The 138,554-nt window shown below is 39.4% G+C and overlaps 7 protein-coding genes and 1 long non-coding RNA gene across 15 annotated transcripts; 4 read left to right on the forward strand and 4 right to left on the reverse strand.

The window, feature by feature from the left end:
* Positions 1-14,261: 14,261 nt before the first annotated feature.
* On the forward strand, positions 14,262-52,555 carry zhx2a (zinc fingers and homeoboxes 2a). Of its 6 annotated transcripts, none has more exons than XM_074654760.1 (14): positions 14,289-14,680; positions 15,364-15,518; positions 39,146-39,674; positions 39,982-40,653; positions 41,339-41,551; positions 43,307-43,564; positions 43,654-43,869; positions 44,076-44,160; positions 44,458-44,643; positions 46,162-46,580; positions 48,742-49,012; positions 49,105-49,282; positions 49,635-49,754; positions 51,059-52,555. In XM_074654760.1, the coding sequence occupies exons 3-13, from the start codon at positions 39,582-39,584 to the stop codon at positions 49,750-49,752; spliced, it is 2,709 nt and encodes a 902-aa protein (XP_074510861.1). In that variant the 5' UTR covers positions 14,289-14,680; positions 15,364-15,518; positions 39,146-39,581; the 3' UTR covers positions 49,753-49,754; positions 51,059-52,555. The 6 variants fall into 6 exon arrangements, 5 of the variants coding, with proteins under 5 accessions (XP_074510860.1, XP_074510861.1, XP_074510862.1 ...); XM_074654761.1 differs by having other exon boundaries at positions 39,150-39,674; XR_012596420.1 differs by lacking the exon at positions 15,364-15,518 and having other exon boundaries at positions 14,262-14,680; positions 46,167-46,580.
* A 710-nt stretch (positions 52,556-53,265) lies between these two features.
* LOC141779757 (uncharacterized) lies at positions 53,266-53,758 on the forward strand. Its single transcript, XR_012596422.1, has 2 exons — positions 53,266-53,402; positions 53,442-53,758. It is a non-coding gene; the product is annotated as an uncharacterized LOC141779757 (long non-coding RNA).
* derl1 (derlin 1) lies at positions 53,502-63,514 on the reverse strand. Of its 2 annotated transcripts, XM_074654765.1 has the most exons (9): positions 63,181-63,514; positions 60,625-60,736; positions 60,452-60,516; positions 58,944-58,970; positions 57,593-57,688; positions 57,338-57,390; positions 57,050-57,160; positions 54,661-54,752; positions 54,535-54,621 (listed from the first exon to the last, which is right to left on the reverse strand). In XM_074654765.1, the coding sequence occupies exons 1-9, from the start codon at positions 63,331-63,333 to the stop codon at positions 54,554-54,556; spliced, it is 777 nt and encodes a 258-aa protein (XP_074510866.1). In that variant the 5' UTR covers positions 63,334-63,514; the 3' UTR covers positions 54,535-54,553. The 2 variants fall into 2 exon arrangements, with proteins under 2 accessions (XP_074510865.1, XP_074510866.1); XM_074654764.1 differs by having other exon boundaries at positions 53,502-54,752.
* Positions 63,515-65,251: 1,737 nt separating this feature from the next.
* tbc1d31 (TBC1 domain family, member 31) lies at positions 65,252-76,352 on the forward strand. Of its 2 annotated transcripts, none has more exons than XM_074654758.1 (23): positions 65,252-65,786; positions 67,062-67,202; positions 67,986-68,101; positions 68,241-68,419; positions 68,645-68,796; positions 68,955-69,114; positions 69,297-69,497; positions 69,635-69,793; positions 69,963-70,042; positions 70,179-70,325; positions 70,441-70,574; positions 70,939-71,072; positions 71,164-71,343; positions 71,441-71,673; positions 71,788-71,860; positions 71,977-72,056; positions 72,148-72,283; positions 72,415-72,507; positions 72,973-73,101; positions 73,291-73,485; positions 73,763-73,832; positions 73,931-74,116; positions 75,397-76,352. In XM_074654758.1, the coding sequence occupies exons 1-23, from the start codon at positions 65,716-65,718 to the stop codon at positions 75,549-75,551; spliced, it is 3,204 nt and encodes a 1,067-aa protein (XP_074510859.1). In that variant the 5' UTR covers positions 65,252-65,715; the 3' UTR covers positions 75,552-76,352. The 2 variants fall into 2 exon arrangements, with proteins under 2 accessions (XP_074510859.1, XP_074510858.1); XM_074654757.1 differs by having other exon boundaries at positions 65,269-65,786; positions 69,620-69,793.
* A 2,104-nt stretch (positions 76,353-78,456) lies between these two features.
* LOC141779762 (uncharacterized) lies at positions 78,457-85,340 on the forward strand. The gene is given in 6 exon segments (XM_074654769.1): positions 78,457-80,135; positions 80,137-80,365; positions 80,565-80,683; positions 80,924-81,091; positions 83,406-83,530; positions 83,760-85,340. Coding segments are annotated over 6 exon segments (2,427 nt in total). The 5' UTR covers positions 78,457-79,748; the 3' UTR covers positions 85,159-85,340.
* A 1,508-nt stretch (positions 85,341-86,848) lies between these two features.
* c12h8orf76 (chromosome 12 C8orf76 homolog) lies at positions 86,849-93,645 on the reverse strand. The gene is made up of 8 exons (XM_074654767.1): positions 93,390-93,645; positions 92,432-92,533; positions 91,577-91,720; positions 90,332-90,382; positions 89,988-90,132; positions 89,565-89,700; positions 89,044-89,176; positions 86,849-87,471 (listed from the first exon to the last, which is right to left on the reverse strand). Exons 1-8 carry the CDS (start codon positions 93,504-93,506, stop codon positions 87,295-87,297), a joined length of 1,005 nt encoding a protein of 334 aa, XP_074510868.1. The 5' UTR covers positions 93,507-93,645; the 3' UTR covers positions 86,849-87,294.
* A 479-nt stretch (positions 93,646-94,124) lies between these two features.
* LOC141779760 (fucolectin-1-like) lies at positions 94,125-97,898 on the reverse strand. Its single transcript, XM_074654768.1, has 4 exons — positions 97,597-97,898; positions 95,644-95,935; positions 95,360-95,505; positions 94,125-95,003 (listed from the first exon to the last, which is right to left on the reverse strand). Exons 1-4 carry the CDS (start codon positions 97,628-97,630, stop codon positions 94,654-94,656), a joined length of 822 nt encoding a protein of 273 aa, XP_074510869.1. The 5' UTR covers positions 97,631-97,898; the 3' UTR covers positions 94,125-94,653.
* A 641-nt stretch (positions 97,899-98,539) lies between these two features.
* Positions 98,540-113,289, reverse strand: zhx1 (zinc fingers and homeoboxes 1). The gene is made up of 8 exons (XM_074654766.1): positions 112,820-113,289; positions 110,416-110,748; positions 109,853-110,316; positions 109,264-109,479; positions 108,884-109,099; positions 107,567-107,731; positions 106,142-107,317; positions 98,540-104,486 (listed from the first exon to the last, which is right to left on the reverse strand). Exons 2-8 carry the CDS (start codon positions 110,627-110,629, stop codon positions 104,208-104,210), a joined length of 2,730 nt encoding a protein of 909 aa, XP_074510867.1. The 5' UTR covers positions 110,630-110,748; positions 112,820-113,289; the 3' UTR covers positions 98,540-104,207.
* Between the last annotated feature and the right edge of the window lie 25,265 nt (positions 113,290-138,554).

Genomic DNA, 138,554 nt, shown 5'->3' on the forward strand with positions numbered 1-138,554 from the left:
CACTGCTAAAAGAATGTGGCCATATGCGGCCCAGACCACCTCTGAATGTGGTCTGAGCGATCGGATCTCAATGCGTCTTGAGTGCGTTCACACCTGTACTTAGAGCTGTCCACTTGTGATCGGATCACCCAGGACGCGTGTTAAAACCAGGTCTGAAGAGGACCTGACAGCCCGTCCCTTCAGACCTCCCTCCAAAGCCAAAATTATCATTATGAACGTGAACAGCAAACATGAATGTTGTTAGTACTCACAGCTGTCAAGCTAGCAGCTTGTGGGAGACTCCGGTGACGCGCAATGTGTGCACGGCCCGAATTAAATGATCGAACGGGTTTATTACAGTCCTGCGACAACTGCAGATACCAGAGTTTTTTCTCTTTTTCGTCAAGACAGTTGATTTATTGATTGCTGTTGGGATTTAATGAGAATTTCAACTAATTTAACAAAAGAAATGTTTTTGAAGAACACCACCGACCCTTCCTTTAATCCTCTCTTCTCTCATTGCTTCTCCTCCTGTTGCTCTTCTATAGTTTCCACCCTCTTCCTCCTGCCTCCTCTTCATTTGCTCTATCATGGTTGAATCAACAGCTGTGTCATGGTTGAACCTGAACGTGGGAAGGGAAGTTGGTTTGCGGTTGCGATGGTGATAACAAGATTTATAAACCTCCGCTGGATGAGCTATTTGTGAATGCATCGTTACCAAACAGCTTCTTGACTGTAGTCCAACTGTCTACTGGCTGAATGGGCCAAAACTGCTCACGGCTGGGAAGTACATGCACAACCTGCAGACACACACACACATTCACAAATGCACACTAACACATCTCATTTGAACTACAGCATCTCCATTACATAGTGCAATCTCTACAGTTTAACAAGGCAGCGGTAAAACACCACCACTGGTCTATTACTGTAATTGTAGAACAGCTAATTGGTCAATTGACCGTTCGCTAAGCCACATCACCCTTAGTTACTGTTGCTACACCTCTTATGCTTCGCTATCTAGCTCGACACAGTTTACTGTCGCAGATTTATCACTCAAATGTCATCGTTTTTTTTAAACTATGGGTCTTTTGTTAGATGAATTAAGGCTGAGACTAAAGCTAACAGATCCCAAGCAAAATGTCAAAGTTTCCTCATCAGTTGATGATCCAAGTAAATAAAAGAAATGAATTGTTTATGTGTTGCAGAGTATCTAGTTAGCTCTAGTGTTATAGTACAGAATTATATGGAAACATTTACCAAGCCTGTTTAGATGCTTACTGCGAAAAACATGATTGGACAAGAAACACAAAGGGTAGATTTATGCTTATTTATTGTTAGTATTTTTCAAACAATTTGAGGATGACAGATGAGTCTGGAAAACATACTGTATATCTGATGAACTACAAATCAATAAAAAGCACAGGACAGATCCACTAATGTTAACTCTGCTCCAGTCAACAGGTGGGACCGGCCCTCACACAGACTGTGTCAGTCTGGAACAAGGCTTTTTCTAACATGTAACTCCACAAAATAATGTAGTTAGCTAATGTTATGCTACCCCGCGCCATGTAAGTTTGGGGTTTTGGTAACTCTCTTAGTATACCGAATATCACCGTTAGTGGTGCTCCGTGCACTCCGCTTTGGCATGTTGACCAATCCAAAGCTTGATAGAACTGCTGTTCCTAGTTTGTGGCAATCAGCAGTGTCTAAAAAAACTCACATGACAGACAAACAGACAAATAAATCAACAAATGAACAGAAGGAAAGCTCTTCACTGATGTCATGGAGAGGAGAGAAGATGTTGTCCAAGTCTGTGTTCCCTGTGTGTTCACATACACGCCATCAATTATGGGACATCTTCCTTCTGACACTTGAACTCCCAATGAACTGTTGTGACAACGTCTTCTCTAATTGAATCTATCTTCTCTAATTCTCCCTCCCTCTTTCTTTCTTTCTGTCTCTCCCTTCCAGCCCTTATTGTTCTCAAAGTTGTCTCAACTTTCCAGTTCCTTCAGTGATTCTACTCCTCTCATATTAGTATTTAATTTAATTTAATTGCTGTTTTGTAATTGCTTTTCCCCATGTTGTCCATGTATCTGTTTTTATCTTTTTTATTTAATTTTTTTTTTTTCCACTCACAATGTGTACGCAATGTTAGTTACGATTGCCCAGAAGTCTTTGTAGATATTTAAATCAATTTCCCCTCACAAACACTAACCATACACTTCCTTACACACACACACACACACACACACACACACACACACACACACTTGTCTTTTTTTCGATATATTTATTGTTATTGTTGTTATTATATATATCTTGTTCTAATTGTTTGTTATCACCATTATGTATGTCATATTATTTATTTATATTAATCTTGTCTCTAGCTGGAGGCTTCAGATAAGCCCAGTGGTTTTTTTGCCTCTTCCTGCACTTTCTATTATTTATTTATTTATTGTTATGTTGTGTAGTCTTAAATTGTGCAAAAAAAAATAAAAAAGTTAAGAAATAAGTAAAAATGACCACACAGTGCTATTCTTTTCACCACAGCAAACGTATTGGTTGAAGACTTTGTTGTAAAGATATGCTGTAAATGATCTGGAAAAACCTTAAGTGACAGCGGCTATAAGTCTGTTCCAAGACGGTATTAATATAAGCTAATAAGCAATGCTATAAGTTATTATTGGATGCACTGAAAGCTGGTAGCACTTCCACCATAAATGTGCTTCAGATAACAAGCATACAACTCGTCCAGTTCAGTCTCAGCGAGGAGGTTTAGGGATCCCACACAGGAGAGGTTTTCCAGCCATGTAGCACCATCTAGTGACTTTCTATTTTAGTCACATTTATACAGATACATCATTCAGTCTATGGGATTATAAAGTGTTGTTCTACCTTTATTCCTGCTCAAGGGAAATTTGAAGGGAAAATCTAGGATAGAGATTTAACTATTTTCTAACAAATTCATTAGGAAAAAGACACAACCAAGTCTGTACGGTAACACAAATTCATATAGCCTTGTAGCCTATGTTCACCTTAATCAAGCTCACTCTTCCCTCCTTCCTTCATCAGTATTTTCAAGTAATCAACTTGTAGATAGATAGATAGATAGATAGATAGATAGATAGATAGATAGATAGATAGATAGTAACTTTAAGTTTCCAGCATCTCAGTTCCATAGTGCAAACATGTTAGTAAAATGGCACAAGTGAGTAGTAGAAAGTAGAAAGAAAATATACCAGATATAAAAATACCAGGAGATGAAGAAAACAGTTAAGAATGAGTATAGTGCAGGGTAACAACTGAGATACGGGACTACAAAAAATGTGAATATAGTGCAAAAAGTGATGGATAATAAAATATAGGAGATATACAGTAGAGACCAAGGGATTAAGAAATGTCAAATATGGAATATAATGCGGGATAAGAACTGAGGTAGAGAGTTTTTTGAAAATAGACTAAAGTGCAGAATAAAGCTGTACATTGTTTGTAGAATACAGTAAAATCAGTCTCTAAAGGTGCAGAGTAGAGCTGTTGGTGGTGTGCAGAATTAAAAGTAGCTCAGTCTATTAAAGTGCACTTGTAGGTTGGATGTGATCTTTCAAAAGGTAAAAAAAATGCCCCTAAAAGACGTTGTCCTTTGCATCGCTGCAGGGCGGGAGACTGTGGTAGAAATGGCAGTAAAGGAACTGACCGGAATGACCATCACCCACTTAAAAATCAAAAGATTATAGTTGAAAAAAAAAAACTGCTCTGAATATTAAAATACTCATGAGTCACCGTTACTATGGAGAAGCAAGTCAGAGGCATGAATCAAAGCTGTGGCGAATTAAAAATTCTTCTTTTTTGCACTTTTTTGGAACAAAACACTGAACCGTTGTCATCCGTAGTCTGAAAGTGAACAGATTTACGCTGATGGATTTATTCTTGTGTCTCATAAACTAAAGCTGTGGCTCACCGTTGGCTGCGATGGCTCACAACAGATTTTTATGTGTGATGTTTCATTCCAAAATGCACCTCGGGAGTCATAACTCATTTCTCTCCTTGTCTTTTTTTTATTTACATAAGCTTCTTATATCTTTTAACTTTTTTAAGAACCAGATGTTTTCCAACTGTCATGTTATCATCTTGGCAGCCTAGTGTTTCCTTGTGTTTCCTCTGTTTCCCTGCCCTTTTGTCTCCTGTGTGTTTTTCCCTGTTTGTCTAGTCTGTCAGTGTGTTGGGAGGTGTGGCCTTTCTCTTCCTCCTCCTCTTGGCGGGCACTGCTGGAGCAGCTGAAAACAATCAAGCAATCATCACACACACCTGCAGTATATATACCCCGGTCTTCCTGCCACTCATCGCCAGATCGTTCCGTCACCCACAGTGGTACATTACATATTCAGGCTCCCTTGTGTTTTTGGCTTTTTTGACTTGCTCATGCTCGTGTTTTCGGATTTGTGGATTCACACTATTTTTGTCCTCTGTTCAGGTCTGTTCACCTGTCAGCTGTTGCTGCTTCCTGGAACTACCTGCCTGCTCACTCCTGCACGCTGCTCCTCCTCGATCTGGATCCTTCCCTCCAGGAAATCCAGTCCTGTTCACAGTCCTATTATATTTAGTGTAATAAATAAATTTTGTTACACCTTCAAAAGACTTGTTGTGTCTGCAATTGAGTCCACGCTTTTGGTGTACAGAAACATAACAGAACGATCTGGCCCACAAAATGGACTCAGCAGACACAAATACAATTCAGGAGGCTGTTTCCAGCCATGATAATTTATTATCACACCATCACCAGTTACTTCAGGGTTTATTGGAGACCCAACAAGCCTTAGGTATCCAAATTTCTCAGATGGGGAAATGTTTGGAGACAATCTCAGGCCAATTAGCCCCATCCCCCGCTCTGCCTTCTCCTCCTCCGCCTCAGCCACTCAGAGAATCACCTGTTCCCCCACCTGAACCATATGCCGGTGATTTGGGAAGATGTAAAGGATTCCAGCTCCAATGTTCTCTGGTTTTTTCCCGACAACCAGTCACCTTCACCACAGATCAAGCCAAGGTAGCGTATGTTACAGGACTGTTAAGAGGGAGAGCACTGGACTGGGCTGAAGCGATGTTGGGAGGAGGGGAAATAAATTCTGTGTCCTATGATCGTTTCTTGAGTGAAATGAAGAAAGTGTTTGATCACCCTGTCTGTATTGGAGATGCTGCTAAACATTTGCTTAACCTACGACAGAATCAAAGAAATGTGGCGGATTATTCTGTGGAGTTCCGGATTCTGGCTGCGGAGGCTGGATGGAATGACGAGGCATTAAGAGGAGTTTTTCTACACGGGTTGTGTGAGCAGTTAAAGGATGAACTTGCTGTCCGTGATGAAACTAACTCCCTTGATGCTCTTATTGATCTGTCTATAAGACTGGACAACCGTATGCGGGAGAGACGCCGGGAGAAGAACTACAAATCCCACACTCCCGTGAACTCCTTTGCTGCTACTCCTACTCTCGCAAGAGTTGTCTCCGGCCCGTCAGAGACTCACGGCTCCGGCCCCAGCTCCTCTGCTCACTCTGATGAACCCATGCAGGTGGGCCGGGCTAATCTCACTCCCGCTGAACGTCAGAGACGGATCCGAGCGGGTGAGTGTATCTACTGTGGTCAAGTCGGACATTTCTTTGCTGCATGTCCTCTCCGCCCAAAAGAGCGGGCTCACCAGTAGCTGTGGGGATACTGGTGAGTAAGATTGATGTCCCCACCAACACTAGACCTCGTACTCAAATACCTGCTAAACTGTGTATGAGTACAATGTCCTTGCCCTTGTTAGCGTTGATTGACTCCGGTGCAGAGCAGAGTTTTCTAGATGCTGAGTTAGTCTCTCAGGCTGGCATCAGCATTGAACCCCTTGAGACTCCTGTCAGAGTCTGTGCTTTAGACGGCAAGTCTTTAGCGTTAGTCACTCACCGCACTGAACCTCTGTCTCTTATTCTGTCTGGTAACCACCGTGAGCTAATACAGTTTTTTGTTTTCTCTGCCCTTAAGACTCCTCTTGTTCTCGGACACCCGTGGTTAAAACTACACAACCCTCAGATCGACTGGTCGACCAGTAAGATTATGGGATGGAGTAGTTTTTGTCATTCCTCGTGCTTGCAGTCGGCTTTACCTCCTGTAGAGATCAGTGTTGCTTCTCCGCCCTGTGTCCCTCCTGACTTGTCTGCTGTGCCTACTGAATATCATGATGTCGGGGAGGTTTTCAGTAAGGAGAGAGCGTTATCCTTGCCACCTCATCGTCCATATGATTGTGCTATTGAGCTGCTACCTGGTACCACTCTGCCTTCAAGTCGCCTGTACAATCTGTCACGTCCTGAGAGAGGTGCTATGGAGACCTACATTAATGACTCTCTGGCTGCAGGCCTCATCAGACCTTCCTCTTCGCCTCTAGGGGCAGGATTCTTTTTTGTTAGCAAGAAAGACAAGACTCTCCGCCCGTGTATTGATTTTCGAGGGTTAAACAATATCACGGTAAAGAACAAGTACCCTCTGCCATTAATCAGCTCTGCTTTTGAACCACTACAGGGAGCCACTGTCTTCAGCAAGCTGGATCTGCGAAACGCGTACCATCTGGTACGGATTCGGGAAGGAGATGAATGGAAGACAGCATTCAACACACCACTGGGTCACTTCGAGTACTTAGTGATGCCTTTTGGACTGACTAACGCTCCTGCAGTGTTTCAAGCACTGGTTAATGATGTTTTGAGAGATTTTTTGGACCGGTTTGTGTTTGTCTACCTGGATGACATTTTGATTTTTTCCTCTGATCTCGCAGAACATCAGCTTCATGTGCGCCAAGTGCTCCAGAGACTACTGGAGAACAAGCTGTTTGTGAAGGCTGAGAAGTGCGAGTTTCACGTAAGCTCTGTTGGATTCCTTGGTTACATCATTGAGAGTGGGCAGGTGAAGACGGATCCGGACAAGATCAAGGCGGTGGCAGAGTGGCCTGAACCATCCTCCAGAAAGCTCTTACAACGCTTCCTTGGATTCGCCAACTTCTACCGCCGGTTCATCCGAGATTACAGCAGAATTGCTGCACCACTGACCAAGCTCACATCCCTCGCTGTTCCTTTTCGCTGGACTCCTGAGGCGGACCAGGCGTTTGCCTTATTAAAGGACCGCTTTACGTCCGCACCTATCCTGGTGCAACCTGACTCTTCTCTTCAGTTTGTGGTGGAGGTTGATGCCTCGGACATTGGTGTGGGGGCTGTTCTCTCCCAACGCTCCAGACCAGATAAGAAGTTACATCCCTGTGCTTTCTTCTCTCAACACCTGTCTCCAGCTGAGAGCAACTACGACGTGGGAAATCGTGAGCTGTTAGCAGTGAAGTTGGCCCTGGAGGAATGGAGACACTGGTTGGAGGGTTCGGAGATCCCGTTTATTGTATGGACTGATCACAAGAATCTTGCTTACATCCAGTCAGCCAAACAACTGAATTCCCGCCAGACTCGGTGGGCTTTATTCTTTGGTCGATTCGACTTCACCATTACTTACCATCCTGGTTCCAAGAACATCAAGCCTGACGCGTTATCCCGGCAGTTTTCATCAGAGGAGTCACCAAGTGTTTCAGACACCATTCTGCCGGCAGCCTTGGTGGTGGGGACGTTAACCTGGGAGGTTGAGTCAGCGGTTCGGGAGGCTCAACGTGAAGAACCGGATCCAGGTACTGGCCCCGCTAATCGAATGTTTGTTCCTGTGTCAGTTCGCTCCCAGGTCCTGCAGTGGGGACACGTTTCCCGGTTCGCCTGCCATCCTGGGATGAGTAGGACTTTGTCACTCCTCAGACGACACTTCTGGTGGGCCACAATGGAGAGGGACGTCAAGGAATACGTCCTCGCCTGTACAGTCTGTGCCCGGGGAAAGACATCTCATCGGCCGCCTGTGGGGTTGCTCCGCCCATTACCCATACCTGGTCGCCCTTGGTCCCACATCGCATTGGACTTTGTCACTGGTCTTCCTCCTTCTAATGGTAAGACAGTGATACTTACCATTGTTGATCGGTTCTCCAAGGCCGTTCATTTCATTGGTCTTCCCAAGCTGCCTTCAGCACATGAGATGGCTGATCTCTTGACTAACCATGTTTTTCGTCTGCATGGTATTCCTGTGGACATCGTCTCAGACCGTGGTCCTCAGTTCATCTCTCAGGTTTGGAAGTCTTTTTGTCAAGCCCTTGGAGCCACTGTCAGTCTGTCTTCTGGTTTCCACCCTCAGACGAATGGACAGTCAGAGAGGGCTAATCAGGATTTGGAATCCGCCATACGTTGTGTCGCTGCTATTAATCCATCTTCTTGGAGTTCAGTTATGTTGGATTGAATATGCGCATAATTCTCTCTCTTCTGCTGCCACTGGTGTTTCTCCTTTTGAAGCCTCATTAGGGTACCAGCCTCCACTGTTTCCAGCACAAGAGGAGGAGTTGGCTGTGCCATCTGTGCAGCACCACCTTCGACGCTGTCGCAAGGTCTGGAAGGACACTATGGCTGCCTTACTTCGTACGGCTGAGAGAAACAAGAGGATCGCGGATCGTCACAGGACCCCGGCTCCTGTCTACATCCCAGGTCAGAGAGTTTGGTTGTCCTCCAGAGACATTCCTTTGAAAACTGACTCCAGAAAACTGTCTCCCCGTTTCATTGGACCGTTTGAGATTGAGAGAATTATTAACCCTTCCACTGTCAGACTCATCCTGCCTAAATCTCTAAGGATTCATCCATCGTTTCACGTTTCCCAGCTGAAACCGGTTCTCACCAGTCCTCTGGTCCCTCCGACCAATCCCCCTCCTCCCGCCCGGATCATTGACAATCAGCCGGCTTATACGGTCAGACGACTAATGGATGTTAGACGCCGAGGCCGGGGTTGTCGGTATCTGGTGGACTGGGAGGGATACGGCCCAGAGGAGCGCTCCTGGGTACCTCGTTCCCGCATCCTGGATGCTGACATGGTTCGGGAGTTTCATCAGGCTCATCCTGAGAAACCTGGAAGATCGCCTGGAGGCTCTCGTTGAGGGGGAGGTACTGTCATGTTATCATCTTGGCAGCCTAGTGTTTCCTTGTGTTTCCTCTGTTTCCCTGCCCTTTTGTCTCCTGTGTGTTTTTCCCTGTTTGTCTAGTCTGTCAGTGTGTTGGGAGGTGTGGCCTTTCTCCTCCTCCTCCTCTTGGCGGGCACTGCTGGAGCAGCTGAAAACAATCAAGCAATCATCACACACACCTGCAGTATATATACCCCAGTCTTCCTGCCACTCATCGCCAGATCGTTCCGTCACCCACAGTGGTACATTACATATTCAGGCTCCCTTGTGTTTTTGGCTTTTTTGACTTGCTCATGCTCGTGTTTTCGGATTTGTGGATTCACACTATTTTTGTCCTCTGTTCAGGTCTGTTCACCTGTCAGCTATTGCTGCTTCCTGGAACTACCTGCCTGCTCACTCCTGCACGCTGCTCCTCCTCGATCTGGATCCTTCCCTCCAGGAAATCCAGTCCTGTTCACAGTCCTATTATATTTAGTGTAATAAATTAATTTTGTTACACCTTCAAAAGACTTTTGTTGTGTCTGCAATTGAGTCCACGCTTTTGGTGTACAGAAACATAACACCAACACAGTTGCTTGTTTTTATACTGATGATTTAACCTGGAGAGTTTCATGCCAATCCAAGCCTTGGAAGTGCCCCAAATGCTGATGTAAAAAACGAAGACTGACTTTTACTTCCAAAACACATCTCCACATTCCGAAATGCTTTGAGGCACTTTTTTTTTTATAGAAAAGAAAAATTCAATTATTGGGTGTATTTTTGACTGAAGCTGATGTTTGCCACATGTTGTCCTGTGTTTTTGTCCTTCAAGTGTTCAGGATTAACATTCAGAAATTGGTTGAACACAAAGCTTTTCCATTGTTCTTATTTGATAAGTCACAAATAAGTTTTTCCAAACCTCAGTTCTGGACATGTGTTTGCAGGTGTAATAATACCGCCAGCATCCGTTAGTCGGCACAATATTGGACCATGCCTGAAACAGCACTGTGCATACAAACAGACTGCTTTGCTAAGTTTGACATTATCAGAACAATGTTGAAGTCATGTAAATGTTCTGTATATGGTTTAAAGATATGACTGCCTGCTTGCTCTGCCCTGTGGAGGTGAAATCTGACCCTAGGCTGTGATGTTCTGTCCAAACTGATCAAACTGATTCTGTCTGGCCCGAGTTCCGATGGAGAACTTAATATCCAGACTGGCGAGAAAACGTCTCTTTCATATTCAGATTTTTGTCCTCCTATTGAGTATTTCTCTGAGGCCTGTGGGAGACTAAGAAGGCACTTCATCACATACCTTTAAAAGAGAGCAGATTGGTCTACATGTTCAATGAAATGTGTTCTGCAGGACCTACGGCCAAGAGATCAACAAAGCAGACGCCTCTTTGGATGAAAGCATTTATTGGAGATAAGAAATCAAGATTAAATTGTATCGCTGCAAGTCTTGATTAAACTAACAGAGAAAAAGCGTCGGTGACCTGACAACCGAGAGATAAATTGACCACTTTAACTCATTCAGATACGCGCTTGTAAAGGAATTTTATGTGAAAGGATCAGAGCAGACAGACAACTTCACAAAAGACGCGAAATAAGAATATTAGAAATTCTTAACCCTCATAAGAGGTTTTGATGTCAGGGCCAAAAGAGACGAGAATCAACAACATGGTAAAACATTGAGGCGGTAAAGTAGTCTTTGAAAAACAAGGTTGGAGAAATAACCTGCTCTTGATCTCAACTATGTTCTGACGTTTCGTCATTTTTTTCCTTCATAATATTGTTGGAGACGGGAAATTTATCAGCTCTCCTTTTATGTTTGTTTTTCATCTAGCCGGGGGAATATTGTCTGAGAGCAAATATAATAGTATTAAAAATAGTCCAGCAGAATATCAACAACAATAAACTCAGTTTAACTCGTGACATCAGGGACAGCTACACTACATTCGGTCAATCAGAAACTGAACAAGCTGGCTACGAGATAAATAACGGCTGAAACGATATAAAGACATGCTGTCGCTCTCGCACAAACACATTCTCTACCACTCAGTTATTATCTTAACACATGTTTTTGTGGCAGGCAGCTGGTATTCCTAACCTTGGAAACATTCTTCATATTAAAAGTAGGGCTGTCAATGGATTAAAATATTTAATCTCAATTAATTGCATGATTGTCCAGAGTTAATTGAAAATTAATCGCACATCTTTTATCCGTTCAAAATGTACCTTAAAGGGAGATTTGTCAAGTATTTAATACTCTTATCAACATGGGACTGGGCCCATATGCTGCTTTATGCAAATGTATGCATATATTTATTATTGTAAATCAATAAACAACACAAAACAATGACAGATATTGTCCAGAAACCCTCACAGGTACTGCATTTAGCATAAAACAATATGCTCAAATCGTAACATGGCAAACTGCAGCCCAACAGGCAACAACAGCTGTCAGTGTGTCGGTGTGCTGACTTGACTATGACTTGCCCCAAACTGCATGTGATTATCATAAAGTGGGCATGTTTGTAAAGGGGAGACTCGTGGGTACCCATAGAACCCATTTTCATTCACATGTCTGGAGGCCAGAGATCAAGGGAACCCTTTGAAATGGCCATGCCAGTTTTTCCTCACCAGAATGTAGCGTAAGTTTGGAGCGTTATTTTACCTCCTACCGCCCGACAAGCTAGTATGACTTGGTTGATACCGATGGATTCATTAGGTTCTCTAGTTTCATATGATGCCAGTATCTTCACTCTAGCTTTAAAACTGAGCTGCTACAACCTAAAAATCGTAACCGAAGTTGTGTTAATGCGTTAAAGAAATTAGTGCCATTAAAACTAATTTGCGTCAACAAGTTATTATCGCGTTAATTTTGACAAAGTCATTCATTTGAATTTTTCAATAACATGAAAATTAAAAAATATTCCTAATATAGATCCTACGTATTCATGTACAGGCTACGTGACACAACACTGTCAAGTGTCGGCTGCTGTTCATGCAGGAGTGGAAAATGTAAAGCTGATAGAGAGTGTCTGGTTTTCCAAGAGAAATGAACCAGCTCCTATTTCTTCACAGAGGTAGATGGGAAGCCAGTGTGCTCGGTGTGTTCACAGCACCTTTCAGTACTCAAAGAATATAATATTCGGCACCACTATCAGACTCATCATGGCGAAAAATACAAGAACTTGCAAGGCCAAGTGAAAACAGAGAAGACAGTTTAATTGTTGTCAGGTTTGAGGAAACAGTTTTTTTGGGGGGGTTTTCATAACCGAGAAATCAGCGAGACATCTCAGGCTGCTCATCATCTGTTTAGTAAATGTTCATTAATTGTGAATGTTTTCAGAATGGACTTCTTTACACTAAAAGAAAGGGAACAATTTGGAGGTCTTGTTATTTATAAGTTATTATTATGCAGTGGTTTTACTGGTCCGGCCCACTTGAGATCAAACTGTGCTGTATGTGGCCCATGAACTAAACTGAGTATGACACCCCTGGCCTATACACTACAAAAAGTACAACATTTTATGCAACACATTCATGCAATTAAACCTGCAGTAGGCAGAATGTTTTGGGAATTTTGGGGCAAAAATTCCGTAATAACCTTTCAGCATATTGGAATTCAAGTGTTCTAAGTGAAATCTAGACTTCTGCTCCTCCTCATGGCTCTGTTTTCAGGCTTTAAAATATCTAGCCTGTGACGGGAGACTTTGGCCAATCACAGGTCATTTCAGAGAGAGAGAGCGTTCCTATTTGCTGTGCTCCAGCTGGTGGGCGGTGCTTAGTATTTGCTCAGCTGATCCCAACATGGCTGCTGGGTCACAAAACTTTCTCATTTTACAGCTAAACAGTGCACTACAAGATGATTCTGAGAACATCTGAGGAGAGAAATAGGCATTGCAGTAACAGAATATTGATTCATATTTGATCAGCGCTGCCTAGTTTGACCGTTTGACTCCGGCTCGGCTCTGATAGGTTGTTTTCCTCCGGTCCGCGAAATCTTGCAGATGCCGTTAGGAGCACCGAAGGACACCAGAGAGATTACCTGTCTCATGCAATACTGTCAGAATATAGTGACGGGTTTATAAAAATTACTTTTTTAATCATATTTGCTTCATTTCTACCCACTGCTGCTTTAATCTGCTCTACCTTTTGCATGTGATGATGTCTTAATCATCTCTATTATCAGAAGTGTGTGAAGGAGCGCTATCGCAAGTCCTTCCTTCCTGCAGCTGTCAGACTCCACAACCAGCACTGCTCCCAGTAGACCATATACACACCAAAAACTGACAATAACTGCACTATACTGTATACCGACTGTCTATCAATACTACTCAGGTGCAACTTCAATCATACTGTGCAATACTTTAAGGTGCAATTTCATTCCAATCACTGAGCAATATCATATTTCCACCTGTGCAATTGTGTTAATAGCCTGTTTTATTGTCAATACTGTATATATTGTTCCTGTTTTTTATATTACTTCTATTTAAATTATTCATATTTTATATGTCTGTCTACTTTTGTTTTGCTTTTTGCATTATGTTGTATCTTGATTTTAGTTTTTTACTGATGCTTCTTGTTTCTGCACTATCTCCCTTTGCTGCTGTACACTGCAGATTTCCCCACTATGGGACTAATAAAGGAATATCTTATCTTTTCTTATCTTATTATCTTGAGGCCTCCTTTAAACCTGCCCTCTGGCCTCTGTGAAAACTTCCCACTTTATTAAAATAACACTTTATCTGAGATCCTTTCATATTTAGAGTTTGGTGAATGCTGCATGAAGAATGGGATGCATGCATGGGCCAAGGTCAAAATCAGTTCTAAAGAGGATCCAGTGGAGGTCACTGTTGTGTGTGAGCTCATTGAGCCCGTCTGTGTCACTTCAGGGCAGGTTGTCTCACCAGTACTCACTGTGAGCATCAGCTGACCTCAGGCTAACCTTTGTGGATCCAGATGTTGAGTGTGTTTTCAGTGTGTGTGTGTGTGTGTGTGTGTGTGTGTGATGATGCAGTTATCCCCCCACTGCAGCTTCCACTTGAGGAAGCACACTGCAGCAACTCCTCACCTCACATCACATGCAGAGCCTACACACACAGAGAGAGAGAGAGAGAGAGAGAGAGATAGAGAGAGAGAGAGAGAGAGATAGATAGAGAGAGAGAGAGAGAGAGAGAGCGGGGTGAAGCAGGGAGGGTGGGACTAGTTTTAGGGGGTGGGCTTAACAAACGCCCCCCTCTGCTACTTTAATATTCAATGAGCTCCGAGCGGAGAGGCAGGCAGACAAGTTGAGGACAACAAGACGCAGTTCATTCATTATAACGCCTGCTTCATGGAGCCAGCATCAGCAGCCCTCCTGCACAGAGGACACACAGTTGTTCCACTTTCCTCCCCGTGTCTGTGAACTTTCCCCGGCTGTAAACACCATGGAGCCGCTGTGGACGGACACCGGCGCTCCGGTACGGCATGCAAATACGTACTCTGACGTCGGCGATCATGTGGCTTTTGGCGTAGATCCTCCTTGTGATCGCCAGTTTTCTCTTTCCTGTCGCCTGTTGTCTGCTCGCTTATTGGAGCGCGTTTAAAACCTGATCGCTTGCTTTAGCAGTCTCGTTGGGATCGTACCGCACTACCGGAGCATCGCGCCAAAACCGGTGGGCAGGTAAGAAATGATTAAACTCTTCCTCTTTCTCTCTAACGCCCCCCTCCTCCTCCTCCTTCAGAAAGTCCCTCAAGTTAAAGCAGCTAGTTGTTATTGAGCCTGCCTCTTGTGTCTCTATCTCTCTGTGTCCTCTAGAGCTCCTACCAGCCTCCCGCCTCTCTATTAATATTTTAACTTGTCTAGCCGAATGAACTTTGCGTGCACCTTCACGGTTACACGTTTATACGGTTACACGTTTACACCTGCGGAACCACACAATGTGTCCGCCAACTTGTTAATTGGACGTGTTCTCCCCCCCCCCCGTGTGTGTGAGTCCCTCTCCGGTACCGGTGGTACCGTCGGTACCGCAGAGGGAGAAGAAGAGAGCAGAGAAACACCGTGTCTACTTTTCCTCCTCCCCGTGTCGACATAACCAGCAAAACATGGCCGTCCTTTGCCGACATGTTGTTACGTCGCTGGCGAGAAGGGGGAACATTTGGGGGGTGGAGGGGGGAGTGTTTTTCCTGTGCGCCCCCACCGTGTCACAGCTCATCTCCGGGCTGCTGGCCGTCCGTTAAAACTCCTCCACCGCCGCCGGTGGGTCCGCTCCCGGTCGGCGTTGCTCGTGTTTGAGAGCAACTTTCAGAGTCCGACGTTGTTTCTACACTTTGATTTGTGCGTCTCTCTCTCTCTCTGTGATGAAGGCGGAACGTTCCCCTGGTGATGCCTCCTCTTCCTCCTCCTCCTCCTCCCCCCCACACACAGAGAGAGACAGACTTACTGCAGGCAGACAGACAGATAGACGCGCACAGTGCTGTGTATGTAGCAGAGACTTATAACTGGATGTCCTGCCAGTGCGGTAGGTAGGCGTGTAACTGCTGTAAACAGTCAGGCGTGGTTCTTTTTGATTCAGAATATGAACTTTGGTGCTGATGAACCCAGTGGCCCTGAACTGGAGGCTCCTCTACAGTCAACCCTCTGAGTGTCCTCACAGCACCCTGCACAACCTCCTGAAGGGAGAGGGCTAGTTTGATTTATGGCAGTGTGTTGTGCCTTCATGTTGCACTGCATAATATAGCACGGGTGTAGAGATATGATCATAAACAGAGCATATGCACATGTCATAATTACAGTATAAACACATAAACAGTCCATAGTTTAAACAGGAAACTCTACTTGCTCTTGTAGGCCGGTGTATCATCTACCAAGTGTTCTGGTTTATTCCATCATTGTCTCAGGTAACAGTACATTTCATACAGTACGTTGTCATATAGGTTTATTATCGGGTAGATCATGCCATAACGTTTAAAGGCAGGGTTGACGATGCTCTCCAGTCTACACTATTTGTTCTATTGGTTGAAATAGTCTTTAACCCCGACAGCGATCCATTACTGATGAGCTCTGAAAGAGGAGCGGAAAAGAGCCGTCATCTGTAGCTGCTGTAATCCTGTAAAAACGTTGCCTTGGAAGATGCCCCGAGGGGAGGGTGGGGGGGTTTAGACAGAGCTCCTGAGGCGATGCTATTTTCACATTATGCTAGCTTTACAACATCGTCCACCCTATCTTTAAGTTTGAACTTAATAAGTTGGGAGTTGCATGTCTCCCATCAGATATCAGTGCATTCTACATAATTGGTCTTACTGCTTTTGGTTTGGTGTTGGTGCCGGCACCGTCCATATAGAGAGACGAAGTCCCTCCTCTTCCGGTGGACCACCATGGGACCTTATTTTGGAAAAAATATATACGGTAGTCAACGTCAAGAGACAAATATTTTTTTGACCCCGTTTGAATGTTCTATGAATCACACATAATGTTTGTCAATTTAAAACATAATTTTGCAAGTCAATAAAGTCCCAGTTTGTAGTATCATTTAGTTTAGTGTGAAACCACTCAGTGAACTACATCTCTCGTCTTTCACATTATACGTCACCAACACTAGCTAGCTAGCTAACTCAGCTGTGTTCCACACACAAATGAAACGTCATCTCACCTGATGTGTTTTATCCAGCGACTCATGGTCTTTTATCAGCCGGGAAGAGAAAGAACGAGCAAGACTCGTTGCTGGTGTGAGTAACGTTACATCCCATCCCAGTAGGAAACACACAGACATCGTAGCTTCAGAGAGAGAGACGTCACTTACGCGACTGTTGGGTGTGTCGTCTTTTTAATTACGGATTTTCACAGTCTGATACTTCAACAGTTTTACAACAAACGGAGACTTTTCTCGACTTGCAAAATGTATGTTTTAAATACAAACAAGACAAACATCATCTGTGTGATTCATGGAGCAATTCAAAATAATAGAAATAAGGTCCCATGGTTGTCCACCGGAAGGGGAGGGACTTCGCCTCTCGATTAAGCGTCTTGTGTATCGGCAATGACTTGACCCATCCACATTAAATTCAGTTTATTTGTCAATGTTATTATAAAATTCACTGAATTCCCTCAAGTAGGGTTGGAAATTAGCACCAGCCACCAGCCAAATGCTGGTATAATATGCAAGTGGCTGCTAGATTTGCTTCACTCACCAGCCAAAAAAACACTGGTAATCTATTGAGCGGCTGGTAGATTTTGGGAATCCAGTGGCAGGTGGACAAAAAAGTTAACTTCCTGGTTACATTCATTCAGTCACCGAGGGGCTGCCAACGCACAGCAATCACTGACCTCACGTTACCTGACAGGAAAATATTCTAGTGAGTTCTGTGCAGTTAGATCTACATATAGTCATGCAGATTAGCACTAGGTACTGGTTCATACCCTAAATTGAGGTATTGGGAGAGGAAAAGTTGGATCGGCGTATCCCTACAAACATACATCTAGAATTGATTGGCCTCTAATTGTGTTCTACTCTGTATTGCGTATGGAAATAATAATGGTTTGATTTGGGTTTGTCCTAAATAACGTACACATAACTATTGGTGGTGCTGATGATGAAAATGAAAGTGATAAGCAAGGAGAAAGTAACCCATTACTATGACAATTCCAAGAACAGAGATACTGTGGCTCCCAGCACCAGTTACAATCAGATATTGACTGACAGCCCGTAGGTTGAGATTAAAGTACCATTTCTTATCTTGCATCATGCCGGTTGTGATAAACAGCCTCTGACACAGATTTACTGTGTCTGTTTAATGCACCTGTTCATCAGTGTCTCCGACCTTTGACAGGTATACACACTCAGTCCCTACAGGTGGGCCAATTAATTGAAAAGCATTTAGTGTCTGTTATAGATACTGCTTTCTCTAAGTCAAGCTGTCACACAATCTGTATTCACACAGTCTGATGAAATATCTTGTTCATTAGACGACATTCCCCTCACACTGGGATGACCTACTACGTTGTATTTCTAAACACTCCTTGATCAACAGCCCAACGGAGCCCAATCCGTAAAAAGATGTAAGTGGGTTTGATCACAGCGCTGTTAACCCCCCCTGCCATACCCGTTACCAGCAATTCCTCTGGGTATAAACTTGGCTTCGCTCGCTAAGCCACGCACTCTTGCTCTTTCCATGTGAGTAGAAATGTGTCTCATGTTTGTTCTTCACATGCTTTTCCACGTGTGATCTGCCAAATCACAGATAATGTTATATAATTCAGAACGACAACCGGCTCATTTTTATTGGTGGCTGAACAATCAAAGAGTTTCTGTTGATAAAAGTAAAACCGTCACATTTCAAATCAGTTGCTCAGCGTGTTGTGTAGCCAAGATGGCCAGAAATAGGTGTATAAGAAATGAATATATGCAGTTAACCCACCTAATTAAAAGAAACCTGTTGTGTATTTGCTTGCCCAAACAAATTGACTGTTGCCAAGTCAGTGTACTAGAAAGAAGTGGTGAATATATAAAGGATGACAATTTAAAATCCCTATTGTCGTCCGGCGTTGGGCACATAGGACATTACTGAATTGTTTTTACAGTTTGACAGATGCAAGATTAAGGCTGTGTTTAAATATATTTTTGGGGGGAAATTGTTATTCTCAGTATTGCTCAAGGGATTAGAGAAATGCACAGATGTCCCCACCTACCTTGTTGTCCATAACGTCAGTGATTGTCCCATCATCACTACGCTGTGAAAGAGAGAGAGAGAGAGAGAGAGAGAGAGCATTTTATTAAGGAGGGATTTTCTGAACAGCCTAAAATCATTTGGTTTGTTTACAGTCAGGAGTTTGGCAGCTATTATTTTTTTGAAGAAGTGGCATGAAAAACAAATTACCCTCATTGAATCGCCTATTTTTTCCAGTCTTGCTCAACCATGCGGCGTTTCTCGATGTACTGTGACCTCTTAGAATGTCACAGCCAAAACATCCAGCTGTGAGGTGATTCGCTCTATTTGTTCCTAGAGGCGTTTATTCCTTTACTGTAGTCAGATGGTGGAAAAATGAACAAGACTCAGTCTGTCAGATTCATTTAAATAGAAACCGTCGGTATGGTCTGACAGGGAAGAAAGTGCACTACAGTCAAACATCATTTGTATGAATGACGCGTGAGATCCGACGGTTGACAGTCGTCTTACCGCCAGATGTTGCATGTGTCAATCATGCTAGCGAGAGCTATTGAAATTATTCGACGCGCTTTCTGACAGCTAACAGGAACTAACCTGGAGCAGAAGATTGACAGTAAAACAATGAGAAAGTGTGTTTGTTTTGGTAAATTAAAGGTGTCTGGAGGCAGTTAGTCCTGTTTCAATGCTGTGGGAGAAAGCACATGGTGTGTGTGTGCTGCTAATGTTCTAACTGTTTGAGCCACTGACAGATGCTCTATCAGTATTTTACTTATAGTCAAATTCAAAGTTCATCTGTGTCTAGAAAACCTGCTGTATTTCACATCATGTGATAAAATGACCTTTTCTTTATTTTTAATCATGCAAAAATCTAAATTGATCCTGTTGGCTCTCAGTCTCCCCTTTAGCCGCTGAGCTAACATTGCGTTAGTTAATGTTGCAAGACTGACAGGACAAGCTGCGGAAATATGTCAAGTGATAGTAATATTAATGTGACGTACAAGGGAGGGATTTGGTTTTCGATCTGTTGGCGTTAGCTGTCCAGCACTGACAGACAGCTATATAGGTAGATGATGACGTGCTAACGCTATGCTAACGATTGTTTATGGACCAACAGACACATCACGCTTTACTTTGTAAAACCAGATAACAGCCAATAGTTCATTTTGTAGTTTTACTAACTCACAAAATATCCTGCCCATGGCTTTTATGGGGTCAATTGGGCACAGAGAGGTTGTAGTGATGGGACATTTTATATTTTTAAAGGGGTCATAGTTGTGATGGTTGCTCAAACGCTGGCTGTTGATATTGGACTTGTGGTTGATTTTATAGGAGTATTGGTGCCTTCAAATGGGGTCGTGTTTACCGTGTTTACGAGTTGGGCCCATGTGAACGCCCCGTCATGTCGTATTCACGACCTCGGAAGTGGAAAGTTTCTGAAATTTCCGACTTGTGACGTGTTTTTTTCATGTTGACAGAAATGGTGGAAGTTATTTTTTCATAATAAGTTAATATATTGTAAATTTAGCCGTATATTGTTTTTCTTAGTAATTTTACATGTCTGAGGAAAATGTTGATATTCCCAACGGCCTCATCTTTCTCCTCTGTCATTATGCCTTTGCATTTAATGCATTATGTTACCCACTTGCTAGCTTGCTAAGTTGTTAGCCTCTGTGGCTTCTAGCTATGAACAGTAACGTTAATATTGCCGTTGCTTAGCAGCGGAGTTCTCACGACTTAACCACTTGAACGCCACGCATATCGTGTACACGACTTTCCGTGTAAATACAAGCTTCTTTTGAAGGCACCATTAATTACAATGACTGTTCACATGCACACTAATATTCCACTATTATTCCGAATATAACAATATTCTGAATTTGATACGGGTCATGTAAACAGCATATTCCGTTTGGATATTCTGAGTTAGGCCTTATTCCGAATGGAGCATTTTCAGATTAATACATGTGGGATATGCCGATATTATTCAGGATTTAGGAGCATTCTTTGGACATGTATAAAGCGCATTCGGAATATGTGTCTCAATTGGTGTTTTTACGGCAGTTTGCGACACACGGCCTCGGCTGTTTACGTCCAGCTCTGTGAGTTGAACACAAACCAACTAGCCGACAGTTTGCAGAGGTTGAAGGAATGAAAGAGGGAGGCCGTCACCGGTTACGTTAATCAGAGTATGCACGGCTGCATGTAAACGTGAATATTAGTGGAATATTCATTTTCATTAGCCATGTAAACAGCTTAGTAGGAACATTGTCTTTTTCGGGAGTAATGGCAAAAAACTGAATATTTTGTGCATGTAAATGTCAGTGAAGCATAATACCCATATTTACTCTGTGATTAGGCTTTGCTGACAGAAGTACCGTATGCTGCACGTGGGACAAAAAGTCTTGGTCCCGTATTTTGGTGTTTGGTTGAGCTCAGACCTCTTTATTCTACGATGTGTGGCTGTTATTTGTAGAGTCGTGCCAGCTGACCTATGGTGGCTTTCAACAAGTTTTTCACATTCATCAGGAACATCCAGCATTTCCTTACTGCACATCACACTTCCACATCCAGTCCAGAGCTATATAATGGCTGTCCGTCCTTTCTCTCGGTGAAACACTGGAGTGAGTCATCGCGAGTTGGAGGACGGAGGTTGCTGTCATCACGGCCTGTCGTGCTCAGCTGGGCTCTGCGATGACATCACCAACATCTACGCTGTGCTTTTGTTCCTGTGTTTTTAGGTTCAGGTCCTCTCTTCGCTGTGCCTCCACCGGTGTCTCAGACGTGTTGTTAGGTGACTAAGGCAACCACAGAGATGAGCTCATCACCTGTAGGTAGGGCTGAGAGGGAGAGCGTCATGGAGGGAAGGAGACAATTGGAGAGGCAGAGCTGAAGGGTTACATGGGGACAGGAGGAGCGGGAGCATGAAATCAACACGGTATGAGAGAGGACGTGTGATGTGTGAGAGAGGCAGAGCGATACAGAGGAAGAGTTACGCTGCAGGAGAGTGACGAGAGAGGAAGACAGAAGTGAGAAGCCGATGGAGGCTGAAGGCCCAACGTGCACCTTAATCTGTAAAGGCAATTTTCCACGTTGGAGTCAGTTTTTGGTGTAAATAGTCCCCGTCTGTAGATATGTACTTTTTAATGATACAGCACAATTTTATAATTTATACCAAATTATTTCGCGGAGCCCCTGAGAGAGTGCCACTGGACCCCACTTTGAGGGGTCCAGAGGGGTTCTGCTATTCTTCATCGAAATCTTAACGTAAAACTGCAGTAGAATATAAAGAATTTAAGGTACGTCTGTGGACGTTCATATGTCAGAAATCCAACCGAACCAGAGGTGTCGCAAAGAAAACCGGCGACATTGAGAGAGCCGGAGAGTGACAAAGGAAAGAAAGAAGACACAAGAGGACAGAATGTCTAAGCGGTGTGAATGAGAAACAAGAGACAGCCTCGGAGTGAGAGACGGCGAGATAAATGTGTGTGTGTGGGAGAAAGAGCAGCAGCGGACCCCGTTATTAGTATCTGCAGTCGGGCATTTCATAAGCCGTGTATTTTATTAAAGACTCATTGCTGCATTGATTATTATTTAAGTCTATGGGTGTAAAGCTGTTTGTCCAGCGGTGTGTTTGTGCGTGTGTAAGCATGTATTAAACTACTTTACTACTAGTACATCATCCAGCAGTCAGAGGGCTCGTCTCTCGTTGCCACTGCAGTCTTTTACATCCTGAAAGTGCTTGTTTGACAAATTGGATCCATAACGACCACTACATGCAACTGTCGAAGTTAAAAGTTAGTTTCACGCCCGTGCACACAATCAGTGTGTCATGTCGGTCGTTCATGCCTGTGTGAGCGTGTGTGTGTGTGTGTGTGTGTGTGTGTGTGTGTGTGTGTGTGTGTGTGTGTGTGTGTGTGTGTGTGTGTGTGTGTGTGTGTGTGTGTGTGTGTGTGGAGTAGCTCTCCTCCCATCCCACTGCGTCCTCCAAAATTTCAAGTTTAGAAAAAAAGGAAAGAGCAGGGGAAAAGAGAGAGAGAGAGAGAGAGAGAGAGCTTCACTAAAAGGCCTTCTGCACTGCACCACGTCAGCCGCTGGCACAGCACAGACACACCCCTCCTGCCAGCGTGAGACCAATGAGGAGAGGCTGGAGACAATTCTCAAGCCACACCCACTGCAGGGAAGACTGAGATTGACAGGTTGGAAATCTGGCCGCACAGTAGCACTAAATGCTCGCTAACAAACACTAAATAAAGAGCTCCAAAGTCTCCCAAGCATTCTCATTTGGACTCAATACGTACATCCCTCTCTCCCGTGGAGGACATACTGTACACAACAATAAGAGTATTTAACCTAAACAACGGACCTCATGCAGCAACTTCAATTTCTCTTCATTTTCTGTTAATTGAAAAAATTAGTGAAGTCAACTCCAGATGCACTAAATGTTCTTAACCAACAAAATCTGCTCTTACACCAGGTGTGCATCATAAATTGGAGGCATGTGGACGATTGTTTATTATTAGCATAGGTAACGCCCCATAAACACTACATAAGAGCAGGTGTTGGATGTGCCAAATACTCTGGCAGATGCCCAGGAATTGGAGAGCTGCCACCAAAAATGCTGTAAGAAAAGAACATAAGTAGATAAATAGATAGATAGATAGATATTGATCTAAAATTCATAGCATCTGAGAGCGGTATGTAAGCCATTCAGAAGCTGAACACACACAATATCATCCAAAGGAAAAGGGGATCAATGGATCAATAGTAATTTCTCTAGCCCACAAATTAAGTAATTTATTTATTATTCTATTTATTTATAGTAATTATAATTACTCTAAAACATATATGTTTATATGATATTCATGCATTTTTTTATGTTCCTCAAATTTAAAACTTCTTTGCGTTGTACAAACAATTTGTGGACTGAAAACAAGATGTTTTTTTTCTTATCTTGGTAAGCGTGCTCTCGACTACTGGTAAAATATTCTCTTATCTCAGAGAGGAACAAGCAGTCCCAGAAATCAGTGGGTACTAACAATATAAGAACAAATCGTGGAAACAAACAAAACTAAGAGGACATTTGATCTTATATTGCTTCCTGCATGAGGCCAGATATATCACATTGCATTTGTAGTGATTACATTGTGGGAACCAATTGGAGTGAAGTTTTGCAGAATCCCCTCCCACGTCCGTTGTCATTGTGACCTAATTTGGAGGCTGCTGGTTGGGTGCGAGATGACCCTTGCCCTACTCGGCTTGTGTTCCACGGTGCATTTACTGTAACTAAAAACTCCCATTTTACTCTGCCCAAACAAAAAAAAAGAGCATATTTGCGGTATAAGCTCTTAAAAGTTGACATGGTAGAGAAGAAGGTTTCCGTGGGAGAGCTGTGTGTTTGGCTCTGTGCATAAGTCCATTAGGGAGGGTGAAAAAAGGAGCATAGAGCTGGATGGGGGGGGAGCGCAAATAGGACAGAAAAATCAAGTCAAGGGGGGACCCATTATCATGGACGCTGAATAGAAATGTTCAAGAGGGATGGTTAACCCTGGTATTATTCCGTTTGCTGTAATGAAACTGCCCCGCACCCCATCTGCTTCTCATTCCCACTCGCAGCCCCCGCAGGGATCAAGTGAATGCTCGCTGACGTGTTGGCCCGTCGTCATCGGGGTCACTTTGTGAGTTTATACGGGGTTGCAGCAACAAACTGAATTGAGACTGCCTCACATGTTCCATGGCGGTGTGTGCGTTGGATGCACGTCAGTTCCTGATGTTGAGCAGGAAATGCAAAATGTGAGGAGCCCACCATAGTTTGACTCTCATGTTTGCTACAAACTGTGTAAAACAGCTTATTTTCAGTCTATTGCTGGAGTATTGGTGACTGTTAGATTTGGAATAAGATAATCATTTTGATTTAGATAACGCATTAACGCAAATTCATTTTAATGTCAATCATTTCTTTAACCCATTAATGCAACTTGTGATTTTTAGGTGGTAACGGGCCAACCATGTCATACTAGCTTGTCACGAAGGAGGCTAAATACGTACGCAAACTTTTGGCGAGGAAAAAATGGCATGGTCATTTTCAAAGGGGTCCCATGACCTCTGACCTCCAGATCAGTGAATGTAAATGGGTTCTACGAGTCTCCCCTTTACAGACATGCCCACTTTATGATAATCACATTCAGTTTGGGGCAAGTCATAGTCAAGTCAGCACACTGACACACTGACAGCTGTTGTTGCATGTTGGGCTGCAGTTTGCCATGTTATGATTGGAGCATATTTTTAAAAAAATCTCCCTTTAAGGTGCATTTTGAACAGATAAAAAATGTGTGATTAATTTACAATTAAATATTTTTTAATCAATTGAATACATCTGGAGAAGGTAAAATATTTTTATCATGTACAGAAATAGTTAAATGGTGTAAACATTACCGCCATGCAGAAAAAGTGGAGTTGAGCTGGATTTTAAACATCGCTGCCGTCGTGACACTGATTGACCTCTGCTGGGTTTCAGCTCCTGGATACAAGCGCACACGCACGCTTTTTTTTGTTGGTTACAGTGTTGCCATAGTAACACAACCATCAGCAGCAGAGTGGGTGACACTTTGGGATATTTTTATAGCTTGCCCTTTGTGTGTGTGTGTATGTGTGTGTTCAGCAAGGAGACGGGTCTGTCCGTGTGAGACTAGTCGTGTCTGTGTTCAACGTCATGTGAACCAGAATGAACGGACGATTGGATTCTTGATCCGGCGCAGTGTCGTCTACTTAGCAGTGTTTCCATCACGCTGTACTGTATATAGGCCACTGTGTCTCTTCCAGGGCTCGTAGATTGAATACGGTCACAGCGGTGATGACCAGTCTAGCTTTCTGTTACTTCAAGGAGAAAGTTTGGCAACTTGTCACAAAAGCTGGCGGGGGTGTGATATTGCAAAAGTAGTCCCTGCTGTAATGGGTTGAATAAAATGCTGTTGGAAAAAGTGCTGATCTTAAAAAGTGAAAATGTGCAATATACACATTATATTGGGAAATTTGCTGATGTGACCAACTTTGCTCATATTGAGAGAGCATGTAGTAAAATCTGCTTTGTCACTCCGATACATATATCAGTATCCGCATATATGTCAGCCAATAAGTAAGAAGAAGTTGCAGTACAATAATATGAGGCGCCCTGGTAGCTCACCCGGTAGAGAGCGTATCATTAAGGCTGAGTTCATACTGCAGCCTGGGTTCATCCTTCCCCCCCCCCCCCCCCCCCCCCCCCCCCCACTGCTTTCTTGTCAGTCTCATCTCTATCAAATAAAGAAATGCCAAAGAAAAGTACAAAAATATGTTTGAGGTAATTTAGAAACATTGTCACTATAGAGTGCTGCAGGAATGAGTCCTAAAACACAGAAATGACTTCGCACTTCCGGTTCCCTCGTCTCAAAGTTGATGGTTTGTTGAATGGGTTTTTGGTTAGATCCCTGAAGGGCTGTTGTAAACACAAGCTTAAAGCTGCAGTAGGTGAGATTGGAGCAAATATAATTTAAAAAAAGTTCTTTTTATAAAACCTGTAACCTGTAACCTGAAAAAAATCCTGTTCCTCCGGTGTCCTCAGTTGTCCTCTGTGTCCTCCGGTGCTCCTAACGGCACCTGCAAGATTTCACAGACCGGAGGAAAACGAGCAGTAAGAGCTGATCCGATGTCTGCTGCCGTCTATGAGAGCCGGCTGTCAATCACTCGCGAACTCCGACCAAATGGTCAAACTAGGCAGCGCTGATCAAATATGAATCAATATTCTGTTACGTTAATGTCTATTTCTCTCCTCAAATGTTTTCAGAATCATCTTGTAGTGTACTGTTTAGCTGTAAAATGAAAGTTTCCACCATTGTGAAATCTGTTGAACGAACGCCAAGTTCCGGTCACATGACTGGAGCACAGCCAATAGGAACGCTCTCTCTCTGAAATGACCTGTGATTGGTCAAAGTTTCCCGTCACGGGCTAGATATTCTAAAGCCTGAAAACAGAGCCATGAGGAGGAGCAGAAGTCTAGTTATCTCTCAGAACACTTGAATTACAATATGCTGAAAGGTTATTATGGAATTTTTGCCCAATGATGCCAAAAATATACTGCCTACTGCTACTTTAAGATATTTTAACGTTTTGTTCTACGATATAAAATGTGTCAGTAAATATCCCACTCGTGAATTTTGAAGCTTTTCCGTGTCTTAAAAAAGGCGGTTGCTAACAAGTGTCTAAACGAGACGACTAAACGTCATCACGCCGACTCGTCCTCCTTCACAGCCTCGTTGTGTATACTCACTCTCATGTGACCAGGGTGTAGCTTGTTTATAGCCTAACGTTAGCTGTTTGCTTCTGGCGACTGCATTCACTCTTCAAAAGTCATAGAAGTAGTGTTAATTTGTGGAAATTATCTTGCTGAACAAAACGTGCAAGTATCACAAACGTGTTTGCCACAGAGCTGATTTTCTGCAATTTCTTCATGACGCAACGGAACAATTCCATTGACTTGTTGTTGAGGGAACCAGGGTGATGCTAACTTCCTGGTTAGCCTACAAAAATACGTCCTCACTGCAGCGCCGCATTAGTTTGTCCCCCACAAAGACCTGACAAGATTATTTCCCAACTGTTGTACGTATCATCTTGGTCCCAATTTTGTAATGATTTAAAGCAGCAGGTTAACTTTTTGGGAAATGTGCTTATTGACTTTCATGCGAGAGATCCTCACTGAAACTGCTTGTTTATGTTATGCCTGTGTATATATACACAGACATTATAATAACAGGGATGTACCGATACCGGGTATTGGGCCAAAATGACTCAAAAAGCTTGATCGGGTATCGGGGTGATGGGGCCGATCTATTCTATTCTATTCTATTCTATGTTTATATACTACATACATTACATACTGGAATTGTAATCCCATTAAAATGTTTACAATTGAATTGTAATTCATGTTAATTTTGAAGAAGTTTTTACCAAGTTGCTGGAGTACGAGTTATTATTTTAATACAATTCAGTAAATTTATATCTATGTATTTATTAGTTACATTTTGTTTTACAGAGTTAGTAAAGCAATGTTTAAGTCGAGCCTGATGTTGCCTTATACATAAAAGAATGCTCCAGTTTATTGATCAGACACTGGTATTGGATCGGTATTCTGTATCGGCAAATACCCAAAGCAGGTATCGTTATTGACACTGAAAAAGTTGGATCAGTTCATCCTTAAATAATAATAAAAACAGCCAATATACCGATGCTATTTTTTTTAACCACTCGATATATCAGTAGGTTGGGTTCTAGTGAAAAAACAACCTATTATTTCCATCAATTATCCTCGTCTCGTCTCGTCTGTATCCCAGCCCAGCAGAAGTAGCGCCGCTCTGTTGCTATGCAGAACGTAGCAAGCACTCAAACACAGTGCAGCACCGCTTTGCTCTAGAGGAGGCGCGTGATGAGATTTAAATCAATTCTGCGACGGTCCGAAATTCTGCCTCTTCCACCCCTGCTGGGACACGATGTATTAATGGTGGTGCTTCTCCTCACCCACACAATTCAGACACACACACACACACACACACACACACACACACACACACACACTGTGCTCCTTACTGCAGTGGCTGACATGTGGACCAAGCAGTCAGGAGGGAAAACCCACCCCGTACAGCAGTGAGTGCACTCCCTCTGTGCAGTATGTTTTTGTTACTTAATACAAAGTGTGTGACGGAGCTTCAAAGTTTTAGTTAATGTAACAGAGAAGTCATGTCACTGTTGCAGTAAGTGTTTCTGCAGCTGGTGGTTTCTACGCTGCTTTTCTTGTGTTGTCGTGCTTGTTATTCTAGAGCCCCCCCCCCAGTGTTACTGGCTGGTTTGTACTTCAGGCAGGGCTTCAAGTGCGGGAGCCGCAGAGGTTGCCATCCTTCCATATGCCTTTGTGTTTGTGATGCCTGAAAACTCTGGCACTCGGTTGGCTCCGTCTCTACATTTTAGGCAGAGCGTGGCCTTGCAAGAGACTCAAGTGCACCTCAACAGTCTGGCTGGCTGCATTATGAAATTGCATAACTGCGTTACGTAAATTATCATATCAGCAGTGTGCACTTGTTGCCTTACATTTCCCACATGAAGCATGGGCTTTAACCTCACATATGCTCTCCTTACTAATGTGCAACAGTGGGAGTAAGTCACACATATGCAAGTCACAAGTTACTGTGGTGAGAATCAAGCAAGTCGAGTTCCTGCTGCAAGTCAAGCAAGTCACAAGTCAAGTCTTATGAAATTCTGATCTACCTCAAATTAACCCGACGAAGTAAATGCTGACCACCCCAACTATAAAATGACAAAAAATAAAATTACAATAAAATATTTCTATATTTAAAGGGACTATTTGTAACTTTTTAAGCGTATAAATGTAGCGGGTCGCCACACATGCGCGTTCGCATATGCGCACTCGCATGTGGCTGGAGCCTCGTCTCCGCTGCCTGCTCTCCTTCACTCAGAATGCGCGCGCGTCCTCGCTGTCTCGCTCCACCTCTAGACGTGAACGCGCGCTCACTCCACACTGCAGAAGAGTTAGTTTAGCTCTGAGAATATCTAGTGAATGCACAGGGGACGTTTGTGCAGAAATAAATGCTGCAGTTCCTCCAGACCAACAGAGCTTTCCCGTGTCTTGTGAAGTGACGTAACTCTTCAGAGAGTTACGTTACCCTCTCGTTACCGACCGGGTGCCGGTGTCTCCTCTGCTCTCTCCGGCTGCGGGCGGAGAGAGCAGGGAGACATGCTGCAGAGTCCCGCTGCTTCAGCCTGCACTTAGGCAGGAAAAGCCAGCACTAGGATCAGATCTTAATCATGTTCATGGAGAGACCTTCGTCTGGTCAGCTAACATTACTGCCAAGCAGCTGAAATATAGAGTGATATTGTGCTTTTTGCCTCACTGTTTTGAGCGATGCTCGTTCAGGTATATTTAGAGCGAGCAAGCGCGAGCCCGACGCTGACTTTCGTTGATTTCACGGCCACAGGTGTTGCCGTTAAGAAGCATTTCTGAAAGTTACAAATAGTCCCTTTAAAAGTGATGCATGGCATACATAAAACACCACAGAAATGAGTGAGTTATAAATGAGCTGATTATTTTATATAGGGATGCACCCATCTGACTTTTTCAGTCCCGATAGTGATACGTGGGCTCAGTGTTTCATTAGCAAGCTGTATGCCTCACTGTGTGGAAGTGACTGGGATCATTCTTCTACATCAGGTTTGACTTAAACATTGCTTTTCTCACTTCATAAAACAGAATGTAGCAAATAAATCCATAGATATAAATTTACTGAACTGTTATTTATTATTAAATTAATAAATTGTGCACCAGCAATTTGGTAAAAAATCCGATCCGTTCGGTTCTCTAGTCACGGTTCGGGTCGTGTACGAATTGTTCGGTTCATTTGAAATAAGTTATGAGGCCGATTGTGTATTTTTTTCATGTAGAGTTTGGCTCCCGTTTATTGTCACACTAGAAATCGAGGCCTATTGAAGGTGGCTGGGTCACGGGTGGACACGGGTCTTGAGGTACGGGGTTTAACACATGTGCAGTGTAACTGGAGCTGCAGTCGTGCGTTGCTATTGGCTCAATTTCGGCGAGTGCAGACCAGATTTTACTGCGCATGTGTTGATGAAGCGTGACCCAGACCCCTTCATGGATGAAGTGCGGCTGTCAGTCAGTTAAGGAGATGGCGAGTAGACACGATAAAGTCCAGTTAGAGGATCCACCAGCATCATTTGGCTCTGCTGTATGGGAGCATTATGGATTTAGTGTTACCTGAAAATGACGGGAAAAAGTGGTGGATAAAACGGCGACTGTGTGAGCACTGTGCAACACGGTTTATGCTAGCGGCAACACTTCCGATACGGTGAACCATTTATCAAGACATCACCCCGGTATGGCCGTCGATAGCACAAGGCGGAGAGAGTAATAGTCCCACAATATTATTCATTATTCATATTCAACATTAATTAATATTAGTTATTCTCAGACGTATATCGCTGTTTGTTGTGTGTAGAGGTGTGTGTGTGTGTGTGTGTGTGTGTGTGTGTACAGTAGTGCGGCAGTGAAACGGCAGATGGAGACGGACAGACAGAAGAACATGTCAGTCTGCCGCGATGCGCCGCGATGCGCCGCGCTGCTCTGCGAAGCTTCAAATACCTTCGAATATTTCTCACCGAAGCTTCGAAGCCCTACAAGTGGTATTCGGGACGGCCCTAGTTGTTTCCCAATAATTACATCACTATAAACATCAATCATGACCCGTTTAGCGAGAGCCAGTTGACACGGGGGGGTAATTGGGTTCAGATAGATGTGTTTTATCAGAGGATATCTGCAACAGAAGCCCACGCTGCCATTCCCAACTTCCAGTTTGAGTTTGAGGGAGCACAGTGTGAGTCATATTTGTTTCTCCCCTACTACACTTTGAGATTACATCAATGATGCACAGAAATAGGAGCTGAGTGGAGCGTGCTGCTGTGACTCATCTGTTCAGTGTCATCCTCTTCTCACTGCTTGTTTGGATAGATCTCCTTCCTATAGCACCGCCATATTTCTGTTGTATTAGATCATCTGTCTGTCTTCTTACATTAGACAGGCTCAGTGGTAAGAAGGACTCGTATTGATTTCCTCCAGTATGTATGCCAGTGTGTAGACTAAACTGATTACTGCCAGGGCTGATAAATGTATTTTCTGCCTGGCAGCATTAAATGTAACTCCTTCAGAGAGATGGCTCCGCTAATATAATGCACCAATCAGACAGACAGACAGCCAGACAACTGGCAAGTAGAGACAGACGGGGCAGGCAAGGGGGCCGCCAGGCTGGGTATTCATACAAGTTTAATGAGCATCCAGACAGTAGGGAGTTTGTGGCTCTAGCACAGAGCTCGCTCTGCGCACAGACAGACGCTAACTGGCTGACTAGGTTAGACACACTAACGGAGAGGTGGGAGACTGACTGTTTGACCCGGGTTATGAAAGCAGCCGAGATTGAGTGCAATTATTTTTTTGTGCGCTGGAAATAAAGTGAAAGTAATTATGTGAGAAGCTCAGATGGCTGACTAGCAGTCTGAAACATTTGAGATGTTTACAGCCAAAAAAACAAACAGCTCAGAGAATACAATTCATCTCTCAGGGACAACAAAAGATTATCTTCTATCCATGAGACTGAGCCTGTTCGTACGGTTATTATAAAGGTATTACGTAAGTTATTTTGATGAAGTTAGTGAATGGTGAATAGAGATATACATTGCCATGTACCAATTATCTTTTCCATGATGGCATCCAGCGCTCCCAAGTAGCCGGTGAAGGCAGCATGACGACGGCCCCTCTCCTGATGGAGTAAAGAGAGGAAGAGGATTTTGGTGCCGGTGTATTATCAGTGTTCAGCACTCTTTGCTCAGGCTTTTCTCTTTGTTTGAGACAGTCAGCTCACATGAGTTTAATTCGACTGCAACATCTCAAACGACAGAGCTGTTTGTGTTTATACAGTGTAAGATAATGTGCCTTATTCTGAGTCAGCCTCTGCTCCAAATCTGCCACGTCCTGAACACTTTTCTCTGTAAATGACTCGATAGGAGCTTATTTAATATGCAAAATCAGTGTCTGAGGTCATCCAGTCACTTGTAGCACCTTTTTGAGAAGCCACGTGCAGCTTTAATGAGCTGACAACGGTGACATCGTTGAGCCATATAGCTGCTGTGTTTCCAGCTTACTAATATAGATGTTGCATAAATGTGACTGCTCATCCTCTCTCCCTCTACTTGTGTGGGTTCAACAACACCAGTAGGAGGTAAAACAGCCCAGCTTTCTCTCTTCTATTCTGCTCATCCGGCCGCTGTCGCCCATCAGCACGCACACAAAGTGTTCAGGCGGTGTCAGTGTGGCTGCACAAGTTGAGCAGGTCGTAGAAAGTGGCACTTCAGAGGCAGCTGACGGATGCATCTCCAGCTCCTTCTTATCACATGTTGGCTACATTGCTGGATTTTGTGCATAATGAGTGTGTACACTGCAGTGTTTACGCCATGTGTGCTCTTTTAGACAGTCTTAATTAGGGATGCTCCGATCCGATACTCTGTATCAGTATCGGTCCGATACTGGCCAAAATCACTCGGATATCGGAGGGAAAAAAGTATAATCTCATCCATTTCTGTCACGTACACTCTTCTATGTCGGTGTCTGAGCCGGGTCTGTCCGGGGCTCAGTCCAGCACATACACTCTTCTAAGTCGACGTTGACAGAAAACGTAATGTGTGTGTGAATGTGTGATAGTGTTTGTTATAGAACCGACTGTCAACGTAAATGCAGGTCTTTAAGCCGTCTGTGTGTGGGGGGGTCTGACGGTCAGCGCTGAGTGACTTACAGCGGGGAGAGGAGAGGAGAAGAGAAAGTGTTTTGTGTTCTTCATGATAGTAGCTGCCGTTTTATCTTACTTTACAAACCTCACGTTGCATAACATTACGTTACGGCATCGCTCCAAAACAAAACGGCAAACGACTCATTTTACTGGAGGTGAAAACTCCGTGTGAGAGCGGACACTCTGGAGAGAGAAAGATGGAAGTAAAAGTAGTAATACTACAGTGTAAAATACTAGCTACAAGTAAAAGTCCTACATTCAAAATATTAGTTAAGAAATATCAAGTAAAAGTACACAAGTATTAGCATCAACATATACTTAAAAGTACCAAAAGTAAAAGTAGTCATTATAATCTATTTGATTGTATTCTAATTATTGATGCATTAAATTGTTCATCATTTTAATGTTGCAGCTGTGGAGGTAATTTGAATGACTTTATATACTGCTAGGTAGTTTAATCAATAATAATACATCATCATTTATTAGTGCATTATATTTTGTATTGATAACCTGAATTTGCAAAGTAACTAGTTATTAAATGTATTAAACTTGGTTGTTTAAGAGCGGGGAAAAATACGGTATCTGTATCGGCAGACACTCAAGGTTGCTGTAGTCTCTAGTCTTCACTATACAGCACCTGAAACAGGGTTTCCTGCTACCTCAGAAAACGAGTTTATATGTGCTGCTGTTCACAACTATCTCCGATTATTCTGGAAAATAAGTTTCTTATTCTTCTCCTTGTGACTGTTCCTTGACCTGTCCCATCGCCTTTCAGTGAGTGAAGCTGAAGAAAAACCTCCCAAATGCTCCACACCACTGTGCATCCTGCAGGAATGGGATCCTCCAGGCTTTCAATGAACACAACCTGTCAGTTATTTCTAAAAGATTTCTGTTTTCAGGAGGATTTCTGCTTTTTTTTTTTTTTTCTATTCCTGCCTCTAAAAACACCAAACACAGGTGTCCCGGTCATCCCTGTATATATATACAGTCTTCGTCAGTGACACGGATGTAGCAGCAGCTACTTGACTACAGCTCTACGTCCACCGCGGTTGCTATAGCGACACCATGGCAATGAGTCTGCATTCTAATGATGCCTCAGTGGGCTGTATGAGGAGTTGAGATATCTCGGGACAATGAGTCGACTGGCGAACGACAGCCTACGAGCCTTGAAGGGTACAGCGGCGTGTGATTAATGCGTAGCTGTCGGAGAGGCCCACATTAAGCATGTGACTCTTTGGCGTGACTACAAAGTACAGTCCCAACCTGCTGAGCTCACCCTGAAGTCGTACTTTTTGCATATTTACTATTGCTCCACCCTTTTGCAGTGTAACTGCGTACATGCTTTAATATGATCCTGTTCAGTATGATGTTTGTTTGGTGGGGTTACGACCTATTTTTCTTCCGTCAGTATTTACTCGTAAGCATCACATATTCATCACACAAGTAGCGTTGCATGCAGGAGATTTTAATTTGCTAGAGGACTTTACTCCGTCCTCTGTGCCGACTTGGTTTTATGGAACCTCATTATGTCTTGATAGAGGAGCACCGCTGCTGCATCGACTCATTTGATTTTTACTCATGTGAATATGAGTATGAAGCTTCTGCATGAGGCCTCCAGAATATCAATAGACTTGTTCAGCCAGATAAGCTTCTCTCTCTCCTCTCATTACAATATTACCCTAGGAAAGTTTCCTCTGCTGACTCTCCCTCATCTTTTCTTAACTGCGTTTTCTTCGTGGAATCGTCATTTCAACAGAACCCAAATAAAAGCTGCTCTTGTTTTTTTTTTTTAAGATATGTATCTGAAGCTGCTTTGTCTCTGGTTTCTCACTTTATTCACACTCCGCAGCACAATCTGATTTATGATTAGTCAATAATATCTCAGGACGACTTGTCTTAGTGACAGCTGCAGAAGTGTCAGCTGCATATATTTGCATACCAGCTACGCTATCAAAACCACTCGCTGCTATCAAAGTGTGATGATAAATATTTTTACCCTGTATAAATAGACACTAGAAAATCCTTTTGTAAAACTTGTCCAAGCTGGTCCCTGAAGCCAAGTTGTTTTTATTTTTCCGTCAGGGTGAAGCTGCAAAATACAGCTGCCGCCTGAACTCCTCTCGTCTCTCAGCCAAGTTAACGAGACAAACTATAATTAGAGCAGGTGTGTGTTGGAAGGGGCCAAAGTTCATATGCCCTCAAAGATTGTTGCTCATATTGTTGTGATTGTGCAACTGCTGTATTAGAAAAGCTGTGCCAATATTTATTACGACAACTTCCATCAGCAAGTATACTGATCAGTGAATAGTGTTTTGCGATCACCACTGATGGAAAACAACGGTCCTTTATATAGAGACTCCAGAACATGTTCTAATGTTGGCAGCTTAGCAGAAAGTATACTGTAAATGCAGCAGAAATCACACAACACATGAAATACAAGAGCCAATGAACTAGGGGTGGGAATCCCCAGAGGCCTTACGGTACAATTACCGTTAACCGACAAGATAAGTGCCTCGCATGCAGCGGTGCGCCAGCTGCAGTGTATGAGCACAACAGACAACTGAGTCCCCAGTTCACCGTCTGGGAGCGTTAACCTTAGCAGACAGCCACTTTCCCAGTAAAAGTCTCCAGCGCACATTTAGTTTAGTTTAGCAGGTTGTCTGCTGTGTGTCTGCCCGGCGGAACGATAGCGAGTGTCAGACAGACCGTGTGTGTGTTGTCGGTGGCGTTCTAGCTGTGAACGTAGGTGTAGCAGACAGTGTGTGTACAGTTTATTTGTCGGTGAATAAATGCTACGAAACTACAACTCCTCCACTCAAGCGAGCTATAGACGGGAGCCAACTTCCTGTATCTGTAACGCCGGCTCAGACTCTCTTAAGGTGGACCAGCTTTTCTCCTTTAACTGACAAGTTTTTCTCAGCTTTTTAATTAATTATTAATATTTCTTTTAACCGTTTTAACCGATGGTGTTAATCGGTTAAAATGCTTAATGTTGGTTAATGGTTAAACGGTTCATTATTAACATCCCTAGGTACGATATTATCACGATACATAAGTCACAATACGATCTTATTGCGATTTTTAAACATTTTGCGATATGCTGAGTATTGTGATAAGATATACTGCGATTTATTACGTTTTAAAGACGGCAATGTCAGTCAGGATCTCAGGTCTCAATGTGTTTTAAAACCATAATTACCAATTTACCAAAATTTAGCGTAACTTTTGAGCATTATTTAGCGTTCTTCCCTTCGGTCTTCTAGTTTCATCTGATACCAGTATCTTTACTCTCACTTTAAGACTGAGCCCACTATGACCTCTGAAAGACAGAATAGCTGCCCGGGATTGGTCGGATTGTTAAGAGGTTAGTTTATATAATAAAAGATCAATACTTGACGTCCGTGTATCAATACAATATTGCCACACAAAATATTGCGATACTATGCTGTATGCATTTTTCATTATTGATTAATCTGACGAGTATTTTGACGATTAATCGATTAATCTAAATCAGAAAATAGTGAAACATGTGAAGTTGCCAGAGCCCAAGTTGATATATTTATATTGATTGTTTTTTGTCTGACCAACAGTCCAAATCCCAAAGACACTCAATTTACCATCATAGAAGACATGCAAATATTCACATTGGAGAACCGAGAACCAGGAAATTGTTGGCATTTTTGCATAATAAATGACTTATGCAGTTATCAAAGTTGTTGCCAATTAATTGTCTTTTAACCAAGGAATCGTTCCAGCTCTACTTTGCATAATCACTAACTTGTGTATCATCTCTTCTCCATCACGTCGGCCACTTTCTCCTTTAAGGTTTTATGATTACATTTGTAGTTGTGTCATAAACACGGAGATAAAAACACTTTAAAATATTATTGCCTCCAGATCTGCGTAGAGTTGTGGGGTTGCATGTACTCTGGATTTCTCAACACACTCCTTCATCAGCATGAAACAACAAATACTCATTAGGCAGGGTGGTGCTTCAGACCTCCAGTGATTGCTCCTCAGCCCACTGCAATTAGTTTCTTGTTGAGGGCGTTGGCCTTTCTTTTCTTTTCTCTTCAGCCCCAGTGTTGTTGTGGTCTGGCAGTCAACCACCTGTAGACCATCTGCTCTGCTCTGTTTTGTTTCTCAGCTTTTTTTTGACCTTGTTCATTTTTTGAGCCATCTTCGCCCGCCGGCTGGCCGTTGACTCGACTGCCTCTTTTGGACGGTGGCTCGCTGCAGATCCACACGGGACACCGCTGAGCTTAAATAACCCAGCATGCTGCTTTTCCTTGACATGCTCAAACCAGCCCGTTCGTGCCTGCTGCAACTCTTATTCAAAGGCACTTTAAAAGGGGATCTAAGGCTTTTCTTAGCCATTCTTCATTTTTGTTCATTCTCCTCCATGTGTCATCCAATGTCTCACTTCTCTCAAACATTTTTACAACCAATTTCTCCACATAAAGTGGATTTACGTGGTGAAACTGAGGTTTTTTGATGTTTATAACAATAACAAAAACGAACATGCTTAGCACTCCATCGATGCAATCAGAAAAAATAATATGCATCCCATACACACACACACGTATACACACCCACACAGGGAAACAGATATGTTATATAAATGCACTTTGAGAGGCAGCGTTTGAGGGGAAGGAATCATTTTAATAGATGTAAGGGAATCGGCTGCAGAGCGCCAATTGTTGATCTAGTCTCACTAGTCCCATTAATGTGGACAGTTGACAACTCCAGATAAACAACATCCAGACCTGTGAGGACCCAGTAGTATCTGGTGGTAAGGGAGTGAGGAGGCTTCCACTGCACCGCTATCATCTTTTTAGCAGCTGTCAGGCCAGCTAGTACGATCCCCATTTTAAGCTTGGTCATATTGAGCTTTGGCAGATCATTCAACAGCAGGACGAGCACGGTCACCGTCACCGGTCACTGATAGCAAGCCTGACGAGCTAGATGCCACTTTAGTCCAGAACCATGAGACTGGTGGACAGTCCCACATAAGACTGACCCGAATCCTTCCAAGCTTCGACCGTAGCCGTGGTATTCCACCTCCAAATCACTCTTCGAATGCTTCGTTTTTACATTTTTATTTTTTATATATAAGTATGAAATAATGTTTAAATCCCCAAATAGGCCATCCAATAAGGAATAATCCCATCAAATCCTTCATTATTCATATTCAACATGAATTATTATTAGTTATTCTCAGACAGATGTTGCTGTTTGTTGTGTGTACAGCGGTGCAGCAGCGGCACTTTCCCAGGCACTGAAACGGGGGAGATGGAGACGGACAGACAGAAGAACATGTCAGCCTGCTGCGCTGCGCTGCACCGAGAGTAGAGAGCTCTAAGCTTGGAGTACTTTTGAATATTTCTCACTGAGGCCTCGAAACCCCAAATATGGTATTGGGGACAGTCCTGGTCCCATATCATGTGAACAAAAGTGCCAGGGGCCTTCACGGTGCTTAAACTACATGAGGGATCATGCATGCAGTGGAGTTTACGTTGGGTTAGATACATTCTGAACGCACACTGAACATGAACATAGTTAAAGTAAATCTGTTGGTGATCAGGATTGTGAGAGGCCTCCAAACCTTCCCAGTTGAAATCAGGGTTTAGATCTGGGCAGTCACGTCTCCATACTCCGTCTAGTGGTAGGTTATCATCGGCCTGGTTTCACTTATTAAATGCACTCCAGATTCATCACATCAGAGTAATCCTGCTCCACTTCATTCATCGGACCTGCATCAGTCTTCACCACCACCACCACCAGTGTCTAGACCCGGGGGGAATATTTCTACATCCTACTACAGCTTCATTTCCCCTTCATTATTTCACATCGGGTCTAAATCGCCAAAGACTGTTACTATTCATAATTTGTGCACTTTGTAATAAATCATCATTCAATTCATAAGAGGCTTTCCTGATTGAAATGCACTTTTGTCATACATAACAGAAGTAGATGAAATGAAGGTCAAATAAGTGTTTTTAAACAAAAGAAGGCCAAAATGAAAATATCTGTCTAACGTTAATAATAATCCGTTTTTCTCCTCTGGCTCTTCTCTTCCTCCTTCCATCCAGGTAGCATCCTGTCATGAAGTTCCAGGAGGTCGGCCAGCACTGGAGCTGACACCGTCAGCGAGCTCGACCTACACTACACATCTCTACCGGACCTTCAGCTCCCACTGCCCTCTTCTCACTCCAGCCACTAATCCCACCCTTGGGGAAGACTGTTTCTTCAGACTCCTCGGCTGCTCACTCCCATCCCAGAAACTGTCGTGTGCTCGCTACCTCTGCTCATATAAAAGAAAGCCCAGGCCTGCATCTGGGTTCCAGTAGAAGCCAGGCCTCCTGGCTATTCTTCGGCACCTGAGACTGTTTATCCACCCAGCACTCTGTGATAGCAGTCCTGCATTCTGCACCCTGGGCACCTCAGCCTCCTTGATATCATCGCTGGCCAAGCACAGGCACCAAGTGAGGGCAGCTGTGCACCCAGACAACCCCAGGATCCATCATCATGTCCAGTCGACGGAAGTCCTCCACTCCCTTAATGATCCGACCGGAGCAGACCATGGTGGAGCTGGATGATGACGCAGAGGACGACATGGAGGTACGCTTTCAATGTGTCTGGCAAAAGCACCTGGCTTTCTTTAATAGGATGAGTTAAATACATATATGTATAGAGTCATATTAAAACAGTAACTCATCCTACTCTTCTTCTTCTCTTCTTCTTCCTACTTCTTCTTTTCTGTGTGTTTCAGTGGATGTGTACTGATTTCAAAATGACTCGTGTCATAAATCTGAGTTGATGTAAACGCGACTAGTATATTGATGTTTGTTTGATGTATACAGGGAATACATGAAAATGCCATTTCTAGTAAAAGCGTCCTTTTAATCTGAATACTATCTTCTTCCAGACAACAACGGAGAACCATACCGCGGAGGGGCCCGTGGAAATGGATCTCTCAACAGAGGCAGAGCCCTCCGTGGCCTCGGACCCTCCCGCGGCTCCAGACAAACCAGCCACCGAGCCGCCGGACCTGTCCAAGCCTCAGCGTCGACAGCAGGGGGGCTACGAGTGTAAATACTGCCCCTTCTCCACACAGAACCTCAACACGTTCAAAGAGCACGTCGACGCCAACCACCCCAACGTCATCCTCAACCCCCTGTACCTGTGCGCCGTCTGTAACTTCAACACAAAGAAGTTCGACACCCTGACGGAACACAACGAGAGGTGTCACCCGGGGGAGAGCAACTTTAAATTCAAACGCATCAAAATGAACAATCAGACAATCTTAGAACAGACGATAGAGGGCTGCAGTAACAACGCAGTCATTTACAACACTTCCGGTGCCATTTGTGGCAAAGGGGACGAACTGGGCACCGTGCCACTCAGCAAACCCACCACGGTCAAGATCGGGAAACCAAAAATAATGTCGTTGGATAATAAACGGACAGATTTGACCAAGAAACCGATCACAGCGGTCAACGTGAACGGGACGGTCATCATCCCTGAGTCGACTCTACTCAAAGCAGAAGGCCTTTCTCACATCATGCCTTCCCTACAGCGGCCTCTAAACTATACTCAGGTAGGACACCCGGTGGAGGAACCATACTCATTTTCTTTTCCCGTACAGTTAAAGGAATAGTTTGACATTTTGGGAAATACATTTATTTGCTTTCTTGCCAAGAGTTAAATGAGAAAACCAACACCACTCTTGTGTCTGTACACTACATATAAAGGCTGGAAGCTGGAAACAGCTAGCCTGGCGCCGTCTAAAGGTAATAAACTCAACCCTACCAGAACATTTAAAGCTCAGAAACTGACGTGATATCCACATTTTTACAATTTAATATTTGTAAAGATTAAACAAACAAGATATAACACATTAATTAATGAGCTTTCGAGGTGGTAGTAGGTGTTTTTTATACCTAAGGACAGAGCCAAGCTACTTGTTTCCCCCTGCTTTCAGTCTTTATGCTAAGCTAAGCTAACTGTCTCCTGGCTCTACCAACATAATTAGCCTACAAACATGAGAATAGTGTCGTTCTTCTCTCAACCACAATAACAAAAAAAGGAAAAATACCCCTTTATTTTATGGGACACCTAAAATAAAGTGTTAGCTTTTGTTTTTTAATACGCACCATGCTATATTTTATGGTTTTCTTTGTGAACTGAAAACAGTACCTGTGGAAATCATTGGGTTTTTTTTGGAGGAAAAAAAGGCCATTCAGTCGCCATTGCTTCCTACTGTATAATATGTATAATTCCAGGTGCCGAAGATCGCAGTGCCCCTCAACACAACCAAATACAACCCTTCGCTGGACGACAACCTGACGCTCATCTCTTCCTTCAACAAGTTCCCCTACCCGACGCAGGCCGAGCTCTCCTGGCTCACCGCCGCCTCCAAACATCCAGAGGAGCAAATCAAAGTGTGGTTCACCACACAGAGGCTCAAACAGGGCATCAGCTGGTCGCCTGAGGAGGTAGGAATCCCAGTAATGATGATCATGTTTGAGGCACTCTTTCAATTCTCTTCCCTCAAGTGAGGTTTAGTGTATTTCACCAGGTCCTTTCTAAACTCAGAATCTCAAATATCATCTGGTTTCTCAGAGACTCAAAATAATAATAATGGTGATAGAAACAGTATTTCTAGTTTCTGATATTTTAAATGCTCTAAATTAACTTTCATTCAGATTCCAAATAATGAGATATTCGATTCGATATTAGTACTTAAACAAACAACCAACCAGTAATCTTACAGACCAGTCAGATTACAATAAATTAAACAATAAAGTTAATCAAAAAATGATCCCATATTATCCATTTTGAAACCTGCAATTTCACCAACCGTTTGATTATCTGGTATAATTGAAAATAGTCAAGATGTTAAGAAGGAGAGGCGTTAAATGATTTTGGTATTCTAATTACGGCAGATAATAACAATGTAATAGTATCATTTTCATCCAACACTTTGCAGCTTGGCAGCCGTCTAACTATGAAGCACAGAATCTCTGTCTGTGTTTGTCCTTCACATATCTCCAGAACCATTCATCTGATCTACTTCACACTTGGCTGGTGTATTGTTGGGGACCCAGGGAGGTGCAGTGTCAAATTTAGTGACGCGACGCATTCAATATTAATAAACTTTGAATAAACAAGCAAACAGCTTACTTTTAACATCCCCGGCCAAACGCCCCTATTGCTGTACTTTATAACGGCGGTGGCTACGTCAAAGCAAGCGACTAATCTGCCTATTTGGAGATTAATACATTCGCAAAGTGTATTTCACTGGTGTTTCTGACCAAAGGTAGCCAGACTTGAAGGTGTGTTTTTTACCGTGGACCAGAGTGTATTTCACCGGTGTTTCTGAGTAGCCGTGACCTGGGCGTGTGACGCAACTATGGCCCTGATACCTGGTATTAACATGCGTCCTTAGTGATCGGATCACAAGTGGACAGCTCTAATTACAGGTGTGAATGCACTCATATCAGCTTATCTGCATATCTACAGACTATCAGACTAGGCACGCAAAGTGTATTATTATCATACTGTCGGAGATGTGTCGGTGTTTTTGTCCCGCTGCTTTGCGCGGAGCTGACACCCGACCGCCCGCCCGCCTGTTCTCTGTCCTCCCCGGCTCTCTGGAGCGCTGTGCCCCGCTGTTGGCTGGCAAAAGCAGTGGTGCCAGCGGCGTGGAGGTCCACGGGGACCGCCGGTACAATAACCTTTTATTTGAATGCTAATACAATATACCAGAATTCAGGAATATGTAGGATATTACTACTGACATTCATGTAATATTACGTCACAACGTCTGCTGTATTGGCCGTGTGTTTACTACGTGTTTATTTGCATATAGAGCGGGAAGTGAGATCGGATCACAAGTGGTCACTGAAGACGCATGTGGAGACGCATTCTAATGCCAGGTGTGAACAGACGTACTTAAAGCTGTCCACTTGTGATCCGATTACTGAGGACGCATGTTAATACCAGGTCTGAACAGGGCCTATGTCATGGCCAGTGTATTGCTTAGGAAGGAAGGAAGCCCAGTGTCATGTGTGTAGTTGTTTGTATGAGCGGGTTCTCAAGAAAGCACCAAGCAGCAACACCACAGTCCAAACATTCAGCCCGCTCTGAACAGGCCCGTATGGTACAGGCACCGCACTAGTGCATACAGGTTAGAGATTTATGTTTTTGTTAAACTAAGAAGTATAACAAGTGTTTTCCCTCTATGACAGGTGGAAGAAGCCAGGAAGAAAATGTTCAACGGCACCATCTCCTCTGTGCCTCACACCTTCACCGTTGTAACTCCTCAGCTCAGCTCCCAAACATCCAACATGTCTGCCGCTGCAGCCTCCAAAGCCATGCAGTCGGCAGCCTCTGTCCTGCAGCACCTCCCCTGTCAGCTCCTGGGACAGACCAGCCTGGTGCTGACTCCCGTAGCCAACGGCACCACTGTCACATGTGCACCGCTGGCCCTCACCGTGGCTACCCAGGTACAAAACCACGGGCAGGAATGTTAACATGCACAAACACAAGACACGTGATTTGAAGTGGTCAAAGTTTCCGCCATGTTTTACCGCAGGTGGCGCAGTCGCTCAAACGACCCCTGGCCTCCCCGATGATCGCCACGGAGAGTAAACGACCCTCCATCATTCAAACCATCTCGGCGCCATTGGTCACGTCCAAGCTGGCGTCACCCAAAGTGCTGAGTTTTACAGTCGACCCCAACAAAACAGCGGAGCAGCTATTGGTACTGAGGTCCAGCTACACACAGTGTCCTTTCCCCGAGGAAGATGAGGTAAGAATAAGTGAGTGAAATGACATTTCTTGTGCCGTGCCTCAGAAGGTCGATATATATTTGAGGGATTTTTGGCATTGAGGTTTTTGTAGCTGCTTTTAATTTCTAATTTAGTGCTACTGGCTTTTTTTTCTACGCCCCACTGTCACTGATAAACACCCACTCTTGTTGTGTTTTATTTTCTGCTGCATCTTGTCGTGTGATAGATCTACAGGCTGATAGAGACCACTGGGCTGTCCAGAGGAGAGATAAAGAAGTGGTTCAGTGAACAAAGGCTCCTTAATCTCAAAGGTACGTGGTGTGATCGGTGCCACACATCGAAACTGATAAAACACCCCGGCTGTGATCAATCACCGTCCATCTTTCTGTAGGTTTTAAACCAGCTCCTTTTGGTTCTAAAGGTTTTAACTGCTAAAAACAAATATACTGACAACGCAAATTGGACTTAATTGTAGTCAGTAATCAGAATGATTTTTGAAGCACTGTATGTCATTTCATGTGTTATATCAATTAGCCGTGTTGTCTTGAAAACATCACTAGCATATTTTGCTCTCTAAGTCTCTCTCTCTCTGTGTGTCTCTCTTGAAGGCGTTCCTCCTCCTCCGGTGCTGGTGAAAGCAGAGGTGACACCAGCACCCAAAGACGATCCAGTAAAGAAAGCGGTCCCCAGCCAGTTTCCTCTGCTGGAGAGGGTGAAGGGGAAGTCATCGGAACAGCTGAAGGCGCTGGAGGAGAGTTTTCAGAGAAGCGGCACACCGACCGAGGCAGAGCTAGGTAACGCCTTCTACCAACCCTCTCACATGCACAACAACTTAATCACGTAACTCAAGTCTCGGGAGGGAAGAGTTACGATTTGGTGGTTGGTTCGTTCTTATTTTGGTTCGTAGTAAATAACATAAGAGTGGCAAGAAAGATGGAAGGGGGGCTTTAATGCTCCCCTCTACTCAAAAAATGTGTTTTGACTTCACTGACTTCACAGTGAAGAAGACATCTTGTGTCCAGATGTTAAACTATTGGAATGAAAAATACTTTATATACTTCAAAACATCCTTTTCAGGTACAGAAATGCTAAGTGGCAAACCACTACCATGTACAGTACTGCAGACCCATTGAATTGGAGGCCCTTTAACGACCTCTATCCGGCCCTTTAACGACCTCTATCTGGCCCTTTGATCATTTATAAATATGTAAAAAAAATATTAAATTGAAATAAAAAAATATTTTAATAATAGAGTTTATTCCCATTCATCAACGTTACCACTCACACTATTGACGCTGTTACGGACTGTTCATATCATTGTGTTTTTATTATTTAAAAAATCTGCTAACATAACACCAAGTTTATGGGTGTTTACATTTTTGGATTGTTAGAGGATTCTAATTTTATTAGTAGGCTCATTAGCCCATTCATTAGTTAAGTCTTGTTAAGTACAGAAATATTTATTTTATTAAAAAGTTTTAACCCAGGCTGTTTAAGCAGAGGGAATTTAGGAGAGTTGAACTATACAAATAAAAAAAAGATGTTAATACAACATTGTGTTTATTAAAACAATTAAGATTAAAAAGGTGTATTGTTTTCACATTTAAATTCCTAGTTTTGCAGATCAGACATAGGAAATGTAAATGTCCGGCCCCTCGACACTTCAAAAGTAATTGAATCTAATGTACTGAAAGCTTGTCTGTACATTCAAACAAATGTTATTTTACTCAGCTATTTCCTGCTGGTCCCAGCCCTCATCCTACATTCAGACTCTTGATGTGAGCACATTATACACATTTGATTTGCCTACAGAAACACAACACCGCCGTCCTGCAGGTCGGTAGCTAATGAAGCACAAAGTGGGCTTGTCAGTCAAATCTATTTTTAGCATCTGTTTACGTTGTGAAGTTCCTGAAAAACCAATATGATATAACATTGAAAGTACTTCTTAAAAATGTACTGACTGAAGGAGGATAAATTGGGTGTGAATCAGTTGGTCCGTTTATTAGTTGTGTTCTTGTGAAGTTCAGTATCCTCCCTCTGTAACTTAGAAGTTAAATTTACTTAAAGAAGTCCAGTAGTGTTTTCTTCTATTTATACAAGTTCACAGCAAGTCACTTCATTTTCTTTGACCCCAGCGGAGCTGCAGGCCCGTCTCTGGTGGGTTCCTGCAGACAGGAATAGCAGACATGTTTTTAATGAGCCCATTTTTAAGTCCCCCGGAGAGACACTGAATTCCCAGGTTTCCAAAAAAACCTTCCACTCAGAGGTAACGCAGCTCATCTGATCCACTGAACCCTGTTCTGCTGCAGACCAGCTGGCCCAGGAGACCAGGCTGTCCAAGACGGAGGTGGACTGCTGGTTTTCAGAGCGCCGGGCGCTGAGGGACAACATGGAGAAGGCTTTACTGTCCATGTCCTCGAAGAACACGGAGGACAGAGCGGAGCGTCCGGGAGCGCTGCTGAACGGGGCGTCGCATCGAGAGCAGGGCGGGAAACCTCTACGCTCCTCTCCTCATCCACCTGTCCTCTCCTCTTCCTCCTCCTCCTCTTCCTCCTCATCCTCCCCTCCTGTGCTCGCAGCCTCCTCCCCTCATCCACCAAACCTCTCCTCCTCGGCGTCACCTCCCATCCTCACTTCATCCTCCTCCTCTTCTCCTCATCCTCCCGTCCTGTCGGCCTCCACGAGCCCGGCTCCCATCACCGGCCGCTCCCTCAGCCTGCTCCGAGAGGTAAGAAAAGACCACGAAAACATGTCGACGCCAACGCTGATTAGATGACAACGTATTAAAATACGACACAAGTTAGAACTTTAATAAAAGCTATCATGATGTAAAGGTGAATGCAGATGAGCTGCTAATGGTATCTAGACATTAATGAGTTGTGACTTTAAAGAGATTAATTGATGAGATTTTAAATACAATCTGAAGTGAGATGATGTGTAAAATTGATTAATCTTGAGAAGGTATCGTCCTGGTACTTGAGGAGAAGCTGTGTGATTGACACCACGTGATGAGATTTGAATATTAGCAGTGAATAAGACGGCAGCGGAGTACGAGGTCAGATCTGAGGAACTAAAGAGAAGGCGCTGGAGCAGTGTTGTGTCTAGAAACCGGCAGTATCCCATAGGATTAAACACCTATAAATGGAACATATATTCATGAGATGTCTCTCGAACAGCAACACTACTTGTTTTATGCTCTGCAACACAACACAACACAATGCACAGGCTGCCAGAAGTCTATCTGCATATAGTAATGTATTTATCTCATCACCTAAACCCACATTAGTACATAAAGGTACATGTGTAGGATTATAAACAACCGAATTGTTAAAAACGGCCGTCGACTACATTCTGTGAGCCTCTATGAAGTGGCTCTATGTTTCACTGCCAGAGACAATCTGGACACGTTGCAGCAAAGCAAACGAAAGTAAAAGAGAAACTGTTTCGAACTGTTGGAATCACATTGTGTTTCCATGAATAAAATTCTATCTACGTAGGAAGAAATGTCATAAAGCAGTATGCATACAGTTGGGACATACTACTTCGTCACAACATTGTGTCTTGAACTTTGACCTTCTTGCTCATATATCCGCTGGGCAGAGGATTGTGGGTCAGAATAGCCAGAAAAGCGTGCTGGCTTGCACACTGCAAAATGTGACCAGATGTAGTAGGACATCCTGGTATTTTATCTATCATACTATGTATCGGGGCATACTAAATCTTTTTCTGGCACAATAGATAGTATGGTAGTATGGGTATTAGAACGCACAGTACCAGTCTACAGCCGTGCTAGCAGCTCTGTTAGGCTGTACTTTGACTCAGAAGTGCTTTGAGCTGAATGCTAACAACAGCATGCTAACATGCTGATGTTGAGCAGGTATAATGTTTACCATGTTCATCATCATCATGTTCAGTGGTGGAGGAAGTATTCAGATCCTCTACTTAAAGGGTCACTTTGGTGTTTTTCAACCTGGACCTTATTTTCCCGTGTTTTGTGTCTAAGTGACTAATGGGGACGACACTTTTGTAATAATTTGGGCAACCTGGTACCGTCAGTTTACGTCCACTAAAAGTGTTTGTTTTTTGCCGCTGACAGGCTCAGATTGTTATTATAAGTGTCTGACAACATTATGGAGAGGACCCTGCAGAGAAATGAAATCTCCCGTCTCATCCCAATGGTTGGAATCAGCCAAATATTCAGCCATGATGTTGAAAGTCTTTTAGATAACACTAAGCTACACTTTCTGTACTCCAACACAACAGACTCTGACAGCACCGGTGTGTCTCCACTCTCACTCATGTTTCTACCGTTGTCTTCCGGCAAAAAGTCACATGATACAGTAACAGACAGAAAGTGAAAGGTATGAAAAAGGTTTGATTTCTCTGTAGGGTCCTCTCCATAATGTAGTCAGACACGTATAATAACAATCAGAGCCTGTCAGCAGCAAAAACACTTTGAGTGGACGTAAACCGACGGTACGAGGTTGCCCCAAACGATTACATTATAGCTCGTTTATCGAATTTCAGAAAGTGTCATCCCCATTAGTCAGACACTAAACCCGGGAAAATAGGGTTAAAAAATACCAAAGTTATCCTCTAAGTAAAAGTAGCAATACTCCAATATTGCGGACACTGCCATCCCTTTAATCACTAGTAAGGCTAAAACAAATTGTACACTTCACATCTCATCTAGTTGAGCAGTTAGTAGTGTATCTCTTGACCACGAGCTCCGTCCCCAAAAGCTGATGATTGAATGTAGAGCTTTGGGTTTGTTTATTATATAGGTCTAATAAGGCATTTTATTTTTGCTACGAAACAGTGGATTAAATATATATATTTTTTATGGTGTAAAATGTTTTGTGTTTGCTCCCATAATCTCGTCTTGACAGATGTTCTGTCGGACTCAGTGGCCGTCTCCTGAGGAGTACAGCCAGCTGGAGGTCCAGACAAGCCTCGGACGCACCGACATTGTCCGCTGGTTCAAGGACCACCGCTCGGCGCTGAAGAACGGCGAAACTCTGGACTGGATGGAAAGTTTCCAAAACCAAAACGTGGTGGAGGAACAGGGAGCTGGCCAGGAACAGAAAGCGGGCCAGGAACAGAACGGCCAGAGCTCTGAGAAAACCAAGAGTGTTTCCTTGGAAGTCGAGCCTGTGAAAGGTGAGTAGTGTTTTTTTTAACTCTCATAACATCACGTTGAAAAGTGTTTTCTACCCTTGTGTGACTTTGTGTGCTCATTTTTAACTCTACAGCCGCTGGTGCAGTGGAGGAGGAGGAGGCTGGTGAGAACACAGCAGCTGCTACAGAGCACTCAGAGCTGTCCGACCAAGACAAAGTCCAGTGGTTGACTGACAGATTAGCCCACAGTGTGACGGACCTGAGCCGGACCAGACCGGACCAGACCAGCTCTGGCACTGCTGACAAAGGGAGGTGGGTGGAGAGACGGAAACAGATCTTTTATCCTATATTTATTCTCTAATGTCAGATGTTATACAGACAAAAAAAGATCAGCTCACTGCTAATATTTGATATTTTTAAAAGGAATATCTGAGGAGTTATTTTAAGATTCTAAAAATACAGCACCGTATGGGTATCGCACGCTGTGGATGCTGAATTACTCCATTCTTTGCACTCGTTATTTGTTGCTTAAACTAGATATTCATGTATGGTTTATGGCATTTTGTTCACAGAACCATTTAATGTGCACATAAAAATCTTTCTTTGATGTTTGTTCCTAGAAGGAGTCTGTTTGTGTTTACTGTTGTGTCTGGTTCGTTGCCAGGTGGGTAAAGGTGACTGTAGCCGTCGGGGAGGAGAGCGAAGCAGGATTGGAGAGACAGAGGCTGGCAACAGACACTGAAGTTCTGACCTTGGAGCAACCCGGGAGGGTCACTGGTTGATAGTAGGTTGAATTGGTGAAATCTCCTTCTAAAGAAAACTAGTATGTTATATTATGGGAAGTTAAACAGACATTAATATTACACTGGAGCAGCACATACTCATTTGACCCATTTAAAAAAAAAAAAAACATTGATTAGTGCATTTTTCACATCTGTCAGAGATGGATTTTGACTTGGCTGGAATAAATAGATAAATAAATGGTGAACTGTTCCTTTAAGATGCCACAGCTGCAGTCTCCAGCTACCCAGGAAGTTATTAGGGTGTAATTACCTCTGATTGGCCCTTCAAAAAAGATGGCATGCTGGGATGGCAGGATGATATTTGGACCCACACCATCATTAGAATCAAAGATGTAGACACACACACACACACACACACACACACACACATGCAGTGTTATTGTCACAGGAAGGCAGAACGAAGGGTGCAAATGTTACATATCTAGTACTTTTTATAATAATTTGCACCAATATGCAAAACCATCAAGGGTACTCTGAGACCTCTGCTAAGGCCAATCAGCTCCTAAATGTAATGGCTTCTTCCTTTAACCCCGGTTACACCCTTCCACCAAGTTTCAGCCAGTAGTTTTTCCGTAATCCTGTAGACAAACATACCCAAACGAAAATAAAGGTTACGTCCAAAATTCCACACTAACATGCTATTTAGCACGCTAAAACAGTATGTGAGATATTTTAGTATGTCCGAAACCTTAGTATGAAACAATAGTTCGTTATGTGCATACTATTTACGGTGAAATATTACAGCTGGACACTACAGCGGCATAAATACCCCACAATGCAATGCGGTAGTGGCGTCAACATTCATAACAGACGTTGACTGACAGCTCTGTAACGCCAATAACGCTTCAATTTACGTGCAAGTATAAGATTTCACTTTGCTTAATTCAGACTTTGATTCTCACAAGCCGTCGTTTTGGTCACATTGAGGTTGGCACGCGTTACCATGGTTACACGTCTCTGACCGGCGCTCAGGAAGTGACGACGTAAATTACTGCTCAGTGAGTCCGAAAAGATACATACTACTGTTTATTCACACAATAGTGTGTAGAACGATAGTACATCTAGTGAGTATGTAGTACTTAGTGTAGCATGTGATTTCAGAGTATGTAGTACTTAGTGTAGTATGTGATTTCAGAGTATGTAGTACTTAGTGTAGTATGTGATTTCAGAGTATGTAGTACTTACTGTAGTATGTGATTTCAGACGAAGCCGTAGCCTCCCTGGTGGAGGTAATAAAACAATGAAATGTACGTTCAGTCTCTGTTTCTGTCCGATTCTGTTCCAGGTCGAGTAAATCATCGACTGCTGAGTCACCGTCCATCGTGCGACGACTCAAGATGACCGAATGTGGAACCAGTGATGTAATCTGTCTGCCTGTGATGTCATCACAAAGCGCCGGGGACTTTGGAGTTCCCCTGTTAAAGCACTGACTGACATGTGGTGCAGATGCTGACATTAAGAGGAGTGCCAAAGCTGGACTTGATGCATTGTTCTTACTACTACTACACTTTTTTTTTTTTTTTTTAAAGAAGCACCCTTGTAAATATTTTTCTGTATTACAAAAAAACAGTTTGTACAGTTTTACTGGGACGGCAAGTTTTGTTAAATTTTTTTAAACAAAAGTCACAACTTGTGCCCCGAAACCTGGAATGTTTTTTTTGTTGTTGTTTAAAGATCAAACTGTATGATAGTGTGTTATTCGCTGAAAATCTGTCCTTTTTTTTTTTAAATCATACCTGCGTGCTACTCATTATGAGTAGTCTTTGATGGCACTTGCATACATCCCCTGTGGTAGTGATAGATATTTACATGCTAGGCCACTTCATCTCAAACTGGTGGGAAACTTTAACCTTTTCTCCTGCAGCGTCACCTTGACTCCGAGTTACGCAGATGAAGGTGGAAACCACTCATAAGTGCTCGAGGGGCAGGAAGAAGGAGTGAGTGTTTCGGGCAATCTGAACACACAACATGATATAGGAGTGATTAATCACATGGAGAGGAGAGAGTGGAGTGTCTGTTTGATCGCACCGTGCTGCCTTTTTCTGCTCTTATCTGACATTCGCTGTCTGCCTCAGAACTGGTAGATGAGATGGCGACGACGATTTCCGTTTATCATTTCTTTGTTTGAAAAACTTGAAATATTCTTGACTGAACTTGCCATGAACATTTTGGTGAAAAAGCATTTCACGCATGATAAAACAACTGAAGCTCCTGCGATCTGTGAACACACACCCCTTGGCTTCTCGCTAGTCTTTCTAGCTCGAGGAAGGTCCTTCTGTTCAAAGCTGGATTGGATTTAGTTGATGTCTGTACAGTCGGTCCAGAACACCTGAAACGGTGGTTCATGAGTTATGATCAGACCTGCGCTGATTTTCTGAAGAACTGCAACAAAGCTTCGGCATATCACAACAGCCAAAGCCGTCAGAAACTTTTGCATGTGCTTCAAACTATTTTCATTTTTAACAAACTCATTTTCCAAAATGATTTAAAGGGATATCTGTGATTTATGGGTCAAATTGCAAAAGCTTGCAATATTTGTGCAGCAAAAAAAAAAAAAGAGTTGAGTTGAACTGTCATTTAATCCTGGTTTGAACAGCAGGTGTATGGCTGTTTGCTGGCTGAATGTCTGTTGCTGCTGCCGCTGCTGCTGCTGCTTTAGTTTCATGTTCAGACAAGTATCTGGGATACTGTGTGTACATTTTGTTGGCTAAAATGGAAAACCGCTTTTCATTTTCTACTTTAAGTCTGCTGTAACTCAATAAATACACAACCAACTGTAAAACCGTCTCGGTCCTTCAGTGAAAATTGTAAACATCAAAAAACCTGGTTTTGGACAAGGTTCAGGGAGACTGATGAAGATTGCTCGTTAAGTTTAACAGACAGAAGCCCAGTGAAGAATGAAGCATTCAATAAGTGCGAAAAATCACCTCTTTCTAGACTCTACACTGGTTTGACCGGTCACTTCTTACAACTTTATACAGTATCTGGGTTTGGTTGAACTTGACAGGAGTTTTGAAGTGATGCATTTGTTTTAATCAAAGGCTTAGGCAGCTCCAATTATTTCATCTCACAATTTTGTTGGTCAAGAGTTTCTAATAGGACTTGATTTTGACCATTGGAAACGTGTTGGTGCAACAACATTATACGTGTTTAAATTCTAGTCCTCCTGCACGTAGGACAACAGAGGTCGCACGGATATGTTTCTGTGGCAGTTTTTATTCTATACTTGTGTGTAGAACATTTACATTTGTTTTGCTGTCTTTTGGACTCCCGGTAGGAGTTGAATCAACTTGCTTGATGGGCAGGTCCGCACAACGCATATTTGAAATTTAGGAGGTGTGTGCATCAGCTTCTCTGCAACCTACGTTTACCCGTAACACACTTCTATGCGTAGGTTTGTAGTAGTGTATCTTCTGAGCATAGTTCCAGTTTTATGTGCAATTTGTTCAAATGCAATTAACAAATTCAACCAAAACTGAGAATTGGAGCACATTTGCATCATTGCGTTGGCATAAATAAAAAAAACATTACTGCCAATAAAGTGGAGAATGAAGCTGTAACAATTAGTCAATAAATTAGTTGACAGAATAATAATCATCTTCAGTATTTTTTCAAGCACAAATTCAAACGTTATCTAGTTCAGACTTCTAAATTGTGAGAACTTTCAGCTTTTCTTTGTTTCATGTCACAGTAAAGTGAGACTGTTGTCAGACCAAACAAGAAAAGAATTTTCACCATTTTCTGACATTTATAGAACAATGTTTGATTCATGACAAAAAAATTAATTGGCAGATTAATTGATAATGAAAAAATAATAACTGGTGTCAGCCCTAATTGTATATTGTACATGTATAGTCACAGTGATTCTCAACCAGCCACACTGGCACATGATTGGCTGAGCTCTCCCGACTCGAGAGAAGAAAATCTGCATTAAGGAAACATGGATAGACGATAATCACACTCTCAGACTCGCTCATCCTTTCAACTGTTATATTTACAAAAAGAGCAAAATCCCATCTTCGCCTTATCTTCGGTTCAGATCAGATCTTAAGACGGAGGGAGATCAGGTCTTAAAAAAACATTTTACACCCATGTAAAATCAGACCTGGAAACAGTGCTCTCTAAATAGCTCTGCCCATGTTCTGCTGAGAGCACCCTCCCAGTGTGGTGGTAATTACAATGTAATCTGATATGGCATCAGAGAGAGAGAGAGAGAGAAAAGGAGGGAGGGAGGGAGGGAGGACAGGAACACACGAGTCAAAATCAACAGCATGCTGGTGTGCAGCTGCAACATCTCTCGTCTTGAAAGTCCGATGACAGGGTGTGGAGGAAGGGTGGGTGTGGAGGAAGGGTGGGTGTGGAGGAAGGGTGGGGGTGGGGGGCAAAGAAGAGGTTAGAAAGGAAGAAGGAAAGGGGATTAAAAAAAAAATCTATTTATTCATATATGTGCTTCACATGGGCACATCCGCAGTAGTAGTAATAGTAGAGCTGGCTGTACTTGGTGAACTGGGCAGAGTCGGAGTCCTGCTGTGCGGAGCTGTCTCGGTTAAAATACGAGCTTCATCAAATCTCATCCCGTTAAATCCGTTAAAACTTAAACATGAATGTGAGTTTAAGTAAACGGAAGAATGAGAAGAAGCAAGCACTTTAACCTGAAACATCAACTGCAACGCCATATGTTATTGGGAGGGGAGGGGAGGGGAGGGGGGATTGGGAGGGGGGGATTGGGTGGGGGGGGGGGGGTGTAGCTTTCTCTCCTCTCGTCTCCGCTCGTCTCCGCTCATTCATCCCCCAGGCGGAAGCCTTGGCCCCACTGGTGACGTCCTCTTAATATTCCTCCACCTCCTCCTCCACCTCCTCCTCCTCCTCCTCCTCCTGCTCCTCCTGCTCCTGCTCCTCCCTGCTCCTGGGCAGCTGGTCTGCTGGGAGGGACTCCAAAGCCCGACACCCCTCCCCTCCTGTTAGGGAAGAACCGATACCTGGAGAGAGGAGGAGGGAGAGATGGGCAAAGGTGTTAAAAATCTTTAAACGGGATGACATCGGAACATTTGGAATCGAGGCATTTCATACTACTTTGCTATTTGGGTGATCGAGCCTTAGTAGTAGTGCTTGTTTGTTTTATAATTAAAGGAAATGTGTGTAGTTTTATCCTGAGATCTGGAGAAATGGCAAGGTGGGTACCCACAGCTGTATCACAAATACAGTACAACTGGTAAAACACAAGCAGTCATACAAATCAACTCATTTCCTGTCCTCTTGGTACATCTGCTAGTTTGTTGGAGCAGTATGTTTTTCATAGGTTGTCTGCTGTGAACGGTCTGATTCGAGTCTCTTGTTATGTGTCACTGTGTGTGGATGACTAAACTAGTTTCCTCTCTTGGGATTAATCCAGTTCTACTCAAATATTTAAAAATACTTATTTAGAAGTGAAACCAAAAGTCAATGCAAATCACCGTTGTAAAAGCACACAGATGGTTCAAGTTGAACCAAAAAGAAGCTCTGCAACATCTAATGAACTTTTACAACAGTTTAGTTCATAATCTTAACAAGTGGTTTAGCTGTTTAGACCTGTTATCCATGTTTAGTCTGAGAACTTATCTGGTTGCCCTGTGCACTGCATTTTAAAAGGAGCCTTGTGTATGTAACTTTAGCTCTCAACATGTTCTATCCGTATGCTGCCTTCAAATGTGGTCGTGTTTACGGTGTTCACGAGAAGAGTCCATATGAACGACCCCCCACCCCCTCTTGTGGACCTCGTAAGTGGAAAGTTTCTGAAAGCTCAGCGTTCACGAGTTGTGACGTGTTTGTTGATGTTGTCGGAAATGGCGGAGGCCACGGAAGTTTATTTTTCGGTACATAATAAATGAATATATTGTAATTTTAGTCGGATATAATTTTTCTTTGTAATTTTATAACATGTCTGCAGAAAATGTTGATATTCCCAACGGCCTCCTCTGTCATTATGTCTTTGCATTTACTGCATTATGTTACCCGCTTGCTAAATTGTTAGCCTCTGTGGCTTCTAGACGTCGACAGTAACGTTAATATTGCCGTTGCTTAGCAGCGGTGTTCTCACGACTTAACCACTTGAACGCCACGACTTCCCATGATGTAAACACAAGCTCACGAGTTTCATTTGAAGGCACCAATAGACTGTATATAAAGATGGATGACATGACAGCTCCCAAAAAGCGAAGCCAAAACATCTGGATCGCCGCCCGGTGGCTGTCTGCAGTATAGGTCATAAGTCCCGCCTCCTCCATGTTAGTTTATGGGACATGGGCCAAACTAAAAAGTCAAAGTACAAACCAAATGAATTTGTTTCTGTCATTGAAGATAGTCCTTATCACGCTGATGTATGTTCAGGTGTTCATATTTCTGATCATTTTGGCTTTAATTAGTTATTGGATGCTATAAAAAGGGGGTGAGACGTCCTGATTGGTAGCTGTGAGTCTTTCTCGCCGACAAGCTGCGGCCGCCGCGCTTGGCTCGCGATTTGTTCAGGCGGGTGACCTCGATACCGCGGCTCCGCCGTCCGATCACTTCTGCGCAGACTGTCACGTGGGAGGAAGTGGAGATGCGTCGTCCATCTTTATATACAGTCTATGGTTATATTAGCATGCTAATTAATTACCTAGCTAGCTAGCTCGGCATTAGTGTTTCCTGCTTCTTTGCGGTCAGCGCAGTCTACACGGTCCAGGCGGCTCAAATGACCTCTGTGTATTGATGCTCAATCCAAGACAGAAATTAATACTCCCAATTGTTTTCCACCATATTTGTGTTTTCATTAGCAACTAATGTACTTCATAGTTCACAATGTGATGATGTATGTAGAGCTTTCTCTCTCCTGCATGCTGGTATAAGCAGATGTCACAATTTAGTCTTTGTGTCATAGCCTTCATAAAAAGTGTAGTCACTACTGGTTGTCTCATTTCACAAAACGATCGGACTTTTCAGCAGAGCGCCGTGAGGACAGTCTGCAGCAAATGAGACGGAAGAGGTGATTGGAGCCGCCCGAGGCTACAGGTAGATATTCCGTTTTACTATTAACTCCTCCCTAAACGTGGATTGTTACTACTGTTTATTTTCCTGTTTCACCGTTCTCTTGTAAGTAAATATACAAATAAACATTAACAGTTTGCTGCCAGCTCATCGAAATCTATCTTGCATTTTGCAAATATTAGCCACAAGAAATTTCAGCCATAAAGTTGGTGAGTAAATTGTTAAAACTAAAAAAAAAAAAAAGCCCAGGTTGGAGGGGAAAAAAACAACTTACAAGAAGTCTGGTGTGGAGAGGAGGGCGCGTCCTCCCAGGTCCATGGGGTATTTGAACATGAGGAAGAAGTAAAGGTGACCCACCAGGTTTCCTGTCAGTTCATTCACAAACCTGCACAATAACAGCAGAGAAGAAGATTAATCAGTAACATCACACAGTGCCGGTGTTAAACAGGCTTATCAGGCTATCCCCTACTTGGGAATACAGAAACAAAAGACACTGAATTTACATTTATAGTGCAGTGTGTTTGAAATATAACGATTCAACTCATTCAAAAGAATGACTTACGAGCCTCCGATGATGAAGTTGAAGGCCAGGATGACCCAAGGTAGATAATGTGCCTGGGACAGAGCAACAGGACATATCATTAATATGACTATTAGAATTAGTCTCACATTCAGGTAGTAAATATCATGTGGAATAAAGATCACATGATGACAGTCCATACTTTGATGTGCTCTGATATTACTGTGAAATATGAGAAACCTTTCACTGTTAACTAGATGAAATAGTAACGGCTGTTGGTGATAAAACATGCGGTACCTTGAATCTCGTTCCGAACCAGAAGGACACAACCGTGTCTTTGTTGAACTGAGCCCAGACGTAGAGCACCGACATGATCAGTGGGATCATCAGCAGCTAATAATAACAGAGACAACAATATGTGAATACAACCAAACGGCATCATCATCATCTTTCATCAAGCTTGGGGTTTATTTCACTTGTGGTGACATCAGGACGAGCGCAACATCATCTAACATCTGAGGGGTGTTTCATAAAGGACAGTGAGTGATATAAACACTTCGTATTGTAATATGCACAAGACATGATGCCGCATGACTTTAACCAAGTTTGACATCAAATAAGATTTCTTTTTTATACTCTTAAGAGCAGGACTTCAGGTAGTCTGTTTATTTCATTTTGTGACATTTAGAAGATTAAAAACTGGTGAAAATGGTACTTAATAAGCCATGGGGGGCTCAGAGATATTTATCAGCTTACTTTAATTGCAGGGCATTTAAAAAGCACAAATGTTGGCTGGCAGACTGCAGATACTTCAGCTTGAATTTAAAGTACGCAGTAAGTGCAGCCCATGTCAAATGTGGCATTTGGTTCATGTACTGCAAACTGACACATGTTCATAATGCAGCAGTATGGGGGAAACACTCTTAGTTTTTAGTTGGGCAGATTCATTGTAAAACTGGTTAAACCTGAGGTGAAGAGCATTTCCCATAATGTCACACTTTTTTTCTTTAAGTAAGCCTAATTTAAGTGGTCATCATTATGAAACACTCCTAAGATCTCAAGTGATAATTACAAACAAATGTTTAAAGTACAGTATACATTGGTCATAATTAGGGCTGGGTATCGCCACTGATTTCAATGGGATTTGATTTGGGCTATTTCAGTTACTATACCAATTTGGATAGATATGAAAGAGATTCTCAGAACTAATGCTGTGAATTGTGCAAGGAACCATCTAACCTGGTGCGTTATGAAAAATAAGAATGTTTACTTGGGAGATGTGTGGTGTTTCCACAATATTGCGCCTCATTTTTGCACATATATGGCTTTGCTTTTGTCCAGTTCCTCTCTGTCTTCATAGTTTTTAAATCCCACATCTGCCTTTCTGCTTGGCGGTGCCTTCAGTGGAGCAGCTCCCGGCATGTTCCGATTCAACTGAGGTGCGCTAGTCTCTCACATGGCCATAAGAACCCAAAGGCAGGCCACGCGGCACTAACCGGGTTAAAGCTTCACGCATCCACGGGAAAAGACATATATTAAACTCTGGATTTGATTAATCAATTATGATCGATTTGTATCGGAAAATCAGTTTTCATACCCAGCCCTGGTCATGATTTAATGTTGTGGTATAAATACAGAGGATTCTTACCTGCATGTTCATCAGCAGCCCAGTTATCTATAGCTAGAATCAAGGACAACAACCTCGTGGCTCAATACAATCACACCTGGAGCTTTAAGATTAGAGCAGCTGGTGAGTGGAAGGTTGCCGGGTCAAATCCCCACACCGGCTGACTGTCACCCACCACTTCTGCCTCTTCTCCTAGCGTAAGCCAAACCTCCCACACCTGACTTTATTTTTTTTTCTCACCCATTCCCACAATTTGCCTGTGGTAACTAAAATGTAACACTTTAGATCAGGTTTAAGGAGAACAAGATTTTATCACATAAACAAAAAACTGTCTGTGAAAAGCCAGACAAGCTGACAATCAAAGCTGAACTCCTGACTAAACGACAGCGTCGAGATATGGGCCGGGTCGGGCCGTACTGCTAGTGCTGCATGTGACCTAGATTAGGTTTCTCTGCTCTGCAGGGGTAGACTGACACTGGGCCACTGGCACAGAGCCATCCTGACATGGCACAGTGCTGCAGAGAGAGAGAGACAGAGAGAGACAGAGACAGAGAGAGACAGAGACAGAGAGAGACAGAGAGAGAGAGAGAGAGAGAGACAGAGAGAGAGAGAGACAGAGGGGTATAGAAAAGACAGATGAGAGAGAAATGCAGAGGGGCAAAGAAGGCAGCAGAGAGCTAGGATTGTTGCTGGAGTGGAAAACGGGGATGTAAACTTAGATGTTAAAGGTGGATTGTAGGGCTGTCAATCGATTCAAATATTTAATTGTGATTAATCACATGATTGTCCATAGTTTTTAAACTTTTCAAAATGTACCTTAAAAGGGAAATTTGTCAAGTTTTTAATGCTCTTATCATCATGGGAGTGGGCAGATATACTGCTTTATACAAATGTATGTATATATTTATTATTGGAAATCAATTAACAACACAAAACAATGAGAGATATTGTCCAGAAACCCTCACAGGTACTGCATTTACTATAAAACATATGCTCAAATCATAACATGGCAAACTGCAGTCCAACAGGCAACAACAGCTGTCAGTGTGTCAGTGTGCTGACTTGACTATGACTTGCCCCAAAGTGCATGTGGTTATCATAAAGTGGGCATGTCTGTAAAGGGGAGACTCGTGGGTACCCATAGAACCCATTTACATTCACTGATCTGGAGGTCAGAGGTCAGAGGTCAAGGGACCCCGTTGAAAAGGCCATGACAGTTTTTCTTCGCTAAAATGTAGCGTAAGTTTGGAGCGTTATTTAACCTCCTTTGCGACAACCTTATATGACATGGTTGGTACCAGTAGATGCTTTAGGTTTTTCTAGTTTCATATGATACCAGTATCTTCACTCTAGCTTTAAAACTGAGCAGCTACAACCTAAAAATCGCAAGTTGCATTAAAGAAATTAGTGGCATTAAAACAAATATGCGTTATCGCGTTAACTTTGACACCACTAGTAGATTGTAATTTATCATCTAAACAGGACGTTTTAAAGGGTTTGGTATTCTGTGGTGCCAGTCCAAAGGATACAACAATGCAGATCCAGTTGAAGAAGAGCATGAAGATATAGTCTGCCGGTCTGCCATCAAACGCCCCTGAAAAACAATACCAAGAGAAAGATTAGCGTGACAAAAAAGAAGAGCATCCAGTGTGTGTGACTGCATGTGTGTGTGTGTGTGAGCCGCTGAGGCCTGTAGTCTCACCTGTCTCTAGCCGACTGGAGTAGTGGTAGAGGAAATACAGGTTGACCAGGTACAGAAACCCAGTGTTAGGACTTATTGGGAAATACAAGGTGGCAGTCACTGGTCTCCAGAGCTGAAACAAACAGAAGAGACTAATAGAAATGTAGTAAAACATCAACACAGCTGTGTTTGAGCAAAGACTTTAAAGGGCTGCGCTTGTAACACACATGAAGTCTCATGTGGATTGTAAATGAGAACTTCTAAGCACTGAAAACGTGGCACCAGACAGCTGGCGTTCCTCGGCAGAGTCTGTTACCTCACAAGTAGATTCAAATGTTTTGTTTGATGGTAACAGACATCAGATCTATACGGCGTTTAAGAGGTGGCTTAAGGGCTGATGAGCATTCCCTGTGTTAAATTACTATTAATCAAGGGGGGAAATGACAGGATGTAATTACAACATACAACGCTGATGTGGAACAAATCAGAACTGTGCCTACCTAGGCTATAATTAGAAATGTGGCTTTATTTTATTCAGTTTTTCATTCATTTTATTTTCGTGCAATTCAATTAGAGCACTTATCCAGTTGAATAGTCACTCGACAGAAAATGCTGATATTCCACTAATCTTTTCAGCTGGGAAATCAAACAAAAATGCCAAACCCTCTCTAATTCTAGCTCCTCACGTCTGAGGATTTATTGCATTTCTTTTGTTTTGTATCAGTTTAAATGAAATGCCAAAGATGTCACCTTGGTCTCCCACACTTTGTGATGGGCATTTTTTACTTTTTTTTTGACATTTCATAGACTAATGATTAATCAATTCATTGAAAAAAACAACAACAACAACAACAAATAACAGACAAACAGATTCATGATTACAATATTTTTAGTTGCAGTCATAATCAAAATATCAACAGCTACTAACTGCGTATTCATTATCATTTACTGATATTGTCCATATGGCCACAATAGATGGATATGGATATGTTGTCAGCTTTATAGCATTTGGATTTGGAAAAACATTCCACCCATTGTTGGTCCAAAACTGGACTTCGGTGTCCTCCAGCTCCCCTCTGAAGCTAATTAAGACTGCATAATGGTTACAGTGATACTAACTGGGGTGTCTTTTAAACAGAACAAGTGTCCTCCTTCATTAACCACCAAAGAGATAGCAGGACTAAATGTATGGTGGAGGACACTTCAAGGGTCTATAAAGGAGCTTATAATGTTATACTGACTGAATTGCCATTTAGTAATAATGAAATTAATCATGGTTTTCATTGATACAGCTTCCCTTGAGATTAATAACCTACAGTATTTCAGATACAATTTCTTACTCAGTTGCCAAGCGACAAAACAACTCCAAGTAAATAGAGCAATACAATAATAAGCTATTAAGGTGCAGCACTGCCGGTGTTGCTCTGAGATATCAGTTACCTATTGGAACTGCCACACCAGCTTGCTGCTCTCTGTGTAATAATCGTTTCAATAACCAGTGATGGAAGAAGTATTCAAACCCTTTACTTAAGTAAAAGTAGCAATACTACAGCATAATAGTAGTCCAATACATGTAGGAGTCCTCAGGTTGGACAAAAATCTTATCTTAGTAAAAGTACAGCAGTATTAACAGAAACAGTATATTATATTGTGCTTGCAAGTGGTGCATGTGAGTTTTATATTTGATAAAGGTTACATTAAATGGGTTGTTAATGTCAATGTGGAAGTAGCCTTTTTACTGAAGGTGGAGCTGATTTTAACTACCTTTGAGTAGTTTAATCTACCAATGCATCATTTTCTATAACTATATAACTGACAATATGTCTTTAGATAATACAAACAATCGTATTCTTCAAAGTCACCAGTAACTATGAAAATATATTTAAAAATTAGTGATTAGTGAAAAAAAGCAAAATATTTCCCTGTGAAATATGTAAAGTAGGCTAGAACTTCTTATTCTGAGCTAAGTACAGTACTCCAATAGGCCGAAGTGGATTTAGGAACTTTCCACCACTACAAAGAAGCAAGACAGTAGTTTGTGGAGGCTGTTTTGTCTGGAGGTACAGTAAGTCTTTCAGATCCACATCTCCATCCCTCCTCCTGACCTGGTATAACCTTGTAGTAGCTTGTAGAAGCTGTCAACCTGTGATGAGTAGAGATGCTGCCTGCAGGATCATCTCACAGGAGGGAAGTCCCTTTACCATTTTACTATCAGATCTTGTGGCATGCACAACAACAGCACCACCTCAAATTGATTTTATTACACCAATTACCCAAATGCAACACTTCGGCTACCATCTTTGGTTATTAATATATGATGTTATATTGACACCTTATTTCAGTGTTGCTAAATTAAGAAGCATTTTGACAGCATCCGGAAGTCCTGACCTCCTACGTCTCGCCCTCTGATTGGCTGTCACACAGCACGAGGCCTGCTGCTCAGATAGCCTTGCTAGCCACCTAGCTGCTAACCAACAATCAACCGTTGACTGATCAGCCTCTCCAACACACACACACACACAGCTGAACATCAGCAGCTCCAACACACACAGGTGAACAGGGACGAGATCCACTCACATGAAACCTGCTTAAGACCAGCTCTGGAAACAGCATGAGGTTCCTGAAGTCAATCAGTCCTAGTTTCCCAATGAAGGGGACAGCGATGGAGGCAGCGAACCAGGAGCGGGTGATGAGCGGGATGCTCCTGAACCAGTCCCCGAGGTCCGACATCTTCCACTAGGATTACTGCCGCCGAGTTATCACCATGAAACTACAGCTCCTCTCTAAACAACGAGCTAATATCACCGGAACACTGCGAGCCCTCGCTGCCTTTCTATCAGAGGAGCTCCACTGCTAACTTGACATGACGTGGCTAATCACATCAGGCAGCTAGCAGCTTTACCTAGGATCAAGTGTACTGAGATCAGAGGAGACTACATCCGGTTCAGCTCTTCAGAGTAAAACCAAACGTAGTAATACTGCTACTACAAACAATAATAAAACTGACAGCAATAAAAAGGGAAAATATTGCTAATTAACATAGAGGTGATATTATAGGGAAATCGATCATGTTTGTCAGAAGAAATGGAACGTTCAAATATATATTCAATTATAAAATAACAAGTCACTAGTTTCTTTAAAGTTCTGAAATATTACTCAAATTTTAAGCTTGTTGTTTTTATGATGTGGTACAACCCGTGTTGATTGATTTTTAGAGAAGTATTACAATCAGGTAATGTAACATTTCTCACAGTATAAATTTCCTTTAAGCAGTAAAAGTTAGAGAATGACATTGAAACTAGAGTAAATTGTCAGGTACCTTTGTCTTTGGGCTTTTTACCTTATTCTTACCAGATATTATTACACAGGTGATAATAAACATTGTGTTGTTCATACTATAATATAGAAATAGATGCAGGCAACATCAATGATGGCCTATATAGGCTACTTCTTAATTATTTTTCCAAGTTGTGGGTTTGTACAGTTATATATTTATCTAGTTATTTAAATCCTTATTTATTCATTTTGAAGATTTATATCATGCTCTTAGTTTGAAGGAAAATGTTAGAACCAGATGTGTTTCTTTATGTTTTGCTCTGCATTATTGTAGAACTTCCTGAGAAATTTCCAAAAGCTCCCTCTTGACCAATCCAGAAGCAGCAGCAACAGAAAGAGGCGGGTCAGACGTGGCAGGTTTCCTGTTGTTACAGCAGCCACCTGTGGAGAGAACTGAATCAAAGAAGCAACAAGAATAACAAGAAGCATAATGATGATTACTGAGAAACAATACTGATGCAAATTATCCCTTTTTAACAAAACCTCATGTTCTCACTTCAATTCATAACTCAGATGTTAGGTTTTAGGTTTTTTAGGCCTTTTTTTAAATTAAGAGATGTAAAATATCTGCTCAGCTAATTCAGTATACTGTAGATATTGATACATAATGATCAGACCTGATCGAAATAAATAGGAAACAGGATTTTATGGTGCATAGACAGTGATTTAAACTATTTGACTCACCTTTTTGCAGCAATGACAAAAATGAGAGACTAAAGAGGCATGGGTGAATGAAAGCAACCATATATCCTTAGATAATATCAATACTTTTCATTTAAAATGCATGGATTAAGATAATCATCTCAGGTGTTTTATCTTTTTGCCAAAACTGGTAGATGTAGACCAGGTTAAAAGGGAAAACGTTTGGATTGACAACAGAAGCAAAGCCGCAATAATAACTTAGTATTTTATGTAAGTAAGTATATATATTTTGTATTGACTTAGACACCACGTATAACTGTATGTTCTCCGTGAATGAAGGTGATACTGATCATTATTCTGAAATCAGTTCATTTGGGGTTGAAAAAGCACTAAAGTTACTGGAGTGTCGGTCATGCATCCTGTTAAGATCCATTTGTAACAGTCACACATCGTAACTCACTGACTGACTGCTTCAGTACAAGTCAGTGTGTAATTCCTTTAGACCTTGTGACTCCTGACAGCTACAGTACTGTTTTGTGAACAAACCAGAGGCAATGTGAGAATGAGGCATGATGAGACAACTTCAAAATGTTGTATTATATTACTATTATATCTAAAAAACTAAATTAAAATATGTACAGTTTAATAATCCCCATTTCATTAAGTGTCACACTCAGTTTACAACATTATATCTCTGCAGGTTTTGTGTCAGAATTTAGCAATCTAGTCCAAATAGTTTTGAACTACAACTCCCATAATGCACTACTCTGTTTACTCCACACACGTCAATTTTAAGCGACAAAAAAATAACCGTCCTCAAAACAAGCCCAAAACAATCCAAAGTGAAGTTGCAGAAAGCTGTTAGCGTCCTAGTGGACAGTGTGACTGGCTGTTAGGAGACTGTTGAGCTGAGATTACATGCTGCTGAGCTGTACGGCTTCTTTGGCCCCAACTTTAAACTACATTACTTATCGTTAGTGAATGAAGCTCGTTCAAACTTCGCGCTGTTTGCTGCGCCTTTAAACAGACTAGCCGGCTAGCGTTAGCCGCTCTGCCAGCCGTGTTACATTACATTCAGTGAGGAGGATCTTCTGGGAGTTTTCTAAGCCTATATGTATCATCTGAGTCTTTAAAATGGAGGTGACGGACATTGGAAACAAAGAAGAGGGGAAAGTCTGGCATCGCAAACCAACAGCAGGCAAAGGGTAGGTCTTAAACAGCTGATTGATTAGTTGTCATGTGCACCTGATGCTGCGGGGAGTGACACATTCATATAGATTAGATTGTAACATACACTTCTGAGCCTAACAGTAACATTACAAGGTAGCTAACTGCTTGCAATGCAGTTATGTTCACTCACACTTGTTGCACTCCTCCTACATTCATACAAGTATGAACTGTAAACACTGGGATGGCACATCCACTCTACACATAACGTTATACTGTGTACTCCCAAAGGATGCCTCTTAACATTGTTCTTGTTCTTGTTCTTGTTCTTGTTCTTGTTAGCGTTCTTGTTAGCCACCTTTTCAGGGTGTATTGTTATGTAACCACTAGAGAGCAGCCACGATTCACTGAACTGTGCTTTTAGTACTGTCTGAGTGCCAAATACAGGGTCAATGTTTGCTGTGACAGGTACAAATTACAGATCACCTGCCACCATGGCAGATAGGTTTCCCTTATATTGAGATATATTATTAAAGAAATCCTAAATTAAAATAGTCAGGGGTTGAGGCTACATGATATATTACATATGTCTACTTTCTGGTACCACTTACTCAGTGTTTCTTTTTTTAAATTATATTTGTATTGACACTCAGCAGCAAATCCATGAAATGAGTTACAGACCCTGCATACATACATACATACATCACCCACCTATGTCTGTCTAAAATGCTGTATTTTAAGATTTGTTATACACAAAAAAAACAAAAAACAGTAAAAACTATGATCAAATAGGGAGTGATCTTTTCATTACCATACAATCATATATTTGCAAAAATAAAATCTGGCCTGTGGGGTGTTACATAGTTAACCCAGTTCTCCCAGCGTGACACAAATAATTCCAATTTCTGGTTAACATACAGTATGCTGTTATCCTCTCCCATTTTGTAAATGTCCAATTGTAATATCCATCAATGCATTTAATGTTGGGCTCTCCTGTGTTAACCACTAAGAGTGGTAAGAGCCTTTTTACCAGCTTCCAGCAATATATTTAATAAATGTTTCTCTCTTTTCAACCATTCTTGAGGCATAAGTCCAAGTCTTACTCTTCAGGGGAACATGACATCTGAAAATATCTTGTAAGGCATTATGAATCTCTCTCCAAAGTGTTTACAATTCTTAAGTGTTCTACATAGACTTCACAAGTGGCAGACAAACACTTTTCTTTGGCAGGTAGAAATGTTCAGTGACCTGCGACAGTGGGAGATGAGAGAAGAACTTAATTTGGAACCCTGGTTGTTTGTCTTCTTCCTCAGTGTCTTAGTGACGGTGGTCCGCACTGCTCAGCAGAACAAGACGGTGCGTTTCCTCCATGTGGCCTTTGACACCACAGGAGACTCCTTCCTGGCTGGAGATCACCATGGCAACATCTACGTCTTTGACATCAGTAGAAACAGGTGACTGACTCTACTCAAAAGTCCCAAAATAGTGTTTTAAGTTTGTTTATCACTTGTATTATATTTTATGAATATGATTTGCTTTACAACATTTAGCTAGATGGGAATTATGACACCAATACAGTGGGGCTACCTCTGGGTCTGAGAAGTGAAGCCAAAGTGGAAGTTCTTTAAACCTGCATTCTTTCTAACAGCCAACAGAGGAAGGCGACTCCTCTGGTTGCAATAAGAAGTCTGGTTGTATAGAAGTCTCTGAGAAAATGAGCCTACCTCTCTCTTGATTTATTACCTCAGTAAACATTGTAAACATGAGTTTATGGTCTCAATCACTAGTTTCAAGTCTTCTTCAATAAAGCATGATGTTCATTTAGTAAATTATGGTCCGATTTAGGCTGCATTCAATCCAGATCCGGCGGTGCGTCTAAAACGCGAGTTTTCCCATTCATTTTGAATGGGGGTAATGCGTTTTAGCTGTGGATGTGGAGGCCACAGGGGGTGCTGAAAAATAACGTAATGGCCTGCGGCTGAAAAGTAAAAAGCTTTAGACACTTCACGACAATTAATGTCATTACTGTGCCCTCATATCCAGCATTTATTAATGCTAGTCATACCCATTTCATTTTGACATGTCACTTCTCTCACCTGAATTTGTTCTATTTAGAGCAGAAAATATGGTAAATATACTTACACACTTCCTACAGAAGAACAAAGTGACCCCTAAACCCCTTAAAGTCAGCATACTTTTACATTTATGTGTTTTTCATTGCTTCTTTCTTGGGGCAGATTTCGTCTGGTGCAGAAGACAGGACAGGCCTGCACTGCTCTGGCGTTCAGCCTCCGCAGGACCACAGAGTTCCTTGTGGCCTTGGCTGACTACACAATCAAGTGCTTTGACAAAGGTAGGATGGACACATCCATCCATGCTTCGTTCTTTGAATAGTAATTTCCAGGGCTTTAAGTTCTCAGAACTTTTTCCACACAAGTTATTTTCAATGACACTTGCTATTGTTTCATTATGTTTCATTATGTTTCTTTCAGACACGAAGCAGCTGGTCAGTTGGATGCGGGGTCACGAGGGAGCAGTTTCGTCCATCTCTGTCCACAGCTCAGGTCGCTACGCCATCACAACGTCTTCAGACACGGCTCAGCTCTGGGACCTGGACACCTTCCAGAGGAAGAGGAAGCTCAACATCCATCAGTCTGTTGGCATTCAAAGGGTAAACCTGCAAAATGAAAGCAACATTAACAAATAGTAGTTTGATCACATCATGGTGATAATCATTCATCTGAGGATTGACAGTGTTTTATTGTCAAATAGGGATTTAGGTTTTTGGCTCATTTTGATACTACAGTATATTTCTGGTAAATTTTTGGTATGCACTAAATTTGTTCTTTCTTTTCGTTGTTGTCATGATCATTTCACCCTGTTGTTTGTGTTGCAGGTGTTTTTCCTGCCTCTCAGTAACACCATCCTCAGCTGTTTCAGTGATGACTCAATCTTTGCTTGGGAGAGCGACACGCTGTTCTGCAAATACCAACTCCCAGTGCCCGACTGCGGACCCAAAATCTCCTACAAGGCCTTCGCTGTCACACGGTGGGTCTCTCACATCGCAACCACTGTATAGCTCAATGATTATGTAGTTTCTTTCATTCACACCCTGCTTTGCCTCTAAACACTTCATACGCATAATAAAAGTAAATGAGGATCAGAAGGCCTCATCAAACACTGATATACCTGACTTGTGTTGGCAGTGATGGTAAGAGCCTTGCTGCTGGTGGGCGCTCCAACCTGTTGCACCTTTGGTGTCTGGACAGCCAACAGCTGGTCAGGGTGATTCAGATGCCCACGCAGGTCCGAACCGTCCGACAGATGGAATTCCTTCCCGACAGCTTTGACGGAGGAGCCAGCCAGGTACACAGACAACAATTTTAGACATTGTTGACGTCACTTGCCTGGAAGAGGCCTTGTCTGTGTATCTGTGCATGTTAATGAGCCAGTGGTCTGCCTCTGTATCTCTGTATGCAAATGTTTAACATGATAACTTTTCTGCATGTGTGCCCTGTGTGTTTGAGACCTTTTTGTTGTCTCTGTAGACACTAGGCGTGTTGAGCCAGGACGGCGTGATGCGATTCATCAACATTCACACATGCAAGCTGCTTTTCCACATGGGTTCCCACGACGACGCCATCACCACAGTGACGGTCAGCTCTAACGGCCGACATGTTGTGGCCATCATGGATAATGGCAGCATAAATGTCTACAGCGTACAGAGTCTCACACAGGAATTAAACAAGGTGACAGTCAGTTGTGATAACAGTACGAAGACGTACAAGGTTATTTATTTGTTGATAACAATAAATTGATCTGTATGTGTGTTCATATTGTGTGTGTGTGTGTGTGTGTGCCCCTCACTCAGCCTCCTCCCTCCCAGGTGGCAGTAGTCTCTGGCGGTGGAGTTGATCAGGACTTGTCTAACCTAAAGGTCCAGGTCAGGTCAGAGGTCGTTCAGAGACCAGCCAAGAGCTCGGGTAGGCGAACACAGGTGAAGATACTTAGACCCCCCGCTGGGTCGACAGCTGAGGATAAAGAGGTGGGAGCAACACACACCAATGTCTTAATACATTGTTTTCTTTATGTAGAGTGATGTGAAGTTTATTTCTCATACCACCATAAATACACACAAAGCATTTCCCTCCCTCTGACTAGACACAACGAGTGAGTGATTTAATAGAGTGTTATGGTTTTGTGTCTGCCAATAGAATGAACTACCTGCTGGTCTGAATAAGAAGAGACTGGTGGCTCTGCTCAAGGCGTTTGGAGAATATCCTGCTAAATACAGGTAAATATGACTTTCACAGGAGGAGGATTCATGCACGTATCTGATGACTGAAAGATGCATGCCAACTTTTTAACACTCATGTGTTTGTGTTTATGTGTTGAGATTCACATGATTCATTTGTGTGTCCACGTTGCAGGATGTTTGTGTGGCGGTCTTTATTGTGTCTCCCAGAGAACCATGCGGCGTACAGCAGTCTGACTGATAAAGGCCTGCATGCAGCCTACCTTACTCTGGATGATAAATACCCCATCAAAAGTCACAAGCTACAGAGGGGACTGCAGAGGTTCTACAACTATTTTCTTCTTTCTGCAGAATTTAGAAGTTTTGTTTTTTTAATCTATTTTGAAATCACATGATTTTCAACAAATCCATGATTTGGTTCTTCCTCTGCTCCACAGGGTTTTGTCTGCTTTAGCTCACTGGGCAGCCATATTTGGAGAGGTGGAGTACCTTCCCCTGGTAGCCTTCCCTTTCGTCAAGCTCTTCCAGAACAACCCAATGCTCTGCTTCGAGGTGGTGGCCACCGTCGTAGGTACTTCATGGTTGTTCTTATTAAATGACATTTTTCTAATTAAACACAAAATTATGAAAATATATGAAATTTCAACTACACACGTTTGAAAGCTTTCCAGTGTTTTGTGCTGCTGCCTTGAGTCCAGTATCTTGAATTCCTACCAGCCTTCTTATGTGTAGGGAATGGCACTGCTGCATTCATAAGCATAAAACCAAACAACAAGCTTCTCCGTGTGTGCAGCCAAAGTCTGAGACTCGTGACACTAAAGGATTTGGAACTGCTTTAATTTTCAATTGTGGCTTGTTTATCAGGCATTTGAATGTCTTGAGGAAAAGCCAAGGTGTTATCAGTGTGTTGAATACTCCGATGTTTGGTTGTGCAGTGAATTGGGGTCAGCACTGGTTCGAGTACTTCCCCAACCCTCCTCTGAACATCCTGAGCATGGCGGAGAACGTTCTGGCTCATCACGACAAGGAACTGCTGCAGCACCTGGTGGACTGTGGCATCACCTCACAGGTAACAGCAGCTACACACAACTGGAGGAGAAGGGTGGACGAATGCTCAGTCAGGTGAGATTTTTTATCGGGCATGTCTATATCTGTTCCAGCTGTATGTGTGGCCCCTGCTGGAGACCTTGTTCTCAGAGGTTTTGACTCGTGATGAGTGGCTCCGGCTCTTTGACAACATCTTCTCCAACAATCCATCATTCCTGCTCATGGCCTGTGTGGCCTACATCACCTGCTGCCGTGAGCCTCTGCTGCTCTGCTCCCAGAAACAGGACTTTGAGGTAACTCCCCTGAAAATATAGTCAGCCCCACAGTAAGTCAGTAAACATTTCCGTCTCTCCTCCATCAAATCTTATTTCCTGTTTCTTTTCCTTTCAGTATTTTTTCCACCACCGTAACAACCTGGATTTGGGCGCCATGATAAAGGAGGCTTACCGGCTCATGGGCAGCACACCAGCTGACATCCATCCCAGGACTATGCTCTCTGACTTTACACCACTCACCAAAGGCCAGTACCCCGTGTTCAACCACTACCCAGAGTTCATAGTGGAATACCAGAGCCGGGAGAGGGAGAAGATACGACTGCAGGAGATGGAGTATCTCCGTGAGAGGTGAGATTACACATAGTGTATTGACAGTGTTAATAAGATAGCCAGAAATGCATATTTTTAGCTAGGATGAGCGTTAGATTATACATTTGATGAAATGTGTGTTTCTCTCATCAGGCAGGAGGTGTCAGCCCTGCGTGCAGATTTTGTACGTCGCCAGGCTGAAGAGGAGGCCTATTATGCACAACAGGTAGATATTGCTTTTCGTAATGTATGTTTTTCCTCGCTCATATAGTTAACCTCTATATGAAACACAAGCCTTGGATGGAAGTTCAGTGAACTGAATACTGCTTGATTTGAACACAGGAGCTGCTGCAGAAAGCAGAGGAACAGCGCAGAAACATCCTGGCACAAGAGGAGGAAAAACTAACACAGCAGAGGGCAAAGTAAAAGCACACCTCTATAGTTAAGTTATAAGAAAAAAAGAACAGTATCATTTAGCAGAATGGGTTGCTGACACTGCTCCGTCCTCTGCAGGTTGGCAGCGATGAAGAGAGAGCTGAAGGTGAAGGAGTTACAGCTGCTGGATGCAACTAAAAGACGTTTCCTCAAACACCAACAGGACCTGAGAGCCTCACAGGTCCAAAGACTAGACCAGGAGATCAGTAGAAAGGTAACCTGATGATTAACATTTAAGGTAGTCTTTTAATATAATATTTTTTCTACCAAAGAATATGTCATGGACTTAATAACCTCTATGTTTGAGCACTAACCCAACAATAAACCTTTTATATGGGGCTACAGATGGGTCTCCGGGAGCGAGAAACAGCTGCAGCCGTCCAGGATCTAGAAGTCCGACAGATGGAGCTGGAGGCTCAGAGGAGACGACTTGAACAGGTGATAAACAGCTCGCATTCAATCCTCCTTCCTCTCTCCAAGCCTCCTCTTTTGATTAATGTCTCTCTCTCCCTTCCTAAACCTAAACCTAGAACATATTTTGCAGTTGAAATACTTGGAAGCATAAAATGTGCTTTCTCACTGGACACTGAATAGATCAAAATGTCTGATAACAATCACGGGTCAGCCTCCAAGTTTGAGAGCTTTTGAAGTCACTCACGGTTGTACCTAATTCAAGACTCCCCAGTGTTGTAGCCTCCTTTAGACACTTCCTTTAATCATGATCGATGAATAGCACATATTCTGCATTAACATTCTTACAATCCAACATTGAGGTCCGTCAAAAAGAAATATTTGATGTAATAGTCACAAACAGTGAATTGCCACCATGTAATGACATCACTTCTTGATTTTTGTAATAATAGTCTGAAGTTTGTTTGTTTTGTCCATGACTGTTTCCCTCAGCACCTGTTTAAGGAGCAGGAGCGCACGGGACGGGAGGTTGAGGAGGAGGCGGAGATGCGGATGAGGAGGGCAGAAAGAGAGGAGGAGAGTTACACAGAGCTTCTCCACTGCACAGAGACAAACATGCAGGTTAGTGGCACATTCCAACGTGGAGCCGGTATGATAATATCGACATCTGTCAGCACACGACCTTGATGCACTCGTAAATTTGTCTGACTTCACGAGAAACTTTCAAAGCCACACAAACTCTGATTTTGGCACAGATACCGGTGATCTTCTCCTCTTGTTTCCGTTAACTTCCCCTCTCTCAACACACAGGCCCTGGAGGAGTCCCTGGCGGAGGCGTGCCAGCTGGGCTTGGAGTCGGACTGGCAGAGGGAGGTGGCGGAGCGCCTGCAGCAGGTCGATGCCGAGCAGGAGAGGAAGAGGGAGAGACTGGCAGAGCTTCACAGGCAAACCCTGGCAGAGGAGGAGAGACTGGCCGACACCCTGAGAGATGTGGCAGGAAGGAAGGTGAGAACAACAACAGTATGTTTGTTGACACAACAATTTACATGAGAGTATTGGCTTGCCTATGAAAAATTACTGTGACATATTGATAAGGGCTTTTCTCTCTTACCTTTAAAATTAATATTACGAAATAATAAAGAATGATTGAAATATGTTTTCTGACCATCTCAATGTCTGAAATACTTTTTTGATATATATAAATACAAATTGTTGGATTTAGAAAAATAAGCAGTTTGGTTATTGTGATTCAATTAGACGATGAATACTTGTTAATTTGCAGTGGGATGAAGTAATGAGTTCCAGAGCCCAGTTACAGGAGCAGCGGCAGCCCCTGTCTGCAGCAGACGCAGGTATTTCTCTACACATACATTAGTTTTGTTTGTGGGCTTTGAGCTGACCTGTTCATTATCCAGACGTCGTGGATCTAATGTTACAGTGTTTGTGTCAGACGGCCTAAGACAGATGGGGTTAAGATCACCGTGTTCCACCAGAGGACTTCCTCATAGACCCAGTGCCACCACCAATGCTGCTGGTCCAGCAGTCAGACCCAACTCTGCCACCTCCCCAAAGCATGCAGGAACTAACATGGTGTGTCTGAACAGCAGTTCACCTTCAGAGAGCACCTCCACCAACTGTAAGTCATTGTAGATATGATATTGTTTCCAAAAGGCTTTACTAAAAAGTGTATTCTTTTCAAAAAGCAAAGATAAAAGACTGCTTCTGTTGAAAGGACTTTCTGGTGTGGTGTAGCACAAGATTTTGTGGTGCGATCAGTGTTGTGGCAGTGGCAATCCCTTTCATTAAGAATATGTTTCAAGGTCTTATTGATAAAAATTTTACGTGGATGAATGTTTTTTTTTAAATTGTACACCCACAGAGCTTTTAGAAAGATGCCGAATAAAAGTATGGCTTTTCCTAAAAACAATTATTATGATTGTGAATTAATCACTTACATTTTTTTTGACAAGTCCAAAATGAACGTTTTGTTTATCTCTGTGGAAGATATTTCACATTTGGTTCCCACTTCAAACAAGGCTTGTGAGCCAATAGTATAACAACGTTGGTATCACGTGGTATCTCTGTGTTGTCAGCGATCAAGTTGCCAGTTAGTTTGGAAAAAATTGATAAATGGCGTATGAGTTTGACAGTTGTGTCCGGTTACCTAACGTTATAGTTCAGAGGGAATTTAGAAGTGGTTGGCTGACTGGAAAATAAGTAGGTATACCTGTGTATTCCCTGCACTACAGCACTGCTTAGATGACAAGCTAAACATTACCCGAGACTAGATAGCCATATCCTCAGATTACCATAGATTACGTTACATGAATGTTGATACACTAACACACAAAGTGACCTAAATCTATAGCTAATTTATAGCTGCATGTTACAAAATAACTGAGTCTCACTCCACTCCATAAAATATGCAGGTCGCGAATCGGCAACCACTTGTTGTGAAGTGAATGCAATGGAACGGAGGAGGGAGATTTCTATGTTATCAATGTTATCAATAGCACCTTTAATATTAGGGCTGCAATTATTTTTGTTATCAATATATCTGCTGATTATTTTCTCAAATAATCAATGAGTTATTTGTTCTGTAACGCAGCAAAGAAAGTGAAAAATTAGAGATGATGTCTGCTTTTTTTTTTTTTTTAAATCCAAAGCTTTTCAGTTTACTACTATAATATAAGACTGGAGAAAAATCATCAAATCCTCCCATTGGACAGGCTGGAACCATTAAATGTTTGGCAGTTTTCCTTGAAACGATTAATCGATAATCAAAAAATATTTGCTGATAAATTTTCTGTCAATTAACTAATCAATTCATGTACTAACTGTTGCAACACTACATAATAAGAGCACCATTATCTTGAGTTTCTGTGTAAATAATGTCTCTGTATGTCCTTCTGTCAGTTTTCCTGGACCGAGGCCGGGCCCAGCTGGACAGCAGCGAGAGACAACTGCTGAAGGAAATCGGAGAACTGAGACGGAAGCTGGCGGTCAGAGCCAGAGAGGGCAGCTCTGCCTCCTCACAGTCTGTCCACACACTGTCCTCCGTCTCCCAGTGACCACAAACTGCTCTCTGTCGTCATAGCATCACAAACAACATATTCCTGTCTCAAGGTAGCTAGAACAGCAGAAACAAATGACTATGACTGAGGAGCATACCGGCCAGCTGCTATCTTTTTACCACCTTCCAAGTGCTTATATACCACCCTTTAAACTACACATTATTTATGCAAATACAGTCAGACATGTTAATTGTACATCATCAAACACTATTTCATGAAAACCCATCAGTCCTCTGACTGGATCCCTGCGAGGACAGAAACGGGTTAATCCATTGGGTTTCGGCTGTGTTGTTGCTTCATGTGATGTGTGCACATGATTGTTCAGCTTGTGTCACTACTCTAGTCATCCATCATTCATGGGGGGGTTCTCTGATAATATCCCTACAATCAACAACGGCTTCATTCATTTGAACTCAGTTCTGTCTGTGGCCCCTCCAGACACAGACAGTGGCCAGGGCTGTACCATCGCAGTCCGTCTGTAGCCGGGGAACGTTCCTCTGTGTGACCAAAGTGACAAACTGATGTAACATACAGTACTTAGGTAGGTACTATGTCTAAGTCTGCTAACTGAACGATGAAACATCCGTTAGTTCTATAGTGTAGAATAACATCTTTTAACTGTGGTAAAAACATACACTGTTAAACCTCTGAACTTGTTACCATACCACCTTCCATTTAATGTTCACTTTTTTTTAAATATTGGAGCTGGTGCTCCATTTAGAATTTTTATTTCAATGAATGTATATGCTTCGTCTTATTTAAAACCTGGTTTGGGTAAAATGTTTTTTAAAATCCTGATTCAACCTTCTGTTTCATTGATCCTTTTAAGATATACCTGCGTTAGTCTAGTCTTATTATCTCTGGTATTGTACAGAGATTCTAGCGGTCATCGATTTTTAATGCTCAAACTCTTTTGGTATACATTCAAATATATGAATGGTAATGTACACATCTGTATGCAGGAAAGGAGCTCCAGGTGCCAATTTCTATATACAGAATGAATAGATACTGTAGTGCAGTGATTCTGGTCTTCTGTGGTCCACAAAATAATTAGCTATAAATTAAAATTGTGTCATTAGAAAGTACATGTCTACAGATGGGGACCATTTGCGCCAATAAAACCAGCATATTGTGTCTGTTACTACCACTCATGTTAGCTTTGGGCTAATAGAAGCTCTGATATGATTGTGACACATCCTGTCAATCTGTCATGAATTAGTCCCGTCACTCAGGACACGACGAACCGTCCCTGCTGCTGCTTAGCTTAGTAGCCAGCTAGCTAGCTGGCGAGTATAGAGAAATATTTGAGTCAGTCCACATCGTCAGGTGATACGACAGAGTGTAAGGGCCACATTGAGGGGAAAAAAAGAATCTGAGATTTTAAGAATAAAGTCATAAATTTACGAGAAAAAAGTTGAAATATGAGAATAAAGTCAGAAGTTTACGAGAAAAAAGTCGTAATATTATGAGCATAAAGTCAGAAGTTTATGAGAAAAAAAGTCGGAATATGAGAATAAAGTCAGAAGTAACTCTTATAACTCTGATTTTTTTTCCCTCAATGGGGCTCTAATACTCCGTCATAAGGTGACGCTAAAACCAATCTAGCTAAATTGAGAAACAATTACGACAGTTATATCAAGAGACCATGACGGGAGACTAAAATGCGTTGTGTCTTCAGCTGTCATGAATTAATCCTTTCACTCAGGATAGAAGAGGAACAATGCGGATTCCGTCCTGGCCGTGGAACAACGGACCAGCTCTTCACTCTCGCAAGGATCCTGGAGGGGGCCTGGGAGTATGCCTATCCAGTTTACATGTGTTTTGTGGACTTGGAGAAGGCGTATGACGGGTCCCCCGGGAGATACTGTGGGGGGTGCTGTGGGAGTATGGGGTGAGGGGGTCACTTCTCAGGGCCATCCAATCTCTGTACGCCCAAAGCGAGAGCTGTGTTAGGGTTCTCAAGTCAGACTCGTTTCCGGTGGGGGTTGGCCTCCGCCAGGGCTGCACTTTGTCACCAATCCCGTTCGTGATATTCATGGATAGGGTATCGAGGTGTAGTCGGGGGGAGGTGGGTTTGCAGTTCGGTGTGCTGAGGATCTCATCGCTGCTTTTTGCAGATGATGTGGTCCTGTTGGCATCATCGGTCGGTGACCTCCAGCTCTCACTGGATCAGTTTGCAGCCGAGTGTGAAGCGGCCGGGATGAGGATCAGTACCTCTAAATCTGAGGCCATGGTTCTCAGCAGGGAACCGATGGATTGCCTACTCCGGGTAGGGAATGAGTCCTTACCCCAAGTGAAGGAGTTCAAGTACCTCGGGGTCTTGTTCGCGAGTGAGGGGACTATGGAACGTGAGATTGGCCGGAGAATCGGCGCAACGGGGGCGGTATTGCATACCGCACCATTGTGATGAAAAGAGAGCTGAGCCGGAAGGCAAAGCTCTCGATCTACCGGTCAATCTTCGTTCCTACTCTCACCTCTGGTCATGAGGGCTGGGTCAGGACAGAAAGAACTAGATCGCGGATACAAGCGGCCGAAATGGGTTTTCTCAGGAGGGTGGCTGGCGTCTCCCTTAGAGATAGGGTGAGAACCTCAGTCATCGGTGAGGGACTCGGAGTAGAGCCGCTGCTCCTTTGCGTTGAAAGGAGCCAGTTGAGGTGGTTCGGGGATCTGGTAAGGATGCCCCTTGGGGGCCTCCCTCGGGAGGTGTTCCAGGCATGACCAGCTGGGAGGAGGCCACGAGGAAGACCCAGGACTAGGTGGAGAGAATATATCTCCACACTGGCCTGGGAACGCCTCGGGATCCCCCACTCAGAGCTGGTTAATGTGGCCCGGGTCCCCTGCTGGAGCTGTTGCCCCCGCAACCCGACCCCGGATAAGAGATTGAAGGTGGATGGATGGACTCAAGACACGACGAACCGTCCCTGCTGCTGCTTAGCTTAGTAGCCAGCTAGCTAGCTGGCGAGTATAGAGAAATATTTAAATTGAGAAAATATGACGACAGTTATATCAAGAGACCACGACGGGAGACTAAAATGTGTTGTGTCTTCAGGTGCCATGAAGCCGGCCAGGCTAAAGCGACATCTGATTACAAAGCAACCTGAATATCGGAGCAAAACAAAGTGGTGTTAACATGATTCAAATTAAAATGTGTTTCTGTTTATCAAACAGGTCTGAAGTATTTAGGTTGAAAAGTTTTAGAATACAAATAGTTCCAATGGCCTCTAAGAGTACAAATGGTAGTAAGCATTATGCTTAATCGGTGTTACGATTATGAGGGGGTCCTTGGATAATTCTCTCCCCTTTTTAAGGGGTCACCGGCCAGAAAGTTTGAGAACCCCTGCTGTCGTATATTACAAACAGACAACATGCAAATCCAGTTCCTTTATCATTTAGATTGTACTATCATTTTAATTAGAGGTATCATGTTTTGATTGGATGGTTTGGGGAGTTTGTTTCAATTTCTGCTTATGTCAAGACAATAGGCAATGTGTCTGTTTTCATAAACCAGGTTGGACTCTGCTACGGCCAAGTAGTCAAAGTGTTATCACTGTGAAACAGCTGAGGAGTATTGCTGTGTGCTTGTGCTCCTCGCTGGGTGTGCCTGTAACCATCTGTCTCTGCTTTCGGTCCTCTAATCATCCAGGTGTTGTTTGACTTGAGCTGAATTGACATCCATCGCCATTCCTGTCACTCATTCTTTTATTTCCCTCCACCCATCGTTTATCTGTCTTCACATGCTTCACACGCCTCTAAATCACTCTCAGAAAGTCAGTCGATCGTTTGACTGTTCTATAACTCAATCAACAACCACAAACACACTCCCTCGTAGAAGTACAGGAATATGTCTTCAAGGCACATTTCACATCTCGCACATGAACGTGTACATGGACATGCTTTCTTGTGTATTCTGTGTCTTTCAGTAACATGTGATTGCATGACCTGTCACCTCTCATCACTCGTGAAACCACCTTGCCCTAAGCAGGGGCGGGTCTACTGTTTTCTCTTTACCTCTCTGTGTGCTTCAACCAGTAGTTATTTCATTAATGTCAGAGAAATGCAGGTAACCATCTCATCCAGGCTTTGAGGATCATGCACAGCTGTAACACGGGTCTGTTTGTGGATGAACTTATTGTCTGATGAGATCATTTTGACCTCCTACAAACCAAACTACAGTAAACGAGACTAGCATCATCCATGGATGCCAGCATTGTGTCCGTGCTGTCGTACAGGAGGTCAAAACCCCAGGGGAAGGTGAAGCGACGGGTTCAGGACCTCCGCATCCCTTCTTCCTCTTGCTATGGCTTTATAGCCAGCAGGCCCGTGTTGGACTTGAGCCACAACGAGAGCGCTCGGCTGGCAGCGGACTCCCTGCTCAGCCGCGGCTTAGAGGGATACCACGAGGTGTTGAACGCAGAGGGAGAAGTGGACTTTCTGTCAGAGCTGGAGAAGATTTACATCCTGGAAAATGGGAAGGATGGCAACACAGGTTGTAAATGTGTTTTTTTAAATTGTCATGTACAATTTTTTTACATTTTGACCTACTCTTTGCAGCCCCTTGAGTTTAAAAACACAAGATAACCATCAGATTGATTCATTGGATGCAAAAGAAAGTGATTTGCTGGTTGTATTACTTTTTAGTTATCGCTTTATGCAGGTTTTTGTGCTTTACGCAGCTGATCCTGGAGCATCTGATGATGGTGACAAAGAGTTAGAGAGCTTGTCTGCTGGGTCCCAGTGTGCCACACAATGTCCTGCAGTGTCCACAGACAGCGATCCTACTGTGGCATGTTTGGACCTGAGCAGCCAAAAAGGTATTGCAGGAGTAGACTACTTTTATGGAAGCAAGTAATTTCCCAGAAAAAACTGTTCTGATACTAGTGCTTAAGTAAAGTCTTTCTGGTGTTTTAACTCCTGATATTTGAAGCATTAAAATCCTGCAGAGACTTTAGTGTGTCAGCCCGATCAGTCTCATTTGCTGCCCTGTCCGATCATGTTTTTGTCCCTTTCCAGATATGAATCGGACTGATCTTGTCCTGGATGAGCCCAACGTCGAGGTTTATTTCCAGTCTTGCTGCAGGGCATCCGGGGTGAAAGACCTGGTCAGAGAGTTCATCAGAAAGGCAAAAATGGTGTGTTTCTGTGTGTGAGGAGAGAGGAGGGTTTGTGTGTTTCCTCATATGCTTGCAAAAAAAAAGATCACGACATGCATGCCTGTACATGTGGGGGATGATAACAAATGTTGGCATTAGATCTTAGTGCTGAAAAGTCAGATACACAGTGAGTGATATCTGTCTGTACAGGTCTTTACTGTAGTGATTGACAGCTTTGTGTGACAACATGTGACCGTGTGTGTGTCTGTGTGTGTGTAGGCCCTGGCAATAGTGATGGAAAGCTTCAGTGATGTCGAGCTGCTCTGTGATCTTCTGGAGGCGAGCAGGAAGAGGAATGTGTCTGTTCATCTGCTGCTGGATCATCTCAACCTCAACCTGTTCGTCAGCATGTGGCAGGACCTCAAACTCGACAGCAAAAACTTCCCGGTGAATTTGTTCATCTTCATCTTCCTCTTTCCATCTATCCACCTGCCTGTCTGAACATGGCAGCATTCTGTTTGTTTGTTTTTTAACCAAAACTTGTAGGAGCCGAATATTAAAAAAGGATAAGTTAAATTCCTCATTGTAAGATGTATGTTGATAGAGTAGTGGTTGGTATTTGTGCCCCATGTGGACAACCATGGCATTAAATTGTTAATAAATTGGCACCAGTTGATGGCGTCATGGTAATTATTAGTACCAGCTGTGCACAGCACAGGCTGCTTCAGGAGCCAAGAGCCCAAATAGTTTTTCTACGGGCTTTAATTTAGTTATCCATATCCTGTTTTGGTTGTTTTAGTGTAGTTTATCACAAGCACGCACGCACACACACAGGCTGCACGTTGCCATCCATGCACCCATCGACAGAACTACCGGCTGGACATCTAACCGTGAGTAATCTGATGAATGAGCGTAACTTTATTTAATACTAGCCTTGTTGTTGCACGTTTCTTGGTGATGGAAATATGGCTTAAAGGAATTCAAGAAGGAAGCCATAATATTCTTCCTCCTGTGAAATAATCAGACTGCATCAAAACTGTTGGAAATGTATTTTGCTGTCTGAAAACGTGTGGAAGCTCGAAAAATACATTTTGCCTGACTTTGAGGAGCTCTGAGGCCTCATTACAGAAACATATTCTAACTGCTTGTCCTATCTTAACTTAAAGCTGAAGTAGGCGAGATTGGAGCAAATATGATTTAAAAAAAAGTTATTTTTATAAAACAGTCGCTATATCGTGACAGTAGTGCATGAAATAGGTAACCTGGAAAAATTCATGTTCCTCTGTGTCCTCCGGTGCTCCTAACGGCATCTGCAAGATTTCAGAGACTGGAGGAAAACAAGCAGTCAGAGCTGATCTGAGGTCTGCTGTCCAGCTGCCGTCTATGACAGCCGGCTGTCAATCCCTCGCGAACTTCGACCAAACGGTCAAACTAGGCAGCTCTGATCAAATATGATGTGAAATCTGGTGAAGGAATGCCAAGTTCCGGTCACATGACCGTGTTGTGTCCAGTTAGTAACTGTTCTATTCCACACTATACCTGAAGGTGGTGCTGTAAGCTAATGCACTATAGGAAAAGGCAGGAAGTGAGGTATGACGTTGTTGCTGTGGGCTGTTGCCGTGATGGAGCGAGTGCTTTGCTTCTGTTAATAAACTCTGTAACCATCCTACCTGATCGTGACTTCTTTTACGTGCAAACATAACAGACTGGAGCACAGCCAATAGGAACGCTCTCTCTCTCTAAAATGACCTGTGATTGGTCAAAGTCACCCGTCACAGTCTAGATATTCCAAAGCCTGTAAACAGAGCCATGAGGAGGAGCAGAAGTCTAGTTTTCTCTCAGATCACGTGAATTACAATATGCTGAAAGGTTATTATGGAATTTTTGCCCAATGATGGCAAAAATATACTGCCTACTGCTACTTTAAGGTAGGAAAATCCTATCCTGTTACAGAAGCAATTCCTAAACTCATGACTCCATCTTCATTGGTGTCATTTAGTCATCCTTCACCTCTACTAACACAGCTTCCCTGCTGCAGCAGCACAGATGTCAGCACATGGAAAGCACTATAGCCAGACTGTACGTGATGGACGCGCTGCTGTCTTCTTTGTCTCATTAGACGTTTCTGTTTTCCGCTCTCTTTCACAAGCTGAACTTTGGTCTTCAGCAGGGTGTTGAAACACAGGCGTCAGAGTCTGTGCTTGGAAAAGCAGGGGACTTTTTATAGTGCTGCCACTGATGCATGTAACCAAAATGACATTCAGCTACTTGATGTGATTTTTAGTTTGGGATCCAAATGTGCCACAGGGCATTTTTTATTTTAAATAAGTAGTACAATATTTTATTAGACTTAATCAGTCATTGTTGTGATGCACATCATTTTACCTTTAAATTACAGTGCAGTAGTATATCTTCAGTACCATCATGATGCTCCATATTTAACATATTTCTATAATTTGCTTAATAATATTCTTTTGCACTTTTATCTTTAGAAGTGTTTATTTTTTTAAGTGCTATTTTTGCAAACATCAATATTTTGTTTATTGCAACATAACTCAACTGGGGGATAAAGATAATGTAACTTTTTATTTATGTACCAATTTAACAAACAAAACTATCACAACTTCTCACTGCCTATAGCAAAGGAAATGTGCTTTTCTTTCTGCTTCCTCAAGTGAAAAATTAACAAATTATACATATTGAGTAATTGATTAATTGTGTGTGTGTGTGTGGGTGTGTGTGTGTGTGTGTGTGTATATAGAAACTGTCAGTACGCAGTGTGGATGGACAGACCTACTGTGCCAAGACAGGCATGAAGCTGACTGGCCAGATTGCTGAGAGTTTCATCATCACTGACTGGACTGAGGTGCTGACCGGTTCATACAGGTATATACACACACACACACATACAAACATACATATACAGTACTTTATGTATGCACATGAACATATTCAAATAGCAAATCTTGTTATATGAATGTTTGTGTTATTTTAAGTGTCTCTCTTAATGTATTTGCATGTCTAGTCTGTGTCCACTTTACCTTTGTTTCTTCTCTTTTTAGTTTTTGGCTCTACCATTAATTCTTGTGTGTGTGTGTCTCTATTGTCTCCTCAGTTTCTCCTGGCTGTCCTGGCAGGTCCATCGTAGTCTTGCTGTTCTTGTAAAGGGCAGCGCGGCCATACCTTTCCATCAGGAATTCCTCAGGCTGTACTCCAGCTCCAAACCAGTCCCCGGCTTTGTGACTTTTATCACTGTGCCTCACACTCTTCCTCTTTACACCACATCACATGCAGCTCAAAACGCTAACACTTACGCCAGTAAGACAAAATCAAGCCCGACCAAAACAATGTGCCACAGAGCTCGGGATGAAGATGCTCAAAACGCTCAGACAAAAGCAGAAATGGCGGTTTTACGCAATCCACAGAGCGCAGAATTGGAGTGCAGCAAGGGCCAGCCTGTACACAGAGCAGGCACTGGTACACAAATGCATGAAAAACCTCCACAACTGTACCCAAATCATCTTGTTCAACCAGGAACACTGCAGAGTGCATCTGTGGGCAAGCCAAATCTTACATTGGGAGCTGTCTGCACACAGCATGGTGCACAAACAGATGTAGAACCTCTGGGGAAGAATCAAGCCCAGATCCAGAGTCACTCCAACCCTCTCAGTCAGACCCATGTCTCATATGTTCAGTCTCAGCCTACCAGCCTTGCCATCACCACTACAGCTGAAAAGAATGCAAGGGCTCAAGAGTCAATCCCTCAACATGCTGCTTCCCCCACACACGGACAGCACAGGATTGCCAGCTATCAATCGACTTTCAAGACAAATCTTGAGCACCACAATGTGGGTGCAGAAGGTCTTTTCTTTCAGCGTAGGAATAGGAGCAGATTGACAGAGCCTTCGGGGATTGCTGCAGGTCTAGACACACAAAGACGACAATGGAACTGCTCACTTGGCTTTAAACCAAAAGTGGACTTTCTATCTGATAATCCCAAAGTCCTGCCTTCTTCCATATCACAGCAAAAACAAGCAACGACTGGCCTGTGGTTCCCTTTAACCCACCAAAGAGGACCTACATGTGGGCTACAACCTAAAGTGTCCTCTCTAGGAACCAGGAGGCATGATCAGCCTCAGAAGCACCACCAAACCTCCCTCCAGGCACACCCAACCACAGAGGCTCCTGGTTCAAAGTCAGCATCATCAGCTGTGGAGGCTCATCTTAAACATCAGCTCCAGTCGGACTCGAAGGTACTACATCTACAGCCCCACACTTGCCAGCAGGCGAGGCCCCCTCAAAGATTAAATTGGATGCCCCAGAGTCACACTGAAAGACTCAGACCTGTGGCTCGCCACAGCTCTTTCAACACCACCTACAGGATGGGACAGAGGATGGACGGACAGGTGTGCTGGAGGCCGTTTCATAGCAACATGAATACATCATTAGGAAGGAGCAAGAGTATGACTGGCAGACACTCAGCAGGCCTGAATCCAAAGATAACCAAGACGTAACAGGAATATACAAGTAAGTATAGTAAGTGAGTATACAACTAAGTTTGACCTTTAGTGCTATATATACTGACAGACTTGGACACATTTATTCACCCTCACACACACAGACACACTCCTAATCACACAGGTCAATGAAACATAGTGTATTCATCTGTTAAAGTAGTGCAGTGGGTAGAAATGGAGCAAATATGATTTAAAAAAGTTATTTTTATAAAACGGTCACTATATCCTGACAGTAGTGCATGAGACAGGTAATCTGAAAAAGATCATGTGACTCTGGTGTCCTCCGGTGCTCCTAACGGCATCTGCAAGATTTCACAGACCAGAGGACAATAAGCAGTCAGAGCCAGTGTTACTGCTATACCTACTGTATTTCTTACCTCAAATGTTTTCAGAAACATCTTGTAGTGTACTGTTTAGCTGGAGGGCTAGTGGGCAAATATGCTTGCTTTATGCAAATTGTCTGTATATATTTATGATTGGAAATCAGTATATTGAAAAGTCATTAAAAACATAAGTGTGGTAAAAAAGTAATATTATAATAAGTTGAAAAAGTCATAAAAAAGTCAAAGTATACTATGTTGAAAATTTTCATTAAAGAAAAGTCATAGTATAGTATGTCGAAAAAGTTAATTTAAAAAGTTATATTATGCTATGTGGAAAAATGTCATGATAAAAGTAATATAGTATAGCATGTCGAAAAATGTCATTAAAACTCATAGTATAGTATGTGGAAAAATTTCATGAAAAAAGACATAGTATAGTATTTCGAACAATTTCATAAAAAAAAGTTATAGTATGTCGAAAAATGTCATTAAAAGTCAGTATAATATGTCGAACAATTTCATGAAGTCATAGTATAGTATGTGTAAAAATTTCATGAAAAGAAAGTCATAGTATTGTATGTGGAAAAATGTCATGAAAAAAGTCAGTATAGTATGTCGAAGAGTTTCATGAAAAAAAAGTCATAGTATAGTATCTCGAAAAATTTCATGTAAAAAGACATAGTATAGTATGTCGAACAATTTAAAAAAAAGTCATAGTATGTCAAATGTCATGAAAAAAAAGTTATAGTATGTGGAAAAATTCATTTAAAAGTCATAGTATAGTATGTCAAACAATTTCATGAAAAAAAGTCAGTATAGTATGTCAAAAGATTTCATGAAAAATTCATAGTATAGTATGTCGACAAATGTCATTAAAAGTCAGTATAGTATGTCGAACAATTTCATGAAAAAAAGTAGTTGAAAAATTTCATGAAGTCATAGTATAGTATGTAAAAAAATCTTATGAAAAAAGTCATAGTATAGTTTGTTGAAAACTTGAATGAAAAAGTCATAGTATAGTATGTCAAAATTCCATGAAAAAAGTCATAGTATAGTATGTGGAAAAATGTCATGAAAAAAAAAGTCAGAATAGTATGTCGAAACTTTCATGTAAAAAGACAGTCGAAAAATGTAATTTAAAAAAAGTCAGACATTATACTCTGACTTCATATTAATGGTTGGTCTGTTAAATTTAAGTGATGTATGCTAACATGCACAATATCACAGCACTAGAACAGACACACCTATGGAGCGGTTATTCATAATACCCACATTTTTCTTGTTATGACATGTCAAAATATCTGCTACTCTTTCATTTGTTTTCAGCCCGTTTAGGTTACATCTGCGCAAAATGTTTGAGAATATTTCAGAACAATAAAACATATTTTATTTCAATTATTCTTATGATATGTACATGTTAAGGCATAAGTGATATTTTAGGCTTAGATACTTTGTTTCAATGCAGAATAGAATCACTGTCAAACTATACTACACAGTATGAACTGGATGAAATATTAATGGTTAATCTGTTTTTTTATACTGTGTGATTAACTATGACTACATTCACTGTGCTTGAATTAAGGGGAGAGGTGTGATTTATACTTTTGAATATTGTGTATTTTGGGGGGGTATTCAGCAACAATTTAGCATTTGACCTGTATTTGTGTATTTCCACATGTATTTTGGTTATGATATCAATAATGTCCACTTCTGTTTCAGGATTTGGATTTGGCTTTCAGTTCATCCAGTCTGTTCCTCAGTACCTTCCTGTCTGCCAACTTCTCTGTAAACTGGCATCACCGGAGGAGCATCAGGACTGTGTATCCGTCTGCGTCTGATATTGACGGCCATCAGTCTTTAGCACACCAGTCAGTAAGATCTTGTTCCACCAGCGCTCCCTGAAGCTCTGCACACACATACTGGCCAGACTCTCCCCATCCTGGTAGTCCTCTCTCATCTTATCTGGGATCAGGTCCTCTGACACCACCTGGGAGATCAAACAGAGAGAGACTGAAAGTGTGCTTCTTACACATATACAGTACATGTGTCTGGAAGTGGTCTTACTTGTGGACGCATGTGTGGGCCCATGTTTATCTGTGTGCGTGTAGAAAAGTATACCTATAAGTTTATGTATGTCTAGGTTTGTACATGTGTATATTTATATATACTATATGTGTTTGTGTGTATGTGTACAGTATATGTTTATATGTGTGTATGTATATGTATATAAACTGGAAAAACAAAGTTTGGAAACTTGTGTTTGGTGGATTATTTCTCTGTTGTTACAATGCTAATGGTCATTGTATTTTACATCGTTGGAAAGCCTGTTTATTTACCTTCGCAATGATGTCCAACTTGTAAGGATCATGCATTTGTGGGATGAGCAGCACAGCTGATTATGTGGGTAGTGCCCAAGAAAAATTTGCCAAAATGCTCTAAACAGTGTATTCTCATAAGACTACCAGGAAGCCTGCAATGACTGCCCTTCACCGTCAGGCCGGTTTGCGCTGTTGGCGACAGAGTGACCAACACAACCACGCTGGCTGACCTGCAACGAATCCTGGTTGAGGAATGGAACGCCATCCCACAGTAACGTGTGACCAGGTTGGTGACCAGCATGAGGAGGAGGTGCCAGGCTGTTGTGGCTGCGTATGGATCTTCCACCGCTACTGAGGCTCCTGACGGTGTATTAAATGAATAAAGTGTAAAATAGCCAATATGTCTTGTTTGTTCCTTGTTACTGATAGAGAGTTCAATCATCCAATCCACCAAACAACTCAAAACAAGAGTCAACACCAACAGGAGAATACACTGTTTACCATTGACGGAGCATTTTGGCAAATTTTTCTTGGGCGCTACCCACATAATCAGCTGTGCTGCTCATCCCACAAATGCATGATCCTTTCAAGTTGGACATCATTGCGAAGGTAAATAAACAGGCTTTCCAACCATGTAAAATACAATGACCATTAGCATTGTAACAACAGAGAAATAATCCACCAAACACAAGTTTCCAAACTTTGTTTTTCCAGTATATATACATTATATACAAATATTTGTGGGTTTATGAATATCTATATGGGTATGTATGAACATATTTGTATGTTTATATGTCTATATAAATGTTTATGTATAAGATATGTAAATGTATGTGTACATATACACCGGTATCCATGGTATAGTATGTAAATTAATCTAATACACAAACTTGAATACAGCATCCAATCTAGTTTTTATATCTCTGCCTCCCTTTTTTATTTGTTTATTTTATTTTTTTCTACTTATTTTTTTTGTCTAATGCTGATGTTTTCTTTTGTGTACATTTTGTCTTTGTTCGTTTCTAAGTTCATTACTTAAAAGCTTGTTTATAAACTTTTGTAAATTGCATATATGAAAACTATCTCGAAAAAAAGAAAGTACACAAAAAAGAAAGTGTGCTACTGAGTAAAAACTAAATCTACTCGCTTTAACTAAGCCCCAAACCCAGGCTAACCCTTAACTGCTTGAAATTCAGACCTTGACACGGCATGAATTAACAAAACCAGGAGCGTGTCTTCACCTCGGTGAGAGCCTGCAAGGTTGTTTCTTTGGGATTCAGCCTGTGTAACACCTCGTCTGCCATCTGCAGAGTGCTCTCAGTGCGCTGCAACACAAAGGAGGACTGCTGCTGTCGAAGGAATCTCAACAGGAGTCTGAGGGAGACAGAACGGACGAGGAGACATTCAGACACTACGATTTACATTCAAACTCTTCATAAATACTCAGAGCAAATCTCTAATTTGAGCACACATTGTCACTGAGTTGATGTTTTGCAGATTATCTGGTTGAAAATCTGATTGGGACAACTGATTAACATGAGGTATTTTAAAAGCTGTAGATTTCTCGCTTATGTAAAAGTTTTGGTAAAAAAAAGAAAGTAAATTTAAAGCCTACAAGCTCCTTTCAAGAAGAAGAAGTGTACACAACATCTGGGCCAGCTGCTCTCTCTGTGACTTTCAACTGTTACAATATGTGAAATAAATTCAAAACATTGGCTGATAATTTGTGTGCAATGAAGCATTGGGATCACAACCGCTGTACCTCGTCCTGATGAAACAGGTGCAAGCTTTCAGCCAGATTCTGTCCTCATCGAGCTCTGCTGCCTCCTCCTGTAGTTCCTCAGTGTCTCCATCATTCTGCTCTTCTGCTGATTCACACCTCTGTAGGGAACACCATCCTAGTAAAGGCAACACATCAGATCACATTAAACCATGAGGACAAATCATTTAGTTTTCATCTACGTGTTTGTTACAACATGTATGTTGAAAAAAAGTCATAGTATAGTATGTCAAAAAAAGTTTTAAAAAGTCATTGTATATTATGTCAAACAAAAGTCATAGTATAGTATGTCAGCGTTCATTCACCATAGCAACGGAAAAAAAAAATCAACGATTCACCAGCATAATTGACTTTTAAAGAAATGATATGGTTGCTAAATGAGACAGGAAATGAACTCCATCCTACCTGTTGTTCTGTCGCTGTCCAGCAGCTGCAGACACGTCTGTCCCAGGTTGTACCAGTGCCAGGGGTTGAAGGGCAGCAGGATACACAGCCGCTGCAGAGACGACATCTTTGATCCTACGACTCCAAAATGCTGGTAGATGCTGACCTTTAGTAAAAGTTTATATTTCAGTTAAACTACAACTTTATTACATTTCCACAGAATGGTTTGGAACCAACAAACGGGGAACAATGTGCTTGTGTGTGTGTGTGTGTTGTGTGTTGTGTGTTGTGTGTGCGTGTGTGTGTTGTGTGTTGTGTGTTGTGTGTTGTGTGTTGTGTGTGTGTGTGTTCCCGGTAATGCTGACCTTGAGCAGCAGGAGGCCGGTCAGGTGACAGGTGTTGGAGGCATCTTTGCTCTGGAGAAAGATCATGTATACATTACTACGGAGTTCAGAGAATTCAGATTGATTTCTTACAGAAATTTTAGTAGACTAAATATGCAACTTGCTCCTTCAGATAGGTTATCTATCACAGAGAACATTTAATCAGCTTCAGCTTTATCACTTATTATTTCATACATGAAAAAGGGATGGTGCGTTCATGTGCCACGATTTTAAGAGACAATTAGCCACACAGACTGCAATAATGAGCTACATTGGTGGACTATTTAAACCAGAAGACTGACAATAAGCACACGTGGACTCTAGTAACTTTGTGTATTAAAAAGATTCCTGTTTGACGGCCAACCTTTAATATTGGAGCTTCCTAGGGCTCATAGAAGCACCATCACATTCATCTTTAGTAGCTCATTTAGCTGAAGTACAAACCAAATAACTAATGAATAAAGGTAAACAGTAAAAACTACTAGTAATGTAAGTAATGGTTGTAGACCACCAGTTATCATTTATTTACTAATGTTTTTCTATATACTAATAGTATTTCATGACAGTGAGAGCAAACATAGACATTATTTAAATGAACAAAATAACAATCAATGTAATCATTTTGGATTTTTTCTTTAACACAGCGATATATAGTATAAAGGATTTCACAATGATAGCAGGTTTTTCTAATTACAGTAGGGACCATCTATGTCTATAGGCTTATATATATATATATATATATATATATATATATATATATATATATATATATATACTAGAGAGAGAGAGAGATATCTATATATGTGTAAGTATATATCTATATATATATATACTGTATATAGATAGATATATAGATAAATATGTATAGATATATCTCTATACATACACATATATACACACACATACATAGAGAGAGAGAGAGAGAGAGAGAGAGAGAGAGAGAGAGAGAGAGAGAGAGAGAGAGAGAGAGAGAGAGAGAGAGAGAGAGAGAGAGAGAGAGAGAGATACATCTCTATATATATATATATATATCTCTCTCTCTCTCTCTCTCTCTCTGTATATGTGTATATATATATATATATATATATATATATATATATATATATATACACATATACAGTATCTATATCTCTATCTATCTATATATATACTTATACTATATATATACATGGTAGGGACACTGTTCTGCAAGGAAAACCTTTCAAGAAAGGTTCATAGAAGAATTACCAGTAAGTCAGCCAAGTCCAGCGCCCTGTCTCTCTGTCCCAGTTTGGTGCAGCATCGGGCCATTCCCTCCAGTACATCTCTTCTGATGGTCAGGTTGTTGTCAGCGATCCACTCCAGGCAGCTGCTGTATGCATCCAAGGCTTTCTATACCCACCCACCCATTTTCAGATAGTCAAGTATGTGTATGATAACACATCATGACAGCAGAAAGTGTGTTGTTCAAATACAGCAGATTACGGCTGTATTAAATATTCAAACAATTCAACCTGGTTATTTTTCACAAGGAGATTCGGTGTGATGTGGCTGAAATGTGTTTTCAGTCTTTGTCATGTTGTCTGGAAATGTTGCCGCGCTGCACACTAATTATAGTAAATATATTCCTTTTGTGCTCAGTTGGATAGAATATGTTAATGTATACATTACAGGAATAAGTAATGTAAGTATCACATTTTATGTGGTAAACCTTTAAGTTAATTATTTAAGTTATAAAAAGGGGGTAGAACCATACAAGTGTTTACTCTTGCACACTCCTTTTATTTATTTAGAATTTGTTTTATATGTTCATTACATTGGTTATTCTTGTTTTGTTTTCTTTTCTTATTATGTGTTACATATTCAAAATAAATCTAATCTATCTATCTAAGTCCTGTAAGTTGTTATCTCAGCAGCAGCTCTACAGAAACATTTAAATATTGGCCCATGACAACAGTGCCGCTGCATAATAATAATCCCCATAGGACATTGAACTGGGAACTTTCGCTTATTTCTCTGTAACTTCTCACCAACTTCACTGGTACTTTGTCAGCTTAACTGAAAAATCACAATGGCCAAAATTAGAGATGAATGTTTAATTACCTGATGGTCCCCCTGTCTCACGGCCAAGTCACCTCTAAATTTATAGATTTTCTGCTTCTCCAGAGGATCATCTGTATCAAGAGCAGAACTCTCACAGAACCACTGCAGAGAGAAACAAGGAGACAACAATTTAAAAAAACAGCTCATGCATTATTTACACATACAGTTCCACAAATATAATGTGAAGCAATATTCAAAAAAATCACAGAATCCAGAAACAAGTATATTACATATCTACCAAATGTCATTTAAGAGATTCCACATGCAAATGTGCTTTAAATTAAGTGAACATTTAGCTAGATGCAATGCCATGGGAGAAACTGGATTTGGTTTTTAGGCATTTTATCTTACAGTTAAATATAAATACTAACCTAATATCAATGTGCTAACGTTGTCCACAACGGAGATAAAAACTTTTTGTTTTTTAATCCAAGTCTTTATGCTTGAACTGTATGAAGAAGCTTGTTTGTGTTACATGCTATTTATAGTTTGGTTTATTTTATCTTTTATATATATTATATAATATATATTAAAATATATGTATATTATAATATATATTATTATTTATATAATATATATGTATTATATATGTTATATTATAATATATATAATATTGTATATTATATATATTATAATATATATAATATTATAATATATATAATATATATTGGTCTTTGCATGGCCCATGTTGGATTGAATCTGTGATTATTGTTTTGATTTGTTTCCTATATGAGTATTTAAGGTGGATGTTGTGTAATTGTTTGGTGGATGTTGTTTCAGTCAACTCAACCTTAGCTTGCTAGCTAACTAGCTACTAGCTAGCAGCTTCTCTCTCGCCATAAAGCCTTAAAGATTAAAGACTGCGTCACTTCATCCACGTCCAGCATCATCTACACACACACGCACACTGCAGCTGTGTGTGATGTTAACCAGTGAAGTGTATATGTAACAGACTCACCTCGGGCTCACACAGTTTGGCGTTATAAGCGGACAGAGACAGAGACACGGACACGGAGACTCGCTGCTTCGCCTCCGCAAACATCGAGTCATCAAACGAGCTTCCAAAGATCTCCATCTGGAGCTGAACAACACCACCAATACCCCGAGTACAACAGGTCAACGTGTCTGAAAACACAGCTACCTGAAGCAAGTGGACGGTTTGTTTACACCCTCATGGTTACACAGTCCTTTCACTGTAAAGTGCACGACTAATACATTGTCCAGGATTAATAGTTCCGTGCAGAAAGGTTCCGACCCGGGCGCATGCAGCACACATCAACATAACGAGGATGAATAAATACATCAGAACTTTGATTTAGCTTACGAGATTTTAAAGTTTTGTCCTACGATATAAAATACATTAATACATATCCCACTCGTGAATTGTGAAGCCTTTATTTGTCTTAAAAAATAGGCAGTTGCTAACAAGTGGCTAAATGAAACTACTAAACGTCTAAATGACTTGTCATTTGTAGAGATTGTCATGCTGAACAAAATGTGTAAGTATCATAAATGTTTGTTTGCCACAGAGTTTATTTTCTGCTATAATCCAAAACCAAATGGTAAAATCCCCATTGGCTTTTTGCCGGGGAACCCAAGATGATGCTAATTTCCTGGTTGGCCTACAAAAAAATACGTCATCCCTGGAGCACTCTATATTCAGAGGAAATAACATCATAATTATAATTAAAAAAATACATACTGAAGTCTGCAAATGCAAGGTTTTTTTAATATGAGCAAAGGTTTACAAAATACATTAAAATTAAAATTAAAATTGATGTGTATTTGAAAGACATCTCAAACATTTTTGAATTAGTATATTTTTTTCATATCAGAATTAATCAACACAATATGGATAGTCCATTCAAATGTCAGCATCCATTTTCAAGAAGAGAATGAAAAAAAACCTCTAACATCAATAATTAAATGTTTGAAACAGTGGAGGCAAAAGTCTTACAACAGCAAAAACATGATGCTATCTTATTATTATTATTATTATATCACAGTATCATGAATTACACATGAAGGATATAGTGACACATCTTTAAACACATTGCAAACATTTTAAAAAGCAAGTGCATGCATGGCCTAAAACACAGGGTGAAACTAATTACATAAATCGTGTAGTTACTAAAAAAAAAACACCTACAACACACATTAGAAGGAGAATTTGTCACAAAACAACAATGCCACCTCTGACCCTCTTCCAAACATTGATTTCTCTATATCTCTGCGCAGATGAAATTATACGTCTCGTAGTCAGGCTTGCTGAACCAGAGATGGTCCTCATGTTTCTTCATGACACCACTCATCTCACACTGCTCTTCCTTACCGTTTTGACCCCAGCGAGTAAAGTCTACGCGCTGATCATCGACCCAGAACCAGAACCCGAGGGTGCAGGTGTAGCGAAGACCCAGCCACACAAAGTGAGTGTCGGCATCCTTGGCATGCAACTCAGCCCAGGCCTGGGTGTCTTCGTCAACAATGGAAGCCAGGTCCTTGTCTTGTTCCCTGCAGTGGTACAGGGCATCTTCCCACGTCTTGTTCTCTCTGACCAGGTGAAAGGGTGATTCTAGAAAAACAAACATCAGTGCACATTTTTTTTCAAGTGAATAAAAACTAAATAAGTGAACATGTGCAAGCCATTTTGAGGGTTAGGGCAAAAACACAACAAGGGTTTTAAAACTGTAATTATCTACCAGGGTGGTCCAACAAATTAACTGAGTCACCTGGGTGTCATCCACTTTAGAAGAAACAAATACATTCCTCTGATAATAGCATCATTCTCACATTCTCACTTTCAATTCTTAAAGCCGTGGACACACAGGGAACGTCAGGAGCGTGTGGCGGCTGCGTTACCTGTTGTTTTTTTATATCGGCGTCCCTGTGAACAGGTTAGAGCAGCCACACTGCCCACATTTATTGTACCTTTTTTTGTGCCGAAGATCTTCACTTCACACAGAACTAAAATGTTTTGTTCCGGGTGGAACACAGTGATGTAGCGTCCTGACAAGTTTGTATTACAAGTAAAGTTATTCCAATGGCCTTTCTTGAAGTATGTGATGTTTTTACATCTGGAGGAGAGAAAAAGATGAACAAGCAGTAAGAGGGAGAGATCTAGAACCTCTCATCTTGAAAACATTTTGGACATGCCGAAGCCTGGAAATGTGAAATAAAAGCAATTTAAAGGAACATGAAGGTATTAGGCTTACATGCGGTTGGTGGTACCGTTCTCCTCACGAGAGTTCCCAATGTAGATCCGAGAACCGGTTATATTAGAATTATGATGTTCAACGTTGTAGATCCTGATAGAAGAAATTGTGTAGACACCCAGCAAGTCAATTCTCCACCAGGAGTTGATCTCGTTACGGGTGTGAGCACATCTCGTCTGATTCCCATCAATTGCTCTTGTAGAAACGTATGGGACATCAGCTGGCCCTTTGTAGTCTGTTGACTGGGATGTTGTCCCATTCAGTTCAGTTTCATCTTCTGCGTTGCAGAGAGCTGTAGACGAAAACAGAAAGAAATATAGTATTACTTTAAAAATATTGTCCCTTGCATATTTAGCATAGAAATACCTTTTTTTTTGCATGACTTGAGAGAAATGAAACTGACGAGTGTAAACAAAAATGCATTTAGTCCAATCTGTTTCATGGTCATCTATGTGTAAGTGAAGGATTACTGTTCCCATTTAAAAAGAAAAAAAAATTCTGTGAGTAACCAGAAATTATTAAGTAATATAATATATATATTATCAATGATTATTGTTTGTGAATCATTTATAATTATACAGTGTTATAAGCAGCTTTTAAAGCATGTTTATAATGCATTATAGACAACAGCGTCATAGAAAGTGTTAACCAAATATTTTAGTCACGTCAAGTTACTGGCAGCTATGATAACATTGCTTGGTATTACAGCAGTAAGGCAAGGTAGCTTTATTTATAGAGCACATTTCAGCAACAGGGTAATTCAAAGTGCTTTACACAAACATTCAAGAACATTGCGACAAAGTGCAAAAGAACATTAAAACATAATTCGAACGTTAAAGATTAGAAAATAAAAAAGATAAAAATAAAAGCTAGAATAGAAGCTAAAATAGAGTATAACACACTAGAGTAAAAGATATAGTGCAGTATAAGATACTTATTTGGTTTAATAAAAGGCAGCAGCAAACAGGAAAGTTTGAAGCTTTGATTTAAAAGAACTTCCAGAAGGTTTCTGGGAGCTTGTTCCAGATATTTGGAACATAAAAACTGAACGCTGCTTCTGCATGTTTAGTTGTGACTCTGGGGACACTAAGCAGACCTGATCCAGATGACCTGAGAGGTCTGGATGGTTCAGAACACAGCAGAAGATCAGAAATATATTTTGGCCCTAAACCATGTAGTGCTTTGTAAACCAGCAGCAGTATTTACAAATCAATTCTCTGAGAGACAGGAAGCCAGTGTAGAGACCTCAGAAATGGACTGATATGATCCACTTTCTTGGTCTTAGTGAGGACTCTAACAGCAGCATTCTGAATCAGCTGCAGGGGTCTGATCCATTCTTTAGGAAGACCAGTAAAGACGCCGTTACAGTAGTCAAGTCAGCCGAGGATAAATGCATGGACTAGTTTTTCTAAATCCTGCTGAGACATCAGTCCTCTAATTCTTTTGAATTGAAGAAAATAATAAATAAAATGTACATTATTAAAACTCAACTCGTTATTGTGAGCGGCTGTCTTTATAATTGTCCTAATATGGCTGTTAAAGCTCAGGTCAGAGTCCATGACTACACCAATATTTCTGGCTTGGTCCGAGCTTTCTAACATTACAGATTGTAGCTGAGCACTAAACCTTTAATCTTTCCTCTTTGGCTCCAAAAACTACGACCTCAGTTTTGTCTTTGTTCACCTGAAGAAAATTCTGGCACATCCAGTTATTGACTTGTTCAATGCACTCAATAACTCAGCAGTAAGCACAGAATACCCATGCTTCAATAAATAATAAACACTTGGTGGCATACAAGTCAAATCATCTTTCTAAATAATTAAATTATGGGAGTGTAGAGCATTTTACGGTTTATCATTTTATCCCCGATTCCCATTTTTGTGGACATCTCGTTCTGTGTGTCGATCATTTAAAAGGTCACCGACGTGCATGTGTATAAAGTGAGCTACTTGCCGATCAGAGAGATGAACAATAGACTCCACAGCATCTTTACTGTGAAACAGAAAATATAACATCAGTTGACAAGTTAAATATTCTATACAAGTGACCACAGATGAGATCAGGAATGAAGCTTTCAATTCCCTTTAAACTGCACAGATGTATCTACCTACATCTAAGAGGAAGACACAACTTTGCGAGGACTTCTTAACAGTGCAAAAGTGGAAAAATTTACAATTTAAATGGTACTAAACTCACCTTGTTGTTTTTTTTTCTCTCTCAACAATAATATTAAAATGACGCCCTCTCCCATCTACAGCTGTATTTACACTTATCTCCCTTCCCTGACCGCTGCCTATATGGAAATACACTAACGTCATCTTTCCCAGTTGCCACTAGTTTACATACTGTAGTTTGCATAGTAAAAGCACCTCCACATTAATATTTACATCTGTCAAAATATCATAACTCTCTCTCTGGTCAACCTACAGTCAGTGTACTGTTGTACTGTTCCAACGCATGCAAATATCTCTGCATGTTCATGATATTTGCTTCAACAGAGAATGTTTCATTCAAGTCAACCCCCTCTGCGTCTGTATAGGACTGTTATTTTTTTTAGGTTTGCTGCGAAATAAATTTGATTATCAGTTACATGTTACATTTCAACAAAGGGCTTTTGATGGACTCTAAGAAAGAAGAAGAATACTAAAAGCTATCTATTTTCAACAACTGACACTGCATCACTGATGGTTTAGTTAAAAGCACACTGTTAATACTATCAACAGTGACGATAAATGACTAATAAGTGACAGTGACAAATAGTGACTGACTAGTAGGGTCATAGTTTTAATGGGACACTATGCAGTACTTTCCCCTCTGTATCTGTATTTAGTCCAGACCGCTTCAGTTCACATTTATTCAAAGCAAAAACATGAAAAACGTTGCTCACAAGTGCACATCTCTTTTGATCAAAATTTATTGGGTTTTGTCCTCAAACAAGTATAAAATATAAATCTTTTCTAAATCAAGCAAGAAATCAAGCGAGAGCCTCAATAAAAGCTGGGATTTTAAATTAACATTGCACAAATTGTCTGCCTCACAGGTAGCTGGTAGCAACAAGCTGATGACGGCAGAAAACCGCGAAAAGGAAATAGTTAGCTTTCTAAAGCAAGCCTGCAGAGGCCAACGCACATACATGCACATACCATGTTCAAAGTTTATGACAGATGCTCTCAGTTTTTAACACATTGTTTTAGATGTACAGGCAGTGTGGGAATAACTTAGTGTAGATGGTGATGTCAGTTCCGTAGACACAGAATACAAGTTCAACCTTGAGTGAATCAGTTTCATATTCCCAGAATCCCCTCCAGTTGTTGATCAGGTGTACTGGGTAAGGCGTATCAGTTCAGGGTGGATTCTCAAGATCAACAATGAGATCACAGCTTATTTTTCAAGGGGACTAATTGTCAGTTGAAGTCAGGAGTGACATTTTACAATGTCACAGAAATGAACATTGAACCCATTTCTTAAGAGCATACAGTTAGATGATTGTATTCGTCCCATCTGTGTCTATCGGACCAACTGTAATTTAATACAGGAGCTGAGAGATTACTGTCATCCATCAGTAAAACAGGTTGAGTTGTATTGAAGCAGGAACAACGAGAGAAAACGGTTCAACCCAAAGCACGCTCTTTAGGAGCAATAACTCGTGGTAAAAACTGTCAACAGATGAAAATTAGATCAGAAAAAAACAGAAGGTGAAAATTTCATTGTTAATGACTAAAAAAACAAAACATTTATACGTACAGTATATTACAATTCTGACAAGGTGTTTTCTGTTTTTTTTGCCAAAAAAAAGCTGGCTGCTGTCTCATGAAAACATTTGAATCTCTGACCGCTGTAAGAAAACATTCAACCAACTACCTGTCTAAATAGAGAAAACGAGCGAGGACTATAGCAGAAGTATAGCGAAGGATACAGATATGACATGTGCACGACAGGACATCAGGGTAAACTACTCAGATCACAATGTTAGCTCTTAGCTCTACTGCACACGGTTAACTGGGATACATGATGACTGTTGGGATATAAAACCACAACTCAGGGAGCAGACACGGCACCTCGGTAAACCTGGGAAATCTATTTAAATACATGTTTCTACCTTCTGTGTAATGGACATAAAAATATTAAAGGAGCACTACTCCAGTGATTCAGTACTGCCATTACATAAAGTTGGGGGACTTATGGGAGACAGATAAGTGGTCAAAATGTGAGCAGCAGAGGCTGAAATATCCTGACTTTTAGTCTCTAGTATGGGTCAAGATCCTACATGCAATTTATAGTGCAGGTTCATTGTTATATTTCTTAAGTCTGAGATGACCCTAATGACATCACTATGACATCATCAGGGTTATTTTTTTTTAACTTTAGAAAGCTCCAGCCAGAGACACAGAAGACATTATACGACTGTGTTTTCAGAGGCTGAGTAGGACTACTCATGGCAAGTAAACTACATGAGTAAATTCCGTGGAGTAGCCCTTTAAGCAACTGCTCATAACATTTGTAATATTTTTTTCTGTTACATTTAAAGGATCATTTCTGTATTTTCTTTTCTACCTGGACCTTATTTTCCTGTGTTTTTGTGTCTAACTGACTAATGGGTGGACTTATGTCCACTAAAGGCGTTTGCTTTTGCAACAGACAGGCTCAGATTGTTATTATAAATGTCTGACAACATTATGGAAACTTTTTCTTTACCTACCTTTACTTAAACGAACACTTTTAGTGGACGTAAGCTGACGGTGCCAGGTTGCCCCAAATGATTACATTGCAGCTCGTTTAGCGGCTGATAGCTGCAGCGTTCTCCCTCGATACTGGACCAGTTTCAAAAAGTGTTTGTCCCCATTAGTCAGTTAGACACAAAAACATTTAATTTATCTTTATAAAACAGGTTAGTGCAAGAGCCTAAAATTTGGACACATTATTAGCAAGCAAAAAACATTTTCTCAGTTGTTACCAGCACATTCGTTTTTAGCAGTTCCTTCCACTAAGTGCGTGTCTTTTCTACTGAGTTCTGATTCTATATTTTTTGCAACCAAAGTACCAAAAAGCCACTTGGGCAACAACACCGGCTGAACTCTAAAACTGATTCTATTTCAAAAAACACTACTCTATTGTACATATTGTATGAGTCTGTCTTGTTAACGAGCAATCCACTGATGTCTGGAAAGAGTTGTAAAGACACAGTTTTCATAGATAGAAACATATAAAACCATTCAAAACAGACCGACTATAGTAAAGACAGAGCACACTGTAAAAGACTGTGGGTTGGATACCCGGTGGGCAGGATTGAGCCTAACCTGTGGACTAAAACAAGCTAATTGCTGACAGCCAGTTTGTAGCATGTGTACAAATTAGCACGTGAAGTACCAGGATTCAACAAAAGGGCACAAAATGGCTGCTGTACAATGACTGCAATTGTGGTAAAGGACTAAAATGTGTCTATGAAAACAGGAAAACAGGTCCATAGCTGCAGTCAACTTGGTAATGAAAAGTAAGTGGAATTTATTAAAGCTACACAAAGAATTAATCCCAGATTAGGCTTCTACTGTGCCAAGTATACCAACCCAAAATATTGTATGTACAAAATGAGCAGTTGTTCGTCTTGGTTATTGCATGCAGTATTAGACAAAAAGGTATACCTTAACATTTTGAATTTGCTATTTTTCATGGTCAAGCACTTGTCACATTACGACAAAACAAGATTCGAGCTCTCTGTCGGTCGCTATAATCTAGCTAATGTCGTAGCTGGTTTAGGGCTTTGCTTTCAAAGTTGCTCATTAAAATGCTTTTTTTGGACAGCGAAAGGTGCCAACATGTAGCGTGACAAGTGCTCGGTGAAAACATACAATACAATTCTGAACACCAAGGTATCATTTTTAAGGATTTACAACAGAAGTTTCAACTTCAGAGTATCTAGGCATCTTTTAGCGTCAGCAGAAAGCAGAGCTCGGTCATGCATCACAACTTGGTTTGAACAAGTTAAGAATCACCCAACAACGGTATGTGATTTCTAAAAGCATTCGCAAATTCTCTCTCGTCATCTTCTGTCGAGAGTCGGTGAAATTCTGTTCAAACAAGCGTACGAGCCATGTAGGCACATAGGTTTATCTGCAAAGCTTCATCAGAGTCTCTCCCCCTGTTTGCGAAGAACTGTGGTCGAGACAGTTTTCAGTCTATTGTCCCGTCAACTTAACGCGGTAAAGCGCCAGGAACAACAGTCAGAAAGAGGAGCGTTATTTGGTAGACTTCCCACCACAGAGGGAATGCTGTGCCGTTTCTTCACGCATCACAACAATTCCTTCCACGAGAGAAAGTGAATTTTCCAAGAATGTCTGTTTGTAATTTTCTGAACGGTTTCAGTCTTTTGAAGATGTCCCTATGGGTCTGTCTGTCTGTCTGTCTGTCTGTCTGGTGTGTTGTAGACAATTTAATGAGACAGAGAACCAACAGGACAATGCTAACATTTACAGAAACATGTCTTGGGAAGTGCACATCATGAGTCTAGGCATTCATTTTACAAAAGTGGACTGGAGGAGAGGGGTAAAGGTATTTGGGAGCAGAGAAGGAAAGACGGGAGACAATTCCCATGGTTTAAAGCAACAATACAAAACATAACAACAAAGAGTACATGTGTGCATTTTCAAAAGGAGAAAAGCTTAAAAATGGGGCTCAAATTGTGCAATTTAGCGAAAGAAAGCGGTGGGTGATTGTTCTGCTAGTTTTTTGAGCCTTATAAACATCCAAATATGACAACACATATTATTAGAAAAGTGGATAAAATGATTCCTCCTTGTGAAAACACACGGAGGATAAAAAAGGCAAAATACTGGTTCAGTTTGTAGTCATACAAAACCGATTTGGTCTCTCAGAGCCATTTTATGGTATAATAAGAGATTAAGGTGCCAAATCAGGGTTCAGTCCACCATGTATACGAGTGGACAAAGTGCATTTATTAAAAGTTTAGTTTAGGTGCTTCACGTTTGTCTCTTCAGTGCAGACTGGAGTCAAATCATTATTTGAAATACTGTTTTAACAGTCTTTCTTAAAGTACGGGCAAAGACCCAAAATGATTCACAGGCCTTGTTTTTGATGGAGCCCAAACCTAAAGGCAATGTGTTGGTGATTTGGTGGCAATTGCAGTCAAGGGGATAACTTGTGGATTGACTTTAAATTCACACCGAAGCTGCAGCTGGTGCTTACATTTACATGGTTTTGGGGAAAAACTCTGCAATGCATCATCTTAAAATCAATTCAATCTTTTTCAACCCATCAGAAACCCACCTAGAGTAAAGCGGAACACTGCAGCCAACTCTTTCTATCATTATTTCAGTGGACCCAGATGTCTGCCTCACAGTGGCCATTATTCAGTTCACACAAGGTGCCTCAGCGTCAAACTGTAAACTGTAGCTCACTGCTCAGGAGACACAAACACATTCAACTTTGGGACAACAGCTTCAAACTGTCTGAATCACCCTTTTTAAAGAAAAAAAAAAGGTCATTATAGCACAGGATGCGTTCTATCAAAAAGGTGAAAAATTGTGTAAAAACATTACTAGCAGTGCATACTAAACACATACTGTGGCATCAGATCTGTATGTGTTCAGTTAAAAATACTAATGAAACAACAAGCTGCTATAAAGGGAAGACTTGAGGAGACATCCTGTGTTCAAAATGGCATTCATTCAGCAGTAAGGTGTCTCATATTTATCTCTGAGAGATAAAATGCCTGACTTTCAGTGTCATTATCAATCAGCTCAAACAACCTGCTGATTCATATCCAGTCCTTGCGATGATCTTCACAGGTGCTAGGAAAAAAACAGATATTGTAACATGTAGAAATCAACCAGTTCCACGACATAGATGTATGCTAGTTTCATCAGGGACTTTGCTCAGCAGTGACATCTAGCTGTGATACATTTTTAAGCACCTTTGTGAACACACAGATGAGTCTTTTTTTTCCTGTGTGCTCTGTTAGTTTGGGACGAGGGGATAAACATTCATAACATTGGAGATTGGAGTTTGAATTTAGGCCTGTGCTCATATCAGCAAGGAAATGCAGCATGACCGTGTAAATAAATCTCCCTTACTGGCTTCAACTGAGCAAGCAAGAAGTGCAAATTTAACAAGGGGCATCGTCGACATTAAAATCTCTCATTAACGACAGTCAGTGTTCATCATATGCTGGATACACCATCCTTTTGTGGTAACTATGTAATCTCAACAGTTTTCATCTTCAGCTTAAAGATTGCACTTCATGGTATTCCTCTTTTAATTCCGCTTAAATTTAGGTGTGCCAGGGTTTGCTAAAAACTCCTTCTTTACCACGATTCTTGTCTAAACTGTGACAAATTACTTACAGTCAACGAGATAAGTAGAGAGTGAGCTAAAGCTAATAGTCCATCTGTTGATGCCAGAAATAGTTTGAAAATACAGTGAATTAATGTTGCAAATGAGCATAAATCAGTGGCAAAAAGACTTGTTTTACCTAACGGTCTTCCAGCATCGATCATACCACTATTTCTCCTGTAAAATTCTGTAATGTTTCACCGTGCTTTCCACAATCATTAGTCTTCAGAGACTGACAAGGATTTCCTGACGCTACGTGACGGCTCCCAAACCTCACTGTCGTCCGTATCTTCGCCGTCGTCCTCCTCTTCTCCTTCGTCTTCATCCTCGTCTCCCACCCCCGCGCCGGTCTGCTCCTCGGCGGGCGTAGACGCCTCTCCCTGCTCCTCCCCTGCCTTTCCTGCTTCGTCTCCGTCCGTCCTTCCTGCGATCGCCTCCTGGAAGGGATCAGCCCCCGTCTCCAAGCGTCGCTGGACCTCGGCGAACCACTCCCTCACCTTTGGATGGAGAGAGAGAGAGAGATGCGTTAACTGTGTGACGACAGCAGGGCTGCAGCTACCAGTGAGGACACCAAGGTCATGACCTCTGTGATATTTCTGGGAATTCATGCAAATTTGACCTGATGAAGGACTTTTTAAAACACTGTTAATAAAGTGAACGCAAGTGATCGACAGTATTCAGGATTTTTTGGTTCTTTCACAGTCAGTTTATGATCTGGAGCACTACAATTAGACACATATTACTCTTGTACAATTCTAATATATTTTTGGGACTAAACATCTTAACCTTTATTTGTTTTAGGCAAAAAATGTAATCACTAAAATAAAAATGATTTAGTAAGTCTAACCCTCTCCACCAGAATTACATACCTGGCAGTTTAGAGGACACTTTGACGTAACCTTTACCGCTAAAATTTACAGGAAATATATTTGAATTGTTAAATAAATCAATTTAAAATTCCTTTCAAATACTCAAGGTTTTGGTTGATGAAACACTTCATGGTGGTTGGGTGGTCGGAGTTCTACTCTCATGACCTCAGTATTTCAGTCTCTCCTCCCTCTCTTTTGGCGACACCTGGAAGCTGCTTGACATCCTCCGAGATCTATTTTCTTCATATACGTTCACATTAACTATGTATAATTTTTGTCATTGGGTTGTCTATACTATAATTGTATTATGTTGGTTATTCTATCCACACAACATTTATTGCATGTCACTCCGTCCAGGGAGAGAGATCTCTCCTCTGTTGCTCTTCCTGAGGTTTCTTCCATTTTTCCCTGTTAAAGGTTTTCTTAGGGGACAGAGGATGTCGTATGCTGTACAGATTGTAAAGCTCCTTGAGGCAAATTTTATGATTTGTATAATGGGGCTATATAAATAAAACTTGACTCTTTCCAAAATCTTGGCTACGGACCATGATTCGATGTGTGTTGAAGTGTGTTGTGAAGTGTTTTCTGAGAGTGTTTGTAGGAATGTTCTTACATTTTTACACCAGCTTCCCTAAGCAGCACTAAGAGCAACAGCATATATAAGCAGCACTAAGAGCAACAGCATATATAGATATATATATATATTTATTAATATATATATATATATATATTTATTAATATATATATATATAATAAAAATCATACATAAATCCCAGTATTCAGTAAGCTTAATGTGCAGTAATCATTCAACAGCTCAGCTTGCTGCTCTTTATAATCCATGTTGCTGGGTGGAAGTCACTTTAAGAAAGTAAAGTTGACTGATTGAGCTGCTGCGCCAGACAGACGGTTCTCTTAATGACACAGTAAACTGAAAAATCAATCAATGATGATTCATATAAGTGAGGGCTGTCCTCGGCCAAAGAAAACTCACTCTACTAAGACCAAAACAACCAATTCGTCAACTTATCGACGAAGACGGGGCAGCCCTAATATAAGTTTCAGAACTATGTATGTCATCTATTGGGAATGTTATTCTGTCATCATTTCTGTATGGAAATGACTGTATAAATAAAGCCCCAATTTGTGATTTGTGATTTTGGGCTATATAAATACAACTGACTTGATTTAACTGTACAGCGTAGGTGCCTGGAAAAACAACATACACAGCACAAATGAAAAGAAAAGAGAACATATGGAGGGTTACAATGACACGTAGTCATTACCTGTTCGTAGCTCATGTTGGTCTTGGTGACCAGCTCATCCAGGTCTTGCTCATTGAGAAAACGGTGCTTCATGTAGTACTCCTTCAGAATCTCCCTCCCGGTCTTGAATTTCTTTGACGGGGGACATTGATCGACATCTGCGCTGGAGGAGGCAGACCTTCTCGGCTGCTTTCTGGTTCGGGACCGGCCCCAACCACGATTTCGGCCGCGTCTTTTCCGACCGGTGCCGCTTCCCATTTTATTGCTTCCTCCCCCGTTTGGCCCTTCCGTGTTGCCACCTTGGTACTGGAAGAACCATTTCAGGTTGCTGTTCTTCCACGAGTACCGAGAGTCCCCGAACCAGCTGACGATGTAGGACCGAGGGAGGCCGCTCTCTTCTGCCAGCTGGTCGTACTCCTCTGGTGTGGGCCACTGGGTCCGCACAAAGGCACTTTTCAGAATATGGAGCTGCTCCGGAGTCTTTTTACTCTTATCTTTCATGTCTTTGTTGATGCTGCGACCGCCGGGGGGAGTTTGACTACCTCTACGAGACGTGGAGGCAGACGGAGAAGAACTGGCTCCTCCTGCCTCCATCTTTCCTCCCTCTGAAGAATCCGGGGAGGAAGTACTGATAGATGGCATTTTTCGTCTCTCAGTGAACCAGGCATCAATCTCCCTCCGCGTCAGTTTAGTCTCTGTCCTCAGGCGGCTCAGTTCTTCATCTGATGGGGTGCTGCCATTCTCGAAACTTTCCTCCAGCACCACCAGCTGCTCTGGAGTCTTCTCCTTAAACTTCTGCAGGGTGAAATCTGGGAAAGGATTCCATGTTTTGGGCCGTGACTCCTTCTCCCTTACGGGAGGAGTGCGTGGACTAGGATGGGGAGACGTGGGGGTCTCGTCGCTAGAGTCAATAATAATGGTGGTGCTAGCACTGCTACCACAGCCGCCATTTCCTCGGCCCCCTCCGTCGTGGAAAACAATGACGTTGCTGTTCTTGGAGTTGCGCTGGTTGTACCTGGTGTCACTGAACCATTTCTTGATCTCTCCCTTTGTGAGGTTGGTGAGCTTCATCAGCCGGGAAATTTCTGCATCGGTGACAAAGTGGTTTTTCAGGTAGCTGGCTTTCAGCTCTGCCAGCTGCTCTTTGGACTTCTTGGGTCGCAAACTGAACGTGTCAGCGCTGAGGGCCGAGTTCTCCTTAAAAAGGGGAGGGCAGATTTATATATTAAATAAGGGTTAGAGGTACCAAATACCTGCTGGGAGGAAGACAAATTAGCTACAGATGAGATGTGTGCACATTTTTGTAGTTCAAACACACAACTGTTAGAGACACCGTGTTGTAATTTTGTGCACTGACCAAAAAAATCAAAAGCTTGCTAGTTGACAGCAGAGCACACGAGCAGAAAAAGTATTTGTCTGAAAGGCAGCAACAAGTGCTGTCCCTACCTGAGGAGAAAGAGAGGGAGGCTGGACAGTGGTAGCCCGTTTCAGCTCACTGTTTGTCAGGGTGGGCTGGCAGGAAACTCTGCTGCAGCTCTGGGACTGGCTGGGCAGCCCCGCCACTGTCAGAGTGATGGGACTGGTCACTGGAAGGTGCCCCCCTGGGCCGACCTACACAGAGTCAGAAAATAATGACACACAGAATATGAGGATGAGATGGAGAGCCAGGCACTTATGTATTTGTAGTTTAAAGTGACTGTAGCCATTTTCTATAACACGTATATGTATATAATGAGCCATAAAACTGGTTTTCAGGTGTGTTCATGTCACTGGTTATATATTTCCTCTCTCCTCTAATTTATAAAATATGAATTAACCACATATACAGTATATTGTTTCTATTGGCCAGCCCTACTGCAAGATCATTAAAAGTAAATTAGAGAGACATCACAAAAGGCTAGACCTATCTGCTAACAGTGAAATCTGGTTAGCATTTTGTGACCTTGTTTGACCTGGTAAAAATAAGAGGAAAGCATGGAGTTCTGCAATTGTCATAAAAAAAGATATATTTATATTTATTACACGGCTTTGTTGAGTACTCAAATCTGATTGGTCAATCACGGCATTCTGCGTCTGTAATTTCTTTAAAATAGACTGTTGCTATGGACGCAGTTCTGATGTCAGACTCTGGAAGACCGTTTTTGTGTCAAATTGTTGATTTCTTCAGTAAGTAGCCGTGTAATAAGCAGGATAATGTACAGCGAGTCGGTCAATGTTGTGAAATAAACCCCTTCAGGGCGATGCAAGACCCCTCCACTTTGCGACGGGGTCTTGCAACGACCCGTCAGGGTTTATTTCACATCAATGACCGGCTAGCTGTACATTATCCCTTACATATAATATTCACATCATATTCATAAAAACATCATTAAAGCAAAGAAAAATCCACCAAAGAAAATGTTTACTTTCGCTGATTATAAGAGATGTGATCCATTAGGGCTTCACTCTTTGGCATTACTGCCTATTTAAACTGGTTCAACATATTTGAGGCAAGGTGACAGACATACAGCAAGCAGGAAAAGTCAAAGTCACGTCCAATCAAATTGTTTTAAGTTAAATTAAATTCGAACTGACTTTTAGCTGAGTCATGTCAAATGCAACCAGCTAAAACAAAGTCTCAAAAACCAAAGCAGGCGATCTAAGTTGATTTCATTCAAACTAAAGCATTTCAGAGTCATGCCAGTCTTAATTTGACTGGTTTTAAGGGAAGGCAGGTCAAAGCCGAGTCCTGTTAGATCTGGCGTGTTTTCTTTCCTTACCTACCTGTGTGAACACCAGGCCGGGCTGGCCCACTATCTGGCAGGTCTGAAGAATGGACTGCAGGCCGTTGGCAGCAGCTGAGAGCTGGTGAGCAGGTATGACAGTGATGGTCTGAGGCACAGTGTGCACCGTGCCATTAAACTGTTTCCTCCTGGCCTCCTCCACTTCCTCCGGAGTCCAGCTCACACCGTGCTTCAGCCGCTGGGCTGAGAACCACACCTGGGTGTAGATCAAGTACATTTGCAAAAAAGGCAATATCTACAGTAGTATACTTCAGACTTCTAAATCAAGATTGGAGTAGCTTTTAACTTAATAAAATATAAGCTACAGAGTAAGGAGCAGCAGCTTTTTGATACCCAAAACATCAGCCAACTTTCATCTACCTTGATCTGCTCCTCTGTGAACTGCGTCTGTGCTGCCAGGCTGCTGATCTCGGCCATGGAGGGGTAAGGAAACTTCTTGTACGTGCTGCCCAGCAGGGGGTTGGTGTCCATAGCTGCACTGTAGGATGGGATGCTGCTGAGGGGAATGAGCAGCTGAGGCTGAGCTGCTGCCGCTGCTGCTGCTGCACTCTGCTGGGCCTGGAAAGCAGAAAGCACCTGAAATAGAAGGAGGAAGACAGAGAGGAGATAAGAACGGCCTGGACTGATAAATGCTAAATAGTGGCAAGGGTGAGACACATCTCGTGCTCTGTGTTGGTAAGCTGCTGTCCTGCCAAAGTGTCTCAGACCAAGACAATGAATAACTATCAGCTGCAGGGCTGCTGTTTTGTAGCTTAAGTTGACATCTAACCTCTCAGTTGAGAAGATTTAACATTACGGCCACCCGTTATCCAAAGCCTACCAGACGTTTTTAGGCGTGCAGGCTGCTGTTGAGTCTGGAAACATGCATTCATCTTTCACAGATAGGGGTAAATAGAGTATTCTTACACCCGTGCTGCTAGTAAACCCTTGTATAATGAAGGCATTCTACCTGTGCCAGGCCAGCAGGCAGAACTGTGGGGTTTAAAGTGGCCGATTTCCTCTGCTGCTCTGAGTATGGGCTGACCAGCAAGCCGCCTCCCCCGAGCTTCATGGAGTCGCGCAGCAGCATCTCCACGGGCGTCATCGGCCCCAGAGGAGCTTCGATGGGCTCCTGATCTCCTCCCACCTCTCCCTCGCCACCACCTCCGAGACCCTCAACTGCCTCGTCTGTCGATTTCAGGGACACGGCGATCCTCTTGGGTTCAGATTTGGTCTTCATCCTCATGATGGGGGTCTTGCTGAGGGAAATGGCCACCACCGCGGCAGGGTCTGCCCCTCCCTCCTCAGGCGTGTCACACGGTTGTTCCTGGGTCGGCTGGTCGCTGCTCGGATCCTCAGGAGGGTTTGTGGCGCAGCGCTTTAGTGAGGGATGGAGGACTTCGCTGTCTTCTACGGTAGAGACACCGGGCTCATCTATGATAATAATAATAATACATTCATTGACATAGTTTGTGTTTCTTTCAGGCTAACAAAGTGCCATTGTGGTCTACACATGAGAGAAAAGAATCTTACTTGTATCTGGAGGTGTGGGGACAACAACTACCGCCTGACCCAGCTCCTCTGCAGTCGGCCCGTCCTCCGCTACCTCCTTCATCTTCCCCTCCTCCTCCTCCTCCTCTGCCTCTTCCTCCTTTGTCCTTTCTGTTTTCTCCTCCACCTCTTCCTGCTCAACCACATCAGAGGGTAGCACCATGCAAGGTGTAGTCGATTTCCGGCGGCTCGACATCGTCAAACCAAACTGTGTTTGCTTCTACTCGGGGTAAAGAAGATCTGGGACAGGCGTGTCAAGGCTCACATGTCTTGGGTGGTCGTGCTCACATGCTGGAATCCGTGAATTATGGATTTCTGGTGGAAGAAAAACATAACAAATATGCAAAGGACAAAAAGCGTTAATTACACAAAACGTTTGGATGTTTTATTCTCAAATACTTCTTTCGATGATTGGCCCAGCAGGGATCCTTCGGTGTTATATGTTGTATAAAAAGCAGCTTCACTCCGGAGAGGAGTGGTTTGTCTTTTCTGCTTCCTATCAGTAGAAACTGAATACCTTTAGGAATTATGGCTTAGACAAAAGAAGCAATTTTGAGCTCAAACTGTACATTTGAATACAATCCTGGCCACAGTGCGCTTGGTGGATCCTGTTGGGTCTCTAAACTATGGTGTACGGTCATAGACCTGCTCTATATATATAAAGCGTCTTGAGATAACTTCTGTTGTGATTTGACGCTATACAAAAATAAATTGATTTGATTTGATTTGAATTGAATATCTTTAAACTGTTCGACCGACACAACAAGCAATTGGAAGATGTGCCCTTAAGCTCTGGGAAATTGTGATGAGCATTTTTCACAGTTCATGTACATTCAAGTGGCAATTGTAAAGTTCCATTCTGCAAAACATCTTTTGCTCAGACAGCTTTTTCTGTGAAAGGAGCGAAGTCCTGGAAACTCGCTACCTGATCACTTGACATTTGAAACTTTACTACTTTTAAGAGAGAAACCAAATCCTGTTTAATACTGCGACAAACCTGAACTCATGTCTAGTTTTAGAATGTAATGTTTTTAAAAGTGTTGCTTTATTGTATTTATTTATTTTTCCTGTACTCATTCCTGTTTTAATCTCTTATTTTCACAAAAAGCCCTTCTAAGGACAGGTGTTGCAAATTAGCATCCGTTCTAAGCACTGTGATACTTGCATCAGATAGCTGTTTTAGCCTGCCACTGTGGCTGGTGGATTCGAAAATCTACCAGCCACTCAATAGATTACCAAAGCAAGTCTAGCAGCTACTAGCATATTTTACCAGAATTTGGCTGGTGGCTAGTGCTAATTTCCAACCCTGGATACTAATAATCATTGGCTGCAGCCCTATTTGAGGTCATTAATTCAGACAACTGAGTTTGTCAAATTCTAACACAATATGATTCCACATGAAAGACATCAACTATAGTACTGGATTGTAACCCAGCCCCTCATCCATTCAATATGTTGGAGTGTATCACAGGGTAAACCCACACCAAAAGTCAGTTTATTGGTAATCAGGGATGGAAATTAACTTTTTTGTCCACCTGGATCCCAAAATCTACCAGCCGCTCAATAGATTACCATTGTTGTTGTTTTTTTGCATATTTTACCAGAATTTGGCTGGTGGCTAGTGCTAATTTCCAACCCTGGATACTAATAATCATTGACTGCAGCCCTATTTGAAGTCATTAATTCAGACAACTGAGTTTGTAAAATCCTAACACAATATGATTCCACATGAAAGACATCAACTATAGTACTGGATTGGCACCCAACCATTCATCCATTCAATGTTTACCCACACCAAAAGTCAGTTTATTGGTAATCAGGGATGGAAATTAACTTTTTTGTCCACCTGCCACTGTGGCTGGTGGATCCCAAAATCTACCAGCCACTCAATAGATTACCTAGGTTATTTTCGGCAGGTGAGTGAAGCAAATCTAACAGCCAGTTGCACATTTTACCAGCATTTAGCTGGTGGTAATTAATCCAACAGTAGCAGGGCCCAAATTATAATCACAGGAATAATTAAAGCAACACCTGGATATGATTTAGATTTTCTTATCTACACATTGTCTGGCTACTGCAAATATTTGACTCCAGTTTTCAAGACATCATAGCAGTAATAGACTTCCTTCCTGTTAGATGGATTACACAGTGTTTAACAGGAACTGTGAACAGTATGCTCTGCTGCACCATGACATCATTTACATTAACAGTTAGCAGATCGATAACATGTTTGGGAGGTGTGAGCTAGCTACATATTAAAGTAACAGTGATTTAGCTCTACAGCATCTAGCATGTTTCTGAGGTGGGCCAACTAGCCGGTGTGAGCCAGACCCGGGCCGCTCATTAGTATTGATTATTGATGATGTCTGTCTGGCGGTAAACTTACTGAACTACTGAACGTGCACTGAGCTGCTACCAGGCTGGCGAGGCGAGGCGAGGCGAGGAGGGATTTCCTGGGTCTCCGGGAGAGAAGCCGTCGGGGCTTTTTGTCTGTCGGTGTCTCTCTCCCCCCTCCCGGTTAACCGTCCAGCCCAGCCTGACCGGGAGTACGGTAGCTCGCGTTAACGGGGTGTTTTTGGGGAGGTTTGCGGGTCTCCAGCAGCCAGCGGAGTGAAGCAGACAGACAGACAGACAGACCGGTCTAACGGCTCCAGATGATGTTAAACAGCGGACATGTCTCTGTCCTCGTTGAAGCAGGTTATTTGATGTCCAGGTCTCCGTCTTTGTTGAAGTGATATAATCAGAAACACGCTAGTTACCGTGGTAACGTGTCCGTTGGTACCGGGCTAGTTTGATGACCTAATTCTCTCAGATTCTTTAACGGCTCATTTTTTTTTTTTTTAATGATCAAACGGCGTCATCATTCAATGTGATGCGTGCTGACGTCATTCCTCGGCGACTCTCGGTGCTCTAAAAAAAAAAATCCGTAAATTTATAGCAAAAATATGCAATATTTGACTACTACAATGTAGTGTTTATGAGGTGGGTTGAGCTTAGAGCTGTCTACAAACAACATTTGTTATTTCAGGTTGTTTAAAGAGGGCCGTGAAGGGATTGGTTTCCCGAGCCGGCGGCTGTCTGCCAGTATGTCCTTACATGACCTGTCAGGGCAGCATGAGGAGCTACATGAGGACAACACTGACATTCACAACACTCATTTAGTGTTGTGTTGCAGTTCACACGGTTCTGATCATTGTTTCAGCTACTTACACTTTATTTTTTAAAACTGGAAGTGACTATACATCTATTTATCATGATTCTGCTTTGAAAATTACGACGGAGAATTAGGAGGAAAAAAAAAAAATCTGAGATTTTGAGAATAAAGTCATAATATTTTGAGAATAAAGTCATAATATTATGAGAATAAAGTCATAATATTATGAATAAAGTCATAATATTATGAAAATAAAGTCATAATTTAACGAGAAATAAAGTTGTCATATAATGAAAATAAAGTCAGAAGTTCACGAGAAATAAAGTCGTAATATTATGATAATGAAGTCAGAAGTTTAAGAAATAAAGTCGTAATATGAGAATAAAGTTAGAAGTTTACGAGAAATAAAATTGTCATATGATAATAAAGTCAGAAGTTCAAGAGTAAAAAGTCAAAATATAAAAGTCGTAATATTATGAGAATTGAGTCAGAAGTTTACGAGAAATAAAGTCAAAATATGTTAATAAAGTCAGAAGTTTACGAAGAAAAGGCGTAATATGAGATTAAAGTCATAACTTTACGAGAAATAAAGTCGTAATATGATAATAAAGTCAGAAGTTTACGGAAAAATAGTCGTAATATTATGAGAAGAAAGTTAGAAGTTTACGAGAAATAAAGTCAAAATATTATGAGAATGAAGTCAGAAGTTTACGAAAAAAGTCGTATTATGAGAATAAAGTCATAACTTTACGAGAAATAAAGTTGTAATATTATGATAATAAAGACAGAAGTTTACGAGAAATAAAGTCGTAATATGAGAATAAAGTCAGAAGTTTACGAGAAATAAAATTGTCATATTATGATAATAAAGTCAGAAGTTCACGAGAAAAAAAGTGCTAATATTATGAGAATATAGTTGGAAATTCACGAGGACGAAAAGTCGTAATATTACGAGAATAAGGTTAGAAGTTTACGAGAAATAAAGTCGAAATATTATGAGAATGAAGTCAGAAGTTTAAGAAAAAAAGTCGTAATATGAGAATAAAGTCATAACTTTACGAGAAATAAAGTCGTAATATTATGATAATAAAGTCAGAAGTTTACGAGAAATAAAGTCGTAATATGAGAATAAAGAAAGAAGTTTACGAGAAATAAAGTCAAAATATTATGAGAATAAAGTCAGAAGTTTACGAAAAAAAAGTCGTAATATTATGATAATAAAGTCAAGTTTACAAAAAAAGTGGAAATATGAGAATGAAGTCAGAAGTTTACGAGAAATAAAATCGTAATATGAGAATAAAGTCAGAAGTTTACGAGAAAAAAGTCGTAATATGATAATAAAGTCAGGAGTTCACGAGAAAATAAGATCGTAATACTATGAGAAAAATAGTCAGAAGTTTACGATAAATAAAGTCGTAATATTATGAGAATAAAGTCGTAATACTATGAGAATATAGTCAGAAGTTTACGAGAAATAAAGTCATGAGAATAAACTCATAATATTATGAGAATGAAGTCAGAAGTTTACGAGAAATAAAGTCGTAATATGAGAATAAAGTCAGAAGTTTACGAGAAAAAAGTCGTAATATGATAATAAAGTCAGGAGTTCACGAGAAAATAAGATCGCAATACTATGACAAAATTGTCAGAAGTTTACGATAAATAAAGTCGTAATATTATGAGAATAAAGTCAGAAGTTTACGATAAATAAAGTCGTAATATGAAAATAAAGTCAGACTTTTTCGAGAAATAAAGTCAAAATATGAGAATAGTCAAGTTTACGAAAAGAAAGTCGTAATATGTGAATAAAGTCAGAAGTTTACGAAAAAAAATCGTAATATGAGAATAAAGTCATAATATTATGAGAATGAAGTCAAGTTTACAAAAAAAGTGGAAATATTATGAGAATGAAGTCAGAAGTTTACGAGAAATAAAGTCGTAATATGAGAATAAAGTCAGAAGTTTACGAGAAAAAAGTCGTAATATGATAATAAAGTCAGGAGTTCACGAGAAAATAAGATCGCAATACTATGAGAAAATTGTCAGAAGTTTACGATAAATAAAGTCGAAATATGAGAATGAAGTCAGAAGTTTACGAAAAAAAAGTTGTATTATGAGAATAAAGTCATAACTTTACGAGAAAAAAAGTCGTAATATTATGATAATAAAGACGTTTACGAGAAATAAAGTCGTAATATGGGAATAAAGTCAGAAGTTTACGAGAAAAGTCGTAATATGATATTAAAGTCAGAAGTTTACGAGAAATAAAGTCGAAATATTATGAGAATAAAGTCAAGTTTACAAGAAATAAAGTCATATGAGAATAAAGTCATAATATTATGAGAATAAAGTCATAACTTTACAAGAAATAAAAGTCATAATATTATGAGAATAAATTTGGAAGTTTACGAGGAGAAAAAGTCGTAATATTACGAGAATAAAGTCAGACGTTTACCAGAAATGAAGTCGTAATATGAGAATAAAGTCAGAAGTTTACGAAAAAAAAGTCGTAATATTATGAGAATAAAGTCATAACTTAACGAGAAATAAAGTTGTCATATTATGATAATAAAGTCAGTTCACGAGAAAATAAGATCGTAATACTATGAGAAAATAGTCAGTTTACGAGAAATAAAGTCGTAATATGAGAATAAAGTCAGAAGTTTACAAGAAAATAAAGTCGTAATACTATGAGAACATAGTCAGAAGTTTACGAGAAAATAAAGTCGTAATGAGAATAAAGTCAGACGTTTATGAGAAATAAAGTCGTAATATTATGAGAATAAAGTCAGAAGTTTACGAGGAAAAAAAGTATTAATATGAGAATAAAGTCAGAAGTTTATGAGAAATAAAGTTGTCATGATAATAAAGTCAGAAGTTTACTAGAAAAAAAGTCGTTATATTAGAATAAAGTCAGAAGTTTGAGAAAAAAAGTCGTAATATGAGAATAAAGTCAGAAGTTTACGAGAAATAAAGTCGTAATATGAGAATAAAGTCAGAAGTTTACGAGAAAAAAGTCGTAATATGATAATAAAGTCAGGAGTTCACGAGAAAATAAAATCGTAATACTATGAGAAAATTGTCAGAAGTTTACGATAAATAAAGTCGTAATATGAGAATAAAGTCAGACTTTTTCGAGAAATAAAGTCAAAATATTATGAGAATAGTCAAGTTTACGAAAAGAAAGTCGTAATATGTGAATAAAGTCAGAAGTTTACGAAAAAAAATCGTAATATTATGAGAATAAAGTCATATGAGAATGAAGTCATGTTTACAAAAAAAGTGGAAATATTATGAGAATGAAGTCAGAAGTTTACGAGAAATAAAGTCGTAATATGAGAATAAAGTTAGAAGTTTACGAGAAAAAAGTCGTAATATGATAATAAAGTCAGGAGTTCACGAGAAAATAAGATCGCAATACTATGAGAAAATTGTCAGAAGTTTACGATAAATAAAGTCGAAATATTATGAGAATGAAGTCAGAAGTTTACGAGAAATAAAGTCATAACTTTACGAGAAAAAAAGTCGTAATATTATGATAATAAAGACGTTTACGAGAAATAAAGTCGTAATATGGGAATAAAGTCAGAAGTTTACGAGAAAAGTCGTAATATGATATTAAAGTCAGAAGTTTACGAGAAATAAAGTCGAAATATTATGAGAATAAAGTCAAGTTTACGAAAAAAAAGTTGTATGAGAATAAAGTCATAACTTTACGAGAAATAAAGTCATAACTTTACGAGAAAAAAAGTCGTAATATTATGATAATAAAGACGTTTACGAGAAATAAAGTCGTAATATGGGAATAAAGTCAGAAGTTTACGAGAAAAGTCGTAATATGATATTAAAGTCAGAAGTTTACGAGAAATAAAGTCGAAATATTATGAGAATAAAGTCAAGTTTACAAGAAATAAAGTCTTATGAGAATAAAGTCATAACTTTACAAGAAATAAAAGTCATAATATTATGAGAATAAATTTAGAAGTTTACGAGTAGAAAAAGTCGTAATATTACGAGAATAAAGTCAGACGTTTACCAGAAATGAAGTCGTAATATGAGAATAAAGTAAGAAGTTTACGAAAAAAAATCGTAATATTATGAGAATAAAGTCATAATATTATGAGAATGAAGTCAAGTTTACAAAAAAAGTGGAAATATTATGAGAATAAAGTCATAACTTAACGAGAAATAAAGTTGTCATATTATGATAATAAAGTCAGTTCACGAGAAAATAAGATCGTAATACTATGAGAAAATAGTCAGTTTACGAGAAATAAAGTCGTAATATGAGAATAAAGTCAGAAGTTTACAAGAAAATAAAGTCGTAATGAGAATAAAGTCAGACGTTTATGAGAAATAAAGTCGTAATATTATGAGAATAAAGTCAGAAGTTTACGAGGAAAAAAAGTATTAATATGAGAATAAAGTCAGAAGTTTATGAGAAATAAAGTTGTCATGATAATAAAGTCAGAAGTTTACTAGAAAAAAAGTCGTTATATTAGAATAAAGTCAGAAGTTTATGAGAAAAAAAGTCGTAATATGAGAATACAGTCAGGTTTACGTGAATAAAGTCAGAAGTATACGAGAAAATAGTCATAATATTATGAGAATAAAGTCAGAAGTTTACGAGAAAATAAAGTCGTAATATGAGAATAAAGTCAGACGTTTATGAGAAATGAAGTCGTAATATGAGAATAAAGTCAGGAGTTCACGAGAAAATTAAATCGTAATACTATGAGAAAATTGTCAGAAGTTTACGATAAATAAAGTCGTAATATGAGAATAAAGTCAGACTTTTTCGAAAAATAGTCAAAATATTATGAGAATAGTCAAGTTTACGAAAAGAAAGTCGTAATATGAGAATAAAGTCATAATATTATGAGAATGAAGTCAAGTTTACAAAAAAAGTGGAAATATGAGAATGAAGTCAGTTTACGAGAAATAAAGTCGTAATATGAGAATAAAGTTAGAAGTTTACAAGAAAAAAGTCGTAATATGATAATAAAGTCAGGTTTACGTGAATAAAGTCAGAAGTATACGAGAAAATAGTCATAATATTATGAGAATAAAGTCAGAAGTTTACGAGAAAATAAAGTCGTAATATGAGAATAAAGTCAGACGTTTATGAGAAATGAAGTCGTAATATGAGAATAAAGTCAGAAGTTTACGAGAAAAAAGTCGTAATATGATAATAAAGTCAGGAGTTCACGAGAAAATAAAATCGTAATATGAGAATAAAGTCAGAAGTTTACGAGAAAAAAGTCGTAATATGATAATAAAGTCAGGAGTTCACGAGAAATAAAGTCGTAATATGAGAATAAAGTCAGAGGTTTACGAGAAAAAAGTCGTAATATGATAAAGTCGGGAGTTCACGAGAAAATAAAATCGTAATACTATGAGAAAATTGTCAGAAGTTTACGATAAATAAAGTCGTAATATGAGAATAAAGTCAGACTTTTTCGAAAAATAGTCAAAATATTATGAGAATAGTCAAGTTTACGAAAAGAAAGTCGTAATATGAGAATAAAGTCATAATATTATGAGAATGAAGTCAAGTTTACAAAAAAAGTGGAAATATGAGAATGAAGTCAGAAGTTTACGAGAAATAAAGTCGTAATATGAGAATAAAGTTAGAAGTTTACAAGAAAAAAGTCGTAATATGATAATAAAGTCAGGTTTACGTGAATAAAGTCAGAAGTATACGAGAAAATAGTCATAATATTATGAGAATAAAGTCAGAAGTTTACGAGAAAATAAAGTCGTAATATGAGAATAAAGTCAGACGTTTATGAGAAATGAAGTCGTAATATGAGAATAAAGTCAGAAGTTTACGAGAAAAAAGTCGTAATATGATAATAAAGTCAGGAGTTCACGAGAAAATAAAATCGTAATATGAGAATAAAGTCAGAAGTTTACGAGAAAAAAGTTGTAATATGAGAATAAAGTCAGAGGTTTACGAGAAAAAAGTCGTAATATGATAATAAAGTCGGGAGTTCACGAGAAAATAAAATCGTAATACTATGAGAAAATTGTCAGAAGTTTACGATAAATAAAGTCGTAATATGAGAATAAAGTCAGACTTTTTCGAAAAATAAAGTCAAAATATTATGAGAATAGTCAGGTTTACGAAAAGAAAGTCGTAATATGTGAATAAAGTCAGAAATTTACGAAAAAAAATCTTAATATTATGAGAATAAAGTCATAATATTATGAGAATGAAGTCAAGTTTACAAAAAAAGTGGAAATATTATGAGAATAAAGTCATAACTTAACGAGAAATAAAGTTGTCAAATTATGATAATAAAGTCAGTTCACGAGAAAATAAGATCGTAATACTATGAGAAAATAGTCAGTTTACGAGAAATAAAGTCGGAATATGAGAATAAAGTCAGACGTTTATGAGAAATAAAGTCGTAATATTATGAGAATAAAGTCAGAAGTTTACGAGGAAAAAAAGTATTAATATGAGAATAAAGTCAGAAGTTTATGAGAAATAAAGTTGTCATGATAAAGTCAGAAGTTTACTAGAAAAAAAGTCGTTATATTAGAATAAAGTCAGAAGTTTATGAGAAAAAAAGTCGTAATATGAGAATACAGTCAGGTTTACGTGAATAAAGTCAGAAGTATACGAGAAAATAGTCATAATATTATGAGAATAAAGTCAGAAGTTTACGAGAAAATAAAGTCGTAATATGAGAATAAAGTCAGACGTTTATGAGAAATGAAGTCGTAATATGAGAATAAAGTCAGAAGTTTACGAGAAAAAAGTCGTAATATGATAATAAAGTCAGGAGTTCACGAGAAAATAAAATCGTAATATGAGAATAAAGTCAGAAGTTTACGAGAAAAAAGTCGTAATATGATAATAAAGTCAGGAGTTCACGAGAAATAAAGTCGTAATATGAGAATAAAGTCAGAGGTTTACGAGAAAAAAGTCGTAATATGATAATAAAGTCGGGAGTTCACGAGAAAATAAAATCGTAATACTATGAGAAAATTGTCAGAAGTTTACGATAAATAAAGTCGTAATATGAGAATAAAGTCAGACTTTTTCGAAAAATAAAGTCAAAATATTATGAGAATAGTCAGGTTTACGAAAAGAAAGTCGTAATATGTGAATAAAGTCAGAAATTTACGAAAAAAAATCGTAATATTATGAGAATAAAGTCATAATATTATGAGAATGAAGTCAAGTTTACAAAAAAAGTGGAAATATTATGAGAATAAAGTCATAACTTAACGAGAAATAAAGTTGTCATATTATGATAATAAAGTCAGTTCACGAGAAAATAAGATCGTAATACTATGAGAAAATAGTCAGTTTACGAGAAATAAAGTCGTAATATGAGAATAAAGTCAGAAGTTTACAAGAAAATAAAGTCGTAATGAGAATAAAGTCAGACGTTTATGAGAAATAAAGTCGTAATATTATGAGAATAAAGTCAGAAGTTTACGAGGAAAAAAAGTATTAATATGAGAATAAAGTCAGAAGTTTATGAGAAATAAAGTTGTCATGATAATAAAGTCAGAAGTTTACTAGAAAAAAAGTCGTTATATTAGAATAAAGTCAGAAGTTTATGAGAAAAAAAGTCGTAATATGAGAATACAGTCAGGTTTACGTGAATAAAGTCAGAAGTATACGAGAAAATAGTCATAATATTATGAGAATAAAGTCAGAAGTTTACGAGAAAATAAAGTTGTAATATGAGAATAAAGTCAGACGTTTATGAGAAATGAAGTCGTAATATGAGAATAAAGTCAGAAGTTTACGAGAAAAAAGTCGTAATATGATAATAAAGTCAGGAGTTCACGAGAAAATAAAATCGTAATATGAGAATAAAGTCAGAAGTTTACGAGAAAAAAGTCGTAATATGATAATAAAGTCAGGAGTTCACGAGAAATAAAGTCGTAATATGAGAATAAAGTCAGAGGTTTACGAGAAAAAAGTCATATGATAATAAAGTCAGGAGTTCACGAGAAAATAAAATCGTAATACTATGAGAAAATTGTCAGAAGTTTACGATAAATAAAGTCGTAATATGAGAATAAAGTCAGACTTTTTCGAAAAATAAAGTCAAAATATTCTGAGAATAGTCAGGTTTACGAAAAGAAAGTCGTAATATGTGAATAAAGTCAGAAATTTACGAAAAAAAATCGTAATATTATGAGAATAAAGTCATAATATTATGAGAATGAAGTCAAGTTTACAAAAAAAGTGGAAATATTATGAGAATAAAGTCATAACTTAACGAGAAATAAAGTTGTCATATTATGATAATAAAGTCAGTTCACGAGAAAATAAGATCGTAATACTATGAGAAAATAGTCAGTTTACGAGAAATAAAGTCGTAATATGAGAATAAAGTCAGAAGTTTACAAGAAAATAAAGTCGTAATGAGAATAAAGTCAGACGTTTATGAGAAATAAAGTCGTAATATTATGAGAATAAAGTCAGAAGTTTACGAGGAAAAAAAGTATTAATATGAGAATAAAGTCAGAAGTTTATGAGAAATAAAGTTGTCATGATAATAAAGTCAGAAGTTTACTAGAAAAAAAGTCGTTATATTAGAATAAAGTCAGAAGTTTATGAGAAAAAAAGTCGTAATATGAGAATACAGTCAGGTTTACGTGAATAAAGTCAGAAGTATACGAGAAAATAGTCATAATATTATGAGAATAAAGTCAGAAGTTTACGAGAAAATAAAGTCGTAATATGAGAATAAAGTCAGACGTTTATGAGAAATGAAGTCGTAATATGAGAATAAAGTCAGAAGTTTACGAGAAAAAAGTCGTAATATGATAATAAAGTCAGGAGTTCACGAGAAAATAAAATCGTAATATGAGAATAAAGTCAGAAGTTTACGAGAAAAAAGTCGTAATATGATAATAAAGTCAGGAGTTCACGAGAAATAAAGTCGTAATATGAGAATAAAGTCAGAGGTTTACGAGAAAAAAGTCGTAATATGATAATAAAGTCAGGAGTTCACGAGAAAATTAAATCGTAATACTATGAGAAAATTGTCAGAAGTTTACTAGAAAAAAAGTCGTTATATTAGAATAAAGTCAGAAGTTTATGAGAAAAAAAGTCGTAATATGAGAATACAGTCAGGTTTACGTGAATAAAGTCAGAAGTATACGAGAAAATAGTCATAATATTATGAGAATAAAGTCAGAAGTTTACGAGAAAATAAAGTCGTAATATGAGAATAAAGTCAGACGTTTATGAGAAATGAAGTCGTAATATGAGAATAAAGTCAGAAGTTTACGAGAAAAAAGTCGTAATATGATAAGAAAGTCAGGAGTTCACGAGAAAATAAAATCGTAATATGAGAATAAAGTCAGAAGTTTACGAGAAAAAAGTCGTAATATGATAATAAAGTCAGGAGTTCACGAGAAATAAATTCGTAATATGAGAATAAAGTCAGAGGTTTACGAGAAAAAAGTCGTAATATGATAATAAAGTCGGGAGTTCACGAGAAAATAAAATCTAATACTATGAGAAAATTGTCAGAAGTTTACGATAAATAAAGTCGTAATATGAGAATAAAGTCAGACTTTTTCGAAAAATAAAGTCAAAATATTATGAGAATAGTCAGGTTTACGAAAAGAAAGTCGTAATATGTGAATAAAGTCAGAAATTTACGAAAAAAAATCGTAATATTATGAGAATAAAGTCATAATATTATGAGAATGAAGTCAAGTTTACAAAAAAAGTGGAAATATTATGAGAATAAAGTCATAACTTAACGAGAAATAAAGTTGTCATATTATGATAATAAAGTCAGTTCACGAGAAAATAAGATCGTAATACTATGAGAAAATAGTCAGTTTACGAGAAATAAAGTCGTAATATGAGAATAAAGTCAGAAGTTTACAAGAAAATAAAGTCGTAATGAGAATAAAGTCAGACGTTTATGAGAAATAAAGTCGTAATATTATGAGAATAAAGTCAGAAGTTTACGAGGAAAAAAAGTATTAATATGAGAATAAAGTCAGAAGTTTATGAGAAATAAAGTTGTCATGATAATAAAGTCAGAAGTTTACTAGAAAAAAAGTCGTTATATTAGAATAAAGTCAGAAGTTTATGAGAAAAAAAGTCGTAATATGAGAATACAGTCAGGTTTACGTGAATAAAGTCAGAAGTATACGAGAAAATAGTCATAATATTATGAGAATAAAGTCAGAAGTTTACGAGAAAATAAAGTCGTAATATGAGAATAAAGTCAGACGTTTATGAGAAATGAAGTCGTAATATGAGAATAAAGTCAGAAGTTTACGAGAAAAAAGTCGTAATATGATAATAAAGTCAGGAGTTCACGAGAAAATAAAATCGTAATATGAGAATAAAGTCAGAAGTTTACGAGAAAAAAGTCGTAATATGATAATAAAGTCAGGAGTTCACGAGAAATAAAGTCGTAATATGAGAATAAAGTCAGAGGTTTACGAGAAAAAAGTCGTAATATGATAATAAAGTCAGGAGTTCACGAGAAAATTAAATCGTAATACTATGAGAAAATTGTCAGAAGTTTACGATAAATAAAGTCGTAATATGAGAATAAAGTCAGACTTTTTCGAAAAATAAAGTCAAAATATTATGAGAATAGTCAAGTTTACGAAAAGAAAGTCGTAATATGAGAATAAAGTCATAATATTATGAGAATTAAGTCAAGTTTACAAAAAAAGTGGAAATATGAGAATGAAGTCAGAAGTTTACGAGAAATAAAGTCGTAATATGAGAATAAAGTTAGAAGTTTACGAGAAAAAAGTCGTAATATGATAATAAAGTCAGGTTTACGTGAATAAAGTCAGAAGTATACGAGAAAATAGTCATATGAGAATAAAGTCAGAAGTTTACGAGAAAATAAAGTCGTAATATGAGAATAAAGTCAGACGTTTATGAGAAATGAAGTCGTAATATGAGAATAAAGTCAGAAGTTTACGAGAAAAAAGTCGTAATATGATAATAAAGTCAGGAGTTCACGAGAAATAAAGTCGTAATATGAGAATAAAGTCAGAGGTTTACGAGAAAAAAGTCGTAATATGATAATAAAGTCGGGAGTTCACGAGAAAATAAAATTGTAATACTATGAGAAAATTATCAGAAGTTTACGATAAATAAAGTCGTAATATGAGAATAAAGTCAGACTTTTTCGAAAAATAAAGTCAAAATATTATGAGAATAGTCAGGTTTACGAAAAGAAAGTCGTAATATGTGAATAAAGTCAGAAATTTACGAAAAAAAATCGTAATATTATGAGAAAAAAGTCATAATATTATGAGAATGAAGTCAAGTTTACAAAAAAAGTGGAAATATTATGAGAATAAAGTCATAACTTAACGAGAAATAAAGTTGTCATATTATGATAATAAAGTCAGTTCACGAGAAAATAAGATCGTAATACTATGAGAAAATAGTCAGTTTACGAGAAATAAAGTCGTAATATGAGAATAAAGTCAGAAGTTTACAAGAAAATAAAGTCGTAATGAGAATAAAGTCAGACGTTTATGAGAAATAAAGTCGTAATATTATGAGAATAAAGTCAGAAGTTTACGAGGAAAAAAAGTATTAATATGAGAATAAAGTCAGAAGTTTATGAGAAATAAAGTTGTCATGATAATAAAGTCAGAAGTTTACTAGAAAAAAAGTCGTTATATTAGAATAAAGTCAGAAGTTTATGAGAAAAAAAGTCGTAATATGAGAATACAGTCAGGTTTACGTGAATAAAGTCAGAAGTATACGAGAAAATAGTCATAATATTATGAGAATAAAGTCAGAAGTTTACGAGAAAATAAAGTCGTAATATGAGAATAAAGTCAGACGTTTATGAGAAATGAAGTCGTAATATGAGAATAAAGTCAGAAGTTTACGAGAAAAAAGTCGTAATATGATAATAAAGTCAGGAGTTCACGAGAAAATTAAATCGTAATACTATGAGAAAATTGTCAGAAGTTTACGATAAATAAAGTCGTAATATGAGAATAAAGTCAGACTTTTTCGAAAAATAAAGTCAAAATATTATGAGAATAGTCAAGTTTACGAAAAGAAAGTCGTAATATGAGAATAAAGTCATAATATTATGAGAATTAAGTCAAGTTTACAAAAAAAGTGGAAATATGAGAATGAAGTCAGAAGTTTACGAGAAATAAAGTCGTAATATGAGAATAAAGTTAGAAGTTTACGAGAAAAAAGTCGTAATATGATAATAAAGTCAGGTTTACGTGAATAAAGTCAGAAGTATACGAGAAAATAGTCATATGAGAATAAAGTCAGAAGTTTACGAGAAAATAAAGTCGTAATATGAGAATAAAGTCAGACGTTTATGAGAAATGAAGTCGTAATATGAGAATAAAGTCAGAAGTTTACGAGAAAAAAGTCGTAATATGATAATAAAGTCAGGAGTTCACGAGAAAACAAAATCGTAATATGAGAATAAAGTCAGAAGTTTACGAGAAAAAAGTCGTAATATGATAATAAAGTCAGGAGTTCACGAGAAATAAAGTCGTAATATGAGAATAAAGTCAGAGGTTTACGAGAAAAAAGTCGTAATATGATAATAAAGTCGGGAGTTCACGAGAAAATAAAATTGTAATACTATGAGAAAATTATCAGAAGTTTACGATAAATAAAGTCGTAATATGAGAATAAAGTCAGACTTTTTCGAAAAATAAAGTCAAAATATTATGAGAATAGTCAGGTTTACGAAAAGAAAGTCGTAATATGTGAATAAAGTCAGAAATTTACGAAAAAAAATCGTAATATTATGAGAAAAAAGTCATAATATTATGAGAATGAAGTCAAGTTTACAAAAAAAGTGGAAATATTATGAGAATAAAGTCATAACTTAACGAGAAATAAAGTTGTCATATTATGATAATAAAGTCAGTTCACGAGAAAATAAGATCGTAATACTATGAGAAAATAGTCAGTTTACGAGAAATAAAGTCGTAATATGAGAATAAAGTCAGAAGTTTACAAGAAAATAAAGTCGTAATGAGAATAAAGTCAGACGTTTATGAGAAATAAAGTCGTAATATTATGAGAATAAAGTCAGAAGTTTACGAGGAAAAAAAGTATTAATATGAGAATAAAGTCAGAAGTTTATGAGAAATAAAGTTGTCATGATAATAAAGTCAGAAGTTTACTAGAAAAAAAGTCGTTATATTAGAATAAAGTCAGAAGTTTATGAGAAAAAAAGTCGTAATATGAGAATACAGTCAGGTTTACGTGAATAAAGTCAGAAGTATACGAGAAAATAGTCATAATATTATGAGAATAAAGTCAGAAGTTTACGAGAAAATAAAGTCGTAATATGAGAATAAAGTCAGACGTTTATGAGAAATGAAGTCGTAATATGAGAATAAAGTCAGAAGTTTACGAGAAAAAAGTCGTAATATGATAATAAAGTCAGGAGTTCACGAGAAAATAAAATCGTAATATGAGAATAAAGTCAGAAGTTTACAAGAAAATAAAGTCGTAATGAGAATAAAGTCAGACGTTTATGAGAAATAAAGTCGTAATATGAGAATAAAGTCAGAAGTTTACGAGGAAAAAAAGTATTAATATGAGAATAAAGTCAGAAGTTTATGAGAAATAAAGTTGTCATGATAATAAAGTCAGAAGTTTACTAGAAAAAAAGTCGTTATATTAGAATAAAGTCAGAAGTTTATGAGAAAAAAAGTCGTAATATGAGAATACAGTCAGGTTTACGTGAATAAAGTCAGAAGTATACGAGAAAATAGTCATAATATTATGAGAATAAAGTCAGAAGTTTACGAGAAAATAAAGTTGTAATATGAGAATAAAGTCAGACGTTTATGAGAAATGAAGTCGTAATATGAGAATAAAGTCAGAAGTTTACGAGAAAAAAGTCGTAATATGATAATAAAGTCAGGAGTTCACGAGAAAATAAAATCGTAATATGAGAATAAAGTCAGAAGTTTACGAGAAAAAAGTCGTAATATGATAATAAAGTCAGGAGTTCACGAGAAATAAAGTCGTAATATGAGAATAAAGTCAGAGGTTTACGAGAAAAAAGTCATATGATAATAAAGTCAGGAGTTCACGAGAAAATAAAATCGTAATACTATGAGAAAATTGTCAGAAGTTTACGATAAATAAAGTCGTAATATGAGAATAAAGTCAGACTTTTTCGAAAAATAAAGTCAAAATATTCTGAGAATAGTCAGGTTTACGAAAAGAAAGTCGTAATATGTGAATAAAGTCAGAAATTTACGAAAAAAAATCGTAATATTATGAGAATAAAGTCATAATATTATGAGAATGAAGTCAAGTTTACAAAAAAAGTGGAAATATTATGAGAATAAAGTCATAACTTAACGAGAAATAAAGTTGTCATATTATGATAATAAAGTCAGTTCACGAGAAAATAAGATCGTAATACTATGAGAAAATAGTCAGTTTACGAGAAATAAAGTCGTAATATGAGAATAAAGTCAGAAGTTTACAAGAAAATAAAGTCGTAATGAGAATAAAGTCAGACGTTTATGAGAAATAAAGTCGTAATATTATGAGAATAAAGTCAGAAGTTTACGAGGAAAAAAAGTATTAATATGAGAATAAAGTCAGAAGTTTATGAGAAATAAAGTTGTCATGATAATAAAGTCAGAAGTTTACTAGAAAAAAAGTCGTTATATTAGAATAAAGTCAGAAGTTTATGAGAAAAAAAGTCGTAATATGAGAATACAGTCAGGTTTACGTGAATAAAGTCAGAAGTATACGAGAAAATAGTCATAATATTATGAGAATAAAGTCAGAAGTTTACGAGAAAATAAAGTTGTAATATGAGAATAAAGTCAGACGTTTATGAGAAATGAAGTCGTAATATGAGAATAAAGTCAGAAGTTTACGAGAAAAAAGTCGTAATATGATAATAAAGTCAGGAGTTCACGAGAAAATAAAATCGTAATATGAGAATAAAGTCAGAAGTTTACGAGAAAAAAGTCGTAATATGATAATAAAGTCAGGAGTTCACGAGAAATAAAGTCGTAATATGAGAATAAAGTCAGAGGTTTACGAGAAAAAAGTCGTAATATGATAATAAAGTCAGGAGTTCACGAGAAAATTAAATCGTAATACTATGAGAAAATTGTCAGAAGTTTACTAGAAAAAAAGTCGTTATATTAGAATAAAGTCAGAAGTTTATGAGAAAAAAAGTCGTAATATGAGAATACAGTCAGGTTTACGTGAATAAAGTCAGAAGTATACGAGAAAATAGTCATAATATTATGAGAATAAAGTCAGAAGTTTACGAGAAAATAAAGTCGTAATATGAGAATAAAGTCAGACGTTTATGAGAAATGAAGTCGTAATATGAGAATAAAGTCAGAAGTTTACGAGAAAAAAGTCGTAATATGATAAGAAAGTCAGGAGTTCACGAGAAAATAAAATCGTAATATGAGAATAAAGTCAGAAGTTTACGAGAAAAAAGTCGTAATATGATAATAAAGTCAGGAGTTCACGAGAAATAAATTCGTAATATGAGAATAAAGTCAGAGGTTTACGAGAAAAAAGTCGTAATATGATAATAAAGTCGGGAGTTCACGAGAAAATAAAATCGTAATACTATGAGAAAATTGTCAGAAGTTTACGATAAATAAAGTCGTAATATGAGAATAAAGTCAGACTTTTTCGAAAAATAAAGTCAAAATATTATGAGAATAGTCAGGTTTACGAAAAGAAAGTCGTAATATGTGAATAAAGTCAGAAATTTACGAAAAAAAATCGTAATATTATGAGAATAAAGTCATAATATTATGAGAATGAAGTCAAGTTTACAAAAAAAGTGGAAATATTATGAGAATAAAGTCATAACTTAACGAGAAATAAAGTTGTCATATTATGATAATAAAGTCAGTTCACGAGAAAATAAGATCGTAATACTATGAGAAAATAGTCAGTTTACGAGAAATAAAGTCGTAATATGAGAATAAAGTCAGAAGTTTACAAGAAAATAAAGTCGTAATGAGAATAAAGTCAGACGTTTATGAGAAATAAAGTCGTAATATTATGAGAATAAAGTCAGAAGTTTACGAGGAAAAAAAGTATTAATATGAGAATAAAGTCAGAAGTTTATGAGAAATAAAGTTGTCATGATAATAAAGTCAGAAGTTTACTAGAAAAAAAGTCGTTATATTAGAATAAAGTCAGAAGTTTATGAGAAAAAAAGTCGTAATATGAGAATACAGTCAGGTTTACGTGAATAAAGTCAGAAGTATACGAGAAAATAGTCATAATATTATGAGAATAAAGTCAGAAGTTTACGAGAAAATAAAGTCGTAATATGAGAATAAAGTCAGACGTTTATGAGAAATGAAGTCGTAATATGAGAATAAAGTCAGAAGTTTACGAGAAAAAAGTCGTAATATGATAATAAAGTCAGGAGTTCACGAGAAAATAAAATCGTAATATGAGAATAAAGTCAGAAGTTTACGAGAAAAAAGTCGTAATATGATAATAAAGTCAGGAGTTCACGAGAAATAAAGTCGTAATATGAGAATAAAGTCAGAGGTTTACGAGAAAAAAGTCGTAATATGATAATAAAGTCAGGAGTTCACGAGAAAATTAAATCGTAATACTATGAGAAAATTGTCAGAAGTTTACGATAAATAAAGTCGTAATATGAGAATAAAGTCAGACTTTTTCGAAAAATAAAGTCAAAATATTATGAGAATAGTCAAGTTTACGAAAAGAAAGTCGTAATATGAGAATAAAGTCATAATATTATGAGAATTAAGTCAAGTTTACAAAAAAAGTGGAAATATGAGAATGAAGTCAGAAGTTTACGAGAAATAAAGTCGTAATATGAGAATAAAGTTAGAAGTTTACGAGAAAAAAGTCGTAATATGATAATAAAGTCAGGTTTACGTGAATAAAGTCAGAAGTATACGAGAAAATAGTCATATGAGAATAAAGTCAGAAGTTTACGAGAAAATAAAGTCGTAATATGAGAATAAAGTCAGACGTTTATGAGAAATGAAGTCGTAATATGAGAATAAAGTCAGAAGTTTACGAGAAAAAAGTCGTAATATGATAATAAAGTCAGGAGTTCACGAGAAAACAAAATCGTAATATGAGAATAAAGTCAGAAGTTTACGAGAAAAAAGTCGTAATATGATAATGAAGTCAGGAGTTCACGAGAAATAAAGTCGTAATATGAGAATAAAGTCAGAGGTTTACGAGAAAAAAGTCGTAATATGATAATAAAGTCGGGAGTTCACGAGAAAATAAAATTGTAATACTATGAGAAAATTGTCAGAAGTTTACGATAAATAAAGTCGTAATATGAGAATAAAGTCAGACTTTTTCGAAAAATAAAGTCAAAATATTATGAGAATAGTCAGGTTTACGAAAAGAAAGTCGTAATATGTGAATAAAGTCAGAAATTTACGAAAAAAAATCGTAATATTATGAGAATAAAGTCATAATATTATGAGAATGAAGTCAAGTTTACAAAAAAAGTGGAAATATTATGAGAATAAAGTCATAACTTAACGAGAAATAAAGTTGTCATATTATGATAATAAAGTCAGTTCACGAGAAAATAAGATCGTAATACTATGAGAAAATAGTCAGTTTACGAGAAATAAAGTCGTAATATGAGAATAAAGTCAGAAGTTTACAAGAAAATAAAGTCGTAATGAGAATAAAGTCAGAAGTTTACGAGGAAAAAAAGTATTAATATGAGAATAAAGTCAGAAGTTTATGAGAAATAAAGTTGTCATGATAATAAAGTCAGAAGTTTACTAGAAAAAAAGTCGTTATATTAGAATAAAGTCAGAAGTTTATGAGAAAAAAAGTCGTAATATGAGAATACAGTCAGGTTTACGTGAATAAAGTCAGAAGTATACGAGAAAATAGTCATAATATTATGAGAATAAAGTCAGAAGTTTACGAGAAAATAAAGTCGTAATATGAGAATAAAGTCAGACGTTTATGAGAAATGAAGTCGTAATATGAGAATAAAGTCAGAAGTTTACGAGAAAAAAGTCGTAATATGATAATAAAGTCAGGAGTTCACGAGAAAATAAAATCGTAATATGAGAATAAAGTCAGAAGTTTACGAGAAAAAAGTCGTAATATGATAATAAAGTCAGGAGTTCACGAGAAATAAAGTCGTAATATGAGAATAAAGTCAGAGGTTTACGAGAAAAAAGTCGTAATATGATAATAAAGTCAGGAGTTCACGAGAAAATTAAATCGTAATACTATGAGAAAATTGTCAGAAGTTTACGATAAATAAAGTCGTAATATGAGAATAAAGTCAGACTTTTTCGAAAAATAAAGTCAAAATATTATGAGAATAGTCAAGTTTACGAAAAGAAAGTCGTAATATGAGAATAAAGTCATAATATTATGAGAATTAAGTCAAGTTTACAAAAAAAGTGGAAATATGAGAATGAAGTCAGAAGTTTACGAGAAATAAAGTCGTAATATGAGAATAAAGTTAGAAGTTTACGAGAAAAAAGTCGTAATATGATAATAAAGTCAGGTTTACGTGAATAAAGTCAGAAGTATACGAGAAAATAGTCATATGAGAATAAAGTCAGAAGTTTACGAGAAAATAAAGTCGTAATATGAGAATAAAGTCAGACGTTTATGAGAAATGAAGTCGTAATATGAGAATAAAGTCAGAAGTTTACGAGAAAAAAGTCGTAATATGATAATAAAGTCAGGAGTTCACTAGAAAACAAAATCGTAATATGAGAATAAAGTCAGAAGTTTACGAGAAAAAAGTCGTAATATGATAATAAAGTCAGGAGTTCACGAGAAATAAAGTCGTAATATGAGAATAAAGTCAGAGGTTTACGAGAAAAAAGTCGTAATATGATAATAAAGTCGGGAGTTCACGAGAAAATAAAATTGTAATACTATGAGAAAATTATCAGAAGTTTACGATAAATAAAGTCGTAATATGAGAATAAAGTCAGACTTTTTCGAAAAATAAAGTCAAAATATTATGAGAATAGTCAGGTTTACGAAAAGAAAGTCGTAATATGTGAATAAAGTCAGAAATTTACGAAAAAAAATCGTAATATTATGAGAAAAAAGTCATAATATTATGAGAATGAAGTCAAGTTTACAAAAAAAGTGGAAATATTATGAGAATAAAGTCATAACTTAACGAGAAATAAAGTTGTCATATTATGATAATAAAGTCAGTTCACGAGAAAATAAGATCGTAATACTATGAGAAAATAGTCAGTTTACGAGAAATAAAGTCGTAATATGAGAATAAAGTCAGAAGTTTACAAGAAAATAAAGTCGTAATGAGAATAAAGTCAGACGTTTATGAGAAATAAAGTCGTAATATTATGAGAATAAAGTCAGAAGTTTACGAGGAAAAAAAGTATTAATATGAGAATAAAGTCAGAAGTTTATGAGAAATAAAGTTGTCATGATAATAAAGTCAGAAGTTTACTAGAAAAAAAGTCGTTATATTAGAATAAAGTCAGAAGTTTATGAGAAAAAAAGTCGTAATATGAGAATACAGTCAGGTTTACGTGAATAAAGTCAGAAGTATACGAGAAAATAGTCATAATATTATGAGAATAAAGTCAGAAGTTTACGAGAAAATAAAGTCGTAATATGAGAATAAAGTCAGACGTTTATGAGAAATGAAGTCGTAATATGAGAATAAAGTCAGAAGTTTACGAGAAAAAAGTCGTAATATGATAATAAAGTCAGGAGTTCACGAGAAAATAAAATCGTAATATGAGAATAAAGTCAGAAGTTTACAAGAAAATAAAGTCGTAATGAGAATAAAGTCAGACGTTTATGAGAAATAAAGTCGTAATATGAGAATAAAGTCAGAAGTTTACGAGGAAAAAAAGTATTAATATGAGAATAAAGTCAGAAGTTTATGAGAAATAAAGTTGTCATGATAATAAAGTCAGAAGTTTACTAGAAAAAAAGTCGTTATATTAGAATAAAGTCAGAAGTTTATGAGAAAAAAAGTCGTAATATGAGAATACAGTCAGGTTTACGTGAATAAAGTCAGAAGTATACGAGAAAATAGTCATATTATGAGAATAAAGTCAGAAGTTTACGAGAAAATAAAGTCGTAATATGAGAATAAAGTCAGACGTTTATGAGAAATGAAGTCGTAATATGAGAATAAAGTCAGAAGTTTACGAGAAAAAAGTCGTAATATGATAATAAAGTCAGGAGTTCACGAGAAAATAAAATCGTAATATGAGAATAAAGTCAGAAGTTTACGAGAAAAAAGTCGTAATATGATAATAAAGTCAGGAGTTCACGAGAAATAAAGTCGTAATATGAGAATAAAGTCAGAGGTTTACGAGAAAAAAGTCGTAATATGATAATAAAGTCAGGAGTTCACGAGAAAATTAAATCGTAATACTATGAGAAAATTGTCAGAAGTTTACGATAAATAAAGTCGTAATATGAGAATAAAGTCAGACTTTTTCGAAAAATAAAGTCAAAATATTATGAGAATAGTCAAGTTTACGAAAAGAAAGTCGTAATATGAGAATAAAGTCATAATATTATGAGAATTAAGTCAAGTTTACAAAAAAAGTGGAAATATGAGAATGAAGTCAGAAGTTTACGAGAAATAAAGTCGTAATATGAGAATAAAGTTAGAAGTTTACGAGAAAAAAGTCGTAATATGATAATAAAGTCAGGAGTTCACGAGAAAATAAAATCGTAATATGAGAATAAAGTCAGAAGTTTACGAGAAAAAAGTCGTAATATGATAATAAAGTCAGGAGTTCACGAGAAATAAAGTCGTAATATGAGAATAAAGTCAGAGGTTTACGAGAAAAAAGTCGTAATATGATAATAAAGTCAGGAGTTCACGAGAAAATTAAATCGTAATACTATGAGAAAATTGTCAGAAGTTTACGATAAATAAAGTCGTAATATGAGAATAAAGTCAGACTTTTTCGAAAAATAAAGTCAAAATATTATGAGAATAGTCAAGTTTACGAAAAGAAAGTCGTAATATGAGAATAAAGTCATAATATTATGAGAATTAAGTCAAGTTTACAAAAAAAGTGGAAATATGAGAATGAAGTCAGAAGTTTACGAGAAATAAAGTCGTAATATGAGAATAAAGTTAGAAGTTTACGAGAAAAAAGTCGTAATATGATAATAAAGTCAGGAGTTCACGAGAAAATAAAATCGTAATATGAGAATAAAGTCAGAAGTTTACGAGAAAAAAGTCGTAATATGATAATAAAGTCAGGAGTTCACGAGAAATAAAGTAGTAATATGAGAATAAAGTCAGAGGTTTACGAGAAAAAAGTCGTAATATGATAATAAAGTCAGGAGTTCACGAGAAAATGAAATCGTAATACTATGAGAAAATTGTCAGAAGTTTACGATAAATAAAGTCGTAATATGAGAATAAAGTCAGACTTTTTCGAAAAATAAAGTCAAAATATTATGAGAATAGTCAAGTTTACGAAAAGAAAGTCGTAATATGAGAATAAAGTCATAATATTATGAGAATTAAGTCAAGTTTACAAAAAAAGTGGAAATATGAGAATGAAGTCAGAAGTTTACGAGAAATAAAGTCGTAATATGAGAATAAAGTTAGAAGTTTACGAGAAAAAAGTCGTAATATGATAATAAAGTCAGGAGTTCACGAGAAAATAAAATCGTAATATGAGAATAAAGTCAGAAGTTTACGAGAAAAAAGTCGTAATATGATAATAAAGTCAGGAGTTCACGAGAAATAAAGTAGTAATATGAGAATAAAGTCAGAGGTTTACGAGAAAAAAGTCGTAATATGATAATAAAGTCAGGAGTTCACGAGAAAATTAAATCGTAATACTATGAGAAAATTGTCAGAAGTTTACGATAAATAAAGTCGTAATATGAGAATAAAGTCAGACTTTTTCGAAAAATAAAGTCAAAATATTATGAGAATAGTCAAGTTTACGAAAAGAAAGTCGTAATATGAGAATAAAGTCATAATATTATGAGAATTAAGTCAAGTTTACAAAAAAAGTGGAAATATGAGAATGAAGTCAGAAGTTTACGAGAAATAAAGTCGTAATATGAGAATAAAGTTAGAAGTTTACGAGAAAAAAGTCGTAATATGATAATAAAGTCAGGTTTACGTGAATAAAGTCAGAAGTATACGAGAAAATAGTCATAATATTATGAGAATAAAGTCAGAAGTTTACGAGAAAATAAAGTCGTAATATGAGAATAAAGTCAGACGTTTATGAGAAATGAAGTCGTAATATGAGAATAAAGTCAGAAGTTTACGAGAAAAAAGTCGTAATATGATAATAAAGTCAGGAGTTCACGAGAAAATAAAATCGTAATATGAGAATAAAGTCAGAAGTTTACGAGAAAAAAGTCGTAATATGATAATAAAGTCAGGAGTTCACGAGAAATAAAGTCGTAATATGAGAATAAAGTCAGAGGTTTACGAGAAAAAAGTCGTAATATGATAATAAAGTCGGGAGTTCACGAGAAAATAAAATCGTAATACTATGAGAAAATTGTCAGAAGTTTACGATAAATAAAGTCGTAATATGAGAATAAAGTCAGACTTTTTCGAAAAATAAAGTCAAAATATTATGAGAATAGTCAGGTTTACGAAAAGAAAGTCGTAATATGTGAATAAAGTCAGAAATTTACGAAAAAAAATCGTAATATGAGAATAAAGTCATAATATTATGAGAATGAAGTCAAGTTTACAAAAAAAGTGGAAATATTATGAGAATAAAGTCATAACTTAACGAGAAATAAAGTTGTCATATTATGATAATAAAGTCAGTTCACGAGAAAATAAGATCGTAATACTATGAGAAAATAGTCAGTTTACGAGAAATAAAGTCGTAATATGAGAATAAAGTCAGAAGTTTACAAGAAAATAAAGTCGTAATGAGAATAAAGTCAGACGTTTATGAGAAATAAAGTCGTAATATGAGAATAAAGTCAGAAGTTTGCGAGGAAAAAAAGTATTAATATGAGAATAAAGTCAGAAGTTTATGAGAAATAAAGTTGTCATGATAATAAAGTCAGAAGTTTACTAGAAAAAAAGTCGTTATATTAGAATAAAGTCAGAAGTTTATGAGAAAAAAAGTCGTAATATGAGAATACAGTCAGGTTTACGTGAATAAAGTCAGAAGTATACGAGAAAATAGTCATAATATTATGAGAATAAAGTCAGAAGTTTACGAGAAAATAAAGTCGTAATATGAGAATAAAGTCAGACGTTTATGAGAAATGAAGTCGTAATATGAGAAAGTCAGAAGTTTACGAGAAAAAAGTCGTAATATGATAATAAAGTCAGGAGTTCACGAGAAATAAAGTCGTAATATGAGAATAAAGTCAGAGGTTTACGAGAAAAAAGTCGTAATATGATAATAAAGTCAGGAGTTCACGAGAAAATTAAATCGTAATACTATGAGAAAATTGTCAGAAGTTTACGATAAATAAAGTCGTAATATGAGAATAAAGTCAGACTTTTTTGAAAAATAAAGTCAAAATATTATGAGAATAGTCAAGTTTACGAAAAGAAAGTCGTAATATGAGAATAAAGTCATAATATTATGAGAATTAAGTCAAGTTTACAAAAAAAGTGGAAATATGAGAATGAAGTCAGAAGTTTACGAGAAATAAAGTCGTAATATGAGAATAAAGTTAGAAGTTTACGAGAAAAAAGTCGTAATATGATAATAAAGTCAGGTTTACGTGAATAAAGTCAGAAGTATACGAGAAAATAGTCATATGAGAATAAAGTCAGAAGTTTACGAGAAAATAAAGTCGTAATATGAGAATAAAGTCAGACGTTTATGAGAAATGAAGTCGTAATATGAGAATAAAGTCAGAAGTTTACGAGAAAAAAGTCGTAATATGATAATAAAGTCAGGAGTTCACGAGAAAACAAAATCGTAATATGAGAATAAAGTCAGAAGTTTACGAGAAAAAAGTCGTAATATGATAATAAAGTCAGGAGTTCACGAGAAATAAAGTCGTAATATGAGAATAAAGTCAGAGGTTTACGAGAAAAAAGTCGTAATATGATAATAAAGTCGGGAGTTCACGAGAAAATAAAATTGTAATACTATGAGAAAATTGTCAGAAGTTTACGATAAATAAAGTCGTAATATGAGAATAAAGTCAGACTTTTTCGAAAAATAAAGTCAAAATATTATGAGAATAGTCAGGTTTACGAAAAGAAAGTCGTAATATGTGAATAAAGTCAGAAATTTACGAAAAAAAATCGTAATATGAGAAAAAAGTCATAATATTATGAGAATGAAGTCAAGTTTACAAAAAAAGTGGAAATATTATGAGAATAAAGTCATAACTTAACGAGAAATAAAGTTGTCATATTATGATAATAAAGTCAGTTCACGAGAAAATAAGATCGTAATACTATGAGAAAATAGTCAGTTTACGAGAAATAAAGTCGTAATATGAGAATAAAGTCAGAAGTTTACAAGAAAATAAAGTCGTAATGAGAATAAAGTCAGACGTTTATGAGAAATAAAGTCGTAATATTATGAGAATAAAGTCAGAAGTTTACGAGGAAAAAAAGTATTAATATGAGAATAAAGTCAGAAGTTTATGAGAAATAAAGTTGTCATGATAATAAAGTCAGAAGTTTACTAGAAAAAAAGTCGTTATATTAGAATAAAGTCAGAAGTTTATGAGAAAAAAAGTCGTAATATGAGAATACAGTCAGGTTTACGTGAATAAAGTCAGAAGTATACGAGAAAATAGTCATAATATTATGAGAATAAAGTCAGAAGTTTACGAGAAAATAAAGTCGTAATATGAGAATAAAGTCAGACGTTTATGAGAAATGAAGTCGTAATATGAGAATAAAGTCAGAAGTTTACGAGAAAAAAGTCGTAATATGATAATAAAGTCAGGAGTTCACGAGAAAATAAAATCGTAATATGAGAATAAAGTCAGAAGTTTACAAGAAAATAAAGTCGTAATGAGAATAAAGTCAGA

The sequence above is a fragment of the Sebastes fasciatus genome, chromosome 12 (genome assembly GCF_043250625.1).
Source record: "Sebastes fasciatus isolate fSebFas1 chromosome 12, fSebFas1.pri, whole genome shotgun sequence".
In the NCBI taxonomy this organism is placed as follows: Eukaryota; Metazoa; Chordata; class Actinopteri; order Perciformes; family Sebastidae; genus Sebastes; species Sebastes fasciatus.

Coding starts and splice junctions, on each gene's coding strand:
- zhx2a (XM_074654759.1), top strand. CDS start 39,582: ATGTCCAGTCGACGGAAGTCCTCCACTCCCTTAATGATCCGACCGGAG. Junction 40,654..41,338: donor GGCCTCTAAACTATACTCAG/GTAGGACACCCG, acceptor GTATAATTCCAG/GTGCCGAAGATCGCAGTGCC. Junction 43,565..43,653: donor CCCTCACCGTGGCTACCCAG/GTACAAAACCAC, acceptor GTTTTACCGCAG/GTGGCGCAGTCGCTCAAACG.
- derl1 (XM_074654764.1), bottom strand. CDS start 63,333: ATGTCGGACCTCGGGGACTGGTTCAGGAGCATCCCGCTCATCACCCGC. Junction 57,391..57,592: donor GGTTCGGAACGAGATTCAAG/GTACCGCATGTT, acceptor GCTCTGTCCCAG/GCACATTATCTACCTTGGGT. Junction 57,161..57,337: donor AACTTCATCATCGGAGGCTC/GTAAGTCATTCT, acceptor GTTATTGTGCAG/GTTTGTGAATGAACTGACAG.
- tbc1d31 (XM_074654757.1), top strand. CDS start 65,716: ATGGAGGTGACGGACATTGGAAACAAAGAAGAGGGGAAAGTCTGGCAT. Junction 68,102..68,240: donor AATCAAGTGCTTTGACAAAG/GTAGGATGGACA, acceptor TGTTTCTTTCAG/ACACGAAGCAGCTGGTCAGT. Junction 70,326..70,440: donor CTACAGAGGGGACTGCAGAG/GTTCTACAACTA, acceptor TCTGCTCCACAG/GGTTTTGTCTGCTTTAGCTC.
- c12h8orf76 (XM_074654767.1), bottom strand. CDS start 93,506: ATGGAGATCTTTGGAAGCTCGTTTGATGACTCGATGTTTGCGGAGGCG. Junction 92,534..93,389: donor CCAAACTGTGTGAGCCCGAG/GTGAGTCTGTTA, acceptor TTCTCTCTGCAG/TGGTTCTGTGAGAGTTCTGC. Junction 89,701..89,987: donor GGACAGCGACAGAACAACAG/GTAGGATGGAGT, acceptor TGCCTTTACTAG/GATGGTGTTCCCTACAGAGG.
- LOC141779760 (XM_074654768.1), bottom strand. CDS start 97,630: ATGCTGTGGAGTCTATTGTTCATCTCTCTGATCG. Junction 95,936..97,596: donor ATTGTTCATCTCTCTGATCG/GCAAGTAGCTCA, acceptor TTTCGTCTACAG/CTCTCTGCAACGCAGAAGAT. Junction 95,506..95,643: donor AACGGTACCACCAACCGCAT/GTAAGCCTAATA, acceptor TCTCTCCTCCAG/ATGTAAAAACATCACATACT.
- zhx1 (XM_074654766.1), bottom strand. CDS start 110,629: ATGTCGAGCCGCCGGAAATCGACTACACCTTGCATGGTGCTACCCTCT. Junction 109,480..109,852: donor TGCCTGCTGGCCTGGCACAG/GTAGAATGCCTT, acceptor CTTCTATTTCAG/GTGCTTTCTGCTTTCCAGGC. Junction 107,732..108,883: donor CCGGCCTGGTGTTCACACAG/GTAGGTAAGGAA, acceptor GACTCTGTGTAG/GTCGGCCCAGGGGGGCACCT.